This window comes from Rhinolophus ferrumequinum, assembly GCF_004115265.2.
Source record: "Rhinolophus ferrumequinum isolate MPI-CBG mRhiFer1 chromosome 5 unlocalized genomic scaffold, mRhiFer1_v1.p scaffold_110_arrow_ctg1, whole genome shotgun sequence".
Taxonomy (NCBI): domain Eukaryota; kingdom Metazoa; phylum Chordata; class Mammalia; order Chiroptera; family Rhinolophidae; genus Rhinolophus; species Rhinolophus ferrumequinum.
Window position 1 is genome coordinate 11,888,881 of NW_022680355.1, and position 124,024 is coordinate 12,012,904.

At 42.8% G+C, this 124,024-nt stretch overlaps 3 protein-coding genes across 9 annotated transcripts; 1 reads left to right on the top strand and 2 right to left on the bottom strand.

Moving 5' to 3' along the window:
- Positions 1–13,739: 13,739 nt before the first annotated feature.
- On the bottom strand, positions 13,740–25,156 carry ANKRD16 (ankyrin repeat domain 16). 2 transcript variants are annotated; one of them, XM_033100820.1, is made up of 7 exons: positions 24,791–25,156; positions 22,604–22,824; positions 20,862–20,904; positions 17,636–17,744; positions 16,782–16,943; positions 15,582–15,660; positions 13,740–14,583 (listed from the first exon to the last, which is right to left on the bottom strand). In XM_033100820.1, the coding sequence occupies exons 1-7, from the start codon at positions 25,132–25,134 to the stop codon at positions 14,426–14,428; spliced, it is 1,116 nt and encodes a 371-aa protein (XP_032956711.1). In that variant the 5' UTR covers positions 25,135–25,156; the 3' UTR covers positions 13,740–14,425. The 2 variants fall into 2 exon arrangements, with proteins under 2 accessions (XP_032956711.1, XP_032956712.1); XM_033100821.1 differs by lacking the exon at positions 13,740–14,583 and adding an exon at positions 14,592–15,214.
- FBH1 (F-box DNA helicase 1) lies at positions 25,131–63,310 on the top strand. 5 transcript variants are annotated; one of them, XM_033100816.1, is made up of 21 exons: positions 25,144–25,245; positions 33,972–34,127; positions 36,125–36,726; positions 39,854–39,984; positions 40,088–40,223; positions 41,537–41,727; positions 43,960–44,052; positions 44,415–44,506; positions 46,246–46,414; positions 47,147–47,369; positions 47,986–48,073; positions 48,155–48,241; positions 48,950–49,086; positions 52,264–52,363; positions 52,454–52,575; positions 54,331–54,406; positions 55,022–55,219; positions 55,776–55,901; positions 57,587–57,693; positions 62,125–62,256; positions 62,774–63,310. In XM_033100816.1, the coding sequence occupies exons 3-21, from the start codon at positions 36,190–36,192 to the stop codon at positions 62,942–62,944; spliced, it is 2,916 nt and encodes a 971-aa protein (XP_032956707.1). In that variant the 5' UTR covers positions 25,144–25,245; positions 33,972–34,127; positions 36,125–36,189; the 3' UTR covers positions 62,945–63,310. The 5 variants fall into 5 exon arrangements, with proteins under 5 accessions (XP_032956709.1, XP_032956707.1, XP_032956706.1 ...); XM_033100815.1 differs by lacking the exon at positions 25,144–25,245 and adding an exon at positions 25,888–26,042; XM_033100819.1 differs by lacking the exon at positions 25,144–25,245 and adding an exon at positions 32,247–32,359.
- Positions 63,311–75,727: 12,417 nt separating this feature from the next.
- IL15RA (interleukin 15 receptor subunit alpha) lies at positions 75,728–113,899 on the bottom strand. Of its 2 annotated transcripts, XM_033100759.1 has the most exons (7): positions 113,059–113,899; positions 88,165–88,359; positions 86,558–86,650; positions 83,849–84,043; positions 83,269–83,304; positions 79,101–79,176; positions 75,728–76,497 (listed from the first exon to the last, which is right to left on the bottom strand). In XM_033100759.1, exons 1-7 carry the CDS (start codon positions 113,144–113,146, stop codon positions 76,392–76,394), a joined length of 789 nt encoding a protein of 262 aa, XP_032956650.1. In that variant the 5' UTR covers positions 113,147–113,899; the 3' UTR covers positions 75,728–76,391. The 2 variants fall into 2 exon arrangements, with proteins under 2 accessions (XP_032956650.1, XP_032956651.1); XM_033100760.1 differs by lacking the exon at positions 86,558–86,650.
- Between the last annotated feature and the right edge of the window lie 10,125 nt (positions 113,900–124,024).

Genomic DNA, 124,024 nt, shown 5'->3' on the forward strand with positions numbered 1-124,024 from the left:
CACCCGGATCCGGAGACGGAACTCTCCTACCGACGTCTGTAAGCTGAGGCCATGTAGCACGTCCACCCTTAGAATATACTCCGGAACGGGGGAAACATAAACCTTGTAGGTACTAGGGGGAAGCCTTCCTATACCCAGTGGTAAGGAAACAGCTTTTACAGTCACAGTCTTTCCCCCGTAGCCATCAATGCAGATTGCTGGTCTGGGGAACAGTTCTGGGTTCCCATAAACAAGACTGCAGTCTGCGCCAGTGTCAACTAGGGCCAAAACCCTCTGCACATTAGAAGGGGACCAATGTATGGACAGTTCCACGTGGGGCCTCCGGTCCCTGCTCATCCCCTCTGACCGGCTACCTTGGCCCCACCCCTAATCAAGCTGGAAGGAGTCGGCCTCAAGCGGCTGCATGAAGTCCTGGAGGGACACGGGTCGCGCTTTCCCAGACTTCTCCTTTAGGCTTCTCCGGAATTACTGTTCCGGACGCAACTGTTTCCAAAGTTCCAACAAGAGTGCATTAGGTTGTTGGTCTATTTTTTCCCGATCGACCCCTGCTGCCACGAGATCACACCACATCTGTGTGCGTGTTACTCTCTGAGGCCCGCGACCTCGCCCCTTTACTTTTGATTTGGGTTTCCAGGTCTCAACTGCACGGACCTCCTGTCTTAACTTCCTTTGCCTCCGACTTTCAACATCCCCTAGGGTGGCCATGGCAGTTGTAACTTTATGGATCCGTCGCCCCACATAGAGCAAAGAATGGCAACCAAGGATCCAAAAGCACTCGCAGGCGCAGTATCCAAAACCAGATCTCTCATGCTGGATGTAAAAAGCTCGTCATCTGTCCCCTGCATGTTAGGGTTGAAAATAGCACGTCTCATACCCATTTCAAGGATGATTTTAGTAAGTTCCATATATGACTGCCATTGACTCACAGTGTCTGGCAGCTCGCCAGCCTGTCCCCATACTGTGCATACCGCAGCAGTGAGCCACTCCATTAGAGTGGTTACACTGGTTTTGGGCCAAACTATGGCAGTTCTGTAACCTTTGTCGCAGGGATGGATGCACTGTCACGAAGGCTAGCTTTTCCATCTCGCCTGGGGAGCAGACAATGTCGTCTGCTCCCTCATCCCATAAACGTAGTAGTCAAGCCGAGACTGGCTCTCCAGGGCTCTGTCTGTACCGTCTCCCCAGCTCCTGCAACTCAGTGGGAGAGTAAGGGGTGTAGGTTATGAACTCAGTCACAGCTGAGTTGCCAGCAGCAACGTCCCCAGGGCCCAAAGTTGCTCACGTTTCACCTTTTGCTTCAAGATTGGCCGGGCTTGGCGGTTGGGAGCTACATTGTCTCCACTCGCTTCCTCCGCCTCTGCCTCAGAGTCTCCACTGTGGGGCCCTTCTTCTAACAAGCAGACTCGAGCTTCCAGCGCTTCCAACCGGGACACCTGGTCCAGCACCTGGGCCATTTCATTAAGCGCATTTTCCGTGTTGAGACTCAAGGCCGTGAGGAACATCCAGCCCACGCGGCTGGCTGTAGCCTTCTCCTCCTCCGGCAACCGCTTAGCCAGAGCCTGCAGGGCCCTCTCCACGCTGGCCGGAGAGCCATCCGTGTCTTCCCACCCCTCCTTGGGGATCCAACTCCTGAGAACAGTGGCCACCGGGCATCACACATTGTGTGGGGGCCACCTGTCCTCCTGCCCAGAGTCAGATGCCATTCCTACCTGGCCCGAATCTTGCTCACCGTGCCAGGTGTCTGAGTGGGTGGAGGCCTCGGTGTAAGATGTCTGCAACCCTCAGAACCTACAGCAGTAGCCCACCAAAAAGCCAGTGATACCTGCTATGGCCAACAGGGCGGCATGCCATCTGGAGGCGCGAGAGGACCACCAATTCACCGAAGGGTCACGTCTCTCCCAGGCAGACTGCGCTCCCCATCTCTGGCGCTTCTCCTCATGGGCTTCCCGAGACTGAGTTTTCACATGCACAGACTGCTCCACCATCCTTTGGAGAGCTTTGGCTTGTGCCATACCCTGCTCGCTGCGCCATTTGTCGTGCGAGGCGGCCTGCGGGGTCTCTAGTCCCGCTCCCCACATAAGAACGCAGGATGTGGCTAGGCCAAAAAGGAACACCCATGGAGCCATAGATAGGGGAGTCATACCACTATATTCTTGCTGGTGGCACTATAGTCTCACTGGAGGCTGGAGTCACACAACCTGCAACCTGCTGTCTGCTTCTCTGTCTGCCAACCAACCAACTCGACTCTCCACTCGACTCCCCAACCAGCACAGTCCCGGCAATTATATCAGTGGCTAATTGGCTCACTGGTTAGAGCTGACGGCCAACTAGCCACAGCTGATGGCCATCCAATCACAGTTGATGGCCATTTACTACCTGTGTCAGCACCTTTCCACGTGAGGCCGAGAGCCTGGAAACTGCTCTCTGGGGCTCTGTCCCCACGCACCCATTTTAGCTATTCTTTTTTGTAATTTCATTTAAAAAAATCTAGTTCTTGGAACTTGTGTTCAAGTCGAGGCTTACAATTTCTAACTGCACAATTTCAAACTAGCATTGTGTGTGACTCTTCAAAGGGTCCCTAGCTCTCAGAAAAGAGCAGCTGTTCTATCAAATAGCTTCTCCTTTCTCCTTCAGTGAAAATGTGAAATCATTTTCATCTGCAGAATAATTTCCTTCCATTAACCTGCTGTGTTCTCTTTCTCTCTCTCTCTCTCTCTCTCTCTCTCTCTCTCTCTCTCTCCCCCTCTCTCTCCCCTTCTCTCCCCCCCTCTCTTTCCTCTGTTTATTTGAGAAGAAACCTATGTAAGTATATTGGCTCGCTGTAGTTGAACAGCAGGAAGAATGGTGACCAACTTCAGAAGAAACACAAGAGGAACTGGACTTACTTGCTGGTCTTCATTGAGTTATCTGATGAGCAGCTCTCATGTGCTTAAAAACAAACAAACAACAGAGTAGTCAACTCCCACCTTTGGTGGAGCCAGGCATACCTCCATTTGAGGCACGGGAGTTGGCTCAGGGGCTCCTACGGCTGTTTTCTCGGCCTGTACATGGCGACTCGAAGGGCACCCCTCCCTCAGGGGAGACAGAGCAAACGGAACGCCATCCTGACTCTCTCTCTCGGGGAGCACCCTTTCAAATGTCAGCTCTAACTAGACTCTAAATCTTAAACCTCAATCTCTTTTTTTGTCAAAGGTGTTTTTTGAGCCTTCCTGGAGGACTAGGTATTTCACTTATAGCCTTGAACATACTTACTTGCCCATCTGCCAGGGGAAATGCCCTGTACTGCAATCTGCCCTGTTGAAATATCTAGACTAGAGAGTGGGAATCTTGCTTCTTGCTGAGAATAACTCGTAAAGAAGAACAACTGGTTCCAGACAGTTTGTGGGCTAATTATTTTGAAAGACATTATGTGCCTACGAAGTGCACCCCCTTATCTTTGGGTTATAAGAAAAGGGGGAAATACTGTTTATCCCTTGGATGGAGAGAAATGTTTCTTCCAGCCTCTGTTCCATTTTTGGACACCAGGGGATGGGCAAGGCTACCACAATAAGCTAGCCAAGGATGCTGCAATAGGTCACAAAGCTGAGATGTCTGAGAAGTTCATGCCACAGCCAGAGGCCTCTCTCTCTCTCTCTGAGTCACTCTCCCTTCTCACTTTGAAAAATATGGTAAAGATACATCAACCCAACAAAGCAGTGCCAACCACGGAAGATTCTCAGTTATAGGGTCTCAGACCCTGCTATCGGGTCAAGGGCCGTTGAGCCTCCTTAGCTGGTTCCTTGACATGGTAAAAATAAAACCAAATTCAAAACCAAAACACCACACAAAGCAAGGGGAACATGAGGTTGAGCTAGTTAACTGCCTGTTGTCATAACAACCGATTTTTGACCCACATTGACATATGAACAGTGAAAGTGTTTTGTTACTGTTATGGGGGGTGTCGTATGTGCTGCAAAAATGAGTAAGACCCGTGGAGGGGAAGTCCAGCCCCATGGAGAAGTCATGCACGGTGCTGAGGCCAGTGAGAAAAGCTCGGAAAATTTCTCAGGTTTCCTTTCACTGAATTAGATTCAGGCAACTGCAGTGGGAAACATCAATTCCAGCTTAGCCACAATTCTGATAATTAAAAGAAAACACATCTCCCAACTGTTTGAAAGCAGTAGCAAACGCAGCTGATCCTTCCTCGTGGAGTGGTGAATTTGGTGACCCTTATACCCTGTTTACTAAGCTGCTTCCTGAGACACTGAGGGCTCAGCCAAGCCTCCACTGGCTTGTATGGTTTCTTGGACGTAAAAATGTGAGACATGAACACCTTTGATGCTACTGTTCCACGTTGCTACTGGGGAAACCAACACCATAGCGCAAGCCACGGCACTACTTAACGGCAGGTCACAGACCACAGGACGCTGTGGTAACAGCTCTTCCTCCAGTGCCTTCTACGCGCCAGGCGCCACACTCTGATGATACTGCACGGTGGGTATTGGGACCTTTTGGCAAATGAGAAAACTGTGTAACTTGGTCCAAAGTCTCAGGGATTGTGATTTAAATAGAGAGTTTTCAGTTCCATCTGCTCGAAGCAAGCACCAGGGACACAGGAAGATGACATTTCCCCGCCCTCCTGTGTCGGGGTGGAACCACCCATCTGGCTCCTACTGGTTTTGCCACTGGAATGTGGCCAGGGTTGAGGTGGGCCAGTACAGGCCTGCCCACGTCGAGCCACAGGACTTTTCATGCCATCTCTTCCTGGTGTGTGAGACCAGGAATATACGACTCTTCAGGTGGTGGCACCACTTGGGTGGATCATGGCTCAGGAGAGGTAAGGTTGCTTTGTGAGTTAGCATCTGATTTAGGGTTGCCAGACCTCGAAAATGAAAATACACGGCACACCCAAGTAAATCTGAATTTCAGATCAACAACAAATCTTTCCTTAATAGAAGTATGTTCCATGCACTAGCTAGGACATGCTTACACTAAAAGTGTTTTTTGTTGATCTGGGATTCAAATCGAATTGCATATTATCAGGTAGGATATTGTGATTTATGAGGTATTTGCTCTTCATCCACAGTTCCTGGTTCACAGGTCCCCAAACCCTTGGAATGTCAAGAGTGATAAAGGCAGGGGCGGCCGGATAGCTCAGTTGGTGACAGCGCGAGCTCTCAACAACAAGGTTGCCGGTTCAATTCCCTCATGGGATGGTGGGCTGCACCCCCTGCAACTAAGATTGAAAACGGCAACTGGACTTGGAGCTGAGCTGCACCCTCCAGAACTAGATTGAAGGACAATGACTTGGAGCTGATGGGCCCTGGAGAAATACACTGTTCCCCAATATTCCCCAAGAAAATTTATAAAACAAACAAAAAAAGGAGCGATAAAGGCGTCTTTTAATGTGTTAATGAGGTGTCTTTGGACCCCGCCCAAGAGTGGGGGCTGGATGCCAGGAAAACTGACATGTGATTACAAGATTGAGACTTTCAGTCTCTAGGTCTAGGGAGGGGACAGGGGTTAGAGGTTGAGTTCAATCACCAATGGCCAACGACTTAGGCGACCACAGCTCTGTAACTCCATAAAACCCAGGAGGACAGCTCATGGCCCTTCTACGAAACTTCGAAAGGGGAACCAGAATACTTCCTAAGCTCCTTCATTTGGGACCTCACCTTCTGTGTCTCTTCATCTGGCTGTTGATTTGTATCCTTTAATATCACTTGTAATAAATGGTAATGTAATGAGTAAATGGGTTTCCTGAGTTCAGAGAGCTATTCTAATAAATAAATTGAACCTGAGGAGGAGGTTATGGGACTCTCTGACCTATAGCCAGTCAGTTGGTCAGAAGTACACTTGTGACTGGCATCCTGAGTTGGAGGGGATCGGAGCCTGGGCTTGAGGCTGACATCTGAGAGAGAGAGAGAGAGAGAGAGAGAGAGAGAGAGAGAGAGAGAGGGAATTAGGTGATGGGCAGTCTTGTGGGACTGAACCCCTAACCTGTGGAATGAGTCTATCTCCTGGTAGATAGTGTCAGAATTAAGTGGGATTCCTAGACACTCTGCTGGTGTCTGAGAATTGTTTGCTGGTGTGGGGGAACCCCACCCCCAAGTTGGAACTGGGTCCAGGAACCCTATTCATCTGGCAACCCCAATCTCAGTACATCATTGCTGTTGACTCTGTTCAGAAAGCTCTTTCCCAACATCTCCACAAATCAAAATTATTTCCATCCTTCAAGTCCCACTTCGCCCAGGAAGCTGTCTCCTACAGCCCTTCCCGTGCAGCTCTTTCATGGCCCTTAGCCCACTGGTCCCGTCATAGTTACATGACAAGTCTTGCTCTTCTATGAGACCAGATTCTGGAAGGTAGAGACAGATTCTTTGTCTTCCTCACCTATACTCCATTCATTCAGCAGGTATCTCCAGAGGGCTTACACTGTACCAAGCACAAAAAGACATGGACACTGATTTTGTGGATTTTAGTTTTGGAGGAAAGACAGGCATTATTCCAGCAATCATGAACAGTCATGCGAAGGAGTCTTCAAGTGCTATGAGAGAATTTATCGGGAAGGGCCGGCCTTTAGATGGGTCAGGAAAGGCTGCTTTGGGGGAGTGCCATTCAGGGACCAGGACGAATAGGAGTAAACCACATGGCAAAGCAAGAAGAGAAATTTCTAGGAAGACGCTGTGGTAGAAGAAAATTTGGTCTGAGGAACTGAAAGGTCTGTGGCATGAAGTGCGACCTGAGAGAGATCTCTACACAGAGGCACAGGCAGGGCTGGGCCGTGCAGACTTGGAGGCTGTCAGTCTTACAGCTAGATTTCATCCCAATTGATGGGGGATGAGCCAGGGAGGCACAGGATCTACTCTAGTATCCGCTTTCTCAGGCTGCTATTTGAGAATTACACGAAGGGGAGGACATTAGAGTAATGCAGGCAGGAGTGGTAGAGTCTAGGTTTGAGAAGGGCTCATACAGTATTTCTGGTCCCATCTGCTGTTTCACAACTTTGCCGCCACCTCCCCCATGAAGAGGTGGTGTCTACTTCCTTCTTCTTAAACCTAAATCAGGGTGAGAGTTTTTGGGCGGCCTTGACAAATGGGATGTGGGGAGTGACACTGCCTGACTCTCAGAGCTAGGTAAGAAGTTGACTGGCTTCTGCCTGCCTGCCCCCCACTTTTCCTCCCCTTTGGACGCTCACCCTAGGGACCCCACCTCCATCCTGTGACGAAGCGCACACCAGCGCCCGTGGAGAGACTCCTGGGAGGAGCCCCTGTGAAGAACTCAGGCTCCAAACAAGAGCAGTATCGGCTGACTGCCAGACACAATGGAGGCTCCGGTCACTGGAGCAGACAAGTCACCCGTCGTGCGGTGTCGCAGTTCCCAACCCATAGAACCCATGAGTGGGATGCATGGGTGTTTTACACCCTTAAATTCTGGGGTAGATATTACGCAGCCACCGCACCTGGAACACGAGGAGAGCAGCCGGAACTTATGTAGTGGCAGCGGACTTGCAGACAGGTGGATCCACGTGAGATGCAGAAAGGAAATAATAAAACTAACAAGATGTAGTCCTGAAAGGGCCAGAAAACTCAGTTACGAAGGTCTAAGGCCCAGATGCAATACATTTTAAAATGTCTTTCTTTACACTTTCGATAACGCCTGCATTTCATCTTGAGCATGGCTTTGTTCATTTTGTTGAATATTTTCTTTTTGATAAAGAAAATGGAGGCACCTGAGGGTAAGGGGGGAATGTCACCAAGGAAGATGCCGGGAGGTGCCTGTAAGTACTTTGGGGGATGGCCTTCCTCTCAGTCTCGCTGCTGTTAATGGCGATGGTTTCCATTCAGCTTGGACAAGAGTCTGCTGGTGCCACTGCTGTTAATGACGCCAATGGCTAATGTTCACGGTGTCCCCGTGTGGCAGCCATCACGCATGAGCCCAGAAGGAAGTGCCATCTCACCCCTTTTGCAGGAACCTGAGAGCAGGGAGTTGAAGCAACTACGACAGGGTCACGGCGCTGGCAAGCAGGAGCGAGGGCACCACGCCCGGGGCACCCAGGCCCGGGGCACCCACGCCCGCTGTCTCCACAGGTGGCCTCCTGTCCCTCACAACCTCACGTCGTAGTTAAGTGGGCTGCTCTCTAGAGCTGTAAACTTGCTACAGGCGTGTGGTAGAGACCCTAAGTGTCCCCCGACTTCACTTCTAGGGTCGCGTGGCAAGCTGTGGCCAATGGGACACAAATAGAAATCATATGCAGGCCTTCTTTATTTTTTTAATTTTTTAATTTTTATTGGGGAATATTGGGGAACAGTGTGTTCCTCCAGGATCCACCAGCTCCAAGTCAATTTGTTGTCCTTCAATCTAGTTGTGGAGGGCACAGCTCAGCTCCAAATACAGTTGCCGTTTTCAATCTTTAGCTGCAGGGGGCGCAGCCCACCATCCCATGCGGGAATTGAGCTGGTGACCTTGTTGTTGAGAGCTCACACTCTAACCAACTGAGCCATCTGGCCACCTCCAGGCCTTTTTCAAAAAGGGGTGTGACATCTCCTTTGCCCTTGCCCCCTTCGCAGGGCTGGTGAGCCATCCTGGACCTCACAGAAGAGGGTCCCGAGCTCAGCATGGCAGAACCACCAGAAGGAGCCTGGCTCAACCACCAGAAGGAGGCTGGCTCATTGACCTAACTCACCCCAGGTTGGTTTTGCCCAGGCTCTCATGTGGGAGGGAAACAGACTTGCGTTTATGCCACTGCTATTTTGGGTCTCAGCTCTACGATCCGAATTTATATCCTAACAAATGTAGGCAACACAGGAGGTGTAGATAGACTGCTATGGAAGCTCTGAGAAGGAACAATTACATGTGAAAATATTTTTACTGCTCTCCTGTCCCACCCCCGTGAATGCGTGTGTGTGCGCATGTGTGGGAGGTGGGCGTTTTGAGAACACACGGCAAGTACACTAATGGTGCACATAACCATTTCCCTTCGCTTTGAGGGTGTATTTTTTCCTCATTTGCAGACCCCTCTTACTGAGTGATTTCTGTTTCCGTCCAACATTAAATGATAAAATTGAGTTAGCCACGGGTGGGAAGGGTGTGAGAGACCCAGAGGCTGTTCCCCAGGGCAGGATCATCCGCAAGCTGGATTTTGTTCCTGGGTCTTTCTTGTTCATCTGAATCTCAGTTGACTGGATTTTCAGCAAAAGGGAGAAAAATAAAGCCCATGCGGCCTACTGTAGCTGGCTCAGATGAAAGCTCTTGAAGTCTGAGAGCTTCTTTAAAGTTATCACAGACTGTAATCAAAACAGAAGTACCTGACCCCACCCACGTGTGCCTCCCGACCCCTAGCATTTAGATATTCGCCTTGTGTTTGTCCATACGTGTTCAAAAGAGACTTTTTATAAAAGGAGATACATAGGAGGTTCGTCCTGCAATGCTGTAGTCTGGTTTTCTTTTTACTTTTAAATGTATACTAACAATTTTACAGTTACTATCTCAATTTTGTGTAGAACTGATTAACTCAATATCAAAAAGACTTTTACAAATCAACAAGTCAAAAGATAATGCAAGAGATCGATTTCACAAATGGTCCTAACCAAGGGCCTGTACCCACTGTGCCCTGTCACACTGATGGGATGGGAGTGTCCACACAAACAGCAGAGAGCAGAAAAGCACTTGTCTTTCTCTTTCCCCTGCCACGGTCATGAAAATAAGCCTGCACCAGCCTGAGGGAGGAGGGGACCAAGCGAAGCACAGCCAACTCCTTCCTAAACTGCCAGTTCGAGGGACCCACCAACTGACGCAGATGCATGAGGGACCCCAGCCACCCTCTGAGCTCAGCTAGGACCAGCAACACCACCCGGCTGGCCTGCAGACTCTAAAAATGGCCAACAACCAAATCTAAAGATCTTCAATCTGACTCATAACTGAAGAAATACAAACTAAAGCAACGAGATATTACACCTCATATAACACGCAGCTTTGGTGAGGGAGCAGACGGTCAGCACTTTATCCGCGGTGGACTTTGGAGGCGTCCTGGCGACCACGTCTGGTGGGTGTGGTGCTGCAGGCCAATCCAACCCCCTTTTTATGGGGTTTGCTCTATTGCAGAAGCAGTAAAGTAATAAATGCACTTGCCAGGCGTCCTCAGGGCGAGGTTTCTGCACAGGAACTGGATCCTGCTAACTGGCTGAGTGTGCAGAGGACCTGCTCCTGCTGGCAAACACTGCGGGTCCACAGGACAGACAGCCACGCCTGCCGCCTGTCCTCCACTCGGGAAGTCTCTGGTGCTGTGTGAAGCTGCTGCACAGGAGTTCATTAGTACGGCTCCCTTCGCTTCTGTGCCTCCCCCGGGAGCATGGCGGAGCCTTTCGAGCCTGGGAAGGAGGAAGGAGCGATTAGCCCACAGGAGGCTGGCTGACGGGCGCGCACTCATGCTGATGTGTTCAGGCCAGACAAGGGACAGTGGCAAACCCGGGTGGCTGACATGGCGATTGTTCCCCAGGGCCTTTCTCAGGAATGCCGAGGCCTGTCTGCACGGTACCACCGTGAAGTGCCTTTCTCAGGGATGCTGTAAATGCTTCATGATACACCTCCATCACCACGCCAAGCAAATCCTCCCGTCACAGCTACAGTCAAAGGCCCGCCCCACTTCTACCTCATTTTTCCTCAATAAAAATCCCATCATTCTTTCAGATTGGCTCTTGACCCCCTCCACATCCTTGCTGGCTCGTGAAAGCCACTTTAAGAAATCAGAAGACCACCAAATCTATACAACATTGTTATTCATTACTGTAGAAAATGTAGCACATGTTCTACCAACTGCATACCCTCCAAATACTGATGTCCCATGGTACAGGGTGGGTCCTTCTGGAACCCTTATCTCCATCCTCTCTCCTTTTCCAAACGTGCCTCCTGCACCTGGAGCTCAGCCTCTCCCAACCGCCTGCCGGCCCTGCTCCATCATGAGCCTTTGCTTTCACTGCTTTGCTCTCCTCCCACCGCTGGGTCCTCCTCCACGTCTGCAAACACTACGCTCTCATGCTCTCTGCCAAAATCTACCCCGTCAAGCCACCTTCTTAGCTCTTTCTTCTTCTTCTTCACCACTCGATACAGCCAGAGTGCAGGCCACGTCTCCCACCCCTTGCTGAGCCCGAGCTGCCCCGACCAGATCATACAGCCTTTCTTCAGTCCTCACTCCCATCCTTGCTTTCAGACGAATTTGACAAAGCTCCAGATTATCGACGTCTGTCTTAACAAAGAAAACAACAACATGCAATAGACACAGATAATAATATGATGGCGTACTAGAGTGCAATTAAAAGTTCACAAAGTTTTGAAAAGCAGTAGGATATACTTGCAATACGAAGTTAGGAAAAAACTGCATATATAAACATCACCTCGACTATATGCATTTAAAAAAACTAGGAGGAAATATGAGGGGAAACTTCTGAGGAGTAGAATTACAGGTTATTTTTGTTTTCTCCTCTAATTGTTCTATATTTTACAATGAGCCTTAAAAAAATCCGGGCAGGAAAAAAGGGACATTTCTCTGGCCTGCCACCTGCTGGTGAATTCTAGTAACACCACAGTGAAGTTGAATTTAGTGCCCGCCCCTGCCTTTCTCATCTGAGCCCCCTCCATAGACAGCTGTTGTATTTTTTTCAGTCTGAGTTTTGTAATCTCTTTTCGATTTCGCAATCATTTTCCTAGTTTTGTCTCGTAAATACTTTCTTGTGTAATTTATTTTGGTGATGTATGTCAGGTCCTAGCTAGCTTCAGATGTTTACACGTCTTACCAGGGTGTGCCCCTTCCCAGGCGTCGGCCCCATCAATGTCAGTCACTGTGGAACAATCACTGTGGATGAGGACCAGCCAAATGCCCCGTGAAGGAAAACGCAGGAAGGAAATGCCAGGAGCGTGTCCTCGCAGGTGACAAAAACGAGCTTCCAGAAGGTGGGAGTGATTGGTAATGAACTGAAAGGATCAGTAACTTGAAGACTCAAACTATATTACCTGACGAGGTGATCAGGAAGTCATTGGTAAGCTGACAGAAGTCCGCAGGGTGGCAGCGAGGAAGGGCACCGCAGCGGGCCGGGCACAGCCTAGGAGTTCCGGGGACCGAGTGTACCCAAAGAAGTCTGGGTGAGAAAGGCTGCTTCAGATGGAGTAACCGGGAGGGGCTGCATCGTGCAAGAGTCAAGGGAGGAAATGAAACAACCTAGGTGAGACGCGTGGCACAGTTTGTAGGATACACAGCGGTACCTCGGTTTTCGAACATAATCCATTCCGGGAGACCGATCGAGTTCCGAAACGTTTGAAAACAGCCGACAGCTAGGCCTCAGGATCTTGCACTCAGTGGAAGCCGCGTGACATGTTCGACTTCGGAGGCGTGTTCGGAAACCGAAGCACTTACTTCCGGGTTTATGGCGTTCATAAACCGAAATGTTTGTCAATGGAGACGTTGGAAAACTGAGGTACTACTGTACTAAGTGCTCGAGGAACACGAACCTTACTGCAGACAGTAGTCATTTCAAACCTTACTATGTGCCAGGCCCGTAGACATAGTAAATAAATGAGAGACAAAGCCCTGCTCAAGGGGCTGACATTCCAGTGGGGGACACAGGCAAGAAACAAATAACTCAGAATGTACAGTATAGTCGATAGTGGTAAATGTGAGGAGGAAAAAGAAACTAGAGAAAGACGATATAAAATGCTGAGACAGGAGATAAAATTGTAGAAGAGGTGGCCTGGTAGAGAAGGGGACTTTTTTTAAGCAAAGAAGTGAGAAAAGCAGGGAATCAGAAGTAGGGGACACTAATGACTACCACTCTGGTGGTGAGCGCCCTTCATACACGATTGTTAGATCGTTATATTACCACTGCTACTTTTGCCGCAGTTGACCTTATCATCAGCCATCTCGGGAACTCCACGGAACAAACATGGAACCTGACAGTCCCTGGTCGCTGCGGACTGCCAATCTCGTACAAGCTGGAAAGGCGGAGGCAAAGCTGCAGACGTACATGGGTCTCGCACAGAGTCTCTGAGAAGAAAAAGCTGCGTCGCGTGCACGCTGAGGGGACGAGGCGGCCAGACTCATCTCCAGCACCAGACTCACCTTCCGTCCCGCCTGCACATGTGGCTGTGCATGTAACAGGGCCATCTTCAGACCCAAAGGGCAGCGACACAAAGCATTCTGCAGCCACAGGAAAATGGTAACTGCAGCTTGAATTAGCGCAGATGCACAGAGAGTGTGACTCAGAGGTCATAAGACAGAATTACGTGTGCTTCTACCAGAGGCTTACTTGGTTGTTACAGAGAGGACTCAGCCAGCACCTCTGGGAATGATGGAGAAGAACTGCAAGGTCTTGCTGTTCTAACCCGCCCAGCCTGACGCTGAGAACAGCTCCGTGTGTGATCAGCTTTTACTGGATGACACTGAACAAGGGGAGCAGGTCTTCTTGTGATGGATGCACACGATCTTTTAACAGACTGACTTGGACTAATAACTATCCTTTGCAATTCAGAGAAAATAATCAAAAAAAGAAAAAAGTAAAAGAATCCAAATGCCTGAGGACTCATCCTATCTTAAATCTGTTTAAATTGCTGTAAAGTTTTTTGAAGTTACAGTATCAGGGGTTCATTCCTTTATGATCACAGGCTTTGGGGGCAGATGGCAGGGGACAGGAAATGTGACCTGCAGGCTTTAACAACAAACCCTATTCCTCAACTGAGGTAATAGAAAAGTTTTGAAAATATCTGATACATTTTTTATGTGTATTTATTACATGAAGAGAGCCAATACAGAACTTGTCTAATAAAAAATAATCACTTCAGGATCAAAACATAGCTTAAACAGCAGTGCTTAGAATACAGAATTTATAATTAATTTTTTATAAATGCCTGTTTAAATAAAACAGATTATAAGCACTTATTTCCTGGTACAAAACCAAAAGCTAAACCCATGGCCAAGAAATGCATATGAAAGAAAAAGTAAATAGGACAATTATGATTAATGGCTCAAGCTAATAGCAATTTCTTCTATTTTTAACATGATCGTTGCCTCACCACATAATATTTACTATAAAACATCTATCTCACATATCATACAAATATATACATACGTGTACTACATTACATTCACACACGCCACGTGCTTCTCTAGGAGCCCAGACACCACCGCACAAAGATCCAGGAAGTCCACGTGCAGAGTGCAAAGAGTGCAATGCGCAGGTGAAGGAGAGTCTAAGTGCGTTCGGGAGCCCAGGTGCCCGTCCTCCCACCCGGAAGCCAGCGTCCATGTCCTCTGGGAATCCTCAGCTGGCGTGGAGAGTGCGAGGTGGGGGGTGTGGCAGAGGACATGGGCTAGCCACCACCTCACCGGACCCAGTGATGACTCAAGCAGCAGGATGTAAGTCACCAGGCGTTTCACTGCCTTTGTTCAGAAACACCCTCACGTCCTCACGCTGCAGCTGAAGCACTGAAGGATGTCTGTGCTCCGTGTGAGCTGCTGAGCCAGGGTGCCCGTGATGTCTGGAGAGTCCCTTAGCCCAGACCGCAGAAGAAACTCGACACACGCCACGTGCTGACCCGCGCAGGCCAGATGCAGGGCTGAGCAGAGACACAAGTCACACGAACTTAGTGCATGACCCCCAAAGCAACACTGACACGGCGAGTAGGCTGCTCCTAATCAAAATACGGAATCTCCAACGACACGGATTTTATATTTCCTTAATCCAGCTACGTGACTCTGCTTATACTAGATCAAAACATTTTCCCTTTTCACCTGATTGGGCTAGAAATGGTTTAAAAATAACAAGACTAACCGGAGAGGATTTAGAAGACTTGTCTAAAGCAACAAAGCAGTCAATCAGAAAAAAAAGAGCCTTTAATTGAAAACATTTTCAAAGTTTTGTGTGTAAGTAAAAATTTTTACCATGTGTAAGTAAAAATCTCACCATGAATAAGAATGTGACAAAAACAGCCGACAAATCTTCCCACTCTGGTTAGAAGTTAGCGCTGTGGGACCCTGGATCTGCTCCCGTCTTAGGAGAGTCTGTGTCCCTGGACTCAGCGGCTGTGACATGCAGCCCTGGGGTGAGCACTTAGTCATCTGTGAGGCTCTGAAACATCACGCAGCATCCACCAAACCCCTGTGGTGGCCACTGACGCGCAAAGTGTCACTGTGGTTTGCTCTAGAGTCCAAGTCTAAAGAATTATCTCTGGAAATGTCTTCTGAGCCCTAAATTTAGAAAATTGTAGTGATTACAGTTTCCGAATACACTTCAAAGCAAGATGCCCTATGAAGAATCTACGCAATACCTGGACAGCTGGCGGCATCCTGGGTGAAGTTACAAGGTGCTTTAATGTCACATATATTGTTGTGGTTTAAAATAATAAAAACAATAACAACAGAATAATCAGTAGTAATCATCATGCTGCCATGGTAACGGCAATAATTCTACAGCTTTGTAAATGGAGGTGTTATTTTAAGGAAAAGTTGCTGAGCTACTAGAGGAATAACATTAACACCAATGTTTTTAAAAATCCACATATTGTTTACGTTCTTTTACTAATAATTTCCAGGCACATATACAAAGAGGTCGTACCTGATCGGTTTCTTTCATCTTTAGAGTTGAGGTCAGCACCCAAAGTTACTAGTGTCTGAACTGTGCTCACATGTCCTTCCTGAGGGTTGAAATAAACTCGTTATCATTGTGACAAGGACCTTTAAACAAAACCCTACTGCATATTAGGTCCTTTTTCTAAAATACTCAACTGCTAAATCTAATTTTCATATCTAAAGGAAAACTTGTCATTCTCAAATTTCAGTATAAATCATTAAAGACAGGTTTTGGTGATGTTCAGTTATTAACAGATGATCACTTTTGTAGGCCAAATTATCAACTAATACAGTTGGGTTTCCTTCAGTGTAAGGAGTACACATATTGTGATTTACACAGAACACACGATTCCAAATGCTCCCAAGCAAACATGCTCTTTGCTAAAATCTTTAGATAAACTAGAAAAGATGGGACCCTCTCCTGGATGGCAATCTCATCACAGCTGGCCTTATCATTCATGAGGCAATTTATACTCTTTCTCTCCAGAGAGCTAGTCCATCAGTATGTGCTGAGACTAAAATCAAGGCTGCAAATTCAGTCTTCCTATGGGTAGACCCACCAGCTTTATTCCCCCATGGCCATAGACCATAATCTTAGCCCACCCCCATCTATCTATCCACTGTATCATAGGGGAATGCAAGGAGGAGTGTGTAGTTCACCAGAAAACATTCCTGTTGCCAGAAAAACAAGTAAAGGCAGTAGCAAATCACATTAAAGATAATACACAAAAGCCTCCTAGCATTTAAAATGGGAGGACGTAAGCAGCTACGTTTTTAGTGGAAACTTTTTGCATGTCTTACATATTTTATACATTGGAGAGCTCAGTAAATGCAATTTCCTTGCCTCAGTTAAAGAAATTTTAACTTCTGAAATCTACTGTTAAAGATGGAGAGCTAGAAATTGAATACAATGCATTTTTAAGGCTTCAACACCATTCTTGAAGACAAAAGAAGGCTGGGAGGAAACATAAAGCCTAGCATTACATGGAGTAAAGGGTATTTTCAGTTTTTACCTAGCAACAAAGACAGGAGTCTATTTAAAGGACACAGGGCTTCAGAACCATGAACATTTCAGGAGTGTGTCATGGGCAATTTCTTTCTTCCACAGAGATGGAGCCAAAGAAACAGGACTATGGAGATCGTCCTCAGTGGAGTAAGTCAAACCCACGGAAGCAGGAGAACAAACCTTAGCTGCGTAATGAAGTGCTGTGAGGTGGGTGGATGTTGTTCTCACATCTACATCAACGCCAAGTTCAGAGACCAAGAATCGGACGGCTTCAGTCTGCCCCGTGACTGCGGCCTTGTGGACAGCCTGGGCCCCCAGGGAATCCTCAGCAGAAACGCAAGCCTAGCAGGTTGGGGAGAGATAGGAACAATACGCAGAGAAACCTGCGCCCACGGACCTTCTGACATTTTGGCTAAATTCTGTTGTCTATGTACATTTCTTCTGGACAGATACTATATAACTTTCGCCAGATTCTTTTTTTTTTTTAAACTTTTATTTATGTAAGTGTGTTTTTCCAGAACCCATCAGCTCCAAGTCACGTAGTTGTTTCAATCTAGTTGTGGAGGGCGCAGCTCACAGTGGCCCATGTGGGGTTGGAACAGCAACCTTGGTCTTAAGAGCACCGTGCTCTAAGCCACTGAGCTAACCAGCCGCCCCCAGATTCTTAAATGACTCTCTAAACAAACAAACAAAATGTTTAAGATTCAATGCTCTACACTAAGGTAACAAAAGTGCACTCAGTGGGGACAGTTTGCTGTTAGTACTATAAAACAGCTACTGGTTATTGAATACTTACTTTGCTAACTGCTTTATGTACATTATATTAATCCTTAGAGTAAACCTCTGAAAAATTTAAACTTATTGCCATTTTAGATAGGAACACTGATGCTTAAAGAGGTCGAGGGGTTCCACAGGGGGACCCATGGCAGCACTGGGATTTTAACCCAGGATCCGAAAAACTATAATTTCTATTTATCCTATGACCAAAAACTTGTAAGAAGAACCAAAGGAATGAACTCACACCATTACTGTACCTTATGTTTTTCAAGGAGCAGCCTGGCTATGTTGATGTGTCCACACTGAATTGCATCCATAAAGGGTGTGAGGCCACACTTATCTCTGCAGTCTGGTTCATACTGACACCTAGAACCCAAACCCAAAATAACAGAGTTGAGAAAAGCCACCGCTTCAAATCCAATGGACATATGACTCTTGACCACCTGCAGTACATGACACGCTTACAAATGGTCTGTGAAAATCTGGAGCGCTCTCCCTCTTTCCTCCCAGCTCAGCATCAGAATTTAGCTTTCCCCCAGGAAATTTGCTCGTCCTCTAACCTTCATCGGACCATTTTATAGACCATCATCTCTCCAGCTTCTCATGCCAGAAGCCCTGAAGTCACCCCATAGCCTTCAAAACCCATCTATGACCAAAACCTGTCAATTCTGCATTCAAAATATTTTTAAAAACTGTATCTTCCTTTCCATCTCTGCTTTCACACATTAAGACCAAGTCAATAGACAATAGCTTTTTAGCTTTTTCTTCTCATCTTGGAACCTGTCTTGCTAATAGTCTCTCACCTACCAGAATAATCTTTTCACCATGTAGTTTGGGTATGGTCACTCTCGTTCAAAACCTTTAACTAAGTACTTCGCCAAAACAAAGGACAAAATCCAAAACCTCAACATGACCTGCAGTGGTCAGGATAATATGGCACCAACTTACTCCTCCAAGTTTCTCCCGCCAACATGCTTTGTGCTTATCATAACCCACCTTCTTTCCGGTCCTACTTCCACCCTGCCCCATCTTCTTCTGTTCCTACCTTCCTCATGGTCCTACCTGTCCCAGGGTTATCGGTTCTACCTACCTCCCACCTGGCCTGTCTTCATCCGTTCCTACCTTTCTCACGGTCCTACCTTTCCCACCTTATTCGGTTCTAACTTCTACCTGTTCTACCTCTTTCTTGGTCCTACCTGTCCTCCCAACCTCCACCAGTCCTGTCTTCTTCCGTTCCAACCTTCCTCGTTGTCCTACCTGTCTTTCTTCAAGGTCTTACTTGTCCTCTCATCTTCCTAGTCCCACCATCTCCCTGCGCTATCTTCTGTTCCTAACTTCCTCACGGTCCTACCTTTCCCACCTTCTTCTCTATTCGACCACTTTCCCGTCCTACTTTCCTCCCGGTTCTACTTGTCCTGCTTTCTTCTCAGTCTTACCTCCCACCTGTCCTACGTTCGTCAGGGTTCTACCTTCTTCCTGTTCTTCCTTCTCCATACTACGTTTTCCCTTTCAACCTTCTTCTGCTCTTTCATTTACCCAGCTCTTTTTTGCTTTTGCATTTGCTGATCTTCTCTTCTTGGAACATTTTCTCCATTCTTCGCTTGCCAAACTACAACTCATCCTTCAAATCACAGCTTCAACGTGACCGCATCGAGGCCTGTCTTCTCTCCTGCACTAACAGTACCTTTGCTTCTACATACCACTGTGTACTTTTTCTCTGTGGTATTACAGGTGTTCCCGCCATCTGAAAGTAGAGCATTCCTGTGAAAACTTTTGTAAGCCACACTGGTGTCAAGTGAAGAGTATCTCCCGTTTTCCGAAAGTTCGTGTTACATATGCCACTTAACCTTTATGAATGACCTACATTAGTACAGTAACAGCTTTTTTTGTAAAATCAAAAATCCTCTTTGGAGTTTTTTGGTTAGTGAAAACAGGTACTAATGTAGATCTTGCGTATACGTTAAGTGCAATAATGCAAACTTTCAGAAAGTGAGGATACCTGTATTACAATTTATAATTTTATGATATTTATTTCTATGATTGTCTATACTAGACTTCCACACTAGCCTATACGCTGTTAGGGAAAGGACTGTTTTGCTTAGCACCTAGCACCTAACGCCATAGAAGGTACTTTAAAAATGTTTATTCAATGAATGAATATTTATAAATTTGCAGACGACCAAGTAAGTTTCAATTTGCAGTAGCAAGCCCTACACATAAACAAGGCGTTCAGGGCACTACATTAGGCCCGCCGCTCTTCTTCCTATCAATTGTCTCCTCAGGTAATCTCTTTCACACTTACGAATTCAATCACTACCTCTGTGCTGATGAGGCCCACAATCGTACGTCTCCTTTGGACTTCATATCTGTATCTGCCCCCTTGATGTCTTTACTTGGATGTCTCACAGGGACACGCAACTCCAGGTGTCCAAAAGTGAAACTGTCATCTTCTCCCACAAAACTTGCTCCTCTTCCGTTGTTCTCTATCTCAGTAGACGACACCAGCATCATCACCTGTTGCTTCAGCGAGAGCATCCTTCTCCCTCATTCCCTTATCGAATTATTCATCTAGATCTGTTGATTCCACTTAAGTATCTCCACGTCTTTTTCTTCCTATCTACAGTCAGCTTCTTAGTCCAGCTACCATGATTTCTCTGCTGTTTAACTACAATAGTCTCCCAATAGCTTCCACAGCACTTATTCTTGTTCCCCCTCTAATCCATTCTCTATTTTACAACCAGAGGATCTTTGAAAAATGCACATTACCCATGTCCCTCTTAAAACCCTTCAATGGCATCTTATATGCTTAGAATAAAAACTGAAATCCTTCCCATGGTCTACAATGTCCCTCCCACCTGATCGAAATCGGGCCTCCCTCTCCCGCTTCACCTCGCACGATTCTCCCCGTCACTCCAGGCTTCTGCACATACTAGCTTCTTTCAGTTTCTTACTGCACTATGCTGTCTCCGGGTTCTGAGCATTTACAGGCACTGTCACCTCTGCTGGAATGCCTCGTGCCTCCACTCTGAGCCTCCTTCAGGTATAGCTTAGATATCACTGGGGCTGAGATGCCTTACTTCTTGGCCAACTTGGGTCTTCCTGGCATATGCCCCTGTAGGGATCCTGCAGTTCCTTGTAACACACACCAGACTCACACGATTTGTGTAGTGTCTGAATTCCATGAGGGGGAAACTACACTGTCTTGTTTCTGTTGTAGCCCCTGCACCTGGTATAGGTCATACTAGGCATTGAATGAATAGATGAATATTTGTTAAATGCATAGACAAATGGATGATTTCCTCTCCTGTTCGTTAGCTATTTTTGTTTTATGTGCTTTGAGTTATCCGCTTCTGTCCTTTTTTCATTTCTCTTTTGGTACCTTAGCTTCTCTCTGAATAATTTGTCTGAGCTCCTTATGTAGCATCGACATTCACTCCATCATAATTAGCAAATATTTTCCTCAATTTGCTGTTTTGTTCTTACCTCTGAAGAAGCACCTTTACTGCATCTAAACAGCCATGCATTGCTGGGAGAAGAGAGTTGAGAATTAGAGCTTTTGAATGCATATATAAAATGCTTCTTTCCTCCTGACACCTAGCTCTGCCCCATATTTTTAGCTATGACTTACAGGAAGAAGTAATTCAATTAGGTACACTAATAAAAATTTAGCTGGAAAGTGGTAAAGAAGGATGGTTTTACTGAACAGGTACATAGCCAACACTGCTTGTCTCGTCATTATGAGCACTTTTATGACAAATGTTTAATCCTGAATTTATCTCCTGACTTTTATGCTGCAAATCCCTAGGGCCGATCTGCTTTGCCCAAGAAATGTAAAATATTTTAATACTAATCCATGACAAAATACCCAGGAATTCAATTCTACTAAAAATAACGATAGTCGATAATAAAGATTTTGACTATCTGTTCCCCACTATTTTGTGTAAATGGCCGGGTGCTATTTCTTCAGAAGAGAAGGGGAGCTAGTCAAACTTCGTGAGCAGAGAAATATTTTCTACTCACTTGCAAAGTTTTAACAAGGATTCCTTGGTCCCTAACTGCCCACGGCGGCTACAATAATTGTACGCATATTTCCTAAACTATGTCATGTCACCGGTGTTGATTTTTAGAGAACTAAAAGCCCTGTATTCGAATTCAATGTACTATCTAGAAGACTAAAGATTATTTTCTAAATGTCTTTATCTGGACTGTTGAGCTCCTTAATATCCATTTCATCTTATGCATAGCACTTTTGCTTTTCACTAATTTAAAATAATCTATGAACAAATAATTCAGAGTTAAGGATAATTACTCCGAACAATGACAACTGTACCCCATGTTTATATTTGACATTATCACTAGATAAGTAAAATATACTCAGGCCCAGGTATTTAATTGTGTGTGTGTGTGTGTGTGTGTATGTATGTATATATATATGTATGTATGTATGTATGTGTGTATATATACACACACACACACACACACGAAATGGCTTACCCCAAATCATTAATGTAGGAGAAGAGGAAGATCAGAGTCACCTCCTTTGATATTAATGTAGTTCACTCCCATAGTTGTGGACACAAGTCAGTATATATATATATATGTGTGTGTATGTATATATATATATACATACACACACATATATATATACACATACACATATATGTATATATATGTGTGTGTATACATATATACACATATACACACACACACATATACACACACACTCACACACACACACATATAAATACCTCTTGCCTTTAATAATGATAACGTGAAAATGATCATGAAAAGAGCAGCAGCCAGTTCTGTGCTCAGGATGTGTCGAGCACTGTGCTAAGGAATTTACATACATCTGGCTTCTTAAACCCTGTAACAACCTTGTGATATGGACATCATTGCCGTCATTATCTTGCTGATAAGGAAACTTGCTCTAGAGACTAAGGTCTTTGCCCAAGGTCAAAGACAGTGAGAAACAGAACCAGCTTACCATCTAACTAGCTAGGGAGGGTAAGACAGATATGCATGAAAAGTGAATACAAGAAAGAACACATGTTAAGTGCCAACCGACATTAGCTTAAACTAAGTGTATGCCCAAATACCCCAGAGCTGCTCCTGTTCCCTGCCCTCCGTGCCCTGTGGGTAACTCGAACTTGACAGAGCTCTTCAGGGCTGGGGCAGCAGGCCACACACGCATGCCTGCCTCCCTGCACAGCTTGGGGCCATACCTGCCGTGTGCAGAGGTGTTCTGCCAATTTTGCTCTCTGTCTTCCAGGCAGCTGGGCAAACGGTGAGCAAATACTGGAGAATGGAAGGGTCACCTTCTCGGCTGGCAATGTGGAAGCTATTCCAGCCATCTTTGTTCTTCAGAAGCGGATTGGCACCATGTTCCACAAGGACCTGGATCACCTCGAGATTCTTCCTCGTGCAAGCCATCATCAGAGGAGTCCTAAGGTGAAACCAGACAAGCTGTCAGATGAAAGGGCATTGGAACTGTGCAAATGGGTCTTCAGAAAAGTGCACATCGTCAGCAGAGACGGAAATCCTAGAAGACTCAGGGGTCTAGGAAGCAGGAAAACAGCTTTGACTGGCATCTTCTCTGCCTGCTGTGAGGACCCTGGGTGAAATAACAAGGGGAAAATGATTGTGATGTAGGCACACTTATCGAAGGTGGGTAATGAGGAGGCAAAGCTGCTTCTGAGCTAGTTTATAGTATGGTACTGAATTGGGACAGAGCTAACCCAAACCATAAACAGTTTTCTTGAAGAATATTTGCATAAGAGGTACTCTGGACTTACACCATTCACTTCAGTAAGAAACCACTTCTGAATTAAATTGTGCTGAAAAGGAGTTTAAAAGGAGTATTTGACACGGTCCCTAGCCATAAGAAGCACATGTTGGTGAAGCAAATGAAACAGTGTGATTAGTTTCTCAACTGACTTGTGTCCACAACTATGGGAGTGAACCATATTAATATTAATATCAGGGAGGTGTCTCTGATTTTCCTCTTCTACATTAATGATTTGGGATAAGCCATTTCGCTTCCATGAGCTTCTGATTTCTCATCTGCAAAATGAGGGAGCTCCAACTCCTGAAAAGCAGGGGTAGGTCTTGTTTTCCTCCTATTTCCTAGGGTTAGAACCCATGTCTGGCACATAGTGGGAGCTCACTGTACTTGGATGACCTCTAAGGTCTCATTGAGGACCTATCTTCTAAGATTGCTATGATATTAATTACCAAAACTTTTCTTTTTGTAATGTAATAATGATAGTGAATGAGAAATTAAGAGGGACAAACCCAGATAAATGAAGGTTGCAATCTTTAAGAAGGGCTTCACAGGGGGAATGAATCTTGAGCAAGGCAGGATGATTGGAAAAGCAGGGAAGACATTTCAGAAAGCCAAAAAGGCGAGAATAGGCAAAAATGTCTCACTGTGACAACATCTCCCAAATACATAATCAAATGAACCTTGTCCTTTGCTTTTTAGGAGTCTATTTCTTTATCCACAAAATTGCTGACTATTGAGGTCTTTGACTCTTGGAACTGTCTTTATATCAATTTATCAGCAGTACAAGAAAATCAGTCTTGTGCTTAGTCACAGCAGAAGTGCAACCCTCAAAACACAACCAGGCCTCCTCTCCTCTTCAGTAGGCAAGATGCATTTTAACTGCTTATATAGCTGTCTGCTGTGTTTCTTATTTACATCACATCAGGAATTACTTGCAGGAAGGAACTTCATTATGTTATGAATCTTAAGACTTTCAGAACCTCTAAGGAGCCTGACATAATGAGTACTGAAAACAAGGTCGACCTCACAAAACGGAATTGGTGTGTGTGATGGTACCGATGAGTAACTTGACTGTGGAGGTGGTTATACAAGGCTACACGTGATAAATTCTGACAGCGCGACACACACAAGTGTATGTACAATCTGGAGAAATGTGAATAAGCATATTGCCTGTAGCAATGCCAATTTCTTAGTTTTGTTATTGTACTATAAATGTGTAAGATGTTAACTCTGGTGGAGACCCAGGGAAGGGGACATGGGATTTCCCTGAACATTTCTTTGCAACTTACTGTGAACCTATAATTATTTCAAAAAAAAAAAAGTTAAAACAATGCCATTGGTTAAGTAATCATTTAGCTTGATGTCTACAGAAGAACTTCGCTTTCTGGGGCTCATGTTACATGTAGTACAGACAATTCATTGTTTGAATGATTATACTTTTTGATCATATTCTCTCTTGTTCTGTGCTTTATAAAGGGAAGCTAGACCGGTTAAGCCCTAAGGGTAGGAACAATGTGCCCTAAAGAGAAGGTTGAGAAGCTTCGCTGTAGGGGCAAAGTACATGGGAACCTATGATTCTGCGGGGAAGGGCGGGGAGGGGTGTTTTCCTGGAATTCCCTCCACCTACCAGTCGGCCTTCTTCAGACAGTCGACCGCGGCTCCACGGCCGAGCAGGTACACCACGCAGTCCCGGTGGCCCATGGAGGCAGCTTCGTGCAGAGGCCGCTTGTAGTCTCGGTTGGCGGCCTCGATGTCCATGTCACAGGCCTCGGCCAGATAGGCCAAGACGTCACGACGCCCGTGACGGGCGGCGCAGTGCAGGAGGGTGTCCCCGGCCGGCCCCCGGCAGCCGGCGCGCCCGGCCCCCTGCAGCTCCTCCTGCAGGGCGCACAGCTGGCCTTCTTGCACCAGCCGACAGAGCCGCCGCGGGTCCCCCGGCGCCACCATGGCCACCGGGTCCGAACGGGGCATCAGAACCCCCAACACTGCTCTGTTCAGGGTGAGCGTACTGGACCCCGCCCCGGGACGGCCCCGCGCCCAGCCTGGCGGGGGAAGAGCCCGCTCTTCCCTACGCGGCGCGTGGTAAGTCCCCCCACGAACAACTCGCCTCGCGGGTCGGGGCGAACGCGCGCTCCGGGTGTGGGTGTAGCAGTGCTCGCCGGCGTGCGGCTCGTTTCATGTTGCCGCGAAACATTAGGTAGTGAGGGAGCTGCCTTCGAACCCACCCGGAGGGGCGAGTACCGCCGGGGCCCACGCCCACTCCGCGCCGCAGCAGGACCCGCCCCGGCTCTGACTGCGGCCAGAGGAGGCCAGCGCGAGACCCGCTCAGGTGAGCTGCTCTGTCACCGGTGTCGTCGCGTCCGCGTAGACACCGGTGAAGGAGCCCGCCGGGAGCCGCTGCCCGTGTCTTCACCCGGGGGCCGAGGCCCTCCTGGATGGGTGAGGCCCCGCGCGTCCCGACCCACCACTCCTCCCTGACCCAACTGCAACCAGCCCCCGCCCCGCCGCGTCCGCTCCTTGGGTCCCCAGGAGCTCGAAGGAACTCTGGGAAAGTTTCCACTCGCCTCCTCACCCTAGCGGAAGCACGGGCGGGGCGGGGCCGCTAGCGGTGGCCGCGCCCCTTCCGGGCGCGCGTTGCGCTTGGCCGCAGGAGCTGTCCGTCAGCGCGCCCTTCCGCGTGCTTTTTCCGATTGGCCGCGGAGGAAGTCCATCAGCCCCGGCGGCGGGCTCTTCCCGGGGCTGCGGCGGGGCGGAGCTGTCAAAGGAAGTCCGAGGCCTGCTTCGGCTCGCGCTGCCCTGGGGACGCCGGGACTGGGAGGCCGGGCGACCCGGGCCCGGTGGCGACGGCGGTGGCTGGAGCCCGGGTCTGGAGGGCCATAGTGCGTGAGCCCGCTGACGTGGCAGGGAGCGCGAGTGGGGCCCTGCTCTGTGGACACTTAACCTTTTGGGGTCCGGAGCCGGGGTCCGGCCTCTCGGGGCGGGGAGAGGATCGGCGGGGGACGTGAGGACCCGGGGCCGGGGTTGTTGGCGGCGGGCGAGCTGCAGGGGAGCGGCGGGGCGTGCAAGCTGGAGCTAAGGGGCGCCCCCACACTGCGTTCTTGCGCCCGGGAAGTGGGGAGCTCGTCGTTTCTTGGTGGTTGTAGGGATCACGGGGGACGTGGTCTCGGCTGCCAGGAAGCCAGCATTTCCTTTTTTACTCTGGGGTTTTGACCTTGGGCAAGTCATTATTTATTGTGTCCTTTTGCCTCTTTTATTTTTAGCCTCTCTCCCCCTTACCTGAATATTAAGAAAATTAAGGTGATGTGGGAAGGCCTTAAGCTTGTGGAGGGTCCGCTGAGATCTGAGCAAGCTCTTTGGGGTGATGTAAGGGATCTGGGCAGGTGGTGAGTTCTTTCTCCGCTCTTTTTAGGTACTAGTCCTCTTTTTAGGTACTTGAAACCTCTTGGTGTTTTCAGTTCCTTTGGAGATAAAATAGGAGTTGCTACTATTTGCCAGTCCTAAAAACAATTGTGCTTTACATATTTTATTGCACTTTGTGGTTTACAAAACACTTTACATTAATTACGTAATGCGCAGACCACCCTGTTAGACATCATTACAGGTGGGGAAATTGAGGGAAGTATGGTAGCACCTAGTGAGTGTCCGCTAGTGCGTGGCTCTGTGCTAAGATAAATTAAGGGAGATAAAATGAAAAAAGACCTCTGTATGGGCCTATGAAAACAGGCCCATTTTACCAGTGAGCAGAGCGAATCAGGTTAACTTCCTGAGTAATATTGATAGTTCTTGGAGACAGAACTAGGTCCAATATAAACTTTGCCAAAGTTTTTGTTCTGTTGTATGTTGCCACTTCAAAAAGAGGGAAGGCATAAAAGTGCTTCGAAAGGCATGAAGTTTTAGAACATGCCAAGCATTGTTCCTTCTGCTGCTGCTGTTGTGGAGTCAGTGCAAATGGAGTTGAAGCATCTGATAGTTTCACACTTTTTGCTGCTAATGCTCCCCACCCTCCCACCTCCCGTTCACCCTAATTACAAATCACCCCACCTTTTCTTGCCTTATGCCTCCAGTTTCCCTATTTTTAAAAACAAAATTGAAATACATGGATGGACAATAGGATAGAATGTTTTAAATGCAGATGATTGGTTACTTAACTGATGTCAAATGCAACTCTGTCTCTCCTGTCTTCTTTAGAAACGTATTTTGGTCTGTATCCTCCTTTAGATAACTAGATGGTAATGTATGTGACTCTCTCCATGGTCCCTGTGATGTTTCTGGAGCAAAAGCTTGGTATATAGAAAGCTAACGGGTGGAGCAATTCTGGGGTCTTGCTGATTTCCCAGTTGGACTGCTCATTTCTTTTGTGCAGGCTTTTGGAGTTTGTGGGCTGGCCTTTACTTTGTCTTTTTACATGTGGTCACGTTGGCATGGTGATTTGTTACTTGGCTTCCTTCCTTTTTCTTATGTTGTATTTTGTAGTTATGTAGCATTCAGCTGTGGTCGTTGGTATCATAAACATTTAACACGTTCTGTGATCTGAGTGTGTGAGCATCAAACTATTGGTATTGGACTTACCACTCTAATTTCAAATTGGTTGCCATCATCTTTTCTCTGCTTGTCATATCCCTCTATCCTTCCTGGGTTGATTTTGTTTGAAGACTGAATTTGATTCTGACTTTGCCCTTCTGGCTGTAGAATCACCTACTCCTAGAAGCATCTCACTAAAGTACCTCAGATCTTGTGTCTCCAAATGTCATTCACATGCCTTTTGAGGACCCGTCTCATATTTCAAAGTACCCCCCTGGAGCTTTACCTGGCATTCCACAGTAACATTAAAACAAAACAAACAACTATTTTCAAAACTGAAAACTTTCCTCCTCCCTTCACACCAGGAAAAAGTGATTAAAACAAAAACACTGTTTCTCCTTTACTAATTAACATGGTTAATGACATTCAGTACTAGGTGGAAATGCCAGTTCTCTTTGTTCTTTCTCCTTACCCTTTCTCTTCCAGTCTTGTCAGAAAAGACACTCATCTTCGCTTTCCCCTTCTCCCTATTTCTGTTGCGGCTGCTCTCAGGCCTTTATCAACTCTCCTTTCGGCTAGAAAAGTGGCTTTTTGCCTTATTTTCCTGACAGCCTTCGTGTTTACCCTACTTCGTGTTTCCCATCCTCTATCCTACTTCCAGAGTTACTGTTCTAATGTGTAAATTTGATTGTGCACTGACCCTGCTTAAAAGCTTGGTGATTCTCTGAATCATCTACCTGATCGAGTCCAATTTCCTTAGCTTTATATTTAAGGATGTTCATTGTGCCTCCAAATTCCTTTTCCAGCTTTGTCCCCCGTCTGTGACCCTTTTGTCCCAATGAAACCCAACTTCTGCCACACCAGTCCTGTGGTATTTCTCTGTGTTTTTGCACGTATTGTTTCTTTTGCCATACTGAATTCTAGTCACCTTTCAAGGCTGAATGCTTCATAAAGCCTTTTTCAACTTTCCTAACTCTGTTTACTTTTCTTTACTATCAGAGCGCTTCATGTGTGCATTTGTGTAGAACTTCTGTACAATATTGCCTTCTGTACAATAATTTGTGTTTCTTTTGGTAGCTGCCTTATGGGCAGGCTAAGTCTTACTCATCTTTGTATGTTCACATGCTAAAATTGCATTTGATACCAGAGATAGCAGGAGAGGAAGCACTCATAGTGTTTCCCATGAGCTTTGGTTGTGGAAGGAAAGTGGTCATGGAATGAATTGACAGTAGAAGCCTTTCAAATGTATAAAAGTATATTCTACTCTGTAGATAATGTTAATTTTCGTGTTTTTTCTTTTATTCCCCATTCCTTCTTGTGGGAAGCATGCATAGAGAAGCTCCCTCCATCCTAGTTTCTTTGTGAAGTGAACGTGTCTCCAAGGCAGGGGCAGGTGTTTGCAGGGTGTGAGGCGATCTAAGGACCACTGAGCCTGGAGCCTGGACCTTTGGGGTTTAGAGGGGAGCAGGCTGTGGCATGGGGGAGGACTCTGCATGAAGACTGAGTACTCGAGAAGGAGCTCTCTAGCACGGTAGTGTTTTCTCTCTGCGTTTGTTTATTTTAGAGCGAATGGGGACAAAATGCTTTGAAGTTTTTCCATTTTGAATCTACAGGATTTAGTGATATTTTCCTTCTCATTACATCTTCCAAATATTTGCCTGTTATTAAATCTTTCGTTATGTCATTTCACAACGATTAAAAAAAGTGACCTAGAAATTAAACCTGAGGTTTTTAGAAGCTTCTTTAAATCTTTCTGGATATAGGAAGGAGAATGTTATAGTAGAAAGAACACTGGACTTGGGGAGTCAGAAGACCTACCTTCTGTCACCTACAAGCTGTGTTGTGACCTCAGACAAGTTTTCTCTGAGCCCTGGTTTAATCATGGCACAATTGTAGGATTGTGCAAAGATCCAATGAGAACATGTGGGAAAAAACTATGAAGCAGTTAGGAGCTCTAAGATGGCACAGGGTTGCAAAGCCAAGGAAAACAACCTAAGCTTCTTTAGAAGGACGTGCTATAGTTGTGCAACTGTTCATTTAATCGACAGTTATTTGTGGAGTAATACACACTGTGCTAGGGTTCTGTGAGTTCCTGCTCTTCCCTCCCACGAGACTGTAGAGTTTTTAATCCAGGGGTGGAAGTCGTATTAGTACACTTACACAAATAACTGTTTATAATAAATAATAAAATATACTTTAGTAGTAATAATCATTTGTACATGACACATGTTGAACACACATACAAATAGTTGTGACAGGTATCTCAGAGACATGCAGGGTGGCTTTATTACTGCAGGCAAAGTGCTTCCTGCCTGGAATGAGTACTTTCTCCTGTGCTGGAGTTGGGGAATCCCACCTTCAGCTGTGTTTAAATTGTGCTCTTCTGTAGATTTCCCAGGTGGCAACTTGACCTGAGTCCTTGTAATAATGGGCTACATAGCACGTCCGCTGTCTTCACAGGAAACACGAGAGGGAAAGCATACTTGATGATCTTCACAGAGTCCCTCAGAGAAGAGTGAGAGGCTTAGGGGGTACTGACGGCTGAGATGAGGTGACTCAGTGAGTTATCTAGGCTAGCAGGGCTGCTCTCTGGTTCTTGTTATGGGCAGTCTCGCCAGCCAGATACCTTGTACTAGAGTAATTTTTTTTTTTTTAAATAGTAATCTTTTCCTCCATGAATTGTAGTCACTTGTTATCTTCATCTTGTCCACTTAGGTCTGTAACCTGCAAATTTTAGAGAACTTTTTGGTAAATTCTGATTAGTAAAGGTAGGGGAAGAAAGGAAATTATTTGGTATTCATTTCAGATGATCTGGGAATGGTTAGGGTAAGCTTGGCTGCAGTTACAGATGCAAACATGTAATGACGTCACAATCAGAGTTCGATTCTCAATCCCATAACAATCTAAGGTGGGTCCAGGTTGCTGCAGTGTGTGTGTGTGTGTGTGTGTGTGTGGTGGGGGAGGAGTGGCACTCTTTAAAGCTATAATCCAAGGACCCAGGCTGTTGGAGTCTTCCTCGTTGAATGTGTGTCTCCTAAGAATACCCTGGGGAATCCACTTCCCCGTGCCCTGGCCGGGGCCAGAGAATGGAGGAGCAAGCGTGAGAGGTTTCACGGGCCAGGCCTGACAGAAGCACCCGTCTCATTCACATTCCCTGGGCTGGAGCTCAGTCTAGGTGACATCCACCTGCAAGCAGGACAGGGAAGCTGAGGAAGAAGAGGGAGTACAGCCTTCGCCACAAAACCCAAAGCGGCCCATTTCACTTTCTGTGACTTGCTTTGTAAATTGTTTATCAATAAAGAAGATTAAAAAATGAAGCTGGGCAGATTAAAACAGAATTGAGGAATGAGCCATGGACTTGTCATTCACCAAGTCTTTGAGTACCTGTCATTTGCAAACTATCGTGCTAAGTGCTGTGAGGAGTAAGGTGATGAGACATGTTCCCTGCCTTTTAGGGGCTTGTGGTCTAGCAGAGGTTTAGTGACTAATTCAAGGGAGACGGAGCAGAGTCCAGTCTCAGTGGGCCTAACTGGCGGGGGCAGGTCATCAAGGTGAGGAGATCCATGATAGGTAAAGGCCAAACTCCAGGTAGTCACCACTTTGAAGTCTGACAGCGAAGACTGGGGACCAGCGGTCTGAGCTGGGGGCTCTAGAAAAGGGGGCCACGGGAGTGGGGGGACAGAGGGATGTCATGCCATAAGAAAACCGTCACTGGAAAAGCAGTGTGGGGCTGGGCAAAATTGTTTGACAACGTGATTTTCATACAGTCTCATTACTTTTTTCTGTCCTCACACCTGAGGGATATGACACATTTCTGTTAGTCACTGTGGGAGAGTCTCCCAGAGGGGTTCACATACCCGCTGAGCTATGGGGGAGACTCAGTTGAGCATCTTGGGACCTTGCAGAGTTTGGAAAGCACACGAGTGAGTCTGATCTCTCTCCGGGCCCTTCCTGTGCATATTCATCACGGAGCACGCTTTGCCTTTGCCCCTGGAAGCCTCTTGAGCGGCTTCTAACAATAAATGCCCTTTCAGAGAGGTGCAGAGCACACCTGCCGTTTAGAGGGGGGCATACCATGGGACTTGGGGGACTCAGGGATGGAGGAGGTGGCCTTTGAGCGTCTTTATTTTGATAAAGTTGTATCTGAATTGCTAATTTAAAAGTATATTAATACAAACAGGAGGGTGGTTAGAATTTTAGTATAGTTCTTTTTCTAAATTTTGCAAGACTTTTAATGATATGAAACCTTATGCATCTTTTAGGAGACACTCAGAATGCTGTGGTCGACGTGTAATTCTTCTAATATTTCAGCTGACAGGTTTTGTCAGCTTCGACGTGGGTGTTACAAAGTACTTTCATCTATGTCGTCTCATTTGAATCTCCTAACCATTCTGTGAATTCAGTGTGGCACGTTATTATAGTCCCCATTTTTAATGATAAGGAATCAAGGCTTTTGGTGATTCATATACCTTCCAAGCGGAGGAGGCCTTCTGATTCCAAATCTGAATACAGCACGAAGCCTTTCAGTTAAATGACTTGTTTAACCCAAGGGCGCAGCAGGACTCCTGGCTTCCCGCTCCGAATCACAGCACTTCATCTCTCGGAGGTCTGAGAGGCAGATACAATACAGTCCAGTTTTTCTGGCACCTAGCTGAAGTCAGAAAAGTAATTTTTGGTATGTAAATACAGTAAGAGTGTTCGCTTGCTTCCCAGATAAGCAGTCGTGGCTGAGCTGACGCCATTCCAAATGGACAACACAGGGGGCTGTATTAGTTAGTACCCAGAAGCCAGATTTCCCAGTCCAGGCGCCCCTGTCCCCCACCTGTTAACCATCGCTCCATCCATGATGGCTTCATGCCAGAACACGATGGAATATACCAGCACTCTGGAAGCAGAACTCTTCTTCCAGCCACTCCCCTTACCTTTTTCTTTTGCTCCTGCATCTTTGTTAGAACTCTGCAAACATTTAATCTTTTCAACAAGCATTTACTATTCAGACATGTTTTATAAAATAAATACACAAATAAAAGTCTACCTCTGTCCATATTAATCTGCTTTTCCAAAACAGTTTCTTTTGGGTATGTTTGATCTCTTGTCTGTCAGGTGTGGTACCTTTAAGGTAGGTCCCCCGGTGGTCCACTTTTGCCAAGTTCCACATGAAAGCAGTCCTACAGCAAATTCCTAGTGGTCTAGGGCTTAGGTTCCTCTACCAGCCAACCTGACCGCTCTGACCTTGCTGTCTTCTCATCCTCCTTCACTCTTTCAGTGTTTGTTGAACATGTATTGTGTGTCTGGCACCTGCTACCTGCAGAGGGTACAGCAATGAAAAGACCGAATACTTCCTTACCCTAGAGCAGGCTTTGACTCTTAGCCATGTGATTAAGACATGACTACCTAGTTGATGGTCATTATCAGTGCCTCTCTGTTTTTACTATGGCATCATTATAATAGTTGGCTGGGGAGGGCTGCAGATAAAGCCATTCTTACATACTTTTTACAGAAAAAGTTCCAAGGTGCATTGCATATGTGTGAGTACCTCTTGGATACAAATCTGCTGGTAGCCTCTGTCTTGCATATTTCCAAAAGCTGAATTTAAGGGTATGTTTTGGATTAGGGTGGGCATTTGAATACTTAAGACAGAATCCTAGGTACAATTGCTGCTACAATACGTTGCTGTGAGAGAATATGAAATTTCCTCCCCTTAAAAGTGGATTCCATTCTCTTCTACTTAGAAGCCTTGCTCTGATCCTATGCTCAATCCTGAACTCCTCTGGGGGCTAAGAGGTGTACAGTGTGGCCTTCCCTGGGAATTTATAGTGACTTTTATTAGTCACTGCATTCTGCTTCTGAGACTTGGAGAAGCTGGTAAGGGGATGATGAGTGAGTTTATTTTTGAAAAGCTATAACCAGTTCTTAAATATCTATGGTTATTATGGGAACATAAGTGGCCTGCCTAAGTCAAGAAAACGATGCCAGACCTTGAGTTATCTGTTAGTGGCAACTTCTTTTTGAATGAGTATCTCGTGATCAGGGCTTTTAGAAAGTATAATAAGTAAAAAAGTCTTTTTCAGGATCTTATTTTAGGATTCTTTCTTAAAGTCTAAGGAAGACATGGTAAGGAACTCTGCAATGACTAAAAGTTGGTGGTAATATAGGGAAGAAGGAAAGGGTTGGCTGGGGTGATCCACAATCACTGTATTCCTGAAAATTAAGTATTACTGGCTGGCTTGTAGAATTAATGATAACTAACAAGTGTCCCATTTCTTCTGCCTATTGGTACAAAACAGTGAGACGGTTTAAACGGAAGCATCTTACAGCCATCGACTGCCAACATTTAGCTCGGAGTCACTTGGCTGTGACCCAGCCCTTCAGTCAAAGATGGACAAACAGAGACCCAAACCACGGTCTCTATCCTAGACCCAGAACAAAAAGAGGGACTAGGGGTATGTCTTCTGAAAAATTACCTTGCATTTCAGAATCTGTGGTGTGTGTGGTCTTTGAATACCTCCCAGTATTTGTGAGTATTGCTGCTGTGATTTCGTAGTCCTGTTGCAACTGTTTGACACCTTTTTCATTATTTGAGGGCTTTCCATGAAAATCCCATCCATTATGATGGTTGTTAAAAGCCCCGGGAAAACGTGACTGAATGAATTCCATTAGCTTGCTTAATTATATCATGGTAGGAAACATGTACCAATATCACCACTATTTCAATCTAGAAACATTGTGATTTCTTGACTCTGCAATAGTCCTGTTTGTCTAGTTGTCACTAGGTCCGCTGTATGATTATTTTTCTCCAAAATGTTCCCTCACCCAGTGCTTTCATGGTAGACTGCGCCCTTTGTCACCTCAAACCTGGACTGTTGCAGTAACACTTCTTCTTGCCTATAGATTTTATTTCTTTCAAATCAACGGGAATATATGTCATTAAGTAGATAATCTTGAGGACCATTTCCTGTCATGTCAGCGCCCCTCTGAAGAGCCTACAGTTAAGTGTTTCCCTGTCACTATTATGGACTCAAGCGCAAACTTGCTGTTACCTGATGTTTATTACATGCAAGTTGTATTTCTGGCAGTTTGGTTTTCTTATAACCCATTGATGTGCCAAACGAATTCCTACTTTTGTTAATACCTGTTAGTATGATCCAGATTGCCTTGTTTACCTTTTCTATATCTAACTTCAGAATCCAACTCAAACCTAACGCAGTTTTCTGTAACTATTATAATACGTGTTTATCACTTTTGGAACTGCTGTAACCAATTTATGAAGCAGTTTTTAACTAAGTGGTTGTATTTTGTTTGTTTTGTGTGTATAAGTCAGCTTCTCTGTGTTATGAGTTTTTTACTGACAAAGACCGTCAGCATGTATATGTTTCAGCGGGGAGTCCTAGCACTGACCCTGTAGAAGGCTCTTCATAGACATTGGTTTGATTGAATTCCACAATTAGAAAATAACAGGATTTAACCCAGGCCTGTTGACTTCAAAACTCTGGGTTTCTATTAAATTGTCCCAGAAGCAGTTATAGTTTTTTTCCTAACATAGAAAAAATATTAAATTCTGTAGATCTATTAAAGGTTATACCTAGTTTTATTCCACTTTCGTATTTTCCAAAGTGAGAATTCTGGCCATAGTCATTTCAGGAAGGAACCGTATATTTTGATATAAATTGATAAGGCGTTTAAATACTTCATTGGCCTTGGACAGTAATGTATAGGAGTTTACAATGCAGTGGTGATGTGTGAAGTCACCATTTGATCCCCCTGAGTGCCTGAAAAGTCTGTGAGGTCAGGGAGTATACATACCATTTTTCGCTTTATTTTTGTCTCAGAATCACAGGTGCTTATTAGTAAATGCCGACTGAATAAATGTGTAGACTAGATTAGGTACCACTCTAATACTATGAAAAAAATTCTTATTTTAAAATTAACTCTTTATTTTGAAATAAATCAATGTGTCAGCTTCACAGGAGGAAATGAAAATAAAAGGATTTTAACTCGGTCCCATACGAGAGTGTGTTTTACTGACTCCTGATAACCTAAAACATTTTCCTTTCTACTTAAGCAGACTTAGATTTTTTATTTTAAGAGCAAGCCAGGCGGCCTGAATTTTTGTAAGTGGATGTATGAATGCGAGCAGTCGTTTGCTCTTTGTCCATTTACGTATTCAGTTTGTATATATTGCAAGGTATAATGTGGTCCTCACACCATCTGCAAACTGGTCTCTGTCTCTTTCCAGATGTGTGTTTGACTATATGATAGAGCCAAATACAAATGTATTTTGTATTAAGCTCTTCATATAATCAATTGGCCCGTCACTATGTCCTTGTCTCTTTCCTCTATTAATATAGGCAATTGAAAATTAGTTTGTCTCATTGGGGCCAACAGTGGGTCAGCAGTCATTATCCTTTACTCGTTCATTCTGTTTGGGTTCTCTGTACAGGTCAAGGATGTCAAAGATACATCGCTGAATTCTTCCTCGCCGGCCAGCGTCGGTGCACCAATGACATGGCCAAAAGCAATTCTGTGGGCCAGGACAGCTCTAAGGACTTGGAGGGTGAAATGATCTTTGCTGCAGAGAGCAGTTGTGCCCTGCCCCAGGAAGGTGATGGAGAAGCAAGACTGGGCCCATCAGGCTCTGCTCTGACTGCAAGGAAGCGCTCTCGGTCCTTTGAGGACGAGAGGAATCAAGCTACAGGGACCAGCCAGTGGGATGGGGTTTCCAAGAAAACCCCACGGCATCATTTGTCCCCGTGCTACACAAAGCCCAGGGAAGCTAGGCAAGAAGCAGAGGGCTCTCTGTCATGGCTCTCTGCAGAGTCTGAAGAATCCAGCCAAGAAGTGGAGGACATGGGTCCTGATCCCATTCCTGACTCTTGCTATGGGCTTCTTGGGACCTTGCCCTGCCAAGAACCCCAGAGCCACATCTGTAGCATGCCCAGCGAGGTCCTGAGGCACATCTTTGCTTTCCTCCCCATGGAAGATCTCTATGGGAACCTGAGCTTGGTGTGCCACCTTTGGAGGGACATAATCAGTGATCCACTGGTACGTAGAGCGCTCATAGTTCTCTGATGTTTTCTCTAAAAGTACAGAGTTTAGCTTCATTTAATGCGTACTTCTGATTATAGCGTTTCTTCCGAAATGGTACTTTCCATTTGCCTCCAGAATAATACCCAGATTCCCTGGAGGCAGGTAAGGCCTTCCATGTTTGTCCTACCTTATTACCCCAGCCGCATTGCTCACTTCTCCTCAACACACCCCTGTGTGCTCTATCCACAACAGATGATTGCTGCATCCCAACCATAGACTGCATATTCCTTTCCACACTTTGGTCTAACCACCCCACCCCCACCCCCACATAAAGGGCCCCTCATGTCTCTGCTGACGTCTTACCTCTTCTTCAAGGCTTTACTTTACTCCTTTCCATTGAAATTGCTCGCTCTCTCATGTGCTGCTGCAGGAATGTTTACCTCTGTTACAAGCTTATTACCTTTACCTTTTTGTGTTACGGTTTAGGGAGCCTTCCTCCCCCCTTTAAATTATTAGCTCGTTGATAGAAGGCTGGTTGTCCTATAAATGTTTTAGCATTCTCCATTGTGCCTCACGCTATTTACATATAAGAGGTGAATTATAAATGAGCGTGATGTTGAATCACCCTGGAGTACCTTTTCAGGTTGGTACAGTGGGCAGCCCATGCTCTCAGAAAAGAATTTTCAGTGCTACAATTAGTCATGTCACTGCTCTGTCACTCTTCCCTTCTCTGTTGTTTAATTGCACTTCTTTCCACCCCAGGTTCAGGTACTCAGGTAAACCTGAGGGCTAGGAAAATGTTTTTCTTAGCTTGTACTGGGATGCCAAAAAAATGTACATGCATGACTTGTATTCATCTTTTGTTATCGGTATATATTGAATATTACAATTTTAGTACAGTTTTTTTTCCTTTCTTAAAATGTGTATATTTTTTTTTTTTTTTTGGCACCCTCTGTATATCCCTTAGACTAGCCATTGGGAATAAATCAGAGACACAGAAATTAACTCTCCCTTTAATTATATTAAAGTTTAAAAATTTAGGGATGGGGTGCAAGATGGATATATCATGACTTAGTACATTTTTCTTCTAAGCACAAAAGATTTTGGAGGAAATTTCACATCACTCTTGCTCCGTTCTTTGCTTGGAGTCTTGTCTCCTACTTTCTGAGAAATATCTGTTTTTAGATGTGAACTCTGTTTTGTGTCATAGTTATTTCCACCCACTAAATTGAGATCTCTCTGATGTGAACTGAATAGTCATAGATGGGGATAGGTAAGCGTTCTCTCCATTCTGCTTACGAAGATTTTGGGCAAGATATTCCAGCTTATACTTATTTACCTCTTGAAATGTTAGAATAATGCTATTTTTGTCATCACCAACAATGACATGATGTATTTATTGTCAGTAACCTATTATAGCTCTCATTTTCTTTTCATTTCCTATAGTGTCTTTTTCTGGCTTTGATATTAGTTTATGCTGGCCTCATAGAATTAAGTCTGGAAATGTTCCCTCTTCAGTTTTTTCAGAGTCTAAGGAGATTTGATATTCATTCTTCTTTAAATGTTCAGTAGAATTCTCCAGGGAAGCCATCTGTTTCTGGGTTTTTCTTTTTGGGGGAGGTTTTTGATTACTGATTCAATCTCCTTACTCATTATTGGTCTGTTCAGATTTTCTATTTCTTCAGTCTTGGTAGGTTCTGTGTTTCTAGGAATTTATCCATTTCTTCTAGCTTGTCCAATTTGTTGATGCACAGTTGTTCACAATTATTCTCTTATAATCTCTTTTATTCCTGTGACATCAGTTGTAATGTCCTCGCTTTCATTTCCTATTTGTAATTGGAATTTTCTCTCTTTTTTTTTCTTAATATATGTAAGGGTTGTCAATTTTGTTGATCTTTCAGAAACAGCAACTGTTGGTTTCATTGATTTTTAAAATTTCTTCTATTCCCTAGGTATTTTATTTATTTCTGCTCTATTCTTTATTATTTCCTTCTCTCTGCTAGCTTTGGGTTTAGTTTGTTCCTTTTTTAAAAATTTTTGTTGTTGTTGTTGTTCCTTTAGGTGTCTAATTAGATTGTTGATTTGTGATCTTCTTTTTTAATGTAAGTGTTTCTAGCTATAAATTTCTCTCTTAGCACTGTTTTCATTGCATCCAATAAGTTTTGGTGTGCTGTGTTTTAGTTTGCATGAGTTTCAAGGTTCTTTCTAATTTCTCTGTGATTTCTTTTTTTTTGACCCATTGATTATTTCAAGAGTGCGTTATTTAATTTCCTCATATTTGTGGGTTTTCTAGTTTTCTTTCTGCTACTGATTTCTAGTTTCATTCCACAGGGATTGAAAAAGGTACTTTCTATAATTTCAGTCCTTTAAAATTTCTTAAGACCTGTTTTGTGGCCTAGTATGTCATCTATTTGCAAAATGTTCAGTGTCCTCTTAGGAAGACTGTATACTCGGCTGTTGTTGGGTAGACTGTTCTGTATATGTCTATAAGGTCCAGTTGACCTAGTGTTGCTTAAACTCCCAGTTTCCTAATTGCTCTTCTGTCTGGTTGTTCTATCCATTCTTGAAAGTGGAGTATTGAAGTCTCCTATTGCTACTATATTGCTGTTATGAAGTCTCCTATTGTTGTTACATCTCCTAGAGCAATATTTCTCCTTTCAATTTTGTCGATGTTTTCTTCCTAGATTTAGGAACTTTGTTGTTGGTACATATATATTTATAATAGTTATATCTTCCTGGTGAATTGACCCTTTTATCATTATATAATCTCCTCCTTTGCCTCTTATAATAGTTTTTGACTTAAAGTCTGTTTTGTCTGATGTTAGTATAGCCACAGCTTTCATATTATTTAATCCTCATTGAAACGCTGAGCCATTGTGTCCTGGTATTTCATTTGGGAAATGGAAACATTAGCTTTTCCCAGATTCCATCACAAGTTAGTGTACAAACCAAAACCAAGACCCAGTTCTCCTAGTTTCCAACCAAAGTTTGTGAACTGTTTCTACCCTATTTACCAACCTTTTGATTGTGAACTATAAAAATTGCTTTTCAATTGGTAGAAGGTTATCTATATGTTTATGGCCTAACCTGCTCTCTAATAGCCATTGCCTGCATGTTATTTTGGATTTTGTAAACCACACAGTTCATTCCTTGGAAGAAGCTGTATCATCAGTACCTGATGAATGAAGAGCAAGCTGTGAGCAAAGTGGATGGTATCCTGCTGGATAACGGCATAGAGAAGGAGTCCGACTTGTGTGTGCTGAACCTCATCCGGTGAGTTGCTCTTCCTCCGAGGAAGACAGTTTCTAAAGTCCTTTCCCGTATATCATCACTTACTATGGTTTTTCTCATGGTCTCTGCCGTGAATGTCTTCCAGCTATACAGCCACCACTAAATGCTCCCCCAGCGTGGATCCTGCGAGGGCACTGTGCAGTCTGAGGGATCACCTCCTCCTTCCGGAGGCGGAGGCCTGCCTGCGGCAACACCTCCCTGACCTCTACGTTGCCGCTGTGGTGCGTGAAGGGGCCGTGGGGAATTATTGGGGAAGGGGACACCTTTTCTCATTGGAAGAAAGTGAATTGGTGATTAAATTCGGCTGAAGGTTATTTTAGGTTTATTTTCGAAATCTTTCTTTAACCTCTGTTTTGAAGCCTTAATCGTGTTATAGGCCCCGTTAGAGAAGGAGAAGGCCACATTGCTGTAGATTCTTAAATTTGGAAAGAATTTCAAAAGCGTTTAGTCCAATTTCCCATTCTGCTTAGGAATCCTCAACAGAGATGGTCTTGTAACCTCAGAACACTTTGATTCATAAGGATTTCTGTACAAGGCAGCCGATTCCATTGTCAACAGTGTGGGTTATGTGAGGACCAGAGAAATGATGGGTCTTGCTACAGTGCACAATGAGTTAATGAGAAGCTATAAGTAGTCCTCAGTTTCCTGACTTGTGGCTCCTTGTTTAGATCAGGGATTTTCAGATTTTCTTTTGGAAGCTACATGCAACCTCAGCCTGAAGAAGGTTGAAAATCTGCAACCAGTAGAGGGTTAGAAATCCAGCCATGTCCATTTCTCTGTGTCTTCAGTGGAATGATTGTTGATGGTGGTGGAGTGAGTTTCCTTTCACAGGATGCTTGTACTGAGAGGTGCATGGAAACTTCCTTTCTTGGAATGCATTTTTTAATAAGGAGACTTGTAGTAAAGTTAAGAGTAATACAGATACATACATGTCCATTATTGTTTATTTCCACGTTAGTGAACATTTTCTGTGACATGACTAAGTGGAGCATATTGTATTCATAATAACAAATTTATTATAAAAATAATTTATGTCATGTGTATTTAACTTAATATTTAATAATTATTAAGTAATAGTACCAAAGTAAATAGTAAATTAACATCTTAATGCCAGAGAATGGTCAGTATTGATTCCCCCTCCACCGAAGATTACCGTCTTCCTTCGTACCCCGTGTCTTGTATGCCTCCCACATAGGCGCCCACTTAGTAACGACCCTGTTTGACGCTGTTGAGTATGTGTAGACCAGAGAGCTCACACTGACCTGGAGAGGAGGGGTGGGGATGTGAGAGTCTTGTCTGTGCAAGGTTCTATGTTAAATACTTTATAAACATTATTTAATTAAAGAAAATTAAGAATCAAACCCACAAGTGATTAAAAGAAAGGAGTCCAAGGCAAAAGAAAAGGTTTCCCAATCTGTAGATGGCACCTGAACCCCAAACTTGAGTTTCTTCACTGGTTGTCTGATATGGTTTTGACTCATCGTGCCCTGTGTTTCTCGGTCTTTCCTCCCTTCCCTGGTCCACCTCCCTCCAGGGTGTCAACGTGTGGGCTTTGGTAGCAGCCATTGTCCTGCTCTCCAGCAGTGTGAATGATATCCAGCAGCTCCTCTTCTGCCTCAGGAGACCTGGCTCCACCGTGACCATGCCGGACATCACGGAGACCTTATACTGCATCGCTGTGCTTCTCTATGCCATGAGGGAGAAGGGGATTAACATCAGCAATCGGTAAGGCGGTGAGAGGAAGAGCGGAGATGCTGATGGAGCGAAAGGTCCTGGACTTGCCACAAGTCCCAGCCCTGCCACTTCCCGCTTTATCACTGGGCGAGCAGTAAAACTCATTGTCTGTGCAATGACGGCATTGTGAGATTTCAGTGTAGTGACATAGTACAAGTGCTCTGCAAAAATAAAGTGCCCTGCAACTGTAAAATTAATCACCGAGGCACTTAGTTTCACAGCTGTTGAATCTCAAAGGGAAGATTTCTTCAGTCATATGTGGCTACATTTTCCTAGGACAACATTAGGATTTGGTTCCTCCATTTCTCACTTTTTTGGGATAGGATGTAAAAATTGTGGTTAAGTCTTGTCTGTTTATCGTCTTAGCGTGAAAAGGCTGTAGCATGTGGGTTGCTAATTCAGAGTGACCTTCATGATACAGGCCAGCTTTGAGAGGGATGTGTACATTAAGCAACACTTTGAGCACCTCCCACCTTTCCAGGCACTAGCAATGCCACCGTGAAAGAGCTGGACAACATTCTTGCTCCCGTGGTCTGTGTGTTCTGGTGAGGAGAGACACACATCATAAGTAAATGTGGTAAACAACATTTTAGCAAGTGATTAGTGCTGCAAAGAAAAAGAGCAGGGTGACGGGCAAAGGATGTATTGGGGAGCACTAGTTTAGATGGGGTGAGAAAAAGGGACTCCTGAGGAAGTACCGTTGGGATTGAAACCGGGACACGGGGAATAGCAGGCTGTTTTAAATTTGGGGGCAGAGCTAAAGTTTTAGCAGAAGGCACAGATCACGTAAGGGCCCAATGAATTGAGGGAATAAATTTCGTGTATACAAGGAACAGAAGAAGTCCAGTGGCAAGCACATAATGAGTAAGACGGAGACTGGCGTACGATTATGAGAGGTCGACAGTGACCAGATGAAGGAAGCTGTTGTGGGCCGTGTAAAAATTTGGAATGGAATCCAGGGCAGCTACCAGAAGGCCCCGAGCCCTGATCTAGAGACAGGCCGTGTGGTAATGCAGCAGATCTTACAAAGCAGAAGTCCCGGAGAGGATTTTCTTTTCTGCAGTGAGGGAGCCCCAGGAGGAACTTGGCTGGTGGCACCAGTGAGCTGGGGCCTAGTCATCCGTGGTGAGGTTCGAGGGCGGAACGTTTATTCTCCAGAAATGTCCAGTATTTTCTGTGTTTCTGAGATATGTTTCAATTCATTAAATACAGTTTATGTTGTATTCTACTCCATGGCATAGAGGCGTGGGGCAAGGACCTGTATGACATAACTCAGACAAGACATACACAAACGATGGGTAATGTCCTAAGTGCAAATATGAACCTACATATTACCTGCATGTTTGCAAGGACACAGATGAGGAGTGGGAGGGATGACATGACGAGTTTTGTTGTGTTTATGTATTTTTTCCTGCTTTACCTCTGAGATAATCTGAATATGACCAGAGACTGAAATGTTACATTATTAAAGGTATTTGTTGCCTCAGAAAGATTGATGCTTCGAGCTCACCTCTTCTCACTCTAGGGATGGGGAGTAATATACCAGTGGTGGGCGATTGGTGATGGAGGGAGATGAGTTTGGATTCAGTGAACCTGGAGAGGCTTGGAGTGGCTAGTGGTGGGATGTGTTTGGCTTTATCCAGGGTCTCTGTTGAGTGCACTGTCGTCTTTAGCACCTCTTGGTGAGTTGGAGGCTATTTTGTTTTCTAATCCCTAGTAATTATATCTTGTTACCTATGCAGCACCCTTCCTTTGGGACCATAAAAGGTGGAATATTCTTCATGCTTTTAAGCCAGTATAACCTTACAAGAAGCAGGGAGCAGAGCAACTGCTTCATGGGGGCTCAGAAAACTAAGATGAGGTTACATTGATGTTGAACAAGAATCTCACCACTAGGAGCAGAATTTATGCTTGTATTTAACTGATTCTTACTGCTTTTGTGATAATCTGTCTCTTAAGGTCTCAGCTAGTGCCTTGTTCCCCAAAGAGCACGTCCTGGTCTCGCTCCTTTTGCTCTTGCACACTGGAGCCAGGCGTCTTTCCCAGAACCGTACTCTCTCAGAGGGCTTTGGTCAGCTCTAGGTATATTTAAATTCTTTCCTTTTTTTCATACAATACTGTTTTCTTTGTAGAAATGGTAAGAATCTAAATACATCTAAGGAAAAATAAGATACAGGTTGTGATTTACTTTGAAACTCTCTCAATCTGCTTTTTCCTTGTTAGGATTCACTACAACATTTTCTATTGCCTGTATCTTCAGGAGAATTCATATACTCAGGCTACAGAAGTTAAAGAGGAACCATCGATTTGGCCAGGGTATGTACGTGTGTGTAGCGGGTGTGTATGTGTGTGTGTATGTGTGTGTGTGTGTGTTTTCCATTTTTGACTCTTTCTCATGCTTAAGGAGGAGAGGTGTTTTAACAACTTTATTGAAGTATAAATTCATTACATAAAATTCACCCATTTTAATTGCATGATTCAATGATTTTTAGTAAATTTACTGAGAGTGTGCAACCAGTGTCATAATCTAGTTTTAGAACATTTTTATCACCCTAAAGGGAGGCCCTTTTTTTGGTAAAATTTTGTTTATCTGACTTGCCTGTTTGGTTTTTGATGGTCATCACCTGGTCTTTCAGTTCCTTTGTATTTTTCTAATTTCTCTTCTGTAATGATTATAGCAAGAAAACGATTCAGCTTACACATGAACAACAGCTGATTCTGAGCCATAAGATGGAACCTCTCCAGGTGGTAAAAATTATGGCATTTGCAGGTAAGGGGGTTCGCCAGTACCGGAATAGAGAGTCAGGTTCATACCTCTTATCACTACATCCCCCTTCCCTGCTCCCTGCCAGAGTATCTTTAACTTGATCTGTTAGCGAACTACTGCAATGAAATAATCTAAAAAGCAGCTGCCAAGTAATACCTGCTTTTTCTTAGCACTCCAGGGAGCATCCATGCTGGAGTTCCTGGTGAGACAAATAGTTCATAGGAATTAGTTTGTGGAGTAGATCCCACTAGGATCAATCCCGCCCGTCATTTATCATCGTATACGCTCAGTCACTGCTTACAGACTGGCAGGCCGTGGTAATCTCCTGCTTGGAGAGTTTCGGTAATTCCGGATTTCTGTCGGGTGAAGTTCTAGAAGGCCCTTCCACCATTTGGTTCTAACTACATCCCTGAATGCATTGTCTGCTGTTCTCCTGCCTTGGTCAATTGATTGTCCTTACAGTCTCCTAAAGGACTTAGTTATTCTTTTGTCTGAACCTTTGCTCATGTGGTTTTCTTGACCTGGAATTCCTTCCCACTTCTTTTCTGCCTAAATATCCTGCCCAAAACAACAACCATTTCTTAAATGCCTGCCATGCGCCCGGTGCTGGGCTAATCCTAACAACGTTCTGTAAGGTGGCTTAGTTACCTCTATTTGGTAGGTAAAGACTTGGAGCTCAGAGAAATTAAAATGACTTGCCCCAGGTAAAATAAGCAAATAAGTGAGGGAGGTAGAATTCAAAGCTGGATCTGTTTCTCTCCAAAAATACACCCCCTCTTTCTCTTTTTCCTCCCACTCCCTCTCTTTCTTTGTCCTGCCATGTGGACTCCCATCATTTCTCTTTCTTCTTGATGGAGGCTTCTTCAGAGATTTGAATCCTACATGATCTCCGAATTCATACCTATAACTAATCATCCACATTAACTATTTGGTACCTGATTGTACAGTAAGCATAGCCAACATATGCATTTTATCACTATTTCCACACTGGGTCATTAATTTTCAAAACAGCTCAAGTGGGGAAAGAGGTACTATTTTTTTCTTCTTTGGCAGGTGTGATTTTTTTAGTCTCCAAATCCATATTCTTTTTCACTCTACTGGGTTACCATTATACTCTCATTTTGTTCTAATTGTTTCAACTGTGTTGGTATATTTCCAGCTAGATTGTAATGCAGGAGCCTTGCTTTCTGTCTTTTAATATACTTCCAGTGCTTACTGCACGTGTAGTAAGTGCTCAGTACATATTTGTTAAATGAGTGACAGTTGCGTAATTGAATAGTTGACTTAATGGTGGCGAGGCAGGGCTGACAAGAGCGTTCAGAATGAATCTCGTTTGTATGCTCTTGCCGTGGAAGCATTAGTGACTCCCAGGCCAGCAGTAGCTACCTTGTAGTGAGTTCTTCGGGTACCTTGATGATTATCTTTATCCAGCAAGACTCTGTAAGGTCAGCGTTCCCACTCGTGGCTGAGGAGAAAAACTGAAGTTCATTGAGGTCAAGTGGCTTGCCCTTCGCTCCTCAGCTAGAAGCTGACCGAGCCACGATCCCAACACAGGTTAATCTGGCTTAGAATCTGCTCCTCTTTTCACTACGCCATTGTTAGTTTTTATCTTACTGAAAAAGTGGACACTGTCTGGTCTCAAGCAAGAGGCAAGATAGGCGTGGATAAGACCTGATTAGGGCATCCTTTGGAACAGGATTTCCTGGTTAGAGGGTCACCTCCTTTCCTCTTGGCTTCCCCAGGCACCGGGAAGACCTCTACCCTGGTCAAGTACGCTGAGAAGTGGTCTGGGAGCAGGTTTCTGTATGTGACATTCAACAAGAGCATCGCAAAGCAGGCTGAGCTAGTCTTCCCCAGCAATGTCATCTGCAAAACCTTTCATTCCATGGCCTATGGACACGTCGGGCGGAAGTGAGCATTGCGTTGCCACCGTCATTGTTATGTCTAATTACTGTTATTTATGTTGCAGTCACCATGACCACATATGACCTTACACCACAGTGACACTAAGAAAATGTAATGCTTTTACCTCCACTGATAGGCAGGAACTATAACGATAGATTTAGTGGTTTGCACTTTTATCCCCTAAAAATATATTGTTTACAAGTTAATAATATCTTACTGAGGGGGGCATTCTCCTTTCTCTGGAATTGAGGCACAGAAAGTCAAAATGACCTGTTTAAAGTTCAGGATATCAGCAATCTGATTAATTAGTGTTAGGCTTTCCTTGGAAGGAGGCGAGAGGGAAGAGCCTAAGCTGAGGTGATCTTGGCCCAGGTCTCCTGGGGCCTCTGAACCAGCGTTCCCTCGGACGCGAAGGCTTCAAGGCACTTCGAGTGTCCACTCCCCCACCCCAAGGGCCTCTTGAAGTCTGGTCCACACTTTGGAATAGCAGTATCTGCCATGAGCCACTTCATCTTCTAGGTTAATATATGTGAATTCCTGAAAGCCTAATGAAGCCATTTCAAATCATACATGGACCTAGCTCAACTTCTCTGGCTTTCTTTTTTTTCCCCTGACGTATATGTGACACCGAGAGTGACCTTGTGGTGTCATCAGAGACAAGAGGGTTGGGAGCGGGGGGCCACTTTATTGGCATTGCCAGTAAAGCCCAATACTGTTCATTTGGGCTGTGCATTGCAGGTACCAATCAAAGAAGAAATTGAATCTCTTCAAGTTAACACCCTTTATGGTCAATTCTGTCCTCGCTGAAGGGAAAGGTGGCTTCATAAGGGCCAAACTAGTGTGTAAGACTTTGGAAAACTTCTTTGCCTCGGCTGACGAAGAGCTGACTATTGATCACGTGCCTATTTGGTGTAAGGACAACCAAGGACAGAGAGTGATGGTTGAGCAGAGTGAGAAACTGGTGAGTATCTAAACATCTTTAAGTGTTGGGGACGGGGAGGAAAGAGAAGCGTCGACATGGTACAGTATTAAATACGCCTTTCATTTCTTCAGAACTGCTGGCAGAAAATGCAGGTGGACGGGAAGACTGTAGGCCCGTCTTGACAGCTGTTAATTGTGAAGTGTTTTCTGTGAAGAACAGTCATAGACATTTCACTTAATCCTCACACTCGTCCACCCATTTAACATATGAGGCACCTGCCCAGGGTTTACAGGAGCTTGTCACTGGGGCTGCTGGACGAATGTAAAGATTGGGAATCCCTTTTCTTGTTTTTATCAAGTTTTTTCAATCGTTTGCCATTCTTTTTATGAATTAACTGTCAGTCGTAAATCTAGAGAAATAATCCAGTCTTTCTGGTCCATCAGATGTTGTGCTCTCTGAGCAGTGTTCTGTCACTGGGCTTAGGCCATTACTAAAAGGCTGTCGTGGAGCAGGAGGGAGCTTGAGGAAGTGACTACACTCCCCGAGCTGGGATGGTGTCTCTACTCTGACCTCTAGATGGAAACGAGAAGGTGATTTCAGGATGCTGGTTCTTCCAGGGTCTTAAACTATGAGTTATCAATTACTTGTTTTCTAGAACAGTGTCCTTGAAGCAAGCCGACTTTGGGACAACATGCGGAAGCTTCGGGAATGCAAAGAAGAGGCTTACCAAATGACTCACGATGGTATGCAAGCTCACAAATATTGGTGTCTGTTAAACGTAACTGTAGTCACGAGTTCTCAGTCTAGCTTCTCCCTTCTTTTAGGCTATTTGAAACTCTGGCAGCTGAGCAAGCCTTTGCTTGACGCTTTTGACGCCATCTTTGTGGATGAGGCGCAGGACTGCACCCCAGGTGATGAACTGCTCAGGGCCTCAGCGGTCGCAGACACACAGAAACGGGGTTGGGGTTACGGGGAACGCTGTGCGTGTGACATCAGTCGCTTATTCTCGTTTGTCATAAAGAAGAGGAGCACATGATGTTCAGTCATTCAGAAATCCATCATTAGTTGACTTTGGATTTCAATACTTGTCCTCCCCCCAGCCCCCAACAAAGCAGATTAATTTTCCTCTAAGTGTTTTGCTTGGGTATTCTTAAAATGTTGACTAAGCGTAGCTCATCAGATGATTGGGACCTAGACTTAGCTGAGAGGGAAAAGGTAGTCAGTTTAGAGTGAACAGTTTATATCGTATATGTTTCACACGACTAACAGAAGATAGATGGTGTGCCTTTGTAGGTCATTTTGGGGCCCTAAGTTACAATATCAGCGAACAAAGACAATTGGCCTCATTCTATATTTGCCTGTGTGGTTTCTTGTACACAATAATCTGCCCAGGACTAAAAATAATGTACATTCCTAGGACTAGAAACTGTCTCTTATTCATCATCAAATCGTTTCTTTGCATTGAGTGTGCCTCTCTGGTAGGAAAAGACAACTGCTGTCTAGTGTGCCCTGGCTTAGTTTCACGAAAGCGTTTTCATCTCTTTCTCTGAAATTTGGTTTCTTTTCGTGACGTGGGTTGGTGTTCTCTTGGAGCTCTGACTTTCCCTCTTTGGTTGCAGCTATCATGAATATAGTTCTGTCTCAGCCATGTGGGAAGATCTTTGTGGGGGACCCCCACCAGCAAATCTATACCTTCCGTGGTGCGGTCAACGCTCTCTTCACAGTCCCTCACACGCACGTGTTCTATCTCACGCAGGTAAGACATCCCCTTGCTTCCAGCATTCTAGAAGCATCTAAGCAAGCACTGTTTCCCCACCCTCGTTTTTCAGTGATTACTACGTGCCAGGCCCTGGGCAAGGTTTCTTGTCCGGCTGACAGTAGCAGCCAACCCTTGCTTCTAAGCAGTGATTCTCAGAGGATCTACAAAGTCAAAATGTTTTTCATAGTTGTTTCCCTTTTTCACTGGGTTGACTTGTGCTCTGATGATGCAGAGCACTGATGGGTAAAACTGCTAGTGCCTTCCCATGAGCCAGGGCAGGGATTGTGTTCTTTACTGCAACGCACTCTTAGAGTTCAAAAACAAAAAACAAAAATAGGTCACTGAAGAATGTAGGTGACACGGCAAAAATGATTAATTAGATAAACGGCTGTCCCTTGAGTATGCCTCTGGGTGATGAGATGGGAAGTACGAATAAAATCCGTCTGCGTACCGAAGTCTCTTGGATGTCAGATGAAGAGCACTTTTGTGATTGTATTGTGAGCTACACTGGTAGCTTTTTTCTTCTAGTACCGTTTGTCATCGAAAGAACTACTAACAGATCAACTCGGGTTATTCAGACTTGAGTTTTTGGCATTTTCCCAAAAATGAATGACATGAGCTGTGACAACAACCGACCAGTGTTTGTTGCCAAAGATAAAATTCTTGATTTTATGTGTAATCAAAATTTGAAAAACTTGAGCCTGCCACTATGAGCATGAGAACTCATGGTGTCCTTGATTGCCCGAAAAGGCTGTGAAATGGCCCGCTCCTTTTCAGTTCGCATGTGTGGAAGGCTGAGCTTTCTACACCTATTTTAGCCAAAACAGCTCATCACCATGGACTACATGCAGGCGGAACTGAGAATCCAGCTGTCCTCTATTAAGCAGGGCATCAAAGAGATGCGCAAAAAACGGAAAACAGGGCTACTCTTGTTGCTAAACTTTTTTTGTTTTGGATAATATAGTTTAAAAAAAATGTTTTTTATGTTATGCAATGGGCTTATTATTGTTACTTATTATTGTTACTTTTAAATGTAAATTTTAAATGTAATTTAAATGTAAATTAAAGTTTCTAGTATGATAAATAGAGATAGCTACAGCTCACATAAATAAAAGCTCCATTGGGGCCTCAGCAATTTTTAGTAGTGTGAAGAGTCCTGAGATTTAGAGGTGCGAGAACCATTGCTTTTAAGAGATTCACTTCTGGTTAGAGGATCTGAGATGTGGCCACCGTATTGAAGGGTAGTCTGAACTGTTTTGTTCTGTTACAGAAAGTCCTGTAGCCTACTCTGTGACTTTATTCCCTTGAGTTCGTCTTGTATGTCATAATGATTCAGGGTTGCGTCAACTCAAGAGTAATTTTTTTAACAGATGTTTTTTCAGTTTCAGATTTACAGGAAAATTGAGAAAATAGTAGTAAAAAAATTGAGAAAATAGTTCCCACATGCTATGCATTCTGTTTCCCCTGTTATTTAGTGTGCTGCATTTGGCACAATTAATGAACTGCTACTGACACATTATTATAAAGTCCATAGTGTGTTCACATATCCTTAGTTTTTACCTAAGGTCCTTTTCTGTTCCAAGATCTTATTAGGGTTACCATATTACATGTCGTTGTCATGTCTTTTTAGGCTCCTGTTGGCTGTGACAGTTTCTCTGACTTTCCTTGTTTTTGATGATCTTGACAGCTTTGAAGAGTACTGGTGGGATGTTTTGTAGAATGCCCCTGTGCTGGAATTTGTCTGATGTTTTTCTCACAATCAAATGGATGTTACAGGTTTGGGGGAGGAAGATCTCCGAAGGAAAATTGTCACAATATCTGGGGCACATGCTATTATTTTCATCACATAATCTCAAGGGCACATGAGTTATGACTGTTGACGTGACCTTGATCAGCTGGCTAATGTAGTGTTTGCCATGTTTCTCTACTGTGAAGCTACTCTCCCTGCCCCCTGCCCTTCCCATACTATATGTTTGGAAGAAAGGGACTCTACTCAGCCCTCACCCAAGGAGTGTTGGAGTATCTGTGTCAATTCCTTGGAATTATTCTGCAAAGGAGATTTATGTCTTCTCTCCCATTTATTCAATGATTTCTTTATTTGTATATCAGTATGGGCTCACAGATATTTATTTTATAATTTGGGTTGTGGTTCACTCAGAATAGATCTGTAGCGACAAAGTACTATTTGTCAAAAACCTTGTTTTCTTTAGGCTGTATTATTGATGTTCACCAAAGCATATAATACTTTATTACCTAAGTTAGAAATGCATGGAAAAGGCAACAAATATCATGAGTTTAGGGAAGAATGGTGTCATTCCCGCTGCAGTGTCAAGTAAGTCGGTGATAAGCCAAGTTTTGAAGGGTAGGAAATTGTTTTGCTATGAACCAAGGCAGGGAAAGCGCAGGAAACACTCAGGAACTGATGATTATACTTGTGGTTGGTTATGTAGGGCAGAGATTTTAAATGAACGTTGAGGGAGTCACAAAGGCAAGGAAAGAAACCCTCCCTCCCTTCCCTTAATCTTTTGTACAATTCGTATGCGTTAGATTTGATTTGGAAAAAAAAAATGGATTTGCTTAAAAGAAAAGTTTGCTATTAATTTTGGGAATAAAGAGAAGTAGGATGACCAGGCTGTGAGGAATCTTGAAAGTGTATGTATCACCTTTTTCTTTGTGTGTTGCTCTTCCTTTTTGTAGAAAGGGCATGGTTTGAGCCAAGTGTGAGGGCAAGATTGATCTGACAGAGGTGAGGTGGGGCGTTTGGCAGTGGGAGAAGACGAGGGAAAGAGACCAAGTAGGGGAGGTATGAAGTTTGGGTTTCTGAGCTGAGCTGGCAGCAGTGGTAACAAAAATGGTATAGAAAACATGGCGGGTGAGTTGTTGAGATTTGGATTTGGGGGTAAAGGGTAAAGAAAAATAGGTAACTTGAAGGTTTCAGGATAGAAAAATACTATTCTGAAAAGTTAGAAATAAAGTCAGTGATTCTTTGATTGTCGAGCTCCTGTTCAGTACGAGTGGGTTTACATAGGGAATTTCCAAATCCCCTTTCCAGGTAGGGCGAATCAGGAGTGATCGGTTGGGGTTGACAAGGCCAGGACTTGGCAGTGATAGAAATGTGCCAACATACTTCAGGGAAAGGTCGTTAACTCCTTTTGTTTTGTTGTTTTCCAACAGAGTTTTAGATTTGGTGTGGAAATAGCTTATGTGGGAGCTACTATCTTGGATGTCTGCAAGAGAGTAAGGAAAAAGACTTTGGTTGGAGGAAACCATCAGAGTAAGGCTTTCAGTTACTCTCATTTGTTACAAAACATTAGTTTTCCTTTTTATTTGGATTTGCCCTAGAGTTTGTACTCTCTCCCCAAAGGTGGCATTAGAGGTGATACAAAAGGGCAGGTGGCCCTGTTGTCCCGGACCAATGCCAGTGTGTTTGACGAGGCTGTACGGGTGACCGACGGAGAAGTACCTGCAAGGATACATTTGATTGGGGTAAGAGGACAGTTCTGTTGACTGCTTCATGCGCAGAAACGGCCGATACAAATGTTGAATTTCATTAGGATTATTATGCAGGCAAGCATTTGGGTTTTTGACGATTTTCACCATCTGTGTCGCCACTGAAGTCGTTCTCCCTGGCCGTGCTGGTGATGCTCGCCAAACGTTCCTATAAAGTCACACCCAGTATGGACCGAGGATCTTTTCTTCTACTCTCTGAAAAAATAAGTGCCCTTCTCTCCTTTGACTATGCAAACGAGGCTGCTGGCTCTCTGCGAGTGTTCTGATGTGTGATGTTCATTAGTTTAAGAAACAGTAAGGTGACAACACAGCTGGGACATGCTGGCGGGCTGCAGCGGATAGAGTGTGAACACCTGGGTTCTAGCTCTGGTTCTGTCACTAACTTTGTGTGGCTTGCGGCAAGTCACAACGTGTGTGTGCCTCTTTCTCTCCATCTCTAAGATAATGCCTTTCCTTTACCTGTTTCACGGGGAAGTTAGGGTTAAGTGATGTGTACAGCATTTTTAAGTCTTCAAAGCAAAGTTATATGACTAAAAGATATGCAGTTACTCATTTATGAAAAGACATTTTGAAGGGCCTGCTATGTGTAGGCACTCAGTAAATATATTGAGTGAGTCATCATCAAAAGATGTTCTCACTTTTCTCTCTTTTGTTTGTAAAGATTATATAACCAAGTTACAGGGGAAAAATTCAGCCTGAATCTCAGTATTTCATACAATTCTCATTTTTGCTAATCATTTATGTCTGTCTTTATAGACATATATTTTTACATAATTCTAATTATACTGTACATTAAAAAGTACGCTGTTTTTACTCAACGCATAAGCATGTTTTCTTCCATGTTGCTACTTTAATGACTTTACAGTATTTTATCCAGTGGATATAAAATAATTTAGCCATTTTCCTTATTGTAAGAAAATAGTACTTTTGGAGTACCATCCATGCTGGGCATGAAAGAAAGTAAGTGGCTTTCTTCCCCCTCTATCCACTCGTCACCTGTAACATGTGTGCTTACACGGGATCACATATGGTGTCCAATTATAAGATATACTGTCTTATTTTGGTCTCTTTTATGTCAGTGTGTTGTATGTCCCTTCCCAAAATGATGATAAATCCTTGGCGTGTGCGGCCTATGTCATGTTTCTTCTATACTGGGACCTGGTGCCATGCAAATGCTGGGGACCCCCTGCCCTACATGCTTCTGGGTAGAACTGGACTGATCTGTGAGACAGTCAGGCCCTCTCCTCCAGGTGGTAACCTTTTAAAACATACAATAAATTAGACCTCTAGACACTTTCTAGTTCTTTCCTCAAAAGAAACAATGGTAAGTATTCATACTCCACACACAGTGTTCAGGTATCATTATATTTTTCATTGCAACCTATTTATGTTCCTGGAAGGTAGATGTTTTAAATTGCCCTTTTGTGACAAGAAAGCTAAGCAGAGCTAGTTCTTGCCATCTTTAAAACATTGGAAAAGTTTGAGGTAGCAGCTAAAACTTAGCATTTGATAATCCTGAGTTTTCAAGCTGCATTATAGCCTGGTGCTTTTGTGCTTGATGAAGTTTTCTGCTTACAGTATTTATGCTTTGGATACCATTTGAAGTCCATTTCCAAGAAACCATCTCGTTTCAGAATCCCATCTATAACTTTGGTTTACTTTGTTTTGTGAAAACAACACAAAAACAAAACACAACAAAAAAACAAAAATCCCACCAAAAAACTTTTTCAGGGGATTAAGTCATTTGGATTGGACAGAATCATTGATATTTGGATCCTTCTTCAGCCGGAGGAAGAACGGAAGAGACGTAAGTATCCTCCTGGCCACGGTACAGTGGACAGAAGCACTCTAGTGACGAGGGATGGGAGAAGGATGGGCTTGTTTTGAGTCAGAGTTCTTACTTTTCTTCTGGAGAAGGGTGGAGCGAATGGTGCTCTTTTCCCATCGAGACTGTGATGCCCAAAGGCCTCCTGTTTTCGGAGATACTGATAGCTTTTCCAGATCCTTCTTTCAGGAGTGTAAATTTCTATCGTTGGCCCCTTAGGCTGTCTTCCGTCACCATCTTTCTGTCTTCCTGGGCAGCTTTACACATTGAAACTTCTGCATGGGCCCAAAATGATCATTTCTAACATCTCTATAGTGCTTTTCTTTTCATTACTGCACTGTTTCAAATCCTTGTGAAGTAGGTAAGGATCTCAGGGGTAGGGCTCTTGATCCTCAGTTTGGAGACGGAGAGGCTAAAGCACAGGTCATTTCACTGACTTGCCCAGGAACACACAGCAGGTTAGTGATGTAGTCGGGACTAGAACCTGGGTCTCCCCCCTGAAGACCATTTGTTACGCCGTTGTTAGGACGTGGGGCTGCTGCCACTGTGTGTCAGCGTGGCCTGTATCGCATTAACCTGCATCTGTATTCTCCTTAGGAAACCTCATTATTAAAGACAGGTTTATTAGAAGATGGGTGCACAAAGAAGGCTTTAGTGGCTTCAAGAGGTATGTGACCGCAGCCGAGGATAAGGAGCTCGAAGCAAAGATTGCAGTTGTTGAAAAGTATAATATCAGGATCCCAGAACTGGTGGAAAGGATAGCAAAATGCCACATAGAAGACTTGGACTTTGCAGGTAAGGAAAACGCTTGGTTTTTCACTTCCCACCAGGAGGAGGGACAAATGGTCTCCTGATGCTTCTTGCCTGCACGAATATCACGTGTGACCGTGGGCGGCTTTGTTGCGTTCCTGGCGTTGCCTAAGAGAGGGGAGCAGAGCTGCGTCCTTCTGTGGGGCCTTTATTTCTGTCCTACCTCCAAGCCTGAATGGGACTTGCTGTTCCTAGCTCTGTTGTGGTGACTTTGGGCAAGCCAGTCACCCCTCTTCTGGCCTCTGTTCCGTGGTGTGAAGCTTAGCTTGTGGACAGGTCTGTGAGCTCTGTGAGCTCTGGAAAGGGGTTTCTAAGATGCACTAATTCGCCTGCAACCAAGTTTCTGCTTTCTCCCTCATCTTTTAGTTTTCTCTTTTTATTTATTTTTTTTTCTGACTGTATTTTCGTCTTTCCCCCTTTTCCCACAAAGCTGAACACAGGCAGGAAAATGGAAGTTAGAGTTTAAAGGGTCAGTTTTCTTTTTCCTCTCGTTTCTGTCCCTGTCAAACCTCCGTCTAACTCTGTGCCATTTTTATTCCAGAGTACATTTTGGGGACCGTGCACAAAGCCAAAGGCTTGGAATTTGATACCGTGTACGTTCTGGATGATTTCGTGAAAGTGCCATGCGCCAGGCACAACCTCGCACAGCTGCCCCACTTCAGAGTCGGTAAGGGGACCGGTCGCATGGAGCACCCCTTTAGGAGGCAACCGGGGATGCCGCCCTTGGAAGCCTTGCTTTTTGTTGGATGATGTGGCCTTTTAGAAGGAGTCTTCTAGAAGAAAAACAGCACCTAGTCTTACATTTATTATTCGTAGACTACATTTTTTTTTTTTTTTAGAAAAACTGAACTTACAGACCCTTCCTCTCTGGGGGCTGCATGTAGGGCAGCTGTGTTTATAGTGGCCTTGTTTAGCCTGCAGCAACTCTTCAGCTTTGGGCTTTTCACCATCAGACTCAGAAAAGCTTTAAAACATACAGTTTACCTGCTCCCCAAGGTGTTTTTTCTTTAATTAACTCTCATTTTTATTAAAGAGGCCAGAAATCACAAAAGGTAAAATAGTAAGCACTCTTTATCATTTGTCTACTTTTGTATACATTTATACTCAAGGCTATTTATAAAAACCCCAAGCATCATGCTATTGTTTTGGTTTTAAATCTCAGAATGAAATCATTTTGGAGTTTTCTTACAGACAAACAAAAGCTCTCTGTTAACCCTGGATTCATAATTTGGGGCATAGTATGTACATTGGTGGGCTGAAATAGAAATACTAAAAATTCCTTATATCTGATGAACATACTCATAAAATGAGAGGAAGAGTTTGTATTGAACATAAATTAAAATAGAGTGGGGAGAAGGAATGGCTGTAGAGAGAGATCAGTGGCTTTACACTGGGGAAGAGCTGCTTGTCTAATACTTTTCTCCCCCTTGCTGGTCATTGCATGTTTACCTATATATTGGGGGGGGTATCAGCTTTTTGTACGTAATTCACAAGCATCCAGTCCACCCATTTAAAGTACACAATTGAGTGGCCTTTGGTGTATTCACAGATCAACTAACTGCTCTTTATTCAGTTCTTACCATTGTGCTAGGTATGGTAAATGAGCAAACCGAGGCATGAGGTAGGCAGTAAAGACTTGTAGAGTGTTTTTCTTCTCTGGTTTTCTGTGACAACCTAAGTCATTTCCAGACTGGCCTGAGTAATGGAGACAGCATCAGGAAATAGGATGAACTTGGGTTTTGGAGACTTGGGTTCAACTCCTGGACCCTTGATTAGCCATGGCCCTGTTTGTCCAAGTGTCTTAACCTCTGTACGCCTCAGTTTCCCCACCAGTTTTACAGGATGGTCATGAGGAAAACTGGGAGAATGAACAGAAATATGCCTTGGGCACATCACCAGGGTGGAATAACCAGTGAACAGGTTCCCAGGATTTCCCAGTAGTAGCACGAACTAAACCTCAGTCTTTTTTTTGTGCCACTAGCTTGTTAGGGTTTTGTTCATTTTTTTGGAGTTGGTGTTTATAGGATAATTGTGTGTGTGTGTGTGTGTGTGTGTGCCAAAAAAATGTATACACATGACTTGTATTCATCTTTTGTTATCGGTGTATATTGAGTATTACAATTTTAATACAGTTTTTTTCCTTTCTTAAAATGTGTATACATTTTTTGGCACCCTCTGTGTACACTTACACACACACACACACACACACACACACACACACACACACAGCCAGCAAATCTTGAGTGGGTTTTTTTGGGGGGGTGGTGGTGAAGGGTAGTAAACATTTAGATGAGAACATAAATTGTAAGCAGGCTTTTCAATTGGTACATCTTTTCTCTTTACTTTCTTTAGAGTCGTTTTCTGAGGATGAATGGAATTTACTGTATGTTGCAGTAACTCGTGCCAAGAAGCGTCTCATCATGACCAAATCGTTGGAGAACATTTTGACTTTGGCTGGGGTAAATTAATTTAACAACATTTGGATTTTACTGGATTTGAATAAGGGATCAACCTATCTTGGCTTGGAAGAGAAGGGTCTCTTTCTTGAGTGCACAGAGGCCGACTGCTAGTTCAGGAAGTGTCCTAACCAAGGAAACAAAAATGTGGCTTCTTTTCTAAGTTCTTTCCTAGTTTCAAACGTTCAGTTTCAAACGTTCTTTTTAAAATATCAACTGTGTTCATGTTTGTCTTAATTTCTTCCCTGGTCAATCAGTGCTCAGCACTTTTAGGGGAAGAAAAAAAGGCAAGACTGTCTTCTGTGTCTGAACTTTCTCCCTCTCACTGCCTGGTCCCTTTTGAACTGGCCACTACTGCTGCCACCAGTAGAACATATTCTTGCCTGGGGACAATGAATATTCAGGCATCTGGCCTTCACCTTGTCAGTGGCTGAGATGCAGAGAAGTGTCAGCACTCAGTCTTTACCCTGCAAGCCAACCTTCTCCTTTCTAATACTACCTCTGTCTCTCACAGGCTGGAGTATAAGCCACTTAGTCTTTTCAACCCTGTTGGAAACTAGAGCAGAAATTAGAGCTAACAGTTCCTACTTTTTCTGAACCAGAGATACTTAAGCCTGAAACCTAACACTTAAATGTAAAAGTTATTATAAATACTCTTTCTTCCTTAGGTATTTCCAAAACATAAAAGATTTTGTATAGCAGGATGATTTAGTCAAAGTGCCACGTCGCGTGTTCTCTCAAGTGGATGAGAATATGTGGGGCTGTGGAATCTGAGAATTGCTGCCAATGGCTTTGCCCTTAGGCCTGGGTGGAGGTATGGGGCAGTGATCATGTTTTAATAAATGGTATTCACAGTCTCAGCGTTCAGTGGTGATGAAACTGAACCCTGATACTCATAATGAAATATTGAGTGAGAGCCTAATATGTGCAAAGCACATTTCTGGAGCTATAATGGTGGGCAAGAGAAATTCCTAGGTAAAGTTTAAAGGTAAACAAGTAAGCATATAGGATTTCTTTGTACATTTTTGAGGAAGAGAATATCAGAGCTCAAAAAGGAGAAACTACAGATAAATACTCTCTGACCAGCCAGAAGAGCAAAAGCTTCTTGCATAAGACTAGTTACCTTGCCTTTTTACCGAACTTTGCTCTTTCAAGTCTCCATCTCACTTTTCTTCCAAGCCTCTCTGAGACTTTTCTGGAATTTGAAATTAGCTGCATGTGTTCCCAAGCAGCGTTGCTTCGGGTGGGCTTCACCGTGTGTGACACCTCACATGGCAGAGCTTGGAACCGACACCTCACACAGCAGAGCTTGGAACCGAAGCCTTTTCCTTTGCCGGCATGCTCAGTGGTAGCTGGGTTACAGTGGTGTTTCCAGAGATGACTTAGAGCAGAGCTCTAGAAACTTTTCTATAAAGGGCCAGACAAGAAATACGTTAGGCTTTGCAGGCCATGGGCTCTCTGTTGCATCTACTCAGCTCTGCTGTTGTAGCAAGAGAACAGCCACAGGAATTTATTAATAAGCGAATGTGGTCCTGTCCCAATAAAACTTTATTTACAACAGGCACTGGTCTGAATTTGGCCCCCTGGTTGTAGTTTGCTGACCCTTGGTTTAGAGATTAAGTGTGGCTTTTCTTAATCTCAGGAAATGGAGAAGAATAATAACCTTTAGGTACAAATAATCTCTACCTGTAACAAATTTTTGTATAAACTTTGATCATGAGTATATCTGCAGTATGGTTTTCTTATGGAAATAGTGTTACATTAGTGGCTAAATCTATAACAAAACCAAATTGCCATGTTGGTAACTTTTAATGGAGATGGTATAGAGTAGTAATATCATTTCACAACATGGGTTAAATAGAATTTTTCTTTAACTTAGGAAAATTTTGGGACATTCAAAGGTCGAGAAAATAATAAGTTACCATATACAAATCACCCCTATATATATTTGGAGTACTCATCTCTAAAAAAATGTGGGCCTTTTTTTCATACCCACAATGCCATTATCAATCTTATAAAATTTATAATAATTCCATGTGACCTCTACTACCCAATCCATAATCATACTTTTATGATCATCTCAAAAATGCCTTTTTACAGTTGGTATTGAAATCAGGATCTAAACATTTGGTTGTTAGGTCTCTTGAGCTTCTTAATTTAGAGCAGTCAAGATCCCTTCCCTCCTTTTTAATGCTCCTGGTTTTTTCTGCAGAAATAGAGTCATTTTTCCTACATAATGTTCCACATTCCGGATTTGCTTCCTTGTGTGGTTGTATAGCCTATTCTATTTTTGTCTACCCTGGATTTCCTATAACTGGAAGTTGGCCATAGAGACTTCATTAGGTTCAGGCTTAACTTTTCTGGCAGGAATCCTTTATTTGGGGGTGGGGGGAGGGTATTTGCTTCATATTGCCTCACATCAGAAGGCAGTGATACCACATTAGCTCCCTTTTAGCAATGCTAATGGTTCACCTTTTTAATAGACAGAGCTAGGAAATCTATATTTTTGAAAAGAAAGAAAAATCAAGAATTTCAACTGGTAATTCCAATCCTGACTTTTTATTTCAACTTTTTATTGTTCAATATAACACAAATATATACAACAGATGTGCAGTTTGCAGTTAGGATAAGTGAACAGCCATCCAGTGAGGACACTGGATTTGCCAGCCACCCCAGATGCCTTCAGGTAGCCCCTCATGGTCAGCACTCGCCTCCCTCCTGAGAGGAACGACTGTCCCAGCTTTTACCATGAGCACTTTCTTCCTTTTCCTTACAGTTTCTTACCAAGTGTGCGCCACCAACTATGTAAGTACTGAAAGCACTTTGGGCACACGCTGTCTTCATTCGTTCGTTGTTGTAAGGTTGCACTGTGTCTGCCATGTACATTTATAATTCATCGATTATATTTCTCCAATTCAATTCAGATGAACATTAGAGGATGTTCACTTCTTTTACACTTGAGTCTTTTCTCTTACCCTGAAAATCTAACAGTATTTATTAATTTACACTATTGTATTTATACTATTCTACTGTGTATAAGTTTTAAAATAATACCAATATTACTGTTAACAGAATACTGAATAGAATTGAAGATTTCCGAATAGCTCCATTCCTCCGTATTCTACTGAGGATGTGTAGTCAGAGCACCATGTTCTGAAGGCACTTCGAATAAGTCCTTTTTCCTCTGTGGTTTGAGCACCAATTTCATTCGAGTTAGACATGTTGGTTTCTTTACTATCCCTGTAGGAATTGCTTTGCTTCTATTTGATTTAATTCTTTTTTTTGAATGTGTAAGACATTGATGATTTTCAAAGCCAAACCTGTAACAGGTATGTTCAGAGAAGTCTCATTCCCTACCTGTCCTCTTCAGACTTTCTCACCCTCTGTCACTGACAGCTTATTTTAAATTAGGTTTTGATTTATCCTTCAGTGTTTCTTTTTGCAAATATGTGTATTTTATTCTCCTTTTTCCAGAAAAGGTAGCATTCTCTATATAATGTTCTGTACCTCACTTTGCCTCTGAGAAATAGGCATGAAAATCACTCTTTAGCAGTTCATGAAGCTCTCTCTTATTCCTTTATACAGTTGAGTGGTATTCACTGTGTCAACGTATCATGATTTATGCAGTTTCTCACTAATGCATGTTGTGTTCTTTCCAGTCTTTTGCTTTTAATAATAATGCCAAAATGCATAATCTTACACACAAGCCATTTTCTCTTCTTGCCAATGCATCTTGGGGATACCTTCCAGGAATCTAAATTTCTGGATAAAGGATAAATGGATATGTGACTTTTATAGATATTGCCAAATTCTTCACAGAGGTTGTATATTTTAGAGTCCCACCAGATTGTGTATAAAAGTCAAATAGGCTTTTTAAAGCCAGTTGGAAGCTTGGTTGGTTACTTCATATATTTTATGGGGAAAATGAGTTTTCACCATAAAGAAAAGAATACAGAATCTAGAGAAATATACTACTTCCGCCTTACTGAGACTGGTTTGGGAAACATCTGCTGGCCCACAGCAGTGCTGTGAGGGAGCCCCGGATATATGGCCCATTTGTATGAGTAGATGTTTACGTGTGACGAGGGAGTACTTCTGCTTTTCCTCTATCACAGCTTATAAATCAGTTCAGGAACGTCCTGTTTCAGAAGTGGCTAAGCCCACCCTCTGCTCTGAGAGGAAGGCCATAAGGATCTGGAAGGCTCTGGGGGAGGACAGGAGGGTAATAATTTAGAGAATATGAAGGCATGTTGTGAACAGTAGCTTTGTGATCTCACTGAACTTGCAGTCTGGGAGGGGAGCCGGTCAGCAGTAGTAGATTCAACAGCAAGATTTGGGGAGTTGGAGAGCGTTTCCAGCTGCTTCGCCTATAGCTTCCCAGTAGCATGTGGCTGAAGCATTGCTATTATTCTCTTCTGACTCTTTCCCTCTCAGGAGTACTTCTTGCAAGCCGAGCTGACGAGTAACGTTTTGAAAACAGGAGTGGTCCGCTGCTGCGTGGGGCAGTGCAGCAACACCATCCCGGCGGACACGGTGCTCACCATGAAGAAGCTCCCCATTACTCACGTAGGTGGCCCTGGCGCAGCGCCCTGCCCGCAGACCGCATCCAGTCACATGTTTCTTAGTGCATGTGAGCTGCATGCTGCCCGGGCGGTGGGTGCGGGGAAATGACATTTGTATGACCCTTCGCAGGGGCTTGTCATCCATAAGGCACAAGAGAGGCCGGACCTACCCTGTGTCAGAGGGGACGGTACGGACACAGCGTGCGCAGCACAGCCTGGGGGTTTGGGCTGACGGACGCTCCAAGGAGAACTGCCTACCTGCAGGGCCCGGTTGAGTTGTTCTTGGCTCTTCAGCCCTTGCCTTAAATTCGGGTTTCCGCTGTAAGGCAATCTGATAGAGTTAAGCCTACCCGAGATGACTGTGCAGTGGGAAGTATTACCTTGGAGGTTCGCAAAGGCTGGAAAATAGCAGAATCGGATGCATAGTCCCTTGGCAGTGCTGACAGCAATTCAGCGCTTCTTGGTGAAAAGTCCTCGTTCTCTGATTGTCCCCCTCCCCCTTTCCTTAACCCTCCCTGCAGAGCAACAGAAAGGAGAACAAGGGCGGCTACCTGTGCCACTGGTGTGCAAAGCAGCGCGTGGGGCCCCTGGCCTTCCTGACCGCCTCCCCTGAGCAGGTGCACTCCATGGAACACACCGTCGAGAACATCGTGCTGCCCAGACACGAAGCCCTGCTTTTCCTTGTCTTCTGAAAGCCAAGAGGAGCATTCTCCAGGGTACAGATTGCCTTCTGTGGACTCCAGTTACTTGAAGAAAGCCAGTGTGGGGTGGGGCTCTCACTCATCCAAGACTCTGAATTCACTCCCAGAGCATTTTTGAGGAAGACGAAGCCAACCGGAGTTGGACCTGCCATTTCTCCATTCCCTGTAGGTAGCCAGTTGCCACTGCACCCCGCTCCATGCATACACCAGGATGGGGGCGTGAGAGATGTTCTTTTGATAAAAAAAAAAAAAAAAAAAAAAAAAACCCAAAAAAACAAAAACAAAAAAACCAACAAAGCATTTTATTATTTAAACTTTTATTACAAGGTTTCAATTAAACAGGCATTGTAGAACTGACATAGCACTGTGTGACACCTGCCTTCAGCCCTGTTGTTTTCGAACTTTTCTCCAGCTTTCTCTGTTTTTCCACTTACTCTTTTTAGCCGCTCTGTCACTGCTCACGTGATACACCAAGCAGAGTATGAGACTTAATGTGCAGGGTGATAATTGCTGCTTCAAAAATGCAGGGAGACACACACTTGTAGAAGACATAGTGTATGACTTTGTCATCACAGGGTCACGGTTTAAACAGGGAGGCAACATCACCCGTAAAAAGACTCGCACAAAGTGACAATACATAGGCTTCTCGGGTTTCCCACAAGTAGAACTGAAGATCAGAAATACTTGAGAGGGAATGGGTGAAGAGGGTCAAAGGTAAAAATAAATAAATACAGTGCATTACTGAGCAACTGCAGAAAGTAGCTTACTATTGTCTACTAAATTGTAACCAAAAGAAAAAGAAATACTTGAGAGGGAGGCGGAGATGGCCAGCCAGGGTTGGGGCGGGGGATGGGATTAGGTAGAGATGGAAAGTTGATAACCTAGTTAGCTGCCTGGGGATATTGGGTGGTTGTAATAAAGCTGTTGTTATAGAAACCAATGAAAAATTCACATCGCTTACATGGACATGGATCTGGTATTTTTACATTTTTGCCATACAGCACTTCAGGCATGCAGATGGCAGGTGAGGGAGTTGGCACAGCACTGCCCAAAGAGTTCACCACATCTAGTGTCTGAGCCCAGGCGCGGAGTCCAAGAGCAGACCTCATAGCTTCAGTTGTTGCAGTCTTCTCTTAACCTCTCCTCCCTCAGGCCTCTAGGGGTGCTTAGAGTGCGGGCTGGTGAGTAAAGCCAGGGTGCTGTTGGATCGGGCCAGGGGTGCTTGGAGAGGGTGTATGCCAACTTACTGTGCGCATATCAAGGGACGTTTTCACAGAATTGGACCTGAGGACAAATTTAATGAGAAAGGGACGGGGCTGTTTCATCCACTTGGCTGGTATTCCTGGCCTAGCTTTATTGGATGTTTATGGAAACTCGGAATAAAAGAGCAAGGGAAAGGAAATTATTTGAATTTGGATTGGTCACAGTAGTCAGTGTCCTTCAAAAGAAGGGTTTGGCAGAGGGGTGGCAAGCCAGGGCTCATTACACATTTTTTGGAAATCTAGTTTTGCCAACATAGCAGAGGAAGCGACTTATTTATTGGACGACAAGTCATTAACTCAGTGGACCTTCACTGGGCACCTGCTGTGTGGCAGGTGCCACGTTAGTGGGTATATGGAATCAAAATGTGGTCCTGACTCATGGAGATCGCAGTCAGTGGTGATTGTGCTTTGAGGTGGAAAGTGTTTGGTGAGAGGCCTGCGTGAGTGCTCTGGGGATGGGAGGGGCGTCTTCGTCAGGGACAAGGTCCAAGGGCTGCACAAAAGGGAGCTGTGTGTCACAGTGCGACGAGTAGTTATCAAGCTATTAAAGAGTGAAAGACTATTCTGGAAGAAGGAACAACATGAAAGATGCAAAGGACATGTGTTAGGTAATGGCACCACCAGAACAAAATGTCAGTACTAGTATTTTGGTACTTATTTTGAAAAACAACAGAATCTAGGAATTAGTTTTTTAAATGTTAAACGATTTTTTTTTAAATCAGTAAAACTAAATATTGAGTGTGTTTCAAAACATTTTTTAAATATTCAGTAAAATTTTTTTAAATAAGTGTTAAATGTCCATTATCATTTTCATATAAATGATGAGATGAGAATAAAAGTATTATGCAAAAATATAAACTGAGCACTACATGAAAATGAATATCTATTAGATCTTTTAAAAAGTATAGTCTTCAAAATAAGAGGCTTCCATGATTTTGTTTAGTTGTGAGTATATTTTTGTGCAAGATTTTCTATTGAAGTTGTTTTTTTTTTACCACAGTAATTGGGAAAAGAATAAGGAAAATAATTATAAACTAGGTCCAAATATTTTTTTTTGCTTCAGTCATTTCAAATAATTCCTGTTATTTGATAACTTAGATGAGGTCTTTTTAAATTTAAGAATCTGCAGTCAATTGATAGCAGATTCTAGTTCTAGTTTTTTATTTTAAAGAAAACATTTCTGATTTGTCTTCATTTTGATTTTATCATGTATATAGTGATTCAGGTGCAGTTACCCATATAAAAATAAATGCTGTTATGTCATATTCCATTTGGTTAGAAGGTATTTACAATTAAAAAAATTTATTCTTGCAATAGACGTGTTAAAATACCATAGTATTAGGTTGGTGTGCAAGTAATTGCGGTCTAAAAGGTTAAAAATAATTGCAAAAACCACAATTACTTTTGCACCAACCTAATATATTGTAGACTGTTCATTAGTTTGTCCTTTTACCTAATTATTAAGACATATTTCAGATTTTGGATTTTTTAAAAGTAATGAGGCGATGGTATTAGACCAATCTAAAATATTGGTGTATAGGTATTTTTAAGATCTGGTATACAGAATGCCACTGCAATTTCAATCACTAAAGGTGTGAAACTGTCAGGAAAGTTTGGGTAAATAAGATGTGTGTGTGGTTAGAGTGTGTATACAGTGGTAGCAGGCTAGTGAGAGGGCCAGGTAATACAGGGCCTAGGGCACTAGGCCAACGAGTTTCAGTGGTGTTCGGAAAAATTTTGAGGAATCATTGAAAAATTTTAAGACATCAGGTTTTCTTTATAGGGAGAACATTCCAGTTGCAGACTGGAGGATGTCTTAAGAAGGGCAGATAAATTAGAGGCTAAGAGTTGTAATCTCAGGGGAAAAAAAATGACAGCTGGTGGGCTGGACCTAGGCAACTGAGGTGGAACTGGTGAGGAGAAGATGGATGCATACATGAGTGGTTCTGAAGGTGTGGTCCCCAGATGAGAGCAGAGTTCTCGGTCCTTACCCCAGGTCTGCTGGATTAGAAACAGATCGAGGACCAGCAATTAGTATTTAAAAAGCCCTACAAATGATTCTGACGCACACTAAATTCTGAGAACTTTTGCTTTCGAGATGAAGAGGAAGCATCAGTAAGACAGAAAGTGCTGAGGTGGGGACGGTGAGGAGTGATGGGCATCTCAATAGGGCCGCGGTTTTCTGGCTCGTTTTGCAGGGTGGATGAGGGGACCCTTCACTGAGACCGAAAACGAAATGTAGTAGGTTTGTGGAAAAACAATGATGAATTTAAAAATATATATATTAAATGTATTGGGTGACATTGGTTTGCAAAATTATATAGGTTTCAAGTGTGCTTTTCTAGAATACATCATCTATATATTGCATTGTGCGTTCAGCACCCAGAGTCAGTTCTCCCATTACCATATATTTTCTACCCCCCCCCCAACTAAACTGTCGTCTGTGTCTATGAGTTTTTGTTTCTTTGTTTTGACATGTGACTTTGGGGTGCTTATGAAAAATCCAAGTAGAATTGTCCAGGAGGCTATTGGGGAAACAGAATTATACTTCAGCAGATGGCTTTGGGCTGGAAATAGAAGTTTTAGGTTTTCGGTATGTAAGGGGTGGTTAAGGTAGTTTAGTGTAAGGGTCTTGATGAGCTTAGTATCAAGAACCAAAAGAGCAGAGGTCGAAGAAGCAAGCCTGAGGAACACCGTGCTTGGGATAAAAAAGGGAAGAGGATTTTGTGAAGCGAATGACAGCCGATTCCAAAGGTAGAGTTGCTGTTGAATTCGAGAGAGGAAGGAGTTCAAGGAAAGGTGGTCTTCAGCATCCAATGCTATAGAGCGACCAAATAACATAAAAGTGGACAGGTGTTCTAACCGACACTGAAAGCCAGTGGCACCGTGAGCGTGGTCAGTTTCAGTGAGGCTAGCAGCCAGACTGCAGTGGACTAACACGTGAGTGGGGAACTTGAGGTGATCTGCTGGACTGCACGTATGTATTTACTTTGGTTGCTTCCTGAAACCATACTAAAATGACAAAGGGCCTTTAAAAGGCATGAACCCATAAGGGCAAAGAAAACAGGAAGGAGATGATAGTCACAAAATTTTGGGAAGTTGGAAAGCATGTAAATGAGTGATAACTGACTTAGCTCATCTGAGAAAACTGAATCTTAAGCCTGAGAACCCTCAAAAGATGTGGAACTGATGGCACCAGGTCCTTCTAGAAGTAGGTTGTAAAGGAGGAGCAAGAAAACAGGAAGACTGGTGGAAAGTTTGTTTATAAGCCAGTTGAATTCTCAGATTTTCCCCCCCTACTCGGTATTAACTTGGCAACTTCTCATTCCTCAACCCTAGCAGAAGACTGGAGGTTTAATGTCTGGAGAAGATAAAACAGAGGAACTTCTCACGTAAGATGCTGGATGCAGCTGAGGGCATGGGCTGTACTTACAAGACCATAGTCTCAGTCAGCTTAGGCTCTTAGAGGACCACAGCCTTGGCGGCTCATAAACAACCAACACGTATTTCTCACAGTTCTAGAGGCTGAGAGTCCACGTTCAAGGCGCCAGTAGATTTGGTGTCTGGTGAGGACTTGCTTCCTGGCTCCTAGACAGCCAATTTTGCTGTGTTGTCCCCTCACACGGTGGAAGGGAGCTCTGGGGGGAGAGGGGGGTGTCTCTGAAAAGGCACCAATCCCATTCATGGGGCTCCACCCTCATGACCTCATCACCGCCCAGAGGCCTCACCTAATACCATCCCCTTGCGGGACAGGGTTTTCACAGGAGTTTTATATGCACACAAAAACATGCACGCACCCACACGTCCAGACGCTAGGCGGGAGAGCGACAGTTCCTTCTCTAGGGAATATAACCAGCTTCAGCAGAAACACTAATGTGACAGTAGAGGTTCCTAAGGAAATGAGCCAACCAGATTACCAAGCAGAAGAGACCACAGTCTTCAGACTCCACTCAAGGGCTCAGAGTTTCAAACATGTTTTTAGTGCTTCACTCTCAAATAGGAGTAGTAAAGCAAGGACCCCAAACATCTTCACAGAACCTCCAAGATGCAGGTTGGATGTCAAAACAGAGAAGAATTGACTTGAAAGAAATAGTCTATGCAAGGAGAAGCAAACATCTAAATATCTTAAATGTATTTAGGTAATAAGGGAAGGTAGTGCATCCAGGAAAAACAGTAATATTTGGAGACAAAATTAAAGTTGAAAGAAATAAAAATCCCAATAATTGTTGGGAGCATAAGTTGAGAAAATATTCAGAAAGTAGAGCAAAAACAGATTGGGTAAAAGGAAACAAGTAAAATCAATTTAAGAAGTAGAGCAACTAAATAATGAAGAAAAAACAGGCTGGGAAAAATTTTTTTCAATCATGAAAATTACCCAGAACTGAATATATGAGTTTACACATTCAAATGCTCAGCAAAATGGATGAAAATAGACATACAGTGAGTATACTGTGGTAAATTGTAGCAGCTCTAGAGACAAAGATCCTACAAACTCTCAGAAGAGTCATCTGCAAAGGTCCAGGAATCAAAATGTCTTCAGTCTGCAAGGGCAGCGTTGTGGAGCCGTACCTTCAAAACTGAGGGGAAATGCCTGGCAACTTAGAGATCTAAACCTAACCAAAGAATCCGTAGAATAAAGGCATTTTCACACGTAAAAATTGAATCAGCCAAGAAGCGACTGGAGGACTGAATTACAATAAAGGGAAGAGCAAACCGAAAACTAGGAGGGTGCTCTTCTGGGAAACAGGCCGTCTGACTCAGGAGGGAGGGGAGTGCAGACCAGCGTCATGAAGCATGGCCAGGATGTTTACATAGTGAGCAGTGTTGAGGCTGGAGTTAGTGACAAACAGAAAACGAAGCAAATGGGGCAGGGAAACGAGGCGATTATTCTTCAATAATTGAAGCAACAAGTTAGTTGTGCAGGGGAGAAAAAGTAACCATAGTTTACTGCCTAGCTCAGATGCATGTAACAGTGTTTTCATAGTTTTAATAATGTTAGCGTGTGTATTGGAGGAAGGAAATGTATGACCATATGATGAAAAAAGCCATGCTCCATCTTCAGCTTCCACCGCAGGAAGTCCATTATCGTGTCTGAAACTGAAAAATGGAAGTCGAAACCAATAGGAACTTATTATTTAGAGACAAGAGAGCTATGTACCAAAACAATCTGCTAAAAGATTGTTTTAAATGACTCTCCTTTTGGGAGGGGGAGATGGACAGGTGGGATGCTTTTTGGTAAGGCACCTTATATAACTAGTGATTTACACTCCGTGCCTGTATGATAAACCTTTAGAAATGAGAGGGAGGTGAAGAAACGGACACCGTCCACATAGAAGAGTCTCAGGAAACAAGGCTGGGAAGAGGTGAGAAGGTAGGTGGGGGTGGTGTGGTGTTGGGAGGGGAATTTGTTTCAAAGTGCAGTAAATTTGAGCGGCGTACACGTTGAGTGGAAAATAGCAGAGAGGAGCGATGGACACAGGTGGGAGGATTGGGACACGAGATATAAACCAGGTTATGTGCATGTGTAAATGGTTAAGGAGGGAGTTCACGTAACTCCCACCCAATTATTTATATTGAAGTCACAAATAAGGACATCCAGAGAGAATATGGAAAGTTTGGAACAGATGTAGAAAAGATGAGCAGAAGCTGACAACGCTGGATCGTTGGGCAGTACCAACCTAGTTGAAATTAAAACCATGCTTTTAGTGGATAATGTACTTTTCCTCTGGCCACCTAAATGTGGGAACAGGGAAGGCAAATGGTTAGACTCAAACGCAGTTTACTAAACACTAACGTGGACAGAGAGACAAGGTCCTGTATGGGAAAGGGGCCTGCCCGCAAGCCCAGGCCCCAGGCCGTGTGCAGCCCTGTGTGTAGCAGGTCCCATTGCTGTGTCGGGTCTGCCTCTGGGGCCAACTGACTACTTGTGGTTTCATGCTTTCCCTCAGGCTTTGTCGTTGCCGTCAGTCCTTCCTAGTCACCCTGAACCCCCAGGCTTGTAGGAATGGTGTGGACCCAGAGACCAGAAGCCAAGTGCTTTGGATTTCCGGTGAATGGGTACAGCGGCAGCCGGCCCTGAATGAGGCCGGCCAAGAGGTCCTCCAGACGCTGCCCCCAGACAGAATAAGACCTCACATACCCCTTTCTGAGGTCCCTTTCAACACCTTAGCTTTAGGCTTTGAGGACTCTTGGAGCATTTGGAGGGGACTCTCACTTCCTCCCCGGGCTGCTTAATTACAGTGGTTGCTGTCCCTCGAATCCCCAGCATTATATATTTTATATTTCTAACAGCCTGGACCACAGGGGAGAATAGATGGCGAGAGACGGAGCTGACTTCTCTACTTGCTTATGCCATTTGATGTCTAACAGTGTCTCAAACTTAATATCCAAAATGCAGCTCTTGATTTATTCCCCAACACTTGACTCGTTGCTCTTCCCATCTCAGAAAATGGCACCGCCATGCAGGTTCTTTTTACTTTATCTCTAAAATATCTTGAATCCATCCATTTCTCTCCATCTGTCCTACCTATTGGTAGGTCTCTACCTCATCTCCCCGGCCTGTGGTAATATTCTTTCGTTGCTTTGTGCTTTCTCTCTGGTCCATCTCTTCCATTCTCCATGTGAAAAGACACGCAATCTTAAAATGAAAACTAAATTATGTCACTCTCCTGCTTAAAACCTTTCAGGGGGTTCTCACTGTAATTAGAACGTCAGTCTGACTTGGACGGCAGGCGAAAATGACCTCTTAAATACAGCCATGTTTTCTTCTCTACCTTCACCCCGAGCTCATCTTTTAAAGGATCTTAGTGAAGGCCCCAAGAAATAGCCAACACAATATCAATATCCTGAGTGGTTTTTTTTCTTCTTTTTTTAAATGTCCAGTTCAATGGTTCTGGATTTTTTTTTTAAGTAATTATTTTACTGATAACACATTTTCCTAATCTGGATGAATCCATGGTAAAACAGGTAACATTCTAATCTGTTGTTTCACACTACATAATAGAGGGACACTGGCTTCCTAACCTAAAGTAGTAGGGATCTTACTACCCTCTATCCTACTTCCTCTGCTCAGCAGTTCCCCATTTTAGGGTCTGTTACAATATCCCCACTTGCAATGACCAAATTCAGTGTCAGGACATTTTGGGCTGAGAGTAACCCAAAACAGAAACTCTAACAGGCATTGAATGGAAAATGTTATGCTTCCACCTGGGAGTGCAGAGGAGGACTGGCTGGAAGGTGGCGACAGCTGCTGCCCAGCATGGTTGTTAGGAAGCCAGGTTTATTTGCCTCTCTGCCATTTTTAGTGCCAGCTTCGCTCCACACTGGCTTCTCTGTAATGAGCTGTTCTCAGCAGTTCCAGGCAGTGCGTCCACATGCGGCACTGTCAGAGAAGAAAGCCAACCTTCAGTGTCTCTTAGCAGCCGGAAACCTTTCCCAGAAGTTTCCCTGGCCGAGCACACATCTCAGGGGTCAGAACTGGGTCACTTTCCCATTCCTAAGCCAATCACTAGCAAAGAGGATGCTTTAAAATAATCAGGGTTTCCTTTCCTGGAGAGTGAGACGAGGTCAGCTTCTTAGGCATATGGCTATATGGAAGAGAATACGCAAAATGTTGGGGCTCCTTGGAGAAGAAAGAAGAGGCATAGGCAGCCCTCAGTACCAGTTAGCCAGTACACCAACAGACCTCACTTAGGAAATGAATTTAGCACTTACTAAGTGCTTCTTACATGGTAGACACACTTAGGAGGCTGTGCACATTATTTCATTTAGTCATCCCAGCAAGCCTGGAGAAGCAGATGGTGAAACAGGCTCTAGAGCAGGGGTGTCCAAACTGCGGCCCGGGGGCCAACTGCAACCCACGATCCATTGTTAATTGGCCCGCAGCAAATTCCAAAAATATATTTAGTTTAATTAAATAAACCAGGTGAGGCAATATGTACTTCACCTCGAGTGAGTGGCCCAGCTGTTTGTGTATTTTACCGCATATGGTGTATTTCACCGCCCTTGGTTGAAAAAAGTTTGGACACCCCTGCTCTAGAGTAACTGGGCCCGGACAGTTGTGCTCTAGCACAGAGAATACAGCTTTCATTAAAACTCAAGTGCCATCCCCAAGCCCATGATATTTCCACCACCACCATGTAGTAACTGGTGGGGCTAGAACTCTTCAACCCCACCTTTGTTAAAAACAAAGCATTGATGTTCTTAGCCATGACACTCATCAAAGCAAATTTTACTCCCCAGGGTAGCTGCCATCATTAGATGGGACTGGGGTGCCACTAGAATTCTTTCTCAGCTCTCCCCCAAGGTGCTTCGGGAGCCTCTGAGCCTTCCTGGCACATCCTGAAGACACCATCAGCCACATGCAGCCCAGGCCACCCGGGGCCACCGGGTGCCCTCTGATCACGCTGATCTCCAAGGGGATTCTGAAGATTCTGTGCTCGTTTTGTAGGTAGTGTTTTGGCTCTCTGCCCAGAGAAGTGACTTAGCAGCCCTGGAACTTAGATAACCATCTCAGTTCACGGTGATGACATCCATCGGAACTGGCTGTCGGGGCGAGATCCTGGTGCTGTCCATTTCATTCGGTCCCTGCAAGACCTGTGCTCTTTAAGGCTCTCTTTCTTTCAGTTTATTTAACACCTCCCGTAGTTACTGGGCCTTCCTCCTGGAACCCACTAATGTTATATATAATCCCAGGGGGTTATGAGGGGACCATGATGCTCCACAGTATGACTTGGGCCTCATCTCTCAGCCCATCCCACTGCCTTACTCTTTTCTCAATTTGTCACTTGCATTCCTATCCGTGTCTGTGCCTGTGTCATTCCCCCTGTTCGGAACCCTCCCTGCCTGTGTCTATTTATTAAATCACACCCATCCTTCAACTCAAATCTCATTACGTCTGAAATGCTCCTCAAATATCCAGGCCAATAAAACGCGGCAGAGGCGATATGTGCCAGTTCCGACCCTAGCCTTTAAGGGGCCCGGCAGTTTCTGCATTTGGTCACCATGTATGTGAGCAATCTGACTAGCCCAAGGACCCCATACTATGAGGAAGTGCACTCTGGCCACATGGAGAGGCTCACGCAGAGGAGTGCTGAGGCACCAGACAGGCGAGGGAAGGCCTTTTAGACCTTCAGCGCCGCCCAGCCACTAGCTCAATGCAGCTGAGTGAGTGACCCTAGTTGATGCCACGTAGAACCTAACTGCCTGCCTGAGCCCGGTGGGCCCCCAGAGATAATAAACAGTGGTGGTTTGTTATGTAGCGACGGGTAACTGGAACAACTAGCATCCTAGCAGGTCAGTGGGCAGGACTCTTTCCAGATTGGCTGAGTCTCAGGCTTTCGGGTGCTGGAAAGTGGTGATTTTGGAGATCTCTGGCAGGCAGCCCAGTGGTGTGGGGGTGAGGGAGAGCGATAAGTAGGGGGCCCTGATGCAAGAGGTGTACCTCAGATCCCTATGTGCTGTTTCCCTGCCCTTCCAGCCTAGGTTGTCACTGCTCCCCATGCACTCCTGCTCACTTCCAGGTCCCATAGTGCCTCCCCAAGCCAAACCCTCTGCTCAGTGACTATTTGTGTGTAAAAATGGAGGACAGTGTAGAACTTGAGGCAGTGCCTGGAACTGTCAAAGACGCGTGGGGAGATGGGATGCAGAAAGACAAGTGGTTGAGTGCCCCCAAACCTCACCTCCTTTATCGCTTTGCCTGATAACAGGCTACCCCGTCTCAGATAAGTTTGCCGTACTTTTTGGTTAGGAAGCTTTTAATTGATTGATCTCGCATTTGTTAATCCCCTTCAGGGCACTACATCAGTCTCTGAGAATTCAATGAAAACACAGTTCTTAGTTTGAAGATGTTCATCGCTACCTGATGGATAAATTCTGGGGCTCTATTATGTTTGGGCATTGTAGAGGGTACTTAAACATTTCCCTAGGACTACACCACCTGGTAGGAGAATTCATTTTACTCCTTTAGGTCTTTAAAAAAAAAACAAAAAACAAACAATCCTGATTTGTTTAGTTATCCACCCCACCCCACCCTCCTTGGTGCCTTCAGACCTCAACTCCGCCCAAACTTGCTTGCTTCCTTGTCTAGATCTAATTTCAGGATTTGATTTTTGTCGTGTAATTTACCCAGCTTGAACTTGGTTGGTGACTGATGGATCACAGTCCTCTTCTGTGGTGGACTTGAATCAGTGATTTCAAAGGTCCAGAATGGGTCCCCAGAAGTCATCGTTATCACTCACTTTTGCAAAGACTATGGTGAATTCAAGCCACAAATCTATGAACTAGCCCTATGACTTGGCCCTCTTACACTCCACAGAAACCTTTCAAAATTTGGTTCCACTAAACATGTCCCCAATTTTTTGTGTAAGTTGTATTTTCTCTATTCACAACTGCTCAAGGGTCAAACGATTAAAACTTGTTATAAATAACAAGCTAGATCCAGCTAATGGTAAACTGTAGAAACTTAAGGGCAAGCAGCTGGAGAGAGAAACAAAGAGTTTAAATAATCAGGCAAGCCTAGGATAATCAAGTAATTAAGGCCAATAGTGAATTAAATGGCTCAGTTCACATGTTAGCAACGAGTTTTTCGACTTAACAGTAATACCTCGGTTTTCAAACGTCTCCGTGGAGAACGTTTCAGCCGTAAACCCAGAAGTAAAAGTCGAACATGTCACGTGGCTTCTGCTGACTGCAAGATCCTGAGGCATAGCTGTCGGCTGTTTTTGAACGTTTCGGAACTGGAATGGTCTTCCAGAATGGATTATGTTGGAAAACCAAGGTACTACTGTATTTAGAAAGATATTTGCAGATAGTGAAAATGGTATGGCTCTAAAATTCCCATCAGCAGCCATTTGTTTTCCTACCTTTCATTTGTAAAGAAGCCATATAAATTGATGACATGAAGAAGTTAATGGCATTTGGAGAGCTTCTGGCAATGTGTGAATTGGTTGCTGTCTGTGACTGTCTCCCAAAAGCTTGTGATGGCTACCTGCCTGCCCCTGGCTGTGTGATGGAGCAGCTGATAGCTGGTTTATACTAGTCAGGACTACTTTTCTGCCCCTGCCCCCTCATTCCAAATGCTGTTCAAACTCTGGCATTAATTGAGCCATGTGGCCTTTGGTAAGTCAACTTCTCTAGGCCTCAATTTTCTCATCTATAAAATGAGGAGGTGGGATTAAGCCCATGATTTTATTTTTAAAATGTTATAAGCAGCAAAAAAAAAAAAAGAAAGAAAGAAAGAACAATGCAGGGCAAGAGACTGTGTGTACCAGACGTACCTGGGCCATATCCTGCCACTTGTTGCTTTTCACATGGAAATCCTGTTAGAAATTCTCCAAAACTGATTGATCCAGATTTAGGCAAGACTTTTTCCACCTTTCAGAAAAGTTGAGCTAAACCATTTGGGACACTGAATTCCTATTCTTTCTCCTTTTTTTTCCTTTATATACATTTCTTCTCAGTGATTCTTTTAGTACATTTTTTAATTGAAAATAGACATTTTATTTTGTTTATACAAGGCACAATTTCAAAATACAAATCATATAGTAATATGTAGATACAATAGACAAAGAAGTATAAATATAAATGCATATATATATATATGGAAAATGTCACTGAGTTCCGTTTTTTTCCTAAATCCTTAAGAAGATTCATTGGGCATGGTATCTCTTGGCTCCCTTTTAAGTGCATGCAGCGCACCTAACGGGAGAGAGTTTTAGGAGCTGAAATGCCGATGACATCCTTGTAGACATCTCCGGAGGCAGAAGGAGCCTACGTAAAATTCACTTAGAGCCTCAGGTATATTTCTTTTCTTTGTAAACTGCAAGTCAGGATGAGGAACGGAAGAGATAGTCAAGCTGATAAGCTATCCTGAATAAATGTCATAAAGGAATAAAAGCCCTGATAGGAAGACCTGACGCCCTCAATGCTGGGACTTTGGGAGCTGGGCCCTACACCTGAGGGGGCGCAGAGCAGGCAGTGAGCTTCCATCCTAGGCTAGGAGAACCTGTTCACACAGGTGGCACCTAGGCTGGGCACAGTCAATAAGGACATTTTATCATCCTGGCGGGCTTTACCCTGGCACCCAACTCCTTGAGGATTTTCGAGGTCTCCTTTGGCCAGAGCAAAGTTGGCGTCTTCACTGTAGCCCTGCTGGCCCTGGTCTCCCCTGGAGTTTCCTAGGCCATGGGGTAGTTTTCTGTATCCTGTCTGCCACTGGTCCCTCCAGTCATCGGCATATCTTCCGTATTTTCCATTTCAACACTGGGTGTCCTGGGAGTTTGCCTGAAAAGCAAATAATTCATAGGTTTTGAAAAGAAGAGAGCAGTTGCCCTCAAATTGAATAAACAAATACTGTTTCCCCGAAAATAAGACCTAGGTGGACCATCAGCTCTAATGCGTCTTTTGGAGCAAAAATTAATATAAGACCTGGTCTTAATATAATATAAGACCATGTCATGCAGGGTGGCATGCAGGGTCTCTGGTCCCGCTCCCCACATAAGAACGCAGGATATGGTGAGGCCAAAAAGGAACACCCACGGAGCCATAGGTAGGGGAGTCATACCACTATATTCTTGCTGGCGGCTGGGTTGGAGACACAGGAAGCAGGAGCCACACTATCCGCAACACACTGTCCACTTCTCTCTGCCAACCAACCTCACTTGCTAGCTGCAATCTGCCGTGCTAACTGCAATCTGCTCTTGCAGGCTCAGCCACCATCTTCTTGCTAGCCCCCATTTTCTGCTAGCGTAGCCACGGCAGTTATATTAGTGGCCAATGGCTCACTGGTTACAGCTGACGGCCAACTAGCCACAGCTGATGGCCATCCAATCACAGTTGATGGCCGTTTACTACCTGAGTCAGCACCTTTCCACGCGAGGGCGAGAGCCTGGAAACTGCATGCCTGGCTCTGTCCCCACAGACTGGGTATAATATAATATAATATAATATAATATAATATAATATAATAATGTAATACAATAGTATAACATAATACCGGGTATAATATAATATAATGTAATGCAATGTAATAAAATATAATATAATATTAATACCGGGTCTTATATTAATTTTTGCTCCAAAAGATGCATTAGAGCTGATGGTCCACCTAGGTCTTATTTTCGAGGAAACACGTTAGTCCCTATTGAACACTCAGATGGAGAAACCTTAGATTGACTCCATTCACAGATAGTATTTCAGTCCTATTTTGGTATTTTTAATGCCCTCATCCACCAAAGATTTCCCAATGCTGTTGGAGCAACTTCCCCCCACCTGCTGAAAAAGCTCGGTAGTTCAAATGGCAGGCAAAGAGGAGAGAGTAAGTACCTCGGAGCCCAGCAAGCCAGACGTAATAATCCTGATTGATAAAAATGATATAATAATTATAAAGCTTTTAAAACAGTTCTTGGTACTTAGTAGCTGTTAAATAAATAAACAAATATATTAATCAGTTCCTGAGTAACCAAGAGAAGGGGAGGCACAACACTTTAATTCCATGTTTCGCTGTCGGTCATTGAACAATGTGTTTCTTAGGCCATGAGTATCTGGGTCAGCTTGTTGCTCCATGGATTACTTAATCCACCTCCTGAGGATAAGTAGCTTTTTAGGACGTATATTTATGAATGTTTCTTTAATATAGTCAGTGACTTGGTATTTTCCTCTTTCGAGTGTATTTATTGGCCATATATACCACATTTACAAATTCTTTTGAAGAATATATTTTAATGTATTAGTCTTTAAAAATATTGTGTATGTATTCTTTTTTAATATAGTCAATAAATATAGTTAGTCATTATAATCTCTTAAGAATATAACTAAATACAGCATCTTTTATGGAAATTAGTATAATGATATTTTGAAAATCTTGTAAAAGTCATTTAATTTGGTAACATTCTAGCATTTTTGGATAGTTTTGACAATTTTTTGAGTAATATATCAGCCTTACTTTATTAATTTCCAAACTATGAGGTTTATGGAGTTTCTTATCGGTTGAGATGATATGAACAGCTTTTGAAGATCTATGTCAATTTTTAGATGCCTATTTTCATTTTGTCTTTAGAGTAGCATTTCATGAAATGTTCATATTGTCAAAGTTAGGCTGGAAGGACAGTATAATCTTCATATTGATGTGATATTTAGAAAAGAATATTTTATGACCAGTAACTAAAAGTTTATTTTCAACAAATCTGATACCCATTCATTGTATAATGCTGAGGAAGAATCCATAGCAACCATACCAATATAGAATGCGGAAATACTGATTGCTAATTGAGAGAAGTACAAAATTAAGGCAAATATGCCATTTGAGGCTTTAATGAAAGAACACTAAAAAAGCCTAAATATTAAAAAAAATAATTAAAATTAAAATTTCAGCAAATGGTAGAAACGGTCTTGTCACAAATGCTAAAATAATATAGAATCTCAATTATTAGACATGCAAAAGTAAGGCTGGTGTAAATGAGTATATTTATAAGAAGTACATTCATATTTAATGAGTGTAGTCAAAAAGAATCTATTCATGAATATATCATAAGAACTGATACAAATTACATATACATCGCATTGGTTATTTGTCGCATTCTTTCCTTCTGAATTGGTGCTTCGTAAATTGGCCCCATGTGATCAGTTAGGTTTTGGCTGCCCCACTTCTGATGAGTGGCCTGCTTTGGAAAGTGAAGGGCTCTATAGGACTGGCTCAGTGACTGCTCAGCTCTGACACTCCTTCTGGCCAACACAGAAGGGGTGGAGTATGAGAGCCTGTGTCTACAGCCCGGAAAGGATTGTCCCTTTGAGAGGACAGTCCCAGAATCAGGGGAATGATCTGCAGTGGCTCTTTTCTCAGAGGGAAGGACGGATCTTGTCACATGTGACTCTCCTATGCCACTTACCTTGATTTTGCGTAGTGTGCCACAAGAAATACCACACATACTCCACAAAGCACAGCGACAGGTATGGAGACTGACACTGTAAAAAAAGAGAACTAAGCTGGTATCATGCTAAAAGTCCTGAGAGAGGATTGATTTCTAAGAATCTGAAGATCCTTTACAATTTACATTCTTGCAGAGAGATCCAAACACCTTCCCAACCAGCTTACTGTTGTGAACATTTCTTAAGGTCCATGCAATTCAATCTATTCTACAGCTGGACCAAAAAACACACCCCTTTCCCACCAATACTGCCAGTTCAAACTGTCCCCATTTACATTGTCCCATGTCCTTGTCCCTAATCTTTGTCCTTCCTAAGATTAGTGACATGGTGATGGACAGGGACAGGAGGAAGTCAGGAAGGGAAAATAGGAGCCTTGGAGATCAGAAGCTGATGGAAGCATGAGGACGAGGAGGCCAGTACTTGGTGGGAAGAAATACCTGCTTCTAAATCTAAAGTCGAGAACATAGACAGGGCAAGGGTCCTTCTCAGTTGTCCTTGGGCACAAGTTCCCCCTTTTCTGCAGCTTCACAGAATCCTGATTGAGAAACAGTAGCATGCAGTGCCATTTTACTTCCAGTTTCATCATCACTATTTGTTTATTTGCTACATTTTATGGCAGAGGAAGAGTGGCAAGGTGAAAGCAGAGGTGTTACAAGAGAGGTTTTACAGATAAGAGGAGAATGAGGTAAAGCTTAGGAGAAGGAAAAGACATGCTTCGACTGAGTTGAAAGGAACCACATGAGTGGTGGGTGGATTTCAGGATGCGAGGCCAGCGGCCATGACAGCATATGAGATTTATTAGACAGGAAAAGTGAGCCCTGCATGGGGAAGCAAGAGGGCTTATCCTGAGGACAGGCTTAACATAACTGCTTTTAAACACTTGGCATCAGTGATGAGCTCCAAGCAGATTTGGCAGTTTGCCTTCATATTGTGCAAAAATTACCTCCCTGCATCACGTTCAGGATGACAACCCTGAATATCTGGGAGCCAGTGTCTCAGCTGAGTGACATATGTCTCCTAGGCTGCTAAACTTTTCAGACCAGCACACAACCTTGTATGCAAACATAAAGTCTTACGGCTTGGCCTTCAAAATACCACCCTATAGAAAAGCAGCAAAATATATAGATGTGGGGAGATACCCAGGTTCTTCACTGGGTTTGAGTATACACAGATACAATTTTTCTCAACGGCAAGTGACAACATAGCAAAAGCTTTAGAGAGGACCAGAACCTTTGATTGTCTAATTCTACTTCTAGAGATTTATTCTAAGGAAATGGAAAAATATATATAGGAATATTCACTGAAGTATTATTTAAAATAATTTTTAAATGTTAATCTAAATCTCTTATCAGTAGAAAATTAGTTAAAATGTGGTACACCTATACAATGGAATGTTATTCAGCTTTCAAAAATTATGAAATGAATCTATATCAACATGGAAAGATGTATGTGATAAGTGACAAAAGCTGGTTGACATAAAGATGAGCAAAAAATAATCTCCAGTAAGCCATGTGTGTGTCCAAATGCACAGAAAGGTCTTGAAGAATATATACCTAACTATTAAGGAATGGTGGGATTGTAGATAATCTTTATTTTCTTTTTTTTTTTAAGTTTTTTCCTGATATTTTTGCAATGATTCTGTAATCAGAAGAAATAAATAGTAAAGTTGTAAAAACAAACTACCTGCGCCTAAGTAAATAAAAATAAGCGTAGAAAAGCAGTTCCAAAAGAAGTAACAGAAAACATGGGAAATTAATGAAAGATGTTTTGAATTTTTAAAGTTAACATTAATCATCAGTATAACTAAAAGCAGAATTTGTTTCGTTTTATTTAGCAAAGAGGTTGTAGCCGACGGTAAACTATTTCTTTACATTGACTAATCAGCTTGGCATGCATTTACTGTTCATGGAGAGATTTACTGGAAAAGGCAAGTTGATGTAGACAGTAGTTGTACTTTCACATTGCTTCTTCCTGTTTCTTTTTAATGAGAATAAAAACTGTGGACTCTAAACTTAAGAAGTGGTCTCCTGAGCCAAGGATATAAACAAAGCAATATGAATTCAATGGCTTAACCCCTTGGCCTGCTCTTCAATTATGTCCAGACAAATGTAGTAAAGAAATTGAAACCAGAATCACTAAAACAATGGATTAAATATCTACTGCCAAAGTTCCCCACCCTCTTGTGTTTCTTAGGGGGTGCATGGATTAGAGAAAAAGGAAGAGAAAGAGATTTGGTGAGATAGGGGAGGGGAGAGGAGGATTTGAGTCTGGGAGAGGGAGGAGAAAAAGTGGACTTCTGCACAGGAAGCCAGAAAGGCCAGTAGCTGCCTGCCTTGGGTTCAATCCACAGTGCATGTTGGGGCTGAGGCAGAGAAGGCGGCCGGGACAGCCAGTGGCCACTATTCGATGTGGATGATGAAATGTCCTCTGTGCATACATAGAGAATCCGCCAGCCCTTAGCAGTACCTGCAGACTAGGTCAGTCAGGGAGCGGCATGTATTTCTGAGGTTGCCATGTCCAGAGTGCTGTGTGCCGATTCAGTTTTCCTGGTCAGTGACTTATTTTCTGCCTCTCAACTGTACTAAGCACATCGTAAGTGCTGGGTTCAATACTTAATTGATTGAATTAAACTGTTAACATCTCCTAAGTTGAAGTACATACTGGGAGTGCCAAAAAATCAGCTCTTATGTATATTATATATATAATATAATATAAGACTGGGTCTTACATTAATTTTTGCTCCAAAAGACGCATTAGAGCTGATGATGGTCCGGCTAGGTCTTATTTTTGGGGAAACACGATAGCTTAGTCAAGGTTTAGCGGCCAGATATTGGAATAACTGAATAAAGTTATTGATTAAAAGGCTGCCAAGTGAGCCAGTCGATATTTAAGACAATAAAATGATGAGTCACACTTCCTGAATATGTATTTAAACGTTGAAGCCCCCAAATTCACTTAGCCATTTGCTCATTCATTCAGTACATACTGAGTGCCTACCATTTTCTGTTGAACTAAAAACAGCAACCTTTAAAAGTTGTGATGTCTTTCATGACTATTTAAAAAAACAAATGATGATGTTGGTAAAATGAACGGGCTGATTGACACATTTAACATTTACTGAGCCAACGACTATGGTAAAGAAATTTATATTTTCTTACAAAGATGAGCTCAACTGATCGCTTATTCTGTGGTAACAGCAACATGCACTGATGTCCAGGGAGCCAGCGAGGACCTCTGTCACCTGTACCCGACAGGGGCCTGCTCTTAGCTCTCCGCTAGCTGGGATCGTATGTGACATACTTTGAAGGCACTATCACTAAGCGTTTTTAGAAAATTAGCGTGAGTTTCATCTTAGTTTCCACCTTCTTAGCAGATGAAACTCAAATAATACATAATGAAATAGATCTAGTTTTCATCTCGTTGTTGACAATTACTTGTTCTGTCATACAGTTAGTCATTATCATGCCTGTCTTTATGTTTAAGCAGCCTGAAAGAAAATCTTATGCAAACAATATGAAAGGTTCAAAGTTTTTCTTTCTTTTAAATCTCTGTATTTTCTTAGTTCCTTGCACATAGCTATCTTTGTCTATTGTAGGTGTTCAGTTAATGTTTATTATATTACATTTCAGAATTTGGGAATGAATTTCTGATATTTTAATTCAGTGAAACATAAATTGGAAAAAATGTATGATAGATTATAGCCCATAATAAAGTAGTTTGAAAATTTGTGTAGAAAATATGGCCTCAAAATTTTACGTGTAAGATTTTATCCTATAGATATAGTTGTATATATGCAAAATGATATAAGGTTCTTCAATTAATTGTTGTTTGTAATATAGCCAAAGAATGTAAGCAATCATGTGTCCAAGAGGGGATTGGCTAAATAAATTGTGGCAAATCCATACAATGGAATATTATTCTGAAGCTGTTAAAAAGAATGAGGTGGTTTTTATGTATTGACATGGAAGGATCTGCAAGATATACCATTAAGTGAAAACAAACACGGTGCAGAACAGTGAAAATAAAATACGTCAGTGTCTAGAATCATATACCTTCTATGCGCTGTTTACATACTGACTATATGCTGTTCACCTCGAGTAAAGTGCTGGGACAATGGGAAACACTTACCAGCGACAGTTCTGGAATAATCGTATGAATATGTACCTGCAGAGAAGAGATGGCAGCTCAGTTATGGTTGTCGTCCTATGGGTACTAATTTCTCATTAAGCAGGAGAAATTCTGGACAGTTTGGTTCCCGTCTTAAAGCCTTGAGAGATTCACAGCTGGCAAAACCCAACTCGTTTTAGCAAAGAACAAGCAAGGTAGTTCATTTAGACACTGGGCCATGCTTAAGGGTCAGCTACGCCCTTACAGAAGACGCAGATTACGGGAGCTCCTCCAACCGTAGACTGTGGCTCCAGGTAATGGAAAGCTTCCTCCGTCCTCGCAAATTGAGAGGAGACAGGTATTATTCAGAGTCTTGGCAAAGCAGGTTAATACGGTGAGCCTTGTCACATCTGGGAGACGGACTCTCTTTTGCAGCTGGACGAAGTCAGGGAGGAGCACAGAGAATAGAGACCAGAGCAAGGAGGTTGTGGCAGAGAGCAGGTGCGGAGCGTCACTAAAGTGTCCTGATTTGGGATTAGAGGCGCAATGCCAAGCAGAGAGACGGCTGCCCTCTCCTGCAGTTTGCAAAGCCAGTGCTGACCTGGCTTCTCAGGCGAGGCAGCGGGAGTGTGTTCCATGGCATTTGCTGTTGTCTGAGATGGGACTTGGGAGGGCTCATCCCTGACTACCCCTGTGGTTCCTGCAGAAGGAGGTTTGGACGGCACCAGCCAGGAGCCTGGTACAATAGCTGGCTTTGTGGCCACTGTGGCGTCTGACATGGAAGTGAAAGCTGGCTCTGTAGGAAGGTGCAACACATAGAGAACATAAATGTTTAGCAGAGTCTCTTTCTCATCGCCAGTAGAGCAAACTGACACCTGCTCTAAGGAACCCGCCCTGGACCAGCCCTTCCCCAGCACACTGCTCCATGGCTCTTTAGGACAATCCCTTCAGTGTGTCACATAGTCAGTCAGTCACAATCTGGAACGGGCATGAGACTTTTGAGAATGCTAGAGGATTTACAGTTATTTGTCATGGTGCACATAAGATGAGAGTAGGTCCAGGCTTGTTTTAGAGAAGACTGATCTCAAAAAACAAAAAACCAAGTAGAACTATTTGCCAAAGACATCTGGGATGCTGATTTTAGTTTTTACATGTTTGCAGAAAACTTCTAAATAAGGGAAATCTGAGATTTGACCCATCTTAGCTATGTGTGTATTTGGAGAGTGTCCAGGTTTTGCCCCAGGCTCAGCATCTCAGCGCACTATTGGGGCAGCTTTTCCATGTGCTCCCAGACACATACGCTGTGAAAAGTCCTCGTGCCTTTAATCATTTGCCACTAACTCACATGTACATCTCACTACCCAGGCTGTCAGCACTCCGGGCACTCTGCAGAGAGCTCCCCACAAAAGTCCCCCCAGGACCACATACGTCACTCTGTGCCAAAGATGACTCTCATGTCTGAGATCGCGACTGTGCGGTTTGGTCTGACCAAGTGTGTGGCACACGACGGCAGGGCTGCGGGAGACGCTATGAATGATTATTCTCATCAATTGGGTGAACCAGGCGCGATTCAGATCAGAGGAGATTTAGAATTACCCCACACTTAAATACAGCCAGTACTGCAACCTCTTCCTTCTGTTTGTAGCCAACTAACTAGGAGGAAACCTTTTTCTGGCCTCTCCATCCTCCCCTCAGCATTGGTCCTCAGCCTTGGAGAGCTTCTAGAACCCTGATTCCCAGATTGCTCTCCAGGGCTCCAAGGTGACCTCAGTGGGCAGCCAAGCTTAGGAACCAGCACTCTAAGGAAGGTGTGTCTGGGCAGCTCAGTCAAAGGTAACAGAATGCCTGTGCCTGGAGGGAAAGGAGGAGGAAAAGCCATGCACTGGATACCGGGACACCAAAAGATCAAGAGTTAAGTGTAAAGCAAGGGTATCCTGCAGTACACAGCACATTGTCCCACAATAGTTAGCATCCAAGATTTTGAATTTTCTTAACTTTCAGACAGGGCTGAGGAAGTGGGTTAGTCTTCCATGAAGCCTCAGTGGAAATACAACATCAAACAATTAAGTTCGCAAATTTGTTGCAACGATGTTGCTGACCTTTTTTGCTATCAGAGGGTTTATTCATTATGAATTTGTACCAACTGGACAAACAGTTAACCAAGTTTACTATTTGGAAGTGCTGAAAAGGCTGCATGAAAAAGTTAGACAACCTCGACTTTTCACCAACAATTCATGGCTCTTGCATCACGACAATGCACCAGCTCACACAGCACTGTCTGTGAGGGAGTTTTTAGCCAGTAAACAAGTAACTGTATCGGAACACCTTCCCTAATCACCTGATCTGGCCCCCAGTGACTTCTTTCTTTACCCAAAGATAAAGGAAATATTGAAAGGAAGACATTTTGATGATATTCAGGACGTCAAGGGTAATACAATGACAGCTCTGACGGCCATTCCAGAAAAAAAGTTCCAAAATGGCTTTGAAGGGTGGACTAGGCACTGGCATGGGTGCATAGCTTCCCAAGGGGAGTACTTCAAAGGTGACCGTAGTGATATTCAGCAATGAGGTATGGAGCACTTTTTCTAGGATGAGTTCACGAACTTAATTGTCTGACCTCTTAAAGGAACACAGCAGCTTTGTGCAGTGCTTCTGTACTAGAGCCATCGTTGTTAACCCGCTGATGTTTAGGACTGTCAAGAGGCAATCTGCATGGGTCGCTCACGTTTCTGAACGTCATTTCTTTTTTATTAACATTTACAGAGCTCCTTCTAGAATCAGAACTCATGGCATGCATTGTTTTTTTGTTGTTGCTGCTGCTTTTAAAAAAAATTTATTTATAATTGGCATACAGTATTATATTAGTTTTAGGTGTACAACATAGCGATTCAACAGTTATGTATTTTACAAAATGATTGCCACAACAAGTCTGTGATCCAGGTGTGCTGTGTTTTCTGCTAGTACCCATGAAACCGTGGTAGGCCAATATGCAAGGCAGGCAAAACCTCAGATCCTCCCCAGGTCCTGATGCAGATATGAATGTACAGTTCAGTTTGATCTGACATAGTAAGAGTGGACTTTAAACCACTATTAGCTATGCACATATGAAACCTGGATATCAAGGTTTACCTTTTATTTAAAAGAGAAAATTAAGCTAAAGTAAATTTTGATTCTTGACTTAAAAAAAAAATATTTTCTATTACATAAGTCTGTCGCGGAACACCAGCAGTGGTCCATGAATCTGAGGGATTTGTGGGACCTGAGTGTTGGCAGGGAATGGAAGTCCTTTAAAAGTTTCTAACATTCCTACCTTTTCCCGGAGGGGAGGGGCTCTCTGGCTCTGGGGTCACCCCTGCTGTTGCTACTGTGGAGGGTGTCGTTTGGTGAGTCAGGGAGGGGTCTCCTAGAGAGAGGACAACCACATGGCATTTATCATCCTGAGGGTGAGACCTGGGGGTGGCTTCAGGACTGGATATGAATAAAAAATAAACATAGAAATTTAAAACAGACACATCTGGCTTCCTACAATACAAGTACATGAAACAAACATCGTTTCCCAACCTGCAGTTCCCATGTAAATGCAAACACAGACTGCAGACAGGGCCAGCAGCTGGAGCATCACCACATGTGCACCGTTTCCCTCATCCCCCAGTCCTGCTGGGGCAAGAGGGACGGGTGCAAACAGATGCCCCTACATCCCGTGGGCCACATCCCCAGAGGTGAGGCCTGAGCTCAGGGAACCTTAGTCTTGTATCAATGGCACGACCGTGTCTGCCGTTTCTCCAGAGGGAGGTCTGTCTCCACCTTCCAAGGCTTAAATAAGCATCCTTGGAAAGATAGTCCAGAGAAAGGGCAGTAAGTCCTCTGTAGCAAGTACAAGGATTCCTCCTTGCCCTGCCTCTGAAGTCTGCATGACGTCTCCCAGGGAGGGGGCGGGCACCGGGTGACCTAAACGCTACCAATTCAGGGAGGACGTCTGGCTCTCCGAGGAGTCCCACAGCAGAGTGAGTTTGCTGTAGGAAGACCCCCTCTCGCTGGCCTCCCCCATGGAGAAGCTGGGATTTTCACAAACGTTATATGAAATAGTACGCAGCTTGTTGCTGGACATGCCTCGAGTATGCAATAAATGTTAAATCAGAATTCTCTTGGAAGGCCATGGGTGAATCTCTATTTTTCTAGAGTATTCCTGGAAATGGCACTATTGGCTTCCACCTGCAGATTGTTTGGCTCCTGACATGGTTATCCAGTTGTAGATTATTTAAAAGAGCAAACAAAACAAAACAAAACGTTGATTCTGGCGACTTTCCCTCACACTTGCTCGGGAGCACTGGCTGAACACCTGGCTTGGGTGGCCGAGGTAAGGGAATCTCTGCCCCGTGTGTCTCCCCAGTCTCCTGGATTGGGTACCAGTGGAGAAGAAGGGCAGTAATTTCCCTGCAGGCTGTCTCCAAGGGAGAAATTGGAAAAGCTCTCTGGGAAGCAAGCATGCTTGAGCACACACCCTTATCTGTAGCCGAATTCTTGCTCCCATAATCTTAAAGCATTGATGGTAATGATAGTTAATATTTACTAGGTTTCGTTTAATCATCCCACAAGCCACAGTGCTTACATCAGGTCCATTTTCTAGATGGGGAACAAGAGTTCCGAGATGTTAAGGGCTTTGTCCAAGGTCTCACGGATGGTAAGTGGCAGAATCAGGATTTGAACCCAGACTTCCGAGACCCCCGAAGCCTAAGGATTTCCTTCCACTTCCAGGAGGTGCCATTTAGAAGCCCATTGATTTGTTCAGCCTCAGACCTCCACACAAATCTCTTGGCCCCTCCGATGGGCTCATTCAGCGTCACACATTGCAGCACTACTCTCTGTGTGGCCTTAGCAAGAGTGGAGGGGAGCAATGGTGCAGGGTTGGCTACTTACTGATGCACTTGAGAGTGGGAGTTGTCCACTGGGTAATGTTTGTGACCTCGTCACGCTGGCACTTAGTCAGGCTGGACGTACCAGCTTTACGCTTGAAACCAGAGTTACAAATATACCGCTCCCTGGAGTTCTCATTGTAACTCTTGACATGGATGTCTGCATGTTCAATAGATTTGGGAGTAGAACAGGTGGTACCTGCAAAAGTGCAGATAAGAGGAGAGAGATGAACACGTTTCAGCTTGTTCAGAAGCCTCCCAGGAGCCTTGCCGTATGTGCCAACCATCCAGCATAGCTAGAGAATGAGAGGAGTTATCATGGAAAACCTCTGTCTCTTTACAACATTATTGATTATACTCCCCAAACTGTCTTTCATATCCCCATGGCAATATTGTGGTTACCAATTTCTGCTTTCTAACCCCTCATCTTCTCCCTCATCCCTACTCCCCTCCCACTTAGCAACCCTCAGTTTTTTTCTCTAAAAAAACAAATGTTAAAAAAAAAAGTTAAAACCTCTGCCTCACTCTCCACTTCCCATCAGTCTCCTGCCTCAATCTCTCCACAGGTATCCATCTCTCTGTTTCTCTTCTGCCCTACCCACACCAAACCTCTGAGCTCTCCTGCCTAAACAGCAGCAATAGTCTCCAAGCAGCCGGCATCATCGTTAGAAATGCATACTTGATGGCTTCACTCTTTCCCGACTTTCTGCTGCTCTAAGAATAAAAACTAAAATCCTTAAGAAGTCTTCGAGGCTCTGCCAGACCTGGCCCTGCCTTCCTCTCTCACTGTGCTTCCTCTGGCCACACGTGCCTGTGGGACCCCCCGTGCCACTCACAGACCAATCCACCCTCCCCTCACCCCACTCTTGGCTGCCCATCTCCTGCCATCCTTCCTGGCTTAGTTCAACGTCACTTCATGAAAGTCTTCCCTCACTCCCACAGTCAGCTAGGTCCCAGACTTCTGTGTTCTTTTCCTGTACAGTCTTTTTTACAGTTGTATTTAAGATGTTGGAGTGATGTGATGAATGTTTGTCTCACCGTCTGCATAGTAAGCTGTCGAAGGTAAGGGTCACGTCTGTTTTGTCCAGCATTGTATCCCATGACCCTAGTATAGTACCTGGCGAGACAAGGTGCTCAAGAAATACCTGTGCAAAAAAATGAGTGGATGAACTTTCTTCCCCAGCACCAGGCTTAAGTCTGACCTTCTAATACAAGTGAATTCAACTTACTTAATTTCTACATATATCTCATTCTTCCAGCTTTTTCGGAAGAAACCAGAGGCAAGGTGAATTTCCCCAGATGGTTCTACTTTTGTGTTAGCTGGAATTAAAAAGTCAGACTCTAAAACTTCAACTAAAAATCCTGGCTGTGGGGCTCTAGCTCTGTCCTGTGGAAATAAGGAGTTTCATAAATTAGTATCTAAGGGTACTGGCCGAAGAAGAAAGGGAGGAAATGAATTGTTGGCTATTTGCATTTTGAGGATGCCCTATTTGTACTGACGTTTTGTTGTTAATTATTTTATGGCCTGTTGATATTTTTGCATCCTTAGAAACATTCCTTTCCTATATAAAAGCAAGTAACATTAAAGCTTAAAGACAACTTGACTTTAATGAGTTGTAGGAATACTTCTGACCTATTTTCCACATTATGTAATAATAACAAAACTTACAAAAAAGAAAAATTAACTTTTTTTTTCGCTAGGCAAAAATGAGTGAAATTGGTATTACTTATTATACACCTAATGTAAAATGCTATGGATCCCAGGAAAGAATCTATTCATAAGGCCTTGATAACAGTTAAGTAATATCCTCTTTGGCACCAATTTTGTAGATTGGGGTTCTATAATGAAACCCCAAAAGCGTCCTTAGATCTTAAAAAGTGAGGACCCAACAAACGTATTGCTCTACCACATTTCCTCCAAACCAGTGTTGCCAGCCTATCCTTGTTTAAGAGGAAGTTCTGTCCAAAGCCAGAAAGAGTCTACTGCACACAAAATTAAAAAGCAAGATTTTTCTTTAACCACTTGAAACAACTGTATGATCATTTTAAATTTAGTTTTCAATTACAGTTGATATAGAATGTTATATTAGTTTCAGGGGTACAGCATAGCGATTAGACGTTGCTATAAGCCATGAGGTGATCACCCCGATAAGTCTAGTACCCGTCTGACACCACAACTGTATGATTTTCATACTCTTTTTCCTATTAATTCAACACATGATTAGGTTTTCTTACACGCAGAGGAGATGAACAAGAACTGGTTTCTTAGACCAAGCTTTGCCTGAGGCCGTGGAGGTGGCTTAGAGTGGGCTGTGTTGGAAAGGAAAGTCCCACAGAGGGAAATTCTTCTGCAGCATTTTCCATTGTCCTGGAACTTGTACAAGCACGTCGAGAAAGGATCGCCCCTCACCATCACTAACGTGCACATGCGGAGTGGTTCATTGGCTGAGGGGCAGCAGCCAAGCTTCCCAAGTCAGCGTAAAGCAGAGCAATCTGTGGGCTGCCTGCCTACAGCTGCCTGGGAAGCTGGCTTTTTGGTTCCAGGTCTGGAAGCCCAAATAAGTCTCTGCTGAGCAGCTGGGACATCCGCAGGGGAGAAGGTCAGGACTCAGCCAAGGGAACTTGCTGAAGTAATCTTTCTGCCAAGGCGGGTGGATGGAGGGGGAGACGGAGTATCATGGCAATCGGATTCACAGACCAGAGTAGGAAGGCCCCCCCTCCCCCCCCAGTTATGTCTGTGCTGGGAGTCAGCAAAGTGTGGCCGCTGGGCCCAATTCTGTCCGCCACCAGGCTTTTGTCAGTAAAGTGTGATTGGAAAACAGCCTGATTCGTTTATGTATTGCTGCTAGCTGCTTTCACAAAAGGACTGCTGAGCTGAGTTGTTGCACCAGAGGCCGGATAGCCCACAAAGTCTAAATTATTTCCTCTCGGGCTCTTTACAGGAGAAGCTGTCCATCCCTGCTCTGTGCAGCCTTTACACAAATTGTTCCCCTTCTGACTGACACCTGTTGTCCAGGGAGTCAGCACAGAACTGGCAGTTCTTAAGGTAATACGACCCAAGCAAGAATAGAGGCCTTTCCACGGGCAAAATCCACCGTAAGCCAAGAGGCAAATGGCAAAATGGAAAAAAAAAAAAAATGCATCTCATATCACACAGGGCTAATCTCTCTCATATGTTAAGAGCTCCTGAAAAAATCACTAAAAAAGACTACCAATCCCATGGAAATACAGGAAAAGGATATCAAGAGGTGGTTTCATATGTGAGAAAAGGAAATACAGATGGCTCTTAAATACATACAAAGACAGACATTCAGCCTCATTTACAATGAAGGAAGCGTAAAATCAAACTACGTAAGGTAGCACGTTCAGCTCCCAAATTGGAAAAGAACCAAACATCGATTAATACACTGTGTTACTTTCATATAGTTCATACAGAACTTAGTGAGGGCATATCTGCTATCTAAATACACGTGCTCTTTGACCCCACAATTCTATTTCTAAGAATTTATCTTATAGATATATCTGTAGAACACTGATGCACATCCCCTTTCACCCAGCAATTCCACTTCTAAGAATTTACTTTACAGGTGTACTGGCAGATCTGTGAGTGTGTATAAAGTTACTGATTATAATAGCCAGTACCTACCTGTAAATCACCTTGTATGTCGTCAGTAGGACATGAGGTAAATTACAGAACAGCTGCACAATGAAGAAGTACGACCCAGCTCTTAACAGTAAACGAAGAAAGCACTTCATGCACCAAAGTGGAAAGATCCTAAGATACACTATTGGGCTAAGAAGAAAAGGGTCAGAACACCGTGTATTACCTGCTACCATCAGTGAACAAAAGAAACAATACCTGTACACATTTTTTTGTCTAGACATAAACTCTTTGAAAGGATACACAGGAAACTATTATTAGCCCGGGAGAGGATGGCAGACTTCACTGAATGCCTTGTCATACTTGCTGAATTTTTAACACTGCCCATGTTTTACCTGTTAAAGATGCCTTTGGAAGATTTTGTAGTGCTCTGTTTCTTAAGTGGGTATATACATGGGTGTTTATTATTCTTTTTTCATATATTACATATTTGCTGGGGCAAAAATAAAAATATTTACCAACCAGTGCCTCTCAGGTGCCAACCAGTCAGAATAGCTACTGGTATTAACCAGGACCAGGCAGGGCGACCACTGGCCGCGGATGAACAGCCACACAATGATGACTGGCAGAATGTCAGTTGTGCGTATATGTTACATACTGTTTTAAATGTATGAAATACTTCATAATAAAAAAAGGGGGATAGTTTAAAGTACCCTCCTACAGGAAGTCAGAAACCTTGATTGAGCCTAGGGCAAGAAAGGGCTAAATCACGCCACGGGTGGGCATTTAGTGTATACTGTAATACATCTCCTGCTACGTGAATGGGAGAAATGCAAGAGATCCTAGAATTAGGGATTTTTGCCCTTCTCTGGGCATCTTGGGGTAAAATCAAGGACAAGAAGGCTGATAAGGCCATGTGGGAGGATTCTGGACATCTTTTTGGAGGACAAGACGCAAAGTCCTCCCAGCAGACTTTGGATGTGACAAAGCGCACGTGGATCAAAAGATATGTTTTATCAGAAAATGTTACCAAAAGAAGATAAGAGCCAGAGCTAGAATGATTAAAGTTGTTTTTTTTTAACCTGTAAAACTGTTAAAAATTCCCCCCTCCTTCTAATTAGAAGTTGAAATATTTGAGCAAGATTTAGACCCCAAGATTTTCTTTGGTGTGAAACTTAATGGCTAAAACCAAGGTGCTGGGGCTTGCCGGTCATGTACAGTCACTTATTTCTGCGGCCGCTCTCTATAGACAGATGCTCAGCAGATCTGCAAGATAAGCCCAGAGCTGCTCTGACAGCTGGTTAGCATCACACCTAGTAAAGTTCTCCATTTTCATATGTGAGTTTAGGAATCTGCCAGGGTCAGGCCAATCTAGTTTGGAAGTCTGGATGGTTGAGCGACCTGAGAGTACGGTGAACAGGCTAACACTCAAATGGATGAGGTGAGTTCGGTCACCTATCCAGATTAGACTGTGTGCTAGGACGGGAGGGGGACAGAGTCTAGAAAATGTGACCATCTTCCTCAGTTCTGAACGTCGCGGTAAGGATTCTGGAACACAAATCTCCATCCATCCATCCTGGAAAATGTCTCTGATCTTCACCGGGTGTTTAGAAGATGCTGATTCATTTCTGTATCCTTCACATTAGCCAGTCTTGTTTGATGTGTCCCAGTAGAATCTGTGCTTGCTTTCCAGCAATCTGAACCTTCTTTGGATTGGGCAGGATCTGGGGTCAGCTTTGACTAGCCATTGGCCCCATGGAGCAGCTTTCTCCTCCCTTCTCACCTGCTCCCTGTGGATTGGCGTGCCTCTGCCTAGAAACCCTAGTTTTCTGGACTAGGGCCCTGGCCCTCTGCCCAGGTCTTGCCCACCTTTTCCTCTAGAGATTAAGCCCTGGATTCCAATACTCTCCACCTGATGGCTAGGTTTGGTTGTCAGAGAATGACTGTCAGAATCATTAGGATACTAATGCATTTCACTCCCAGGATCGCCACCTTCTGGACTCCTTATGCCATGATGCCATGTCCCACTGGTCAGGTGGGCCTCTCCAGATATCAGAATCAGAGGGAGCCATCTCAGAATTTAGAATGTGGTTAGGACAATGTACTGTAAAGTGCCTGGCAGCCTTCAGACAGGCCAGCTCACTGGTGGGTCAGCTGTCAGACTCCCCGCTCCTACTTCAGGAAGCCCTCCCCTTCAGGCTCTGTCACCATGGTTTCAGCATATCTCATACCTGAGCCCACCCGAGCTAAGGCAGCCCGGTGGGTCAGTCACTCCAGGCTTCACTTGCTCTTCCTAGTCTCAAGAGAGAAAATGGAGGTTCCTCAGAAAATTAAGAATAGAATTACCATATGACTCAGCAATCCCTCTCCTGGGTATCTACCCCAGAAATTTGAAAACATTTATCTGTAAAGATATATGTACTTTGATATTCATTGTAGCGTTATTTATGGTGGCCAAGACATGGAAACAACCAAAGTGTCCTTCAATAGATAATTGGATAAAGAAGATGTGGTCTATATACATAATGGAATACTACTCTGCCATAAGAAAAGGTGAAATACTGCCATTTATTTACATACAACATGGATGGATCTTGAGATTATTATGCTGAGCGAAATAAGTCAGAAAAAGTAGAGAACCATATGACTTCACTCATATGTGGGATATAACGCTGACGGCAATGAAGGAACAAGACAAAGAAACAAAAACTCATAGACACAGACAACAGTTTAGTGGTTACCAGAGGGTAAGGGGGGATGAGGGTAAAGGGGATCAAATATATGGTGATGGAAGGAGAACTGAATCTGGGTGGTGAACACACAAAGTGATATATAGATGATGTATTACAGAATTGTACACTTGAAACCTATGTAATTGGACTGACCATTGTCACCCCAATAAATTTAAAATGTAAATAAATAAATAAATAAATAAATGAGAGAAAAGGGATTGTTTGATTTTTGTTCTTATTCCAACCACTGACTCTTCTTTTAAAGTCCCATTGACATCTAATATCACACACACACACACACACATCTGTGTCATCCTTTATCACTCCATGCTGATAGTCTCAATGCTCTCTTGTCACTTACGTGGCTTCCATAGTGGACTCAAACATTACATTTCCTTTTCAGTGAGATCATAAGATAATCATTATTTTAATTTACTAACTTTCTAAAAAGAAAATATTTCCTGCTAATATCTGTGAACAAAGTTATTACACGGAAGAACTCTAGTGCACTTCCTTTACCGGCCTCACTCTCCCTCGCATCCAGTATTTGGGTTGTGCCTCGTTTGCCTGAATCCCTTCCAAAACATCGTTATTCACTGGATAGTCCTCAAGCTCAATTTGATTAACTGGTTTGAATTTCAACTAATGTTCTGAATCATTGGATCTTTTCTCGGTTGCCTTTTTTTCAGTCTTCACTGTTTTCTGTGTGGTTTTCAAATGGAGGATTTTTGTCAGCAAATTGTTCTGTCTCTTCTAAGTCTTGAGATAGTCTCCTGCATTTAGGGTAGTGGTTTTCTGCTCTTAGGGTTTGTAGCACACTTTGAAATAAAAACCTGTGTGCCCTGTCACTTGAAGGAATTGAAAACGTCAAGGTACCGGCAGCCATGTCAGCAAGAGGCGTAAGGAATCCCCTGCTGTAGTAGGTGCTCACATGTGATTCCTGTGGAATCCGTCAGAACGGGTCCTGTGTGAGTGGGACAGTTTATTGAGTATGTAAGAGTTCTAACAGCTTACACTAAATGTGCAGTCTTCTTTGGGGGTGGCTTAGCTTATTCCTCTTAACCTTATAGTACCTTTTTCAGCTCAACATCCCTCCTGCCAAACATCGTTACTACAGGTCTATTCAGTTATAGCCACGATGAAATTTACCCACTGAATGGGAAAGGGTTCACAGACAAGGTGCTATGCACACAGTTGAGAACCACTGTTTTAAAAGCAAAAGCGAGCTGGGCCAGATACTGAGTCAATAGTGATTGCTTACAGCATCTGTAGATTTTCCTGCCAAGCCCACCTCTGCTGTTACATTGGAGGGCAAAGGTCTAAAAGTCACTGTCAACTCTCCTTTTCTTCTTGATAATCTGTAGGAACCAGTCATCGTCAATGAGTAAAACAAGTCCAGTCCGGGTTTCTCACCGTTGGAGAAAGTTATAACTACAGAAAGGGGGAGGGGACAACTAGAATGTACCCTATGGTGTTGGAATAGAATCGAGGTTGGAGGTATCAGTATGTAATCAGTGTGTGCGTGTACATGTGTGTGTACATTTGAGTGTGTACGGGCAAGTATGTATGTGTGTGTGTGCTAGCTCTGTCCTCTGATAGTACCTAGAAGCAACATTAGCAGCAAATATACTTGGTATCCACATCTTAGTCTCTACAAAAAGAAACCATGGCTCCTTGGAGAAAAGGCTGATTCCAGGCCTAGGACATGGAAAGCACAGGATGAGCCTGGGGTGTCTCGTACCAGAAAGTCAGGAAGTGCTCAGAGAATGATGGAAACATGTCAAAAGGATACAGTGGCCAGGTTGAAACGGCTCTCACTGGCCAAATCTGGGGCAATTTGGGTATCAAAACAAAGATAGTAACAGATTATAGAACAAAATAAAACAAAACTCCATTAAGTTTGCACTCATATAAATAAATACCGTGTTTCCCTGAAAATAAGACCTAGCCAGACAATCAGCTCTAATGCATCTTTTGGAGCAAAAATTAATATAAGACCCAGTCTTATTTTACTATAGTAAAATAAGTAAAATAAAGACCGGGTAAAATAGTAAAATAAGACCAGGTCTTAAATAACATAATATGCAACATGTGGTCCTGGATTTAGATCCATAATTAGGGAGGAAATAGCTAAAAAGGACATTATTGGGACGATTGACAAAACTTGAATATGGACTGAGAGTTAGATAAGATTGTGTCAAGATTGAATTTCCTGATTTTGACAATTGTTCTGTGATTATATTAGAGTTGTGTTTTTTTCGGAAGGTATGTAAGAGAATGTTGTTTTTAGGAGATAAATACTGAGGTATTTAGGCATAAAGAGGCATCCTGTCTCCAAATTACTTTTAAATGCTTTAGAAGAAAATGCATATGTTTAATAAATATATACAGGTAGAGGGAAGGAATGATAAAGCAAATGGGGCAAAATGTAAACACTTGGTGAATCTAGGTAAAGGCATATTGGGAAGGTGTTTGTACTATTGCAACGTTACTGTAAGTTTGAAGTTATGTCAGAGTAAGTTAAAAAATAAGCAAAGTTAGTATCCAAATAAAAACCACTTGATGAGTGGCACTTGGGGCCCTTTTTTTTTTTTGAGAATTTCTATTGAAGGAAATTCTAAGAACCCTTGTGAACTCAGGCCAAGATTATCTTTGGGTCAGGAAAATAGTCTTTAATTTCCTTAACTGTGGTTTTCACAGTGCTGACTTTTCCTCTTTCCTTGTCCACTCTTGATACCTTTTAGAGCGTCTTCTTTCATTTCCAGGGCCCAATAGTGGTGTTTCCACTCTTTCTCCACCTGGTGTTTGATTGTAGCTGTGGTTTGCTGTGACACTCACCATTGCGCCATCAGAGCCCCCGCTCCGTGAACTCTGCCCCTACACACGGTGCTTCATCCTCCTCCCAGAATTCCTGAGTCAGTAGGACTCAGGGTAACCGCTTGTTCTTACCTTTCTCAGGTCATGGCATTGATTCCGTCAGTGAGGATTTCTTTTATAGCTTCCTCTGGAGGTGCTCTTCTCAATTTCTTTTCTAATACTTTTTAATTGAATCTAATGCCCCCTTCTCCATCTCAAATCTCTCTCTCTCTCTCTCTCTCTCTCTCTCTCTCTGTCTCTCTCTCTGTCTCTCTCTCTCTCTCTCTCTGTGTGTCTCTGTCTCTCTGTCTCTCTCTGTCTCTCTCTCTCTCTCTCTCTCTCGACCCCCCCTTTCTGTGTGTGTTTAGCTTGGCAGTACCATGGGTTTAGCATTGTGCTATCAAAATCTTAAATCTGCGTCTGTGGTGCTTTGCTATACTTTGACACAGCTGGGAAAATACTAAGAGATAGAGGGTTGGGGTAGAGTGGGAGAAATGACCATTAAACTCAACTCTGGAAACTCTATTTATGGGACTCTCTATTCGCCCGTAGGCAGAATAGAGAGTCCCATAAAAATACTAGACTCTGCTCTGTGATAAAACATTCCTTCCTTCTGAGGGAACCTTGGACCTTTAGACCTCTGGGGTAATAGTATGTCATCGGCGACTGCCACAGATTGGTGACTGCCATCCAGCCACAGATTAATGATTCCAGGGAACATGGGAGACATGAGGTCCCCAGGGGAACAGGCTAGGCAAAGACTGGATTTAGTTGGTAGGAATGTATTTAACTGGTTTTCCCTCATCTGGCCCGTTTCTTCCATATGCCAAGTCTGCTCTTTGGAGCTGATAGCAGCATTGTGTTGGGCCTGGAGGAACTTGTGAGATCGCAGAGTTGAGCTCTCAGCCTTTGTAGGACTGATGGCTCCCCCCATGAGTTATGCTAAAGCCTCAGAAGGGAGAAAGGGTCTAAGAATCCTTACTTCAACCGAAACACCACACACACAGTATTGCAAAGACACCTTGCTCAAACCTTATTTCCACTTAGCATTGTCCCTATTGTAGCATATTGTAAAATTGCGTCCATTGTTAAGGCTGAATAATATTCCATTGTATATATAGACCACATTTTGATTATCCATTCACCTGTTGATGAGTAGTTTGGTTGGTTCCATGTTGTAGCTATTGTGAATAATGCTGCTATGAACAAATATACGTGTGCAAATAGCTCTTGGAAATTGCTGCTTTCAAATCTTGTCGGTATATACCCAGAAGTGGAATTGCTGGATCATATGGTAATTCTATTTTTTTATTTTTTGAGGAACCTCCACACTGTTTTCCACAGCAGCTGTATCATTTTACATTCCCACCAGCAGTGTACAAGGGTTCCAATTCTCTACATCCTTGCCAACATTTATTTTTATAGGAGTCATCCTAATGGGTACGAGGTGTATATCACTGAAGTTTTGATTTGCGTTTCCATAATGATTAATGATGTTGAGAATCATTTCATGTGCTATTGGCCATTTTTATATCTTCTTTGGAGAAATGTCTATACAAGTTCTTTGCCCATTTTTGAATCAAGTTGTTTGTTTTATTGCTGTTGAGTGTTAGGAGTTCTCTATATATTCAGGATTTTAATCCCTTATCAGGTATATGATTTGCATATACTTTCCTCCCATTCTGTAGGTTGATTTTTACTCTGTTGATAGGGTCTTTTGATGTACAACATTTTCACAAAATCCAATATGTCTATTTTTTATTTTGTTACCTGTGCCTTTGGTGTCATATCCAAGAAATCATTGCCAAACCCAGTGTCATGAACACTTTGTCCTATGTTTTCTTCCTTTTTTACATGTATATAATATCATTTAATTTTTTCATTAATCGGTTCATAACATTATATAAATTTCAGGTGTACAACATTATAATTTGTTACCTGTATATTCTATTATGTGCTCACCAGCAAAAGTCTACTTTCCTTCCATTACCATATATTTGACCTCATTTACCCAATTTGTCCTCTCCCTGACCCCTTTTTCCTTCTGGTAACCACCATTCTGTTGTCTGTATGTATGAGTTTGTTTTTTTGTTTTGTTATAAAGAAGATGTGGTACACACACACAAAATGGAATACTATTCATCCATAAAAGAATGAAATAATGCCATTTGCAACAACATGGATAGATCTTGAGGGTATTATGCTAAGTGAAATAAATCAGATGGAAAAGGACAAAAATCATATGATTTCACTCGTATGTGGAATATAAAACAAAACACTAACAAAAGAACTATGCTTTCTTCTAAGTTTTATTGTTTTAGGTCTTTGATTTATTTTGAGTCAATTTTTGTACATGGTGTAAGGTAAGGTTCCAACTTCATTCTTTTGCAGGTGGATGTTCAGTTTTCCCAGCACCACTGGTTGAAAAGACTGTCCTTTCCCAATTGAATGGTCTTGGCACCCTTGTCAAAAATAATTTGGCCATATATGTGGTCTGTGCTATCTGTGCTATCTGTGATTCTATTCCATTGGCTCTGTTCTATTCTCTATGTCTGTCTTTATGCCAATACTGCACAGTTTTGATTACTGTAGCTTTATAGTAAGTTTTGAAATCAGGAAGTGTGAGTCTTCCAGTTTTCTTTTTCTTTTTCAATATTGTTTTGGCTGTTTGAGATTCCATATGAATTTTAGGATGGGTTTTTCTATTTCTGTAGAAAGATATTATTGGGATTTTGATAGGGAGTGCATAGAATCTATAGATTGTTTTGGGTAGTATCAACATTTTATCAGTATTAAGTCTTCCAATCTATGAACATGGAATATGTTTCCATTTACTTATGTCTTTTTTTAATATCTTTCAGCAGCGTTTTGTACTTTTCATTGTACAAGTCTTTCACTTCCTTGGTTAAGTTTATTCCTAAGTATTTTATTCTTTTTGATGCTATTGAAAATGGAATTGTTTTGGTAATTTCCTTTTTGGGTTGTTCATTAGTGTATAGAAACGCAATTCATTTTTCTGTGATGACTTTGCACTCTGCTACTTTGCTGAATTCATTTATTAGTTCTATCAGTTTTTTTGTGGAATGTTTAGCGTTTTCTACATGTAAGATCATATCATCTGCAAACAGAGATCATTTCATTTCTTCCTTTCCAATTTGTATACTTCTTATTTCTCTTCCTTGCCTAATTGTTCTGACTAGAACTTCCACTACAATGTTGAATAGAAGTGGTGCAAGCAGGCATCCTTGCCTTGTTCTTGATCTTAGAGGAAAAGCGTTCAGTCTCTTATCACTGAGTATGAGGTTCACTGTGGGTTTTCATAGATGGCTTTTATTATGTTGAGGTAGTTGCCATCTATTCCTAGTATTTTTAGTGTTTTTATTATGAATGGGAGTTGAATTTTGTCAGATGCTTTTTCTGCATCAATTGAGATAATCCTGAGGGTTTTTCCCCCTTTATTCTGTTAGTATGATGTATTATAATACATTGATCAGTTGTTGAACCATCCTGCATTCCAGGAAAAAAATCCCACTTGCTCATTGTATATAATCCTTTTAACGTGCTTCTGAATTCAGTTTGCTAGTATTTTGTTAAGTATTTATGCAGAGATGTTCATAAGGGATATTGTTTTGTGGTTTTCTTATATAGCAGTTTCTTTGTCTGGCTTTGGTATCAGGGTAATGTTGGCTTCATAGGATGAGTTAGGAAGTGTTCCCTCCTCTTCAATTTTTGGGGAAAGTTAGAGAAGGATTGGTATTGGGTCTTTTTTAAGTGTTTAGTAGAATTCATAAGTGAAGCCATTAGGTCCAGGGCTTTTCTTTGTCAGGAGATTTTGATTACTGATCAATCTCCTTACTAATTATAGGTCTATTCATATGTTCTATTTCTTCATGATTTAGTAGTGGTAGGTTTTGTGTTTCTAAGACTGTCCATTTCGTCTAGATTATCCAATTTGTTGGCATACAATTGCTCACAGTACTCTTATAGTGCTTTTTCTTTCTGTAGAATTGGTAGTAATGCCCCCACTTTCATTTCTGATTTTAGTAATTTGAGTCTTCTCTCTTCTTTCTTAGTCCATCTAGCTAAATGTTAGTCAATTTGTTGATCTTTTCAAAGAACCAACTTTTAGTTTCATTGATTTTTTTCTATTGTTTTTCTATTCTTTATTTTGTTTATTTATGTTCTAATGTTTATTATTTTCTTTATTCTGCTAGCTTTGGGTCTAGTGTGTTGTTTTTCTAGTTCCTTGAGGTATAAAGTTAGGTTGCTGCCTTGACTTTTGCCACATCTTTATTTCTTTAAGACAGTTGTTGTAAAGTCTTTGTCTAGTATATCTGCTATCAGGTCTTTTTTTAAAAGGATAATTTCTATTGATTTTTCCTTTTGAATGGATCAAACTTTCCTGTTTCTTTCTATAACTTGTGATTTTTTTGTTGTTGAAAACTAGATATTTGAATCTAATAATGTGGTAACTCTGGAAATCAGGTTTGCCACTGAGGGGACAGAGTCCCAGAGAGCAGTTTCCAGGCTCTCGGCCTCACGTGGAAAGGTGCTGGCTTGGGTAGTAGATGACCGTCAGCTGTGGCTAATTGGCCATCAGCTATAACCAGTTAGCCAATTAGCCACTGATATAACTGCCGGGGCTGCGCTGGTTGGAGAATCAGTGAATCAGTCAGTCGGTTGGTTGGCAGGCAGAGAAGCGGACGCAGGTTGTGGATTGTGTGACTCCAGCCTCCAGTGAGACTATAGTGCCACCAGTGAGACTATAGTGGTGTGACTCCCCTACCTATGGTTCGTGGGTGTTCCGTTTTGGGCTACCCATATCCTGTGTTCTTATGTGGGGAGCGGGACTAGAGACCCTGCAGGCCGCCTTGCACAACAAATGGCGCAGCGAGCAGGGTCTCCCGCATGACAGCCACCTACCCTAGGTTTTACTAGGTTTTTTTGTAATTTAAAAAAAAATTCTTGTAGGCTCTCTCTGTGCTAAGGGTCAGCCAGAGGTATAAACTTGTCTTCTCAGGTCTTTTCTGAACTTTTTCCTGGGATTGCACAGTCACTTTCTAATTTTTCCTGTATATTTGTTTGTTTTTGAATGTCCTAGTTGTTAAGGTCTGGCTCCCAAAAGAGGAAAAAGAGAAAAATGAAGAGGGGGAAAAAAGGGTGTCGGCCTTTTGAATTCCCTGGAAGCCATTTCAGCTGGTCTGGAAGGGGCTTGCAATTATAGAGAGAGGTGTAAAAACAATGGCTGTCCACCTCTTTGGCAGCACCTCTGTGATCAGAAGTAACAGTCAGTGATCACAGCACAGATCCCTGATTGGTGACCTCATCTACACTGAATTACCTCCCAAAGAACCCACCTCCAGATACCATCCCATGAAGATGTAGCTCTATTCAGTCTTTAGCTCTATCCTTCGTATTTTTCAAAGTCATCTGCTCACAATCTGGTTGTCTGTGCTATACCCTGGGTAATTTCTTCAGAACTATCTTCTAGTTCACTAATTTCTCTATTTGGCTATAATTGGATGTTTAGCTTCTCTATTAATTTTTGAATACGTATTTGAATGTTACTTATTTGTAGTTGATTATATGCATATCTGTCTATTGTTGATCAATAATCAGTCAGAATTTATATTTGAATCAGGATAGCTGCCTCAGAGGACCCTCCTCTCTCTTCATCTTCTGTACATTCTTAAAATGATTTTTCTTGTGAAAATCATACATACATAAGTATATAAAATGTTTAGGTGGAATTTAAGGATTAATCATTAAATGAAGACTCATGTACGTACCAATCAGCTTAAGAATTAGAATATTACCAGTAACTTAGAGGCCACTTGGATGCCCTCCTCAGCTCCACCTCCCAACTTTACCTCCCCAAGAGAGGAACACTATACTGCTGTTTGTCATCCGCATTCCTTTGTTTTTATTTATGGCTTTACAACATAAGTGTTCCCAAATGTACTGCCTAGTTTTTATGTTTTTGAATTTTTGTAAGTGAAATCATAGTGCACATATTCTTTACTGTGCTTCTCTCACACAAAATTATGTTTTTCACTTATGTTGATGCATATTGCTGTAGTTCATCCACTTTTGTTATTAAATTATTCTAGTGTACGGTATGCCACAATTTATCCATTTTACTCTTGCTAGAGATATTTGGATCATTTCCAATGTGTTTGCTCTTACAAATAATAATGCAGTGAATATTCTTGTATATGTCTCTTGATGTACATGGGAAAGAGTTTCTTTACGGTATTTCCTTATCAGTGGCATTGCTGGGATATAGTATATGCACATTATCAATTTAACTAGATAATAACAAATTCTTTTTCAAAGAGACTGTACTGAGTTACACTTCCACCAGCAGTAGGTGAGTTCTTGTTCCAAACCTTCCTAACACTTGTCTGATTAAGTTTTGTAAAACTGGTGAATATGACATGGTATCTGTCACGCAGGGCGTCCGGTGGGGTCTCAGCTCCCACATAAGAACGCAGGATATGGTGAGGCCAAAAAGGAACACTCACGGAGTCATAGGTAGGGGAGTCATACCACTATAGTCTCGCTGGTGGCTGGGTTGGAGGCACAGAAAGCAGGAGCCACATGATCCGCAGCCTGCTGTCTGTTTCTCTGCCAACCAACCTGTCATGCGGGGTGGCCTGCGCCATTTGTCATGCAGGGTGTCACGCGGGGGACCCTCCTCCCTGCGCCGTGTGTCAAACGGGGCGGACTGCGGGGTCTCTGCTCCTGCTCCCCACATAAGAACGCAGGATATGGTGAGGCCAAAAAGGAACACCCACGGAGCCATAGGTAGGGGAGTCATACCACTACAGTCTCACTGGAGGCTGGATTCACACAACGTGCGACCTGCTGTCTGCTTTTCTGCCTGCCAACCGACCCCTTGCTAACTGCAATCCATGCTTGCTAGCTCAGCCACCATCTTCTTGCTAGCCCCCATTTTCCTGCTAGCATAGCCACGGCAGTTATATTAGTGGCCAATGGCTCACTGGTTACAGCTGACAACCAACTAGCCACAGCTGATGGCCATCCAATCACAGTTGATGGCCATTTACTACCTGAGCCAGCACCTTTCCACGTGAGGCCGAGAGCCCGGAAACTGCACTCCTGGCTCTGTCTCCACAGTATCTCTTGGTACTTAATTTACTTTCCCTGTTATTAATGTGGGTAAGCAGCTTTTCACGTGTTTATGAACCACTTATTTTTCTTAGTGAAATTTAGTGAGTTTTGCCACTATTACGAGTGGTTGTCCTTTGCTTTCCCCGCCCCAAATCAATACATGACTTTTATTGCACCTTTAAAATATCATAAATAAGTCTGAGGACTCACTCGACATCTTGGTGTTTCTGTAGCTGGACAACTTAAATCTTATTCATCAGCCTGCTGAACTGTTCCTTTTTCGGAAACAAATACCATTCAAAATTTTTCTGATGTTCTTGTTTTTAACTGTTGTGGCTTGTTGAATCAAAGCAGCTGAATTTGATACAAGTCCAATTATTATTTCCTTCAAGAATTAACTCATCTTTCTGGGCTTGAGATACTGAACAAGCAATACCTGACCTCATCCGAACCCTGCAGATGTATTTTTCTCCCAAGAAACTTCGCATTTCAACAAGAGAACCGTTCTCCTGAATGACGATGTTGATGGGGAAGTGAGCACACACAGACCTCATCTCATAATGTACGCCCAGGGTAACACCCTTGATCGTGTTCTGTACGTGACCACAGATTGTGCGAATAGTAGCCAGTTCCTTTCTATTCTCCCATCATTTGTCACCCCGGAGCCTCTTCTTTTTCTTTCCATGGAGACTGAGTTCTGCATTGATGTGACTGAAGTCCCCCCACAGGGTACCTCTGGGGCCTTTCACAATAACTGTGGTCCCTGCAGAGTGATGTCCATGTTTTCTGCAGTGTCCGCGGTCTGATTGCTGAGAATGGTCTTCATCCTCGCAGTAGATGCAGCAAAAAGAGAGCTGTCCTTTGCTTTTGATTAGTACATGTTTTTTTGGTGTGTGTATTCTTGATACAAATTCCTTTTATTTAGATAAGTTACAAATATCTTGTCCCAGGTTGTGGCTTGTCTTTATTTTCTTTTTGGTGCATTTGGATGAACAGAAGTTTTAAATTTTAATGTAATGAAATTTATCAGTGTTTTCCACTTAAGATTAGAGGTTAGGAGTCTTACTGAAGAACTCCTTCTTAATTTAAGGTTCTAAAGACATTCTTCTACATTTCTTCTAAGAATTTTATATTTTTGCCTTTCAAATGTAAGTCTGCAGTTGATTTTTGTGTATGGTGTGAAGTAAGGATTCAATTTCATTTTTAAAAACAAGCATAGCCAATTATTAAGATTTACTATAAATAGTCCATCTTTTTCGGCTCTATCACAAATTTAATTTCCATGTTTTATCTCTTTTTAGGCCATTTTATTTCACTGATTTATTTTTCTATTTCTACACCATAATTTACGTAGTAAGTCCTGATATTTAACAGCATAAGGATAGATTTGGGAGAATTGACGTCTTTAAGATATTGAGTCTTCTTATCTGAAAACAGTGTATATCTCTTTTCTTATTTATGTTTCTTTCAAAAAGTTTTATAATTTTCTACATAAGGAACTAACATGTTTTTATTGATTTTTTTAACGAGGTACTTAATTTGGCGGGGGGAAAGGGGTGTTTTTGTAAATTAATTGTGTATTCTGCAACCTTGTGAACCTCAGTTATTCTAATAGTATTTTGGTACATTCCAGAGGATTTTCTATGGAGATGATCATGTCATAGATTATTTGAGTATATTTCATAATTCCATTTCATCTCCCTTGTTGGCTCACTAACTACAACTCTTTGTTGTATTATTTCAGTCGTTGCTTTAGGGTTTATTTTATTTTATATTTTAAATAATTTTATTTTATTTTTAAAATTTCTTATTGGGGAATGTTGGGGAACAGAGTGTTTCTCCAGGGCCCATCAGCTCCAAGTCGTTGTCCTTCAGTCTAGTTGTGGTGGGCACAGCTCAACTCCAAGGCCAGTTGCCGTTTTCAATCTTAGTTGCAGGGGGCGCAGCCCACCATCCCATGCGGGACTTGAGGAATTGAACTGGCATCCTTGTGGTTGAGAGCCTCCTGGCCCATGCGGGAATCAAACCGGCAGCCTTCGGAGTTAGGAGCATGGAGCTCTAACCACCTGAGCCACCAGGCCAGCCCAATCACGTATTTATCGGCTAGGGATTTTAATAGATGTTTGCTCTGTTTATTCATCATTCCTGGGTGTTTTGTAGCAGTAAGGTTTTTGAGAGTATCTACTGTCATTTTACTGAAAAACTAGTGGTCTTTCCATTGTGAACAGTCCTCAAAGAAAGATGAACACATGAATAGTCAATATATGAATGCAGAAGGATATCAGTATACTGCATCCAATCCAATCAGCCAGTTACTTTACAAAGCTAGACTCTCTCATAAGTACATTATAGATAATGCATTTGATTTGTATCAATAACCTATCATTTCCAGAGGCCTTAATCACATCTTTCGATACTTCAGTTATAATTCTCTCACAACATTGTTCCCCAGATATTCAGCGTAAGTAAGTCTCTCCTTGTTTACAACATTGTAAGCTCCTTGAAAGTGGTCACTATATTTCACAGTCCTCTGGTACTCTCACAATACTAAGCCTAGCATGTGATAGGTGTTTTATGAAGTTAGTTAGTGGCTTATCAATATATAAAGTAGACTGACAAAGTAATGAAAATAGAAGTAAACTTAAGGTAGCCAAAAAAACACACACAACAAGTTCTAACAATCATTTTAATGAAGTCACTACAATAGTGCATAGGGCCACACCTCTTTGTACTTCCCAGAACTTGTGAATCAGACTTCTTTATCAAGTAGGTTTACATAGTCGAGTATGAGTAAGTAGCTCTGGCCTAGTGTCCTATCCAGAATTCAAAAATTATCAGGTAAGCACATCCCTACCATTCTTTACGGAGAGTCAGACCCCATTCCAATATTTTCTTTCTCTTATTCTACCATTTAAATGCCTACAGCATGCTAATTGTGGTAGGATACAAAGAAGTATATGATATGATTTCGGCCCTCTAAAAGCGTACCGTGAAGCTGACATAGCAAAAGCATAAAGGCCTGTGTGTTCACAGTTATCTATTTTCTTTCGTTATTTTTCTAGCTGAAATGCCAGCCAAGCCAGCACACTTCCTTCTGGCATTCACTGTAAGTACGGACTATCCTCAGGTCATTGCCCTCACCTCATCAGTTCTGTTCTTTCTGTCTCCGGCTCACTCACTGAGCTTTGTAACCCACCTTCTGTATGACAGGCAAATGCATTACAATTCAAGTCCTTAAATAATGATTTTTGAAGGGTTGGAAGAGTTGAACGGGGCTATCGGTTGAAGAGCAAACAAAAGGAAAGAATGAAATACGCTTTATATACATAGGACTCAGGAGGAAATCTGCCTCCTCCTTTCTTCCTTATTGACACTGCCTTGCTTGAGCAGTGTCAATCACCATTTCATCATCATTTACTGGAACTATTGCAAAAGGCTCCAAACTTAGCTTCCTGTCTCCAGACCCTCTTAACTATGGTTTATTCTTCACACTCTTTACAAGAGTAACCTATCCATCATTCAGCTCCAGTGATGTCCCCTTTGCCCAGAAACTTTGCCCACAATGGCTCCCCACTGTGCAAAAGAAATCAAGTTCTTCCAAACAGAAAAAATTCAGATAACATCAACCATGTGTAATGAGTCACACTGATAGGATTCCAAGAGCATATACTTGGGGATTTCATACATTTAGTCACATCATTATATACTATTTGGTAAAATCAATTTGGCAAAAGTGATTTAGCCCAAAGCAAAGTTAGTTGGAGTGATGATTTGATTGAAAAAGAATATTCCCAGAAACATTTCATCCATTTTTAAGAATTTCAGGTGTTTCCCCTTGCCTTTCTTGCTCTATATAGCTAGTTTTTATCCAATTATTCCTACTCTGTGCTGTTTAGAACATAAAACATTTTGAAACAACCTAAATATCCAACCATTTAGAGGTAATTGAAGCTCCAGCAAATAAGGAATTGTTTAAACAAATTGTAAATGATTATAAAATGTACGTATAGCATGCACAAATATTATATGCAGTGACTTTATAGAACCTTATTTTGAGCAATTTGCAAAATTTATAAAGTCATGAAAACAATGCTATATGTTTTCATGAAGGTTAGCTATAATTTAAAATGAATTATAAAAACTCCAAAATTCTATATCTTTATTGTGTTATTTTGTAGTTTTATTTTATTGTTCTTATGACAAAAGCAATTGAAAATATTAGCACTATGTTGTAACCAACTGAGCTAACTGGCCAAGCACAACAACTCAAAATATGATAGAAAAGTAAGAAAAGGCAGACAGCTACACAGACATACACAGTCCATAATATCTCTCTGCTCAATGACTACTACTTCTGGACCTTCTAGTAAAAACTGAATCATATGTACACGATTTGAAAGCAACTCCATTTTATTTATGCAATCTTCCACTGTTTAACATTTAGGTTGAGTTCAACAAATCCTATATTTTTTGTACATTGAAGTTTTTATCACTTTCCTCCCTATCATTGGTAGCACAGAGCAATAAGAAGTAGGTAAAACTGATTTGAAATAAAAAATATAAGGTTTGGGCAAAACTCCCCAAAGTTCTAAAAAATGGTTTAAAAATGTTTAAAGACATAAGTTGTAAAACCACCCCAAGTGTACTAACACTCTGTACAACCAAAACAGAACTGGGGAACAGGGATATTCATCTTCAAACAAACCATCGTCTTTTCAGGTTGTGAGGACCTTTAAGAAGTGAATGACCTACTACTCCTGATGATGGAGTAGTAGGGAATCCCTCCAAATCTGGCCTTTTGAATAAGAATAGACTGATGACAACTTGTTATATCTTGTAGCACTGTAAACTAGCAGGGACAGATCTGAGACTATATTATTTTCTCAGCTAGTGATAAAGAATGGGCTGCTCTCTATACTTTCTGATCAGGATTATACTACCAAGTAGCAAATTTAATAATTTGGATCCACTTCTCTTCTAAGCTCACTTAAAAACATCAGGTGCCCTCTGTTCTGTTAGCTCTTTGTCCATCTGTACACCAATACCACATTGTCTGGATTACCGTAACTTTATAGTAAACCTCAAAATCAAAAGTGTTATTCCTCTAATTCAGTTCTTTTTCAAAGTTGTTTTGGGTATACTAGGTCTTTTGCATTTCCATGTGAATTTTGGAATCAGTTTGTCAATTTCTACAATAAAGCCTGCTGGAATTTTGATTTTGGGAAAACTGACACCTTATAGATACCAATTTTTCCAATCCATCAACATGGTATATCTCTCCATTTGTTTAGATCTTTAAGTTTCTCAGCAATGGTTTGTGGTTTTCAGTGTACGGGTAATTTTTTCTAGTCTTTTATCAGATTTATCCCTAATATTTCATACTTTTTGATGCTATAGCAAATGATATTTTTGTGAAATTTCAATTTCCAATTGCTCATTGCTAATGTATAGAAATATAATTGATTTTTGTATATTGATATTTTGTCTACACATGAAGGGACACTGATGTTAAAAAAAAAAGTGTAAGGGCACTTCAGCAGAGATAATTTTTCCAACAAATGATGCTGGAACAATTGGATATCTGTATGCAAAAAAACTCCAGACCAAACCAATATAAAACCTTTAATTCATACTTCACGTTATATAAAAAAATTAACTCAAAATGAGTCACAGACATAAATCTAAAACCTAAAGCTATAAAAATTGTAGAAAAAAACCTTTGTGACCTTGGGTTAGGCAAAGACTTCTTAGATATGACACTGAACACATATTACATAACAGAAAAAATTAATAAGTTGAATTTCATCGAAATTAAAAATTTCTGATCTTCATCAGACACTGTTAAGAGATTGAACAAGCCACAGACTTTGAGAAAATATCTGTAACTCATATATCTGATAAAGGACTTGTGTCCAAAATATATAATGAACTCTCAAAACACAATATAACTGTTTTAAAAGGACCAAAGATTTAACCGACACTTTACCAAAGAAGATATAAATATGGCAAATAAGCACATGAAAATATGTTCAACACAGTTACTGGGAAATTGCAAATTAAAACTATGAGAGGCCACTATACACCTATTAGAATGGGTACAATTAAAAAGACTGACCAGGGGACAGACGGATGGCTCAGTTGGTTAGAGCGTGAACTCTGAACAACAGGGTGGCTGGTTCGATTCCCACATGGGCCAGTGAGCTGTGCCCTCCACAACTAGATTGAAGGACAATGACTTGGAGCTGGTGGGCCCTGGAGAAAAACACTGTTCTCCAATATTCCCCAATAAAATTAATAAAATAAAAGGACTGACCATTCTCTCTCTCTCTCTCTCTCTCTCTCTCTCTCTCTCTCTCTCTCTCTCTCTAAATTGGTAACTGTGAGGTGATGAATGTGTTAACTACATTGTGTCAACATTTCACAATATATATACATTTATCAAATCATGTTGTACGCCTTAAACTTTACAATGTCATATGGCAATTATGTCTCAATAAAAGCGGACATACCAAGTACTGACAAGGAATTGGAACGCTCTCTCCCACGCTATTGGTGGGAATGTAAAATAGTACAATTACTTTGGAATATGGTTTGGCAGTTTCATAAAGAATTAGACATAAACGTGTCATATGATCCAGTCCTAGCCACTCCTAGCCATTTACCCAAGAGAAATGAACTCCTATGTTCACACAAGAACCTACATGTGAATGTTCATAGCAGCTTTATATGCAATAGCTGAAAACCAAAACAACCCAAATGTCCATTAATAAGTGAATGGGTAAACAAACTGTGTGATATCGGGGCAGTGGACTACTACTCAGTAATAAAAAGAAAGGAACTAAGACCAGGTCTTATTTTCAGGGAAACACGGAAGAAAGAGTACATACTATATGATTCCATTTATATAAAATTCTAGAAAACGCAATAAATCAATAGTGACAGAAAGCAGATGGTAGGTGCCTGGGGGACAGGGCCAAGTGGGAGGTAAAAGTATGTAGGACATGAAGGTACTTTTGGTAGTGATGATTATGTTTTCTCTTGATTGTGGTGATGGTTTCATGAGTGTATACATTACTTCTAAACTTATCAAATTGTGCAATTTAAATGTATCGAGTTTATCTGTCAGTTATCCCTCAGTAAAGCTGTTAAGGAAAAACTAAGAAACATCAGGAGTTCCTAGATGGCAGTGATAACTTTGTGAGGTCAAGGAGATTTAGAGACATGGGGCAGTGTTATCTCGGCACTCTGGCTGCTCATCTTGGCTGGGTTCTGACTGCATTTCACTTTCACATTGTGCAATCCAGTTGCCCCAGTCTGCTGGCTATTTCCCACATCTCCGGTCACACAGGACACCGGTTAGTCAGCTGGGAGGACTGACCGGTCACCCACATAACTCAGATTCTTGGATCTGAGTGGGGGAAAATCTAAACATAGTCTCAGGAAAATAAAACTAAAGGGAATCCCAGAGAGCTATGGGATTCACACCAAGCCAGCCAGCAGCAACTGGGCAGACTGGTCCGACTGACTAGATGTCAATGATTGGGAGTCTTGTCTTAAACACACACACACACACACACACACACACACACTCACACACACACTCAGGAGGGAGGGAGGGGGGCAGGGCAGATCGGAGGGAGAAATATCTTGGGTTTACTAACTCTCCTGGGGAGTCCATGGGTGGCCGTCAGTGGGTCCCTGACCCCAAAATTATATACAAGTTTTTTAAGTGCATTTTTCTGGGGAGAGGGTTTGTAGGTTTCATCAGACCCTCAAAGAGTTCCCAGACTGCAAAGATTAAGGAGCGCCGCCGACAGGTATAAAGCCAGACCCATCTATCCTTTCTCCTACCAGTCACTCATTCCATTCTTCCCAATGAGATGACATCTATGAGACCTACATCAAGACATCAACAATTTTATTTCTTCCCCTTTGCCCAGAAGCGCGTACCCCAGGCTGTCGCACCACCCGCGTCCTCTCACGGTTTCCTGCTGCTTAAGAACTGGGAGTTGTTTCCAGGTCCCCCAGGTGTGCAACCTGCCCGACACGTTTTTTCTCCCCAGGGACGCGGTCCCTACCCCGTCCTACCACTACCCACCCGTGTTATTTGCTTTCGTCTGAGGTTACTGACAGGGTTGTTTTCCTGGGTCCTCTGCGGGGACTGCACGCTGTGCACCATCCACGCAGCTTTCCTCGTGGGGCTCGGGGAACCGCGTCCACGCAAGTCTCGAAATTGCTGTACAACTCCAACTCCGATCCCCCATTGCAACCCTCGGGTTTTTCCCTTTGCCTCGGAAATCGGAAGACATTGTATTAAAAACCTGGCCACTCAGCTCCCTTCCTTGGGTGACCAGATAAGCCGGAGTGGGTGGGGACGCAGGACCAGCGCTCTGCCCCTGGCCACCGTTCCCTCCACGTGTCCCGTGCGTGCCGGCCCAGCTCCCGTTACCCCGGCCGGCGCACACCGCTTCCCTCCCCGACCGACTGGCGGCCGCTGGAGGTGGGGCGCTCAGTGCGGCCCCCCTCCGGCGCCCCGGCCCCCTCCCGCCGCCCAAGGGCGCACGCGTCTCCCTACCTGGCGTCACCGGCGGCCAGAGCAGCAGCAGCAAGAGCAGCCCCGAGAAGTCGCTGATCCGGCAGCCGCGGAGCCGCAGGCAGGCCATGGCCTTACCCTCCGCCGCGCCCTCGCCGGCCACCTTTCGGGCTCGCGCAGGCTGGGGCGCCCGGCTGCCTGCGAGTGCAGATGCCGGACGCTCCGGGAGGAGGTGGAGGGTGCAGCTCCCGGGACGGGCCGTCCCGAGAGTCGCATTCGCTTTCGCTTTTGCTTTAGCCCCCGGAGGGCTGGGGAGAGGTGAGAAGTAGTGACAGATCCGTGACTCAGCATTCCCACCCACTCCTCTAGAAAAAGCCCCGGCAGCCACGGTGACCCCCGTGCCACCGCCCCGGTCCCGGCAGTGCCGCCCGCCGCGCAGCGCGGAGACCCGGACCGTCACCTGCGGAGAAATGGATCCCTCCCCCTCTTCTCCCTTCGCCTCTCGTGGCCCCAAAAGTCCATTCGGTCTCGTGTCCCCACGCAGAGGGAGTGGGCAAAGCCATCGGGAAGCACGGTCTTTCCGGTAAACACGGCCGGTGGGTGCGCACACCTGACCTCTCCACGTGTCACTTCCCTTTGCTTGTCTCTGCCTGTCGCTCCGAATTCACCTGTGCAAGTGTCCCTGCATTCCTGGACCACAGACTGGCGGGAGAGTTGTCCTGCCGTCCACCGGTCCGACCGCGGTGAGGACCCGACCCGACCGGTGGGTGACAGCGGAAGTGTCGCCGCGGAGCGTCTGGTCGGGTCACCTGCCCAGGAAGCACATTCCAGGCCACCCGCTTACGCCTGCCCCTGCTCGCTGTACCACCACTGTGTCTTATTCCAGCTGCATCTTTATTCTGCAAGGACATTTCATGTATTTGAGGAGGGCGTGGAAAAGAGGAGGGAGGACCCGGCTTACTCATTTAGACGAATTCTCCTAGTTCACCATCCTCCTCTTTAGCAGGTGAGGTTTTGGTTTTCTTTGGAGCTCAAGTTAAGCCTGACATTATTGAGAACTTGTACCATGAGAAAGGTCTGGATTTCACAAACAGAAATTCCCAGTTCTAGGAATGAAATTAGGCAATACTGGACATCTGTTCCCCCAGTGGTAACATTTTGAATAACTGTAGCACGTGGGATATCACAAGCAGGAAATTTTCGTAGACCATATTCAAATTCTGTCAGTTTTCTATGCATTCATTTGTGTGCATTTAGTTCTGTGCACTTTTTGTTTTAAATTTTTAGTGGGGAATATTGGGGAACAGTGTGTTTTTCCAGGGCCCATCAGCTCCAAGTAGTCCTTCAATCTAGTTGTGGAGGGAGCAGCTCACTGGCCCGTGTGGGAATTGAACCGGCAACCCTGTTAAGAGCTCAAGCTCTAACCAACTGAGCCATCTGGCCACCCCTAGTTCTATGCACTTTTGTCACATATATAGATAGATGTCTGTGACCACCACTGCCAAGACGAGTAACAGTTCCCGCTCCAGGATGCCTCCTGCTACTCTTTTATAGTCACAGCCACCTTCCTCTCTCCCCCGTCCTCAATCCCTAGCAACTACTGATCTTTTCTCCATCTGTATAATTTTGTCATTTGAAGAATGTTATGTAAGTGTGATCTTACAGCTTACAGCCTTTAGAGGTCAGCTTTTTTCACTCAGTACAATTCCCTTGAGATCCATTCAAGTTGCTGTATGTATCAATAGTCTGTTCCTTTTTATGAGGAATATTGATGGTTGCTTTTTTTTTTAATGTATGACTCTGTCATCGACAGGGAAACAACCTGCTGCTTTTATATGTGAACTAGTTTCGTAGGACTGCCATAGCAAGGTACCAAAAACTACTGTAGGTGGCTTAAAACAATAGGAATTGGGGAGCATTTGAGGTCTTGCTCCCCAGCATACAGGGTCTGACAATAAGGTTTGCCAACTTGTTGCAATGATGTTGCTAACCTTTTTTGCTATCAGAGGGATTATTCATTATGAATTTGTACCGACTGGACAGTTAACCAAGTTTACTATTTGGAAGTCCTGAAAAGGCTGCGTGAAAAAATTAGACAACCTCAACTTTTCACCAACAATTCATGGCTCTTGCATCACGACAGTGCACCAGCTCACATGGCACTGTCTGTGAGGGAGTTTTTAGCCAGTAAACAAATAACTGTATTGGAACACCCTCCCTACTCACCCGATCTGGCCCCCAATGACTTCTTTCTTTACCCGAAGATAAAGGCAATATTGAAAGGAAGACATTTTGATGACATTCAGGACATCACGGTAATATGACAACAGCGCTGATGGCCATTCCAGAAAAAGAGTTCCAAAATTGCTTTGAAGAGTTCCACAAGGGCGGACAAGGCGCTGACATCTGTCCATAGTCTCCCAAGGGGAGTACTTCAAAAGTAACCATAGTGATATTCAGCAATATCATAGTGATATAAAAAAAAAGTGAGATATGCCGCACTTTTCCTAGGGTGAGTTCGTGAACTTAATTGTCATACCTCATAGTGGAAAACACTTATTATACCAAACACTGTTTATTCTAAGCACTTTACATATATTTTCATACTCCACACAACAGCCCTATAATATTATGAATAGCCTCATTTTTATGGTCATTCATTCCATGCATATTTATTGAATGTTTACTTATTATATCAGATTGTTCTAGATAACATCTACTAGGAAAGAAAAAGAGCAGTGCAGAGGCCCTGGTAGCGATCTATCTGGCTTGTTTGAGTACTAACAAGGAGTTGTGCCTGGCTGCAGAAAGAGAGAGGGAGTGGTGGAAATGGAGTCAGAGAGACAGTAGGCAGCAGATCCTGTAGGGCCTTGGAGGTCATTATGAGGACTTGGACTTTTAGAAGAGAAAACTGAGGCAGAGACGAGGTAAGCAACTTGCCCAAAGTTATTCAGCCAGTCCTCGTGCAATATACTTTTTGTGTCTGTTTTCTTTCACTAAGCATAATTTTTTCAAGGTTCATCAATGTTGCAGCATGTATCAGTACTTGACTTCTTTTTACTACTTATTGTATTCCATAAAATAGATATTCCACGTTCTGTTTATTCATTCACCAGTTCAGGACTATTTGAATTGTCTCCACTTTTTGACTGTTACAAATAATGCTGCTATGCACATTCACGTACAAGCTTTTTGTGAACCTGTTTTCAGTTCCCTTCGGTATATAGGAGTGGAATTCTTGGGTCATATAGTAATTCTAAAATTCCTGAAAGCCAGCAAGAAGACTCAGGAGCAATTTAGGAAGCAGACACAGCTGGTTTTCAGGCTGGGAGCATGTGGGGTTGATGCATTCCTAATGCTCACCAAATGAGGACACACTTGGCTTTGGGGGGTGGTGACTTAGGGACTCAGGCAACATCAGTCTGTGGGAATCAGAAGAAGGGTCTGGCTGCTGCCGTGAACCTGGGGAGACCAAGGCAGTGAATATGAAGTGGAAGGAATGAAAGAAAACTAGTCCGTGCGCAGGAGTTTTGCTTAATAACAGAAAAACGAACATTGGAGATACATACACACACACAAACACACACACACACATATATGAAGAAGGAATTGCTTCTCAATAATCAGAGTATAAAAAATACCACATTTCCTCATTTTTGTAAATCATGTCATATCTGGCTGCAAGCTTCCACTTGCCAAGGTCAACAAAAATCTGATATTATTCTCCCCTCAACCCCCAATGGCAAATGGTTCTCTTCCCTTCCCTTGGGTTTACCAGGACCCAGGAGAAATAGGCAGAGGCCTGCAACCTGTGTCTTCTTGGTTACTTCCAGATGGTCATTGTCTAGACCCACCCTCCAGGTTCTGGTCTCCACTAATGCACCTGACTCCCTTCTAGTCCATCCTTAGTCCCTTCAAAATACTTTTTGCACATACAGTTATCCTCACAATCTAGGCAGTTTATCTCAGTTAGCCTAGGACCTCCTCTAGAAAAGGCCTGTTTGAGTCAGCCTCTTTGGTATCCTGCAATCAAATAAGGCAATAAACACCCAACAAACATTCTGTGAACTGCATCCCTGGGATGGGAGAGCTCCAAATTCTAGAACAGAAAAGCTTGCCTGCTCCTGAGGAAAATCACCCTGTACTTTCTTCCCAAGAGACCAATCCATTTCTTGGTAACTCAGTTACGTTAATTTGGCGCCTCATAACCATAATTTAATCAACTTTGTGTTTGAAAAATTAAGCTATGAAATGGATTTTGAATTTTGAATATTTAAATATATCAGAGTAGAGTGAGTTTAATACTTTTTAAAGTTTCATGATGTTTTTATTCAAATTTGTTTTGGAATTTTATTCTTTAATTGACTTTGAAACTGTATTCTCTCTAGTTCTGCATATGGGGTATTAGGACCTACACCAGAGGATGGTTGTGAGAATTAAATGAGTTAATAAAAGCACTTAGAACAGTGCCTGACATATAATAAATGCTCAATAAGTGTTAGATAAATGATACACAATACACATTTAGTATGTTCCGTTTGTAAGCTATCTAAGATGATTATAGAGAAAGTTGCCAGCTAAAAATGTTAAGTACAAGTTAGGCATTGAAAAAAATGTTCAGAGAAATATTTTCTAAGATACTGAGCCAAGCCATCTGTCAAGGCAGGATGCCAGAGCACCAAGGAGATGGATGGGAAGGCCCCATGAACAGATGGCTAGGATAGAAACTCCACCCTGGGTGGAACTTCCAACAGCTGGGACACATATGCCTACTCTTGCTGTCACTTCCTGAAGCAAGACCACAGCCAACTAAGATGATAAACTTGGTAAAGCCAACTTCTGCCGGATGAAACGGCTTCATGTTCCACTCCTAATTACATCATGAGCTTCCCCTGGTGTCCCTCATCTACCTAAGTAAGAACCCAACTTGGCCTGTCACCCTCGGCCCTTTTTCTTCATGTTCACAAAGTATGTCAACCCTTTCTCTTCCGTCTCCACCCTCTTCTCCATCTTCCTTATCTCATCTCCTAGTGTGGAGAACTTGAGAAAAGAGGGAAACCTTTCAAGAACCTTCTGCTTTCACTTTTGTTTTTCGGGTCATCCCTAAATAACTCAGGATAAAACCAAGAAAGAAAACGACAGAAGTTTAGGGTTTCCAGAATGTACACCCAAGATTTATCAGGGAATCTCAAATCCAAATGCCTATAAAGGCAGGACAGCAGGGTTGCTGGGCAGAAGACAAGAGGAAGTAGACTGAAAGTTCTTGCACACTTGCACACTTGCAGAGAGCATGTATGTCCACTGACACTAGATTTTTAATTTTTGAAGAAACTGAAAATATAGGTCCTTGTGTGAACTCTCCCAGGTTACAAATAGCGATTATTGTTTTAGAAAAAAAAATCAAAACACCATGGAAGCCAGACAAAGCCCATCTATAGGCTTTGCACCATCTAATATGCAATAATCTTCTTTTTATTCAGACAACTATTAAAAGTGTTTCAGGCTGGCCTGGTGGCTCAGGCGATTGGAGCTCCGTGCTCCTAACACCGAAGGCTGCCAGTTCGATTCCCACATGGGCCAGTGCCAGATGGCTCAGTTGGTTGGAGCGCGGACTCTCAACCACAAGGTTGCCTGTTCGACTCCCGCAAGGGATGGTGGGCTGTGCCCCCTGCAACTAAAGATTGAAAACAGCGACTGGACTGGAGCTGAGCTGCACCCTCCACAACTAAGACTGAAAGGACAACAACTTGACTTGGAAAAGTCCCGGAAGTATACACAGTTTCCCAATAAAAGTCCTATTCACCTTCCCCAATACAATCTTAAAAAAAAAAGTGTTTTTATCCCTCCACCATGCAAGAAATTAGAAATATTAACTTACTGGAATGAGTTTGGTTCATGAATTGTAAAATCTTAGATCTATGACCAGTCACAATAGATGGCCTGTTACCTCTTGGAACATTTTGCAAAAATGTTGTTGGAGTGTGTACTTTTCTGCAGAAAGGATCCATATCTTTCATCAGCTTTTTTCAAAAGGGTCCTTGACCTAAAATGTTAAGAATAAAATGTCTGGAAGGTGTAATATTTTACAGACATTGTAAATTTTTAAATGTAAGAACTTACAGATTCTGAGTTGAAACTTAAACTATTTATGAACTTAAAAGTATTTTATTTATTTGTCTGGTTAAAGTTGTGGGTAGAGTCATTTTGCTCTCTTTTTTTGCCCAGAATGACTTCTCCAGCTATGTCATAAACAATGCATTGCAAAAGCATCTTAATAATTGTGAATGTTGGAAATAACCCAAATGTTCATCAATAGGGAAATGGTTCGATAAATTACTTAATATGCATACAAGAAAATACAATGCAGTTATTAAAAAATTATCTTTTTTACTAATGTGGAAAGATCTCCAAGACATATTGTTAACAAAATAAACAAACAAACAACATGCAAAGCTGTGGGTAGTATGCTGCCTCTTACGTTAGAAAGGAGTAAACAAGAATATATTTGCCTGTGTTTGCACACATATTCAGTAACACTGGAAAAGCATACAAAAAAACAATAAATGCCCTTCCCTATGGAGGTGGTTACTGAATTGATGGGAGATGCTTCAATGTATAACTTTATTTTTACCTTTTTTCTCATTTTGAAACATATTGTATTATCTATTCTAAAAATTAAAATTTAAAAATTCTCATGAAGACAGTAAACGTCTTGTTTTTAAAATGGAATTTTTGCTTCACGGGTAATTGTTTTTTTGATTGAAACAGGGCACACTAACAGCTGTGATACTGTTTTGCAGGTACGCTCTCCAGTGAAAGTTTCCCATTTTATTAAGGATACTCCTAGTATAAAGTAGCTGTTTTTAATCAGTAAGATAGCCTAAAGTAAACAGCTTCTAAAAATTAAAATGTTTCCAAAATAATTGGCCAACAAGAAATTTAAAATCTGGCATTCTGGTAGACTGGAGAGACTCAGGCAAGATTCTTGCATACCTAAAATAGAGTTCATATATTCTAGATATTTTCTTTACACACTCTTCCAACGCCAATAGATAATTTTTGTTTGCTGATGTAGTTACAAAATAAATTTAAAACCACAAAGATGTGCTTTATATCTTGTCATTCAATTTAAATGGTGTTAACAGGAGAGGATATGCCATTCTTCATCCTTCCTCCTTCTTGCTGGCTGAAATGCAGACGTAATGACTGGAGCTCCAGCAGTCATATGAGACCACAGGACTCTTGAAAATGGAAACCACGAGCCACTCATAGAGTAGAAACAAGATGGAAAGAGCCTGGGTTCCTGACACCAGAAGGACCAAATCAGTTGGGACTATCTCCCTTTGAACTTCTTTACCTTGAAAGAGAGATAAACATCTATCTTGTTTGTTATTTTTGGTTTTTATCTTACTAAAAAGCTAAACTTTATCCTAACAATACACCTTAAACGAGAAGCTAAATTTCAGATACACTTGGATTTTTTCCCTTATAGATTTTCTTTTTATTAGCCATGGTATTTTTATTTCCCTGATGGAAAGAAAAATATATAGGATATTGTTTGGCCTATAACATTCCATTTCCAGATCGGATCTTAGTGGCTTTTGAAGATTACTATCTTGTTGGCTGGATATATTTGCTAGTCAGTTGTCTGTACTCCATAACTCAGGTACATTCATATGTAAAGTCTTTCTGAAATCCCCATCATTCCTGTAGCGCTCTCCTTATTTCTGGATTCTCCGATGCAGGCACAGACTCATATTAATGACCAACGACCAGCAACATAATTTGCAGTGCCCAGTGCAGAATGTAAATGTGATGCCTCTTGTTTAAAATTTTGAAGAATTTCAAGACGGTAACAGCAAAGCATTAAACCAACTGCAGGGTGCTTCTAAGCAATGAGGTCCATGAAGCTGGCCCTGAGTAGACTGGCCCTGAGTAGACTGTTATTTGACTCAATCTACACACTAATTGCCTGACAGAAGAATACATGCCCTTTTCAGGGTATAAATATTTACCTCAGTGTCTACTATTCTTTCTTTTTTTTTTTTTTAATTGGGGAATATTAGGGAGCAGTGTATTTTACCAGGGCCCATCAGCTCCAAGTCATTGTCCTTCGATCTAGTTGTGGAGGGCGCAGCTCACCGACCCATGTGGGAATCGAACCAGCAACCTTGTTGTTGAGAGCCTGCTCTCTAACCAACTGAGCCATCTGGCCGCCCCTCCAGCGGCTCAATGGCAGCCCACTGTCTTCAGTCTAGTTGTGGAGGGCGCAGCTCACCGGCCCATATGGGAATCAAACTGGCAACCCTGTTGTTCAGCACTCGCTCTCTAACCAACTGAGCCATTCAGCCGCCCTCTACTATTCTTATACACACAAAATCCAACACTCAATCCAAATTAAAAGAGATCCCAAAAAGCAAGATAAAATGAGATAAAACAGTCAACAGAGCCAGACACAAAGATGGTGCAGATGTTGAAACTACCAGGGAATTTAAAATAACTATAATTAATGTGCTCAAAGGATCTAGTGGAAAATGTGGACAACATGAATGATGGGGAATTTGATCAGATAGATGGAAACTCTAAAAAAAAAAAAGTTAAGTGACAACACTAGAAATAAACATCATTTTTATGGACTAAATGTCACCTCCCTTTTCCCCCAAAAAATTTAAATGTTGAAGCCCTAATCCAAAATTCGACTGTGTTTAGGGATAGGGCTTGCTCTAGTAGACTAATACAACCATGATATAAGTAGGAAGAATTCCTTCAACAGATGTATTAGCACAATGGACATAGCAAAGGAGAGAATCAGTGAACTTCCATAGAAATTATCCACACTGAAACATAAGGCATAAAAAGGGAGGACCAAAACAAAAATAAAAGCACCCCAAAGCTGTGGGATAATATCAAATGGTCCAAACACACATGTAATTGAGTCCTACAAGGCTAAGAAAGAGATGAAGACAGAAGAAAAGATAATAGCTGAGATTTTCCCAAAATGAATGAAAAACAACAAACTCCAGATCCAGAAAGCACAGAGAACCTCAGGCAGAAAAATAAAAATAAAAACACAACTACCACATCATAGTCAAACTGCTGAAAATCAGTGATAAGTGAAAATCTTGAACACAGCGAGAGAATAATAAAATAGTCCATCAGGAAGACATTATATTCAGCAGACTTCACATCAGGAACTGTGCAAGCCAGAAGATGATGGAGTGACATCTTTAAAATACACATGGTCACAAATTATGATGGTTTGACTTATGATTTTTCAGCTTTACAATGGTGTGAAAGCAATATACATAATAAATTACAGGAGATAGACTACACTTTATTATAAACTTGGCTTTGTGTTAGATGATTTTGCCCAATTGTAGACTAATTTAAGCATGTTTAGGGTAGGCTAGGCTAAGCTATGCTGTTCGGTATTTTAGGTGTATTAAATGCATTTTCAACTTAAGATATTTTCAACATACAATAGGTTTATTGGGATGTAACCCCAACATAAGTTGAGGAACATCTGTACTGAAAGAAAATAGTCAACCTAGAATTCTATATTCAGAAAAAATATCTCTCACAAATGAAAGAAAAATAAATATATGTATTGTTTTAGGCAAATAGATGCGACATGAATTTATCACCTGTTATATGCACTACAGGAAATGTTCAAGTAAATTCTTCAGACAGAAGGAATATGAGACAAGAAAGAAATTTGGATTTACATAAAGGAATAAAGAGTGCTGGAAATGGTAAAAATGTGGGCAAATATGAAGAATAGTTTTTTTTAATTTTAATCTCTTTAAAGGATAATGTACTGTCTAAAGCAAAAATATTAACAATGTATTATGGGAATTGTAATATGTGGAAGTAAAATGCATTTCACCAATAGCACGAAGGATTCGAGAGAGGAAATGGAAATATACTGCTGTAAATTTATTGTACTGAAGATAAAGTGCTACCATATTATTTCAAGATAGACTGTGAAGGTAAAAAAATTTATATTTTTCACAAGCAACCACTATAAAAGGTGGAACTAATAGACCAATAGTAGAGATAAAAATGGAATCATAAAAAAAATTTTTTAAAGCAAGAAATGAGAAAAAAGTAACAAGGAACAGATCAGACAAATAGAAAATATTAATACATAGCAAAATGATAGATTTATATTCAACCATATCAATAATTAAATATGAATGGTTTAAGCTGTCCAATAAATTATAGAGATTGTCAGATTGTTTGGATTTAAAAAACAAAATCCAACTATATTATCACTATACGAAACCTAGTTTAAATATAAAGACTCAAATAGGTTTCAACAATGGAAAAAGCTACGTCACACTAACACTAATCAAAAGAAAACTGGAGCTATATTAATATGCTAAGTACTGTATTTTGCCATGTATAATGTGCACCCACGTTTTTGGTCCAAACTTTCAGGGGAAAATAAATCTTTCATTTTAATTTTTTTAATTCAAATTTTTATTTGTTTACATTTAGGTACTTGTTTTTTGTATTATAAAGGAATTCTAGCATTTATTTTTTTTAAACATTTTATGGTACAAGAAATTTTATGTAACAAATAATTACAAAACACAAGAACAAGAAATTTTCTTGTGTTTTACAAGAAATTTTATGTACTGGTAACAAATTTACAATATTTGCTCATCATAGAAGGCCAAGAACTCTTCGTCGTTGCAAGTTCATCGTAAGTTCAACAAAACCGATGATCCTATTCCAAGGTATAATTTTGTATCCAGATAGCGTTATTGATTTCTAGAGTTACACTTTTAACTCAAAAGCATAAATAAAAGAATTGAAAACATTTATATAGATACGGAATTAGTACTACCCAGGTGCAATGCCAATCCTTATTTTTCCCTCACAAATTTTGGCAAAAAAGTGCGCATTATACATGGCAAAATATGGTAACTGACAATAGCTGTTAAATAAGTGAAAGCTAACGCTATTTGAGTTGAGAGTAGGATGAGACTGTGATTGGCACAAG

Excerpts from the sequence above, each read along its gene's own strand:
- ANKRD16 (XM_033100820.1), bottom strand. The coding sequence starts at position 25,134 with ATGCCCCGTTCGGACCCGGTGGCCATGGTGGCGCCGGGGGACCCGCGG. Across the intron at positions 22,825-24,790 it reads TGTCTGAAGAAGGCCGACTG|GACTCCTCTGATGATGGCTT; the intron begins GTAGGTGGAGGG and ends GTTTCACCTTAG. Across the intron at positions 17,745-20,861 it reads GTAAAGGTGCTTCTTCAGAG|GTGTCAGTATGAACCAGACT; the intron begins GTAAGAACAAAA and ends TTTGGGTTCTAG.
- FBH1 (XM_033100815.1), top strand. Across the intron at positions 47,370-47,985 it reads TTGAGCAGAGTGAGAAACTG|AACAGTGTCCTTGAAGCAAG; the intron begins GTGAGTATCTAA and ends CTTGTTTTCTAG. Across the intron at positions 52,576-54,330 it reads CAAGGATACATTTGATTGGG|GGGATTAAGTCATTTGGATT; the intron begins GTAAGAGGACAG and ends AAACTTTTTCAG.
- IL15RA (XM_033100759.1), bottom strand. The coding sequence starts at position 113,146 with ATGGCCTGCCTGCGGCTCCGCGGCTGCCGGATCAGCGACTTCTCGGGG. Across the intron at positions 86,651-88,164 it reads TCCCACTCTCAAGTGCATCA|GAGACCCCTCCCTGACTCAC; the intron begins GTAAGTAGCCAA and ends TCCTCTCTCTAG. Across the intron at positions 76,498-79,100 it reads GCACACTACGCAAAATCAAG|GCAAACTCCCAGGACACCCA; the intron begins GTAAGTGGCATA and ends TTTGCTTTTCAG.